Here is a 122,331-nt window from a genome sequence, read left to right on the forward strand (position 1 = left end):
GAGGGGTTTGTCATTAGAGCATAATCGAGGGGATGGGGGAGTAATTTACTCTATTACTAACTATAAATCATTCCAAATATAATATGGTTTTTAACTTTTATTTTATTTTGCAATCAAATACTTTCAATTTTTTAAAAAACATTTATGAAATATAATAGAAGTTGGTTATAAAATCATGATTACAAAAGGTTCATTTTTCTTTTTTAAATTAATTTTTACTTTACTTGCAACCAAAAAGGGAACGCGTTTTTCATATTTAACATGGGGAATCAAGGAAATAAAATCGAAAGATGCTGAGTAATTAAATTAAGTTAATTAAAAGATAATTTTATCATTTCTTTTCAAAAATGACAAATCTAAATTAATTAATCATGTAAGCTTATTATCATTGACATGTGCAATGTACTATCAGAATGTAACATAGGCATATATTTATTTACAAAATCATATAATAAATAAATGTTCATGTTTCTGTTTAGAGGTCTTCTCAAGTTTGTGCTCAGGTGGAAACTACATAGAAATTGGCAGCATTTGGGTACAGCAGAGGTTTCCCTCTCACACTGACCGGAGTATATACCTTTAGTCCTAAATCCAATTCCAGATTCATGCATAGTTGGGAAAATCAGGTTTTCTAACTCGACTTCTTTTTCAGAAAAATCTGGCGATTCGGTCTTATCAAACCCATTAAAGGCAAGTCATGTTTTTTTTTTATTTTTTAATACAATGAATATATATAAATTAGTTAAAAAATAGAAAACTACAGAAAAAAATATATACAGGAAAACTAGGGGGGAAATCTAGGAAACACATATCAATGCATTTTGAGTTTATATTATTGAACAAGTGAAGGGAGTCGAGGAGTTGAGGGTTTCTAACTGTTTTAGAATACGGATTTATTCTTTTACTTAATTTAGTTTCTAAGTGAACCGGTTTAATGGTTTTATAAAAAAAAAACCACTAAACTTGTCAAATTTGTTATGATTCGGATAAAAATACTGAGTGTTATTTGACTCTAATGATTTATGACCGAGTCTCGTCATTTTTTATCCTAGTCTAGTTTACATGACTTTTGACCAGGTTTTTCAAAATTTTAACTCAACTCGGGCTACTCACCCCTGTCAAAACCAATTTTTCTATCTATAGATTTATGAGGAAATTGCTTGTATTTTCTCAAACTAGTGCAATCCTTTTCTTCTCCACAGGGTTAAACTATGAGAACTATATATCAAAATCATCAGAAAATTCTTCTATAGAACACATTCAATAGAGCTTTCCTCCATTACATATCAAATTACACGGATAGAAAGAAAGGGTAGTGAAGTAAAAGCATGGTGGGATTATTTTCATTAGAGTGCGTTGGAATTCAAGCAAAAGCCAAGAAATTTTACCATTATTCTCTCTTCAATCCCTAGGTGAAGAAAGCATTAGCATGGCTAAACCAGAGATCTAGAAGCCCTAGTTGAATAAAGGAAAATTGTGCATAGAGAATGAAAGCTTGCACATATGTAAGAGGTCATCTACAAAATTGGACATTAGAATAGGGGTAGTGTCAAATGCATGGTATTCTTAGTCATTTTCTTTATAATCAATCTTGAATTGGACCAATTCATGGGCTGATTATCGATTCTCGAACTGATTTGATTTTCACCATAAAATAGCTTAGATTCCCGATATCTGAACCGATTCAGGCCGATTTGGATTGGAATCATTTTTAACCGATTCCGTGAATCTGTTCCCAGTTCTGAATTTTAAAACCTTGGTCAAATGGATCGTTCAAAGCCATGGAGGAGGATAAGAAGAAACAGAGCAGAGATGCCAAATGGCCGAGGAGCTCAGCAAGGTATACCATGGTCACCTCAGATTGCACACTTTCTAGAAGTACAGGTAGCATGTTTCATCATGGGTGATGAAAGGGGCAGGAGGGGGAGGGGGAGATGCAAAGGGCAGAGTAGGAATGATGGCGGGGCTGCAATAGGCTGCTAGAGAGAGAATACAATAGGAGAGAGGAGGGTATTAGGGATAATCTGGGAATTTTAAGACGCAGCTGGGGCCATGCCCACGCACAAAAGGGGTCGGAATGACTGTCATGCCCCCATGTATGGGGGAAATTCCGCCCCCTTTTGTGTCACTGCATGCGTTCTCATTGGCTGACGTTCACGGTGTAACCCCTAAGTTCCACCCAAAAAACAGCGGCACTTTAAAATATCAGGAAATTTTAAAATATAAAGGAAGAAGGAGAGGTGGATCTTTGTTTTCCTAAAGGAATCAGAAAGAAGTTTAGGGCAGGGGACTTTGAAGCTTAGTTTAAACTTTTTCCACATGCGCGCTATGACTTTGAGACAACGGGAGCACACACTGAGAAGCAACAAATTTCAATTCTCCACTGATGGCAATACATAGAATTAAGAAGAAAGTTTCCCTCCATTGGGTTGGAACGTTCACTGCACTATCCTGGAAAATTATCACCTCAATTTGTCTGTTCATCAATTTCCTCAATTCCATCTAATAGAGGGAGGTCGATTCCACCTGGGCAATGTGTTTGGGCAGGGGGTAGGGTGGTCATTTATGCCCCCTATTAGATAGAATTGAGGAAATTGAGGGGCAGGCAAATTGAGGGGATAAAGATCCATCCCACCATCCTAGGGTTCACAAACCTCCATAGGGTTTATGTTCCCCAAAATACCCTCCTGATACCTCCCTTGCCCATCTGAACCTACCGCGGTGAATGGAGTCCCATTCACCATGGCTGAAGGAAATTACAAGTTTTTTGTTTTTTTGTTTCTTAACTTTATACACGTTACAAATGATAGTCAGGTTATGTGATTTTTGCCTTCTTATCTGGAATTTTAGTCTCCATAGATGGCGTAATTAGTAAGGGCGTCAATTCTAGACCCACACTGGTTAGCCCAACTGAACCCAACCGAGAAAACCCTAAACCAATCCAAACCGTTTGTTAAACATGATGGGTTCAAACCCAGACCGAATAATAGTCGGTCATTCCTGGTGCGGAGGTCCCACTTGACCTGATGGCCTCCCGACAGATTAAGAACCTAACCTATAACCGACCAATTAGCCCATTTAGCCCGATAAAGCCTGATTAACCAGTTTAAAGCCCGACTATAGGCCAATTAGTCAATTAGCTTTATTACCTCAAGCCCGATTATGGACCGAAAACTAACCGACGTAATAGAAACATGTCCATGCCCTGGCCTACGAGGCCGAGTTACCTAAACGGGTGGAAACGGTATGGACGCCTTATATAGGTGGAGCCCAATTAGGCCTGACCGAAACCGACCAAGCCCAACTAGTTGACACCCCTAGTAATTAGGATCCCATTGGGCATCAATTCGTGGCTTGGAGCTCAAATGGAACCTCGACTGGTCCAGGTATGCATTTTGGATCCAATGACGTCTTTTTTATCAAAACATTGTTTTCCAATTTTATTCCCCCCCACCCCCACCCACGCCCCCGCCCCCGCCCCCTCCATCTGGTATCTGATACTACGGACTGGTTGGGCCAACATGAACCCAACCTTATACCTTTACAGTGTACCAGAATTCAACTAGTTGGAACTTTCAGAATCAGATCAGATCTGCTTTGATCCTTGTCTGCCCTTTTGTAACCTAGGATTTCAGGAAAGAAGTATTATGATGCTTTGTTGTGCCATAGATATTCAAACACTAATTTAGTCTTTTAGCATGAGTATCACTGGCTGAAGCTACACTATATATGGACCATGTTGAGACATCTTTTTGTTGCTCCATGCAAGGGGAAGCATCCAAGATAGAAAATTTTGGACTGTTCATGTGCTTACTGAGAGAATTTGTTAGATTATTCATCAATCATCACAATCCCAATTTCACAAACACCTTATGTGCAAATATTTGAAGAGATCTTGGTAGGATCATGTTATAGTCAAACCACTGACAATTAACAATTATCAAACACATTACTTTAAGCAGACAAATTTTAAATCTTGTTCTGAAGAATAAGATTGTTCATTTGACTCAAGTTTAACTCTTAATGATCTTGATTAATGCAGAAATGAGCTATGCATGTAATTGATCATATAGGAGAAATCCATTGTTTAATCCAATTTCCATTATCCTATGTTCAAGTATGAGACTTATAAGATGAAGTCTATGGTGGGATCACAATATCCTGTGACCCTAGTGAGAGAAGCAGATCTTGGGCCCCATTTGCATATCTTTAGCTAACAGGTAGGTCCTCACCCAACCTCAATTCATGTTGAAAATGGTTGTGAAATGACCTACCATATGAGGGGATTACCCTGAAGAGACCAAATACATTGTTTGCAAGAGAAATAATTGGAACTGGGACCATATAAACACTTGCACTGAAACACACAAAAAAATTGCCTTAAATCATTAACAGATATATCCATATCTTTTCCTCTTGATTCTTGGTCAAACCTCAGTCAACCACTTGATGAATCACTTCTTTCAACTGGAAATCACAAGACAAATCCCTCACTTTCAGCAACTACAAGCAAAACTTCTAATAAATGGGTCACAAGGAGGGTCTAGGTGCCTAAACATCAGTGGCTCCCCTGAATTAAATTTCAATTTAGAAGATTAACATGATAAAAAGAGAATAAATCAGATTAGATGGTTCTACTTCTCAATCTTTCTGACTTACATTCCATTGTGCTATAGAAGATCTATATATGCTATCAAAGTCTATGGTTTATAGACTTCCCATCTGATTAAACAACATATGGTCTAAAATCTGAATATCATCACAAATATACTAAAACATAACATTAATCAAAGAAACTTACATTTTGGTTTGGATATTTTTTCAATAACTTGATGTGCAAATAAATAATATATAGTGATGGAATTGAATTTTCCTCCACCTTATTTCCATACATGAAATAACATGAATGATCTATAGTCCTATAGCTAGAACTACAACTTTTTAAGAATTCTAAACAGTTTGTCTAAAAATCAATAAATTAGAACTCACATGAGGAACCAAAAATCATTAACCTCAATGTGAACTCCTTGTTCTAAAATACACTAAGAATATGAATATATGAATCTATGCCACTTGTCAGCAATCTCTCAAAACAAAGAGGTTTAAGGTCCTTGGAAGCCAAAAAATGAATGCAGGAATAGTTGATTTGAATTGGATCTATGCTGATCAGCAGAAGCTCCACAGTCTAATATCACCTTCATCATAAAATTCTTCAAATGTTGGAGGAGCAAATGAGGCATTTGAATTGAGAATTTGATCAGCATACTTTGGCAACTGTAAGTCTGCAAAATCAAACCATGGATCCATTGAACTTGCTGGTTCTTCAGCTTCACAGATACTGTAGTTGGCCCAAACAATGTTGTGATCAGAAATAGATGATGAAGGTGAAGGAGATGACAATGACGACAACGAAGACGACGATGACAAGGATGAGGAGGTTGGAGGGGCAGGAGGAGGAGGTGGAGGTGGAGGAGATGATGGGGTGGTAACATTGTCTTCATAAGTACTACAGTTAGCAGCTGCAGCTGCTGCTACTCTTTGTATTGATTTAGGAGACATAACTGTTTCAGGGAAATTAGATGAATGGGTAAGGGAAGGGAAGTTGAGATTGGCTGATGAACCCTTGAGACATAACAGTGCAGCATCATAGGCTCTAGCAGCTGCTTCTGGTGTGGAATAAGAGCCTAACCATATCCTTGTTTTCTGATTTGGTGCTCTTATCTCAGATACCCATGAACCCCAACTCCTCATTCTTACACCTTTGTACTTCCTTTTTCTACATGATGATGATGATGGCAAGGATTTTGATGGGTCTGATTGGATCTTGTCCTCAGTCTTCACCATTGATGGAGAAAAGGATGGAAATGGTGTTGCTGATGCTGATGCTTCTTCTTGACTTCTGCAATCTGTAGCTCTTCTTTTTCTTCTTCTGGTTCTAGTTTTCTTCTTCTTCTTCTTTCTTCTTCTACTTTGAATGTAGTGTAAGGGAGAAAGGTAGGGAGGTTGATGTGAGGGAGGGAGAGATTCAGCAAGGTCATTTATAGAGGAGGTTTCTAGTGAGCCAAACTGTTGTCTATTGAAGAACAGTTAATAGGTTTCACACAAGAAAATTAATGAACTGGGTTATATATTTCGAGTGAGGTCAATCTAAAGAAAACCCTTCACTTCCCTGAAAAAAAGATCAATCTGTTCCTTTTTAAATTAAAAAAGGAGGACTTTCTGGTTAATTCTATGGGAGATTCTTTTCCTTTTTTTTTTTTTTCTTGTCTTTTCTTTTTTTTTTTTTTTAAAAAAAGAAAAAGAGGAATGGGAATCAAAACACATGGCTTGAAGTCTCTCTAATCAATGGTCACAGCCTCTGATGATCCTGATAGAATTTTTATTAGTAAATTCTTTCCTTTTGGGTCATAAAAAATGCAATACAGATAGCCAAGAAAGCTAAATTAACCATTCTTTAAATTTTTTTTAATTTTTTCAAACAAATATCACATAGTTTTAACTTCAAGGCCAAGCAATCAATTGTTCAGTCTGGACTCTGGATCCCATGTGCACCAATGGGGGTTTTCCAAAAGATCAATAAATATAAATAAGTAAACAAATTTTCTTTCTTTCTTTTAAATTGTTTTATGACTTACCCAACAAGTCACTCCTTTCTAGGTAAAAGAAGAAAACAAAAAAATTACACGAAACATGTACACACCAAAAAAAAACAAAAGGTAAATAGATCATATTATGTAACATCAATTTTTGTTTAAATCTCATTTATTAATTCATTCAAAATCTGGAAGATAATAGAAAGGGCTGGATTATAGCCTATAAGGTATTTGTGCTAAGACTCCAGAGAGAGAAACATAGGATTCTCTGACGTAGCTTCGAGGATTTTGCAGAAGAGAAGAGGAAAGAGGTGAGAAATAGATAGTAATTGGAAGACACACATACAACAGCACATACCACACGCTCTCTTGATCACAAGCCACAAGCCTTAGCTGTTGCACCACTGTCTTGCAAGTTCTAAAACTACGTCATGACTCCTGCTTCCAGATATTAATTTAAGGTAGCCCAACCATCTCTCTCTCTCTCTCTCTCTCTCTCTCTCTCTCTCTCTCTTATATGGGACCTTTGGTTACTAAAAGGACATTTTTTTATAGAGAGGTCAGATATTTTATTTTTAAAAAATCAAATGGACTTTTGTGACACTAGGGGTGAGGATTCTAATAGTACCCTTGGTTTCATGCTGCTTTTAGTGAGTTGTAGTATTATGTATCATCATATTATAAAAACCAAACCAAACCAAAACAGAGTAATATGTAAGATCTCTCTCACTTTTTTACTTGCTTTAAATAGAAGAACCTAGGACTTATTCAACTAAGTACCAATATCCTTTTCAAATTCATTACGTCATGACGTGTGACTTTTGAGTGATTAGGGTTAGGTTTTACTCTCTCTTCATTACTAGCTCTCTCATTCTTTCAAACAAAACACCTGTCAACCATGTATGGTAGTTGGAAGTTGGGAATTCTTTAGGGCATTAACCATGGCCAACATTTAAGTTATTTGACTTTTATCATTGGCTATCAAAGTTAAGGGCAAGAGATCGCTGACTGTGCTTCTAGCGTATGTGAGAGCATGTGCAAGCGGGACCAGGATCTTCTTCAGTACCGGCGGCAGTGCACATCCGACGGCACAGCAGAGGCCGGGTGACACACATGGCACACATGACCTCTGTTGGGCCGTTTGATGTGCACTGTAGCTCCACCGGTACTACAGAGGATTTTAATCGTCTTAGGTGGAATTTTCGTCTTTCAATAGGAGTAGTATGGTACTTTTGCATCCTTCTGTGTCTAAGCACAAGAGCCATGCAGGCCACACAACCAAATAGTGTTCTTTCTCCCCCCCACCCTTAAGTTAATTCGACTTTTTTCTGTAGAAAATGAGAATTATGGAATTATCACTAACTGCTTCTGTACAAATCATTTTAGTTCCTACTTTATTCTAGTCTATAAGTTACGAAAAAAGTTCCCCCCCCCCCCCATCGTGGGTGAAGAAAAAGTATACTCGTTTGGGATTATTGTTACCCTACTCCTATTATACGAAATCAATCATGCCTTCCTCGTTATTCCCAATGCCCATCTGAAGACACCCAAACTCATCGGCAAAGGAATTCTTCCTTCCCCATGGGTGTGAAGGGAAACTACCTCCATAAATTACTTACAGATGTTACAAGTTTAAATCATAGTCTGAGAAACCGTCGAATAATTTAGGTTCCGAGCTTCAATTTTTTTCTAGATTAATCCTTGCTTTTTCACCTAAATGAAATGAAATATTATCATCTTGTTGATACTCTTACCTGTTCTACCACGTGGACGATATGATGTGACAATTTGGACCATTGGATAGAGAAGACTTAGTCTAGATTAGTCACATTTCAAATTGCAGTCTAATTCAATCAAAGAAACCCTCGTACGTGCATGTCCATGTATGTGCACCAGTACTCTAGTCATGACTATGCACTCTCCAACTCAAAGCAAGAGTAGCAGGTTTAGAAATACAAGAAAATAGACGACTCTGATCTATCTTGTGACTTCCAAAACGTCACAAACACTGGTGCAACACCAATAACTACCAAACCATTACGGTGATTAATCTTGCGGTTCGGTCGAGCAAAGAAAAAATAATTTTTTTTCAGTCAAAAGAAAAATTGTATTGAAGGAAACCAATCGTTTCATAGAAAGTAAACTCCTAAAATTTTTATTTTTTATTTTTTACTTTTTTTGGTAGGTAGAAAAGTAAACACCTAAATTGACTGGTTAGTTGGGAATCATTTCTTATGATACAATTATATGTAAAATATTTCTTAATTACCCTCGAGATGATTAAATTAAGAGTTGCACAGAAAATCTCCTTGATATCTGTTGAAGACTTGTAATTCCTTGTTTATGTGCAACTTGTTATAAACTAAGGCAACCATGAAATTTCCTCCCTTATTTTGTAAATGGTACATTGGTAAAATAAATTTCATCTTTTTTTTTTTTTGGGTAAGGTTTATAAAATTCATCTTACTAATACCAGTATTAAGATTGTATATTAAGTTATTAACACCCATATAAATGACTAATTAAGGTTTCTTAATTTGGGTGCTTTCTTGATTTCTTCATGGAAACATGTGCAATAGGAACCAGTGTCGTCAAGCCGTACAAAGCCTCTCTCTCTCTCCTTCCTCTTTCCCTTTTGTTTTCACACACATTACACTTGGGGGGACTAATAAACTAACATGATTAGGAATCTCTTTCGCATATAAATCAATTAAGTTATTAATATAAACTCTCTCTGTTATGATATCGGGTAGCTGCAGGTATCCTTCCTATGAAGACATATTTTATGGAGTCCTCACATGTTCCACCCACCCTTCCCCTCATTGTACTTTTTGTTTCTCAGGTTTCATCAAATTATGTTGAAATTTGAAAAGGTTTAATATCCTAAAATGTCTCAAGAAGTAAATTCTTCACATGTTCACATTGGAATTCAGTCCATGGCTCAAGAGCCAAGGGTTTGCATTATGTGTTGCTGGTACTTGCTACCATGAAGTCGGCAGGTTTGATCCAAGTTTTTTATTTAGAAGAGAAGAGGAGTTATGAATCTTAAATTGTATAATGTAATCAAATAAAAATTAAGGCAAATTATTATTGTCAAAAAGGTTTACTATTTTTCCAAATGTCAAAAGGCATCTAACTATATATTCTTTTTTTTTTTCTTTTTTTTTGGAGACAGGAGGGGTTCCGACTTTAGCCCGGACTAAGCATCTATATATTCTACCTCATGAACAGATGATATGCCCATTCTGACCATTGGATTAGAGAGGACATGTTCTAGATTAGCGACATGTCAAATCTTAAGAGTCTAATTCAATCAAGGATAAAAGATTTACACAACGCTAGCTTAATTTCATATTGCATGCAAACACCCCTCATAAGACTAAACACCGTGTCCGTGTAGGGAACCCTCTCAATTGTAGTGTTTTCCCATAATACCCCTAGTCCAATGCATGAAACTACACATTGTGTCTGTGTAGGGAACCCTCTCCCTTCAATCAAATACCCCTTTTGTATTACCACACATCCTGTGTATATCCATACATGTGTATCAGTACACTAGACATTACTGTGCAAACGCCCAACTCTATGTGGGCATAGACAGTTCGGATAAAATAAATGTAAAAATGGATGACTTAGATTTATATTTTGACTGGGACCCTTTTTTCTTTGTTCAAACCATAATAGCAAAAATAATTATATACAAAATGGACGGCTATATCTTTTAAGAGAGAGCGTTTTTTGTGAGGGAGCGCAAGGGTCACACGTGTATGGCAGCCAGCCAATGAGAGCGCGCGTTGATATCTCAGCGAATAGAAATTCCACCTTTCATGAGGGGTGGGGTGGTCATTTCCACACCCCCCCCCCCCCCCACCCCCAACACACATACAGTCATACACACACTCACACACAACATTTTCCCATCTTTTAATGGTCCTTCATGGAATTTTCCCTATATACTGTATTGTTTTACCAAAAATTAACATATTCCCCCCCCCCAACATTAAGTAGCATTGGCTTACGTACAAGTCTCTTGACTTGCGCCGTATAATCGGACCCACTACCCATAAGCTTCCGTACTAAACATATTCATGAAAGAGACACCAAATTATAATTTATACATATTAAAAACTAAGCCAACTTAAGTAGGACCATTAATCCCCTAAGAAAGAGAGAGAGAGGGGGGGGGGGGATTGTTAAAGCCATATAATATATATAAGAAGAGATTAGAATGGAGAGAACGGGCGAAAGTGTAAGAAGGGATTGAGAAGATTGAAGGATGTTGGCGGATGAAGAGGCAGGGTCCATGTGGGTTGTAGGGACTAAGAAGCATTGGATCCTCTATTTTTAGTCCTTTTTTTTTTCAATTAAAATTATACATAAGAAAGAGAGGGTTTTTGTTAGAATTTAGTAATTGAGTGGGGTTATATGCTTGCTCCATTACTTGTGTTCTTGTGAGGGATTCATAGAAACTAGAACTACCAAACGACACATTATAGCTACTTCAAACTTTAAAGAAGAGAGAGAAGAGAGAGAGAGAGAGAGAGAGAGAAAAGCCTTTAAAATTGAAGCTTCCATGAAAGTTCAGGTGCTGCATAGAACAACCATATCTTTTGGGAGATGATGGCTCACATAATGGCATTTGGATATGGTTATACGTACAAGAACGTACAGAAGGGATGAACTTGCGGACTCAATCAAACCAACCTTCCCAACCTTCTTCGTCTTTCCCCATCTTCATATGGTTAAACCGCTAGCTGCCAGTACTGAAAAGACTAGGAATGCCCATGTGAGGCCCCTGGTGTCAGAGGACCCATGCTATCCATTCTTTGTTCACTTTGGTCAAAAGAAGAATCTAGAGAAGAAGTGTTCACAAGACGGAAAGAAAGCTGTCACTGTGTAAATGGGTATTTGGGTTGTCACACAAAGGAATTGAAGTTTCTTTAGCAATCAAAGGAATCTATTTGATGCATGCCCCTTTTTTTTTCTTTTTTTCTTTTTTTCTTTTTTTTCTATCCTATCCATGGTTTGAGGTATTGGTATCAAGGGCGATGCATACCGGTATCACTAGCCATCTATCCTAATATTGTATAAATACTAACATAATGTATTAGTGAAACAGTACAGATAAGGGGTAAAACAGTCAAAAACCTGAATTTTTTTTTAAGAAAACCAAGGGCAAACTTGTCCAATACTGACCAATCCATATCGGTATCATATCAATTTTGAAGGTGACCGATACCTGATCCGATATCATGCCTTAAAACCATGATCCTATCTAACTGCCCAATGTGACTTTAATTAAAAGGGGGAGGGAGGAAAAGAGGCTGATATAAAGGATAATGTCTCTCACAGAATTGAAGTAGGATGGCTGAAATGGAGAGGTGTTTCGGGAGTGTTATGTGACAAACGCATGCCTATTAAGCTTAAGGAGAAATTCTATAAGACAGCAATAAAATCAGCCATGACTTATGGGGCAGAATGTTGGACAATTAGGAAGAGTAATATAGATAAGATGAGTATAGTTGAGATGAGGCTGTTGAGAAAGGTGTGTCGCAAGATCAGTAGAGAGAGAGAGAGTAAGGAATGGTTGTCTTAGAACCGAACTGGGAGTTGCACCAATCCAAGAGAAGCTCCGTGAGAGCCGCTTGAGGTGGTATGATCATATACAACGAAGCCCTATGAATGCACCGGTAACGAAGAGTGACCAAATTCAGTTTGATGGAGCTAAAAAAAATAGGGGCAAGCCTAAATTGACTATTGGAGAAGTGGTAAGAAGGATATGCATGTGGTAGGACTTGATCCTAGTATGACTATAGATAGAGTTGTTTGGAGGGCAAAGACACGTATAGCCGATTCCTTGTAAGGGAATGTTCCTAAGATGCTGCTTTGCCTACTGCTTGGACTTCTTCTTTTATTTTTTATCTTTTTTACTTCCTTTTACTCCTCTTACATCTTTTTAATTCTCTTATTTCTATTACTGTCATAATCTCTTTCAGATCCATGTAGCAGACCCCATTTAGTTGGGATAAGGTTATGCTTGTTGTTGCTGTTTGTTGTTGGAGGAAAAGATGACTCATGGCATAAGGTGAAGGCCGGAGAATAGAACCCATGGCCTCCTGGGAGCCTGCCCAATGGAACTTTAACTACAAGGGGAAGGGGGGAAAAGATGCCTTCTGGCACAAGGTAAAGGCAAGAGAATAGAACCCAAGGCCACTTAGGAGCCTACACTCTACCGATAAAGCATCAACCGACTTAAGCCAGATTTGGTATGATTTCTATTTCTTTTTCGGATTGTTTTCATAAAATAGTCAACAAATAGATTTTTGGTCAAAAAATAAATTGTTTTGGTTACATCAATTTGAAATATTTCAAGAACAAGAAATCCATTTAGTAGTTCAATTTCTGAGAATAGATTCTCTATATTTCTTCAGGAGAGGGTGGCCATGGCCCTGGTGGGTGGTGGTGTGAGTGTGACCATTAGAAGAAAAAGAAGGGCGGTGTTTATTTTTAACATGAAATTACTGGTTTGCCCATTAATTTAACAGTATACTCATTAAAGAGTAAGAGTGAAATCAATTCCAATTTCAAAATTGAAACAACTCCTCAGTTATTTCAGAATTTTCATTCCATTTGATTTCTATTCACTGAAATACGGCACAAAAATCAAACCAAACAATTTCTGAAATAGAAATCACCCCATGAATTGAAATAAAAATCATACCAAATCAAACCTAAACAAGCAATTGTCTTACTTTAATCATTATAACTTCAACACTTATTGACACTGAAGTTCATAACAATTTTAAGTGAAATAACTTAATGGTTTGTGTTTATTTAGTCGCAATGGTTTCTAGATGAGAGGAAATTAGTGAGAGAGGACAAATATTACTATGTTAGCAGTTAAATGGTAATCACAAGAAGGGATGTGCCAGAAATTTGATCATATATTAAGTTCCCTACTCAACCACCTTTAATAAGTTTGATCATAAGTTAAAAAAAAAAAAAATCAATTCTTCTATATTTAGTATGAGGGCAGGCCTCGATGCAACGGTAAGGTTGCTCCATTGTGACCGAGTGGTCACAAGTTCGAGTTTGGAAACAGCCTCTCCACGGAAGCAGGGGTTAAGGCTGCGTACATCATGACCCTCCCCAGACCCCGCAGTGGCGGGAGCCTCGTGCAGTCGTGCATTGGGTTACCCCCTTTCTTTTCTTCTATTTTTTAGTCCTCTTTGCCAAGTGGTTCTCTTCCTTAGGTACCTCACCCCTTCTCTTTTATTCTTTCTCCCGATTACTCAAGCTTTTCCCTATCTACCTCCTCTCGAATGAATAACAAATTTCAATTCATGAAAAGGCCAAGCTACAAAAGAAAGAACTGCTGAAAAGAATCAGAGATTATTTTCTTTAGAAGGGGGTGGTTGTGGAAGTGGGCAATGGCCTGAATGTAACGACCCAAACCCACCTGAGCCCATGACCAAATATGGGTGAAGTGCAGCTCCCTTGCTACCCACCCTTGGCCAACTCCTCTGCTAAAGGAATGTGAGATCTAGTGCTCCATTTGAAAGGTATTCAAAGTCAAGGCAAGAATTCTTCCATATGGAACCAAGTATAAAATCCAAGGTTTAAAAACTAAAAATCAGTAATGGGATCACGCTTCATCAATTTCGATTCAAATCAACTCGGAATGAATTAGCCGGTCTGAATTTAACTCTATCAGAACTTGTTTGAAGGGTCAGTCGATTCCAAGTCGAATCACTCAATTCTACCAATTCTGTTCCGATTTTTTGAAACCTTGATAACACCTGCTTTGCTATGCACCCTGGCTAACATCTCTTACCAAAGGATTACAAGATCTACACAGGGTGTTCAAAGATGAGGTGAGATAGGGTGTCAAACCATCGATCTCGACTGGTTATGGTTATGGTAGAGCTGAGACAGGACATTAAACTTTTCGGGTAGAAACTAAAACCGACCAATAAGGGTCTCTCTCTCTCTCTCTCTCGTGAGGGGTGATATGTCATAAATGCCCCTCCCCTATTGTCAGATCCCAAAGGGGGTTCCCTCATTTGCCCAAAACTGCACTCAGCAGTGTAGGGAACCCTCTCCTTTAAAACCCATACTATATGAGATTTCTTGCATTGTAACATATACCTTTTCTATCTATATTCCAAGATTAATAATGACATGTGAATTTGCTAACTAGGCTCAGACTCAGGTGAAGGTGTTGCTACAACGGAACTTGATCATTAGGTAGTATATATTGGAACAATGTATATCTCACTATAAAGTGATTTATAGTTCCTTCTGTGAAAGGATACGGCAAATCCATGCTTCACAGAAACGATGAAAACAAAACTGACTCAGTTGTATTCCCTGAACAAGGCGTGCCTTCAATTTTCAGCTTTCTAATACTAACAATCATTTCTGGCATTTAATCTTCAGAATTTGTATCAACATGATAATAAAAAAAAATTGGCATTACCTGGCATCCCCTGATTGCCTGAGATTCAGTCAATCACCATGCTAGCTAGTGTCTCCGGCAAAGTTACTCTTAGTAAATAATGTATCTTAGAAAACCTGAAGGTCTTGAAGAAGAAGAACAAGACCATTGTACTACGTGAATGCCTACAGAAAAAGTGCAAAAAAGCATGAAAATTTTGGAGTTCATTGCGCCCATGTACTCCCCCAACTAAAATACCTATTTTATGCAATGATCATGCATAATAGCTTCATTGGTCCACATTTCTAAACTTTCACAAATCATACTTCGTTTTGAGTGTGTAGAGTAAAACAGAATCCTCAGCAGCTAATTTAAAATCTCTAATCAAATTCACAAAACTAACTCTCAATATAACAGCCAAAAGTGAGACCATAATCTTGGTGATGAAAATATGCATCATACAAAATTACCTGCAAACAATTCTCCATTTCCTTTGCTTACCCCCAAAGAGATGGCCAATTCACGATTGTTGGAATATGTGTATTGCATTATGTTTTGATGATGATTGTCCATGAGATATTAGGTAGTGTAAACCGAACACACCATAAGATTGGTGAATGTTTAAATGGAAGTCGAACATTCACAAGGCTTGGTAGTGACAACCAAGCTGTGTACATGATTATTATTTAACATGCTTGTGTTAAGTGGAACCATCTCAATGCATGTCTATATGATGAACTATGTTTCATTCCAGATGTGTGACAATGTGTAATTGTTAAGTGATGTCGAACATCCTTCCAGAAGGAAGATTGAAGTTCATCAAGCATCTCACAAGTGGAGAAGCAAGGCAAGTAGACTCGAGCAAAGATTAAAGATGTTCAAGCAAAGATGATCTCTCAAAGAAGTGACAAGAAGAAGGATGCTTGTGGAACCAAATTGGAAGCTTCATCAAGTCTCAAGGAATTATCAAAGGATGAAACATCAAGACTTGAAAGCATGAAGCTGAAGACAAGCTCCTTACACATAGGATCTTGTGTTTAATTTGTGTATTCTCCTATGTGTATAGTGTTAATGGCCTAAAAACCCACTTAAAGTTACTAAAGACCTTCAAAGAACAAACCCCAAGTTAGGAGGTTGACCATAGTGACTTAACAGTAGAGCAGCATACCAAGGATCAATGTCACAGATGATAGGTTGAGTCGCTTAACAGATATTTTAGGATATGCAATGAAGGATTGGCCCTTCAAATACTCGGGACCCCCTCTTGGGGATCATCCAAGATCAGATGCCTTCAGGGAACCAGTCATTGAAAAGGTGAGTAAGAGGTTAAATGGATGGAGAAAGAATTACTTATTGATTGGGCGAACACTCAATTTGATCAAACTGGTCATGCAAAGCCTATCAATATACTACTTTTCATTGTTTAAAGCACTGGTAAGGGTTTGCAACAAATTGGAAAAATTACGAAGGGATTTTTTGTGGAAACCGCATAAGATAAAAGAGAACATTTGATGAATTGGAAGGTGGTGTGTCAAGAGTAGAAGAATAAAACGATAAGATGTGGGTTACTGCAAGTAAACAAAATGATGATGTTGCAGTAGCGTTTCCGTGGACTTGCAAAAATCCATTTGGAAGCCTAGACCAAGATGAACTGGGTCCAAATTCAGTTTTGATCCAGTAGGATATTTACAGGTTTGATTATTTTTTGAGATTATCTTGTAATCATTGTTTTATCGAAAGTAGGGTAACGTAGGAGATTGGTTTCTTGGTTTGAAGTAGTTACCTAGTTTACTAAACTTTCCATTTTTAGAATACGTATAAAAGTCTTTTTCTTTTCTTATTTATATGCATGTAATGGGTGGAGATTATTAAATGAATGAGAATGGAATGAATATTAAGTTTTGATTTTGATTGTGCTTGCGTGGCTGTCGCCCCCTCCCCCTCTTTCCTGCATTCAGAACTTCCCATCGCAGGACTGTTTTCAGTCCCTCTTATCCCCCTATTTTCTATTTTCTTATTTTTGGCCCTGTGACCATTTTAAGAACTTGCAAAATATGAAACTATGGAGTATGTTTTGAGTTCAATCTTTGAGCTAGCTTAAAGTGCATGTTTTGATTAGTATACATGTGTTTTGGTTTGAGCCAATTCGGCCTCCAAACCCAGATTTAGTATTTCTCTTTTTAACCCCTGTTATGGCATTTCAGAAATCATAATAAATGTCAGAAACGCAGAAAATTCTTCAAAACAATACGGGATGCTCCTTTCATTATGTTTGATTTTATAGGCTCAATAGCCACTGTTTTCTATGCATTTCATGTTGCGACTGCTCCCCATCCCCTTAGGACATAGATGTCATTTCTAGATTTTAATGCAAAAAATGAGAAAAATAAAAAATAAATCTGCACATACTATTTCTATGGTTTGTAATCACATAGCATAGCATAACCCACTGTTTATTATGCATTTGCATATGTGAATCATTTTTTATCAATTTAAATGCATTTATTTAATATATCACCTGTTTTCCATAAATAGGGTTGATTTGCATCATAAAATCACTATGACATGTCCATGATGAATTTCGGCCATCTCAGTGTTTGTACATATCATCATGAACTGTGCATTTTAAAAATGTCCATGCTATTTTCTAAAAATGCATTTCCATTTCTGCCCTCCATGCACATTTTCACTAGGTTCATAGAAAAAAATTGTTTTCTAAGGTTTTCTTAATCTAAGAAAATTAGGGAGTGTTCTCTGTGATATTTCACATAACATAGGACTATCCCCTTCAATGGGTGATGTCAACTTGCATTGTATTTTTGCATCTTTCTACTTTAGGAGCATATTGGTAATCTCATAAGTGAAAATCCAAAAAATATGATAAAATCAAGAAAAATATTTTTCATGCATTCAATATTGTTTCGAATGATTTTGGAAAATCTCCACAAGCATGCATACTCATTCCAGTCATATTCATGTGTAAAAGGCACTTTTGTCTTCCGAAGGCCTTTTTGTCATTTCACCAAGCGCAAGCCCAAAATGATTTTCCATCACCAAAACTTTACATATTTTTTCCATTTTGAGATGTTTAACAGCACTTCCAATTTTGTAATGATTTCAAATGAATGTCCTAGCACTTTTACCATTTTACCCTCTAAGGGTATTTTGGCCATTTTGCAGCCAAATTTTATTTAAGGCTCCACGAGGGGTCTTGTCACTCACTTGCATGTTTTAACCTTCATAAACTAGTTTTAAGAATATAATTGCATTTTTAAAGGTTTCTAGCACATCCCACACGCCATTGCCCTACAAGGGCATTTTGGTCATTCAGCAATGAATGATCCTAATCTTAGTTGTGGGATCATAGGACCTTCCATCTTGGCAGTTTAGAGCATTGGGGATCATTCCCTACAGTTTCCATGCATCATAAGTAGCGTGCACCATCATAAGTACATTTTCAAGCATTTTGGTACTTTTACCATCTTGCACTATTTTGACATGTGAATATTTCCAATAAGTCATATGCATATCTCTAGTGTTATTCAATGGTATCTCAATCCTTTGTGACAAATGTGATTTCATGCACTTATTTCATATTTTGGCCCCTCTAATTTTGGTCATTTCGGCCCTCAAAGTTCATTGCCATTCAAATAGTATGTCATTCTTCATCATGTTAAACCTAGTTTAGGTTTTTAATCATTCTGCACAGCTAACCTAAGGATGTCGACCATAGAGTTAGGATTTCTATCTTAGAAAAATGCATCAATCAGATCAATTTTATAGGACCTGTAATGTACTTATTACTTAATCACCTAATTAGTAATTAGGATTAAGACATTAATCTTGATTGGCCTAATTAGGCTAATAAATCTCAACCAAGATAAGTTAAATGTTTCAAAAATTAAGTTAACCAGTTGCATAATACGTATAACCAACAAGTGTATAGCAAATAATGTGCCCGTTAGTCGGCCGATTGCTGGGTGCCTAACACCTTGCCAGCCCGTAACCTGACACTTATCCAAAGATTTGGGTCTGACCAACCATTGAGTCTTAGAGTTAATTTAGAGCCCCTTCTTTGATCTTCTATGAAGGAGGGGCACCATTCATGGGTCCTAAACCCCAAATCCAGGTGGCAACTCTCATTTTCCATCTCCACACCCCCCTGGGGCACCAGACCTTCGTCCATTGTACCCACAACTGGATCTACTATGCAATCCATCATCAACTTCATGGTATATTGTGATGAGAGGATTGTGTTCCTCAAGCCAGTTGATGCATCCGAGGAAAAGAATGGTGCAAAATATATTTACAACTTACTGAAGAAGATGGTCCATGAGGTGGTTATAGAGAACATTGTCCAAGTGGTGACGAATAACGGAAATACTTCAAGAAGGCGGGGAAGAAATTGATGAACAAAAATAGATACTGCCTTTTTTGGATCCCTTGTGCAGCCCACTGCATTGACCTTATGCTGAAGCACACAGGGAAGAAGACATTGGTACAAAGTGTGGTTGAGAGGGCAAGACAAGTGACTGCATTTGTATACAACCATGGATATGCTCTACAGCTACTGAGGACCAAGTGTGGTGAGAATTTGGTTAGGAAAGCATTAATAGATTAACCACCAATTACATTGCCCTAAAGAGCTTGAGACAAAGAAGGTAGAACTCAGATCTATGTTTGCCTCAGAGGAGTGATTTTGTTGGAGCGAGACGGGTTCTCCAGAAGAGCTACCCAGTCGAGCATATCTAGTAAGCTATTCTGGCACAACCTGAAGAAGATCGTCACATTACTTGAGCGGTTGAGCCTAGGGTGAAGGTGTCAAGGCGGTCAATTCCAAGAAGAAACCTACCCTACAAACAGTTGTATGCAGCAATGGAGATGATGAAAGACCATGTGGCAGCAGTGATACCATAGTCCAAGATCGATGGGAGATGCAACATATCGATATCCACTGCATGGTGGTGGAGACAGATATGCGAGCCTTCGAGAGGAGCACAGGCAGAGGTGAAGCCAGAGCTGGAAACAATCCAATTCACAGGAGAGAGACAGTTTGATCATGCTACCCAAGATGCCGACCATGGTGCAAGTGTCCCTACACATGTAGAATGTACCAGAGGCTCACACTACAAAGGGGGCCAGATGAGGAACATGACAGTGTTGACATGGAAATTTAGTTTGTTCCTTGTCTGACACTAATGCAGATTCATCAGCAAAATAGGCTTGTTTTATTAGGAATAACTCTAGGGTTGGGTTCTATACATGTTGGGGCTTTGATCCCATGGGTTTTCTATGTAATAGGCCACTTTTATGGGCCTAAAATATGGGTAATTAGGTTGCATACGAGATTAGCCCTATACTTAGTTTATTTTCATGTTTTTAATGTTTTAAATCGAACCGATCCAAAGCTGGTTTGAACCAGTGGTTCAATTTAAGTGATTTTATTAGTTTTCCTTTTAGTTGTTTAGTTGGGCTGGATTAGGACTCTATTTTGAGTCTATTTCAGTTTCCTAGTCAGTTTAAGTTAGCTAATAGGTTAAGGATTGGGTTAGGCCTTTCTCTTTTAGTGTCTAAGTCTATTTTTGAGTCTTCTATATAAGTTTCTAAGGGAGGCCGACATTGAATACGAATTTGATTAATAAAAACTCAGCTTTATGCTTGCTACCTTTGTTGCTGCTGTTGCTCCTTGAGAGTGTTGCATCCTTGTGGGTTTATCCAGGTGGAAGGGATTGGTGGATCTCCAATCGACTCCTTGCATCGTGAAGATCGGGAGGGCTGCTACTTGTCTCCTTGCATCGTGAAGATCGGGAGACCCCATTATTCACCTTCAAAGCTGCTGCCATTGAAGATCGGTGTTCAAGTAAGTACTTCACAGTTTCAGCAATCACCCTTCTTCTCCTAATCCTCTAAACCCGGCCCCATCAATCCCCATTGCTGATACTCAATCATTACTACTTTCCTCATCCACCATTAATACCATAGATCCATTAGAACCCTAAAACCTGCAACTATTCTTCTTCCCTTCTAGAAGGTCACATGCAAGGTGATTTTCGTGAGAATTCTGCCCAACCAAATCTAACCGTTAGAACCTGCTAAAAATTTGATCGAATCTTCCTCAAACCCTAAGAGAGACTCAATTCAAATTTCAGCACCATCCACCCGATTGTCTGAAATTACAGTTTTACCCCTCTCTCCTACTTCCACTAGAAAACCTCCATAACTTCAAATCTGTCCATCAGTTTCCAACAAAACTTTCAGCATACATCCCTTACATCATTATTGACACTCGATCCAAGTTTCATCAGACCCCCACCACCCTAAACCCTAGAATCCCCTTCTCCTACCTCCATTAGGAATTGTCTCAAATAACCTTATCTTGCTGTCAAACTCATCTAACCTACTTCCATTCACTCAAATATCATAAAACATATACCATTAGACTTCCCTACACCTGCCTATCATTACCATATAAGACAACCCTAACCTAAACCTAACTTTAACCCTAATTTTGACCTAAAATTCAATTCTGCCCAAAATTGCAGAATTTCAAAACTCATCCAAACCCTAACTTTTTTATACAATAATAGCCTTCTAGACCTGCCCATTAATACCCTATAAACCCCTTTCCCAATATCCAACCCTAACCCTAGTTTTGCCCTAAATTACTAAACCCTAACTCAATCGGCCAGCCTTTGTGTGTGACCCCATTACCCTGGTTCCTAGTGGGATTACTCCTACCTAGGACTACATTAGACACACTTGGAGGCCTCAGTCTAGAGGGTAGTAGTGGGTTTTGGGCAGTCAAGACAGTAGCGTGCACCATCATTTCCCACAAAAACATCCAGTGTCGGATGTGGTGGGTTTGATCAGCATGGTTCTTCATCATCTTCATTCTATACAACTCATGATGATCAGTCACATGGTGTGGCATCTTTCGTGGATAGCATCTTTTCCTTCCCAGGCCACCAGCAGTCCTATTAGTCTAAGTCCACCGAGCAACTACAGTGGAGGCACGTTGCATCATCTTCCAAACTCGGTAATCTATATCCGAGGTTGGGTCACCTAGAGTATGTGGATGATGAGACATATCAGGCTGTTTTGATGGACTTCGAGCATTTCTTCCAACATACCATGACACGGCCATCTTTTGTGATCGAGTTCAAGTCTGAGAAATGATTTCATCGACGGCAGCAATCTTCCTCATCTTTCGAGCTCGCTCGGAACTCTATGTGATATTGACATATAGTAGGAGACTAGGAGGAAAGCACCTTTGATGTGAAGTCAACTTATGATATAATATTTTGATATTTATATTAAACGATTTTTCTCCATTTATCACTTGAAAATGCAGATTTTAATTGGTTTCATCATATTTTATATGTTATAGTACTAAATCATGCGTAACATAGGCCTATTTTTGAGAAATATACAGGCAAGGTATGGTGTACACTACCAACCTAGGGTACAAAACCAAGCTAACAATTTAAGTGTGTTTTTCAACAATCCAAAGGTTCTATTATGTTTAGGGGTGCTTAATTAGGCTATCTGCCAAGTTTCAGCCCAAAATATGGCCGTTTGACCACCGAAATGGTCAAACAAAACCATGCACCAAAACCTGTAGGATTTCGGCCAGGTTTTGGTTGAAATCCGAATTATTTTGACTTCTTGAACCTTGATTCACAGAAAACATGTGATCAATTTGGCTTCAAATATAAAGTGGGAATAACTCTGTACCAGATACAAAAATAATAAAGATATGTTGCGTGCTAAATAAAAAATATGCATTCCTTGTAACATGTTACTCAAGCATTAGATGTATTATTCTGATTTTAGTATACCTCTGGGCTCTGGTCAATGGTCAGTAGTCCTGATTGCATGCAGAAAAATCGATGCAACTCTTTATCTAGCTTCAATAAAAGGTACAGGAGGCAATCAACAAATGCAAATGAGAAGGAAAATTCTGGCCAAACCGCCAAAGCCATCTTCAATCAGCTGGTACATTGCTCTCACTCATCCACGGCTAGAGTTGGCAATGTGGCCATAGCTTCACCATCAAGCACAAGAAGATTCCCACTTTTAAAGCATTTCGTAGAGAATTTTACTCTGCATAATCGAAAAATATAGATTTCTAAGAGGAGTTCAAATAGAACACACAATAAACTGGAGGAAGATAAAGCTTATGAAATCATGGTAAGACAGGACACATACATGTATCTCTCCTGGTTTTGTCTTAGATTAACTGCCTGAACCTCAGCCACCACCTCATCTCCAAAGTACACTGGCAACTTAAAGTGCAAGCTTTGTGAGACATACACAGCTCCAGGCTACACATCCAACAAATGGATTATTTTGAATTACCAGATCTCAATGGCTAGGAAGAAGGTGCAAGATAAAAAAGCATTTCCCAAAAATGTTTATGCTCAACAAAGAAGAATTTAAGTATGCCGATTACAACAAGAAAAAGCATCATGAAAAAAGAATGTTGTAATGATTGTTTCTTGTTTTGCACAGTGAAATCACCAGAGGTAAGATTTTTGGAAAATATGGATGTTGGGGCAGAAAATAGAAGTCTGCTGTGTTTTGCACTCCTGAAGTCCATAGATGGTTTAGGAGATCTTTTACCTCTATTCTTGGCATGAGTCCATCAAACAAATATCTTCACACCCATCTTGTTAGGTAAATCCAAATCTAAGTATTTTCACTATTTTCTAGGCTGGGGTCGCCAACAAATTCTAATCTTGGGAGCCTTCATTCCTCTCTCAAACTGGGGGGCATTTTGCATGCAATTTAGGATTTTCAATCCTAGATCATAAATTGAAAATTGACTGCCAGGATAAAAATTGCATTTGGATGCATTGTATTCTGGACTGCAATCCTACAGATTTATATTGAAATTGTTCTTTGGTTGGCCTTCTTTTTATTGGTTTTATAAGCTAAGCGCTATTTACATTAAATAATACTAATCAATTACATTCCATGACAATTAGATTTATGATCATAATTCTAACCTTTTAACCTCAGCAAGCATGGACATCAAATATACAACAGATCAAAACCATTAGTGACATGGGTTGGAAACTGACACTACAACCAACAAAATTGACTAGCTCTTTGCAAGCAGAATAGAATCCAAGTAGCAACTTATTGAAAACAAAATGGACTTAGGAACAGGGATACCATATCCAAGCCATTTGGCGTGAAACGTGGGTAGGTATTTTGCTTAAACTGGCCCTATTATGACCCACAGTAGCAATGGGTCAAATTTTACTATAGAAATGGTGATGTAGATCAAAGCATGAAGAAAAGGGCAAAATTATTGTTCACATGGTACTGTTCACATGAACAGTGATATGGGCCCCAGCTGGGCAGCTGGCTTAGAGGAGTTGATATTAGGTTTTATTTTATTAGATTTTTATTTAGTTTCCTATTTGAGTTGTAAACCTAATTGGGAATCCTAGTTAGACTCTAGTTTCTATTTTTGTTGGGAAACCTAGTTGGGAATCCTAGTTAGAGTCTAGTTTCTATTTTTTTTGTCAAAGCCATTAGGATATATAAACATTGTAATCAGCTCTTGAGAATCCACGATTTAATGAATAAAGTTATGTTGCTGTTTGCAACGCATTGTCCTGAGAGAGGCTGGAAGGGTGAGATGCCCAGGCTGAGATAGTCAACCCCTCCTTACCCTTTCCCCATTCTTATATGTTCTCCATCGATTTCTGATCCCTACTCTGAGTTTATTTCCTGTGCACAACTAAGATCATCCAAATTCCCAGAAATGCTGCTGAGATCATCTACTGAAGTCTATACTGAAGTCCCCAAGTGTTGCTATCAAAGTTGCTGATATGACAGCCAAATCACACCTGCGGCTGGGCTTTGTTTCTATTTTCCTGCTGCAACTTCAAGCCTGTGGAACTTGAGATCCAACCATTGTTTTCCAGAAATATTTGGAGGACAAACTTCTATCAATATCCCCTCCATTCGATTCCAATTTGGGTTAGATCTGCTAGCTGGTTTGAGTCCTATTCCTTAACCTTCTAATTCTGAACCTAGTTTCTAATTTCATTAGTTTGTAATACCTCAGCAGCTTGTAACCCCTTTGAGACTTCCAGGGTTTGATAAGCCCTTAGAGGTCTACTTTCGGTTGGTGATTAAACCCCATCTAGTGACCATTATTTAGGGTTTGAATACCTACTGTTTTCCCTGAGTTAAACCTACTGTTTACAAATCTGATTTTGGTTTCTATTATTGTCTGCTAGTCCGAACTTGGAACCTGTTGGGTTCAATTATTGAGATCCTGCTTGGGAGTAGGTCACTGTGACTTGGTCTTACATTAAATGAGGAAGGAAGCCCTCCTTGTCAAAAATGCAAGGTGAGAGCAAGAATATGAGAGTACTAAATTCAATATTCATTAAATTTGATATCCCAACAATCTGTAATAATTTTAAGTAAATAAAATAGTTTATAACTTTTCAATAAATAACTAGATAAAATTATACATCTTAGAACAGAAGAAAAAAGGCATTTGTAAAAAAATAAAAAGAAACAAAAGATGTAAAGCAGTAGAGGTGAAGAGGAAAAATAAGGGGGTGGGGGGGGGGGAGGGGGAGTGAGAGAGGAGATTGCATTATAAATCAAAGCCCCTCTGTATGGGGAGCTGAAGCAAACTGTCGGGAGGAACAGAGGAAAGTGCGGTTCATAAAGAGTCAGCTGCAACCTCCCATGTTTGAGAGGAGTTGGCTGGGTTTTATGAAGTAGGGACTTTAGCAGGCCATTTTTTCCTTGCAGGAGAAGATTTGCATATTTCTTACGCAGAAGAAAATTCTCCGCAGAGGAAGACACTGAATCTAAAGTTTCAAGCATACTAGGATACAGTCAACACACACAGAAGCAGAAAGATAGAAATAGTTCTGCAGCTGTTGGGCCACTACAAATTGTGACAATTGGCCAGTCATCACCGGCACTATCAAGTTGCAGTTCTAGCACATGTAAAGAGAGATGGATGAACAAGGAGGTCAATGATAAACAAATAAAAAATATCACCTGTTAAGATGAATTATTATAAGTAAGCAGGGTATTTCTGGTATTTTAGTATTTTGGGTTGGTCAAGGTATTTATTTAATCGTCGTCATATCTTTTTTACACAGATATATAAGTAACTTCTGAGGGGTGTCACATATGGTCTCTGAATGTTTGTGGTGCTGTCTCTGATCTAGTAATGCTGCACATATTGATGTAGATCGAAGCATGAAGAAGAGAAGAGTCAGGAATTTTTTCATGTGGTACTGTTCATGTGAACAGTGTCACAGCCTATATTACCTTGATGGGAATCCTTCTAGAAGACCCAAGTTGAAGACTAAAACTGATGTAGATCACAAGTCCATAATCAGCCCAGCAAGGTTGTGGATTCGACTGCTGTGAGAAGCAGCCTGGTCTGATGATGTGGCAAGTATTTGCTGGTTCGATGGAGCATCACCTAAGGCAGCCTCAGCCCAAGCCCAAAGTGAAGCATGAAGAAGTTAAAAGACCAAAATACTGTTCACGCACTGTACATGTGAACAGTGTCACAGCCCATATTTTCCTTGTGTGGAGATATTTCTTTGAAGATTTTGTGGACCCATCAAGTGGAGAAAGATTTTATCCTAAAGCTGCCATAGTTTAGTTTCTATTTTCAGTTTTAGAAAGTATATTAGGTACTTTCTTATTTTCGTTTGTTTCTATTTTTGTTTCCTTGCTTGTTTAGAAGGCTGAACTATAAGGCCTAGTAGTTTCCAATTTTAGTTACCTTCTATTTTAGTTAGGATTTAGTAGTTTCTATTTTCCTAAGTTTCTATTTTAGATTAGTTTCTATTTTGGAAAGTTTCTATTTTATTGTAAGCTTGCCTAAGCTATTAATAGGCATCACATTATAATGAAAAAACAGAATTGGAGAATAGAATTTGTGGCTAAGCTTACCATCGATTATGGGAGAAATTCCATATTTCAACAGCTGGGATAGTTGTGGGTGAGAAGCCCATTCCCCTACCCCCCCCCCCTTCTTTTCTATATCCCTTTCTTCTTCTTCTTCTTATCCTTTTTATGTTCTTCTTCATATGTAACAGAAAAGTAGCAATAAAAAAACAAGAGTTGCAGTTTAATTTGTTCTTTTCATTGTATCGATCCTGCTGCAATCGATCTCCCGCTGGTTTCACTGGTTCGAGGTCGACTCTTGCATTAAAAACACTGTTCATGTGAACAATGTCAAAGCCAAAATTGGCCTTGTTTGGGATTGATTTTTAGAAAATCTTGTGGGCCCATCAAGTAGAGGAAGATTCTATCATAATGCTGCCATAGGTTAGTTTCTATTTTCAGTTTATATTAGTTTCTAATTTGGTTATCTTTGCATGTTTAGAAGGCTGAGTTATAAAGTCTTTAGTAGTTTCTAATTTCATTCAGTTTCTATTTCCATTAGTTACTATTTTCATTAGTTTCTATTTTCCAAATAGTTGCTAAGTTTTAATTTATATTTCTGTAGCCCAGCCTCAGTCTATATAAAGGCAGCTATTGTACTTGATTGACACAGAATTAATGAATGAACTTTTGAGGCAAATTGTTGCACTCGTCTATTGGAGTAAGACCCCTGTTCAACAGCCGGGATAGCTGTGAGTGAGAGACTCAGGCTGAGAAAGTCATTCCCCTACCCCTTTCTTCTATCTTTCTCCCTTCTCCTCTTTTCTTACCCTGCTCGATCTCCTTTAGTACTGCTGCTACTAATCTGTGACTGAACAACTGCTGCTGCTTCCTCTTAGATTAACACAAGTGCTGTGAAGATCCTTCGAAGACTGGTGCTATTCTCCAAGCATATACAAAGTTGTTGCTGCTGCTACTTCCATTCGATTGAAGACTGCTGCTGTCCTACGAGTTGATTGTTGCTGCAACTTTAGAGCCCCATAACTTCACAACCTTACATCCCAATCTGCTGGGTTTTGGAGTATAGAATCACACCACCTACCACCCCATTTGATTCCAGTTCTGGCCTATTCTATTGGCTGGTTTACCCCATAGCCAAAACCTTCTATTTTCATTCCACCATCATACCTTCATCTCTGTCCATCAAAACCACATCAAAATTGCAGCCGAGCCTCCCCTCAACAAGACCTCCACTCAATCCAGATTTGAGCCCAAGCTGAAGGTTGGTTTGGCCTATAAGGCTTAACCTTCTAATTTGGTGTTGCTTCCATATCTCCCAACTCCACCACCAGAATTGAGTGAAACTTTCAGCAGTGCTTTCCCTCCATACAAGCTTCAATCGATCCAAGTTTGGTTGCATCCCCATCGCTGGTTTGGTTTGAAATCCTAACCTTCTAATTCTGCCCTTGTTTCTAACTTGATTTTGTGGGTTATTTGGGACTAGTGTTCTAGTCTTACATTACATATCTCCTTCTATTTGAAGGGCATACTACCGAATTGCCCTCAAAAGTCATCCACAAGTACATGTGGGTTTTAAAATACTAGCGCTTCTAATGTTGGAAAGAAATCCAAATTCTCCATCTAGGCTTCAGGATTGAACCATTGAGTGCAATCATAATCCTGGCCCATTTTGTATTCTCAATCCTAGAATCCTAATCCTGATTGAACACCAAACAGAGCCTGTTCGAGTTGGATTGGGACTCTGATCAGGATTGTGATCTTGGATGTCATACCAAATGCCCACTTGATAAAATCTGTGGCATTGGCTCTACCAATATATGGATATCTACTTTTATACTCCTGATGCAGATCGAACCAGCCCAAGTATTGGCCAGTTTTGGACCAGGAAACACTGTTCACGTGAACAGTGTCATAGCCCAAATTTTCCTTGTGTGGAGATACTTTTTAGAAGATTTTGTAGGCCCATCAAGTGGAGAAAGATTCCATCCTAATGCTGCCATAGTTTAGGTTCTATTTTCAGCTTTAGAAAGTATATTAGGTAGATTCTAATTTCAGTTTGTTTCTATTTTTGTTTCCTTGCTTGTATAGAAGGCTGGATCTATAAAGCCTTAGTAGTTTCTATGTTCAGTTTAGTTTCTATTTTCATAATTAGAAGTTAGTACTTTCTATTTTGTAATTAGTAGTTAGTTTCCATTTTTGAAATTAGAAAGTCTTCACATCAACCTAGTTGTTGATAGTGCTATGTAACCGCATTCAAAGATTATAAATAAAAGCCAAGGAGGGGGGCCTAAGAGCTACACAGTTTTAGATTAAAAAAATTTCAGTCATAATTGCATGCCATTGCTGCTGCTGCTCTGCTCCCCAGTCAGTGTGCCTTGTGGATCTCAAGGTGAAGGGATTGGGGGATTACCAATCGACTCCTTGCATCTGTTAAGATCGGGAGGCCCTTTTTTTTCTCTGCTTTCAAGCTGTTTCAAGTTGCTTCAGGCTGCTTCAAGCTGCTGCTGCTAGATCTCTGAAAATCCAGTACGTTACTTTTATTTTCTTGCAATTTTCCTTCTTCTTCGCATCTGCCAACCTAAGCCTTATCATCTCCTTACACTCGACAGCAACCCCAGCTCCACCCTTCCCTCAAAAAACCTAATTCCCCTCAACCCTACAAAAACCCAAAACCCTAAAATATTGCCTAGACCTATCTAGCCACCCAAACCCATCCATCTCACAGCCGAACCTCTCCCCCACTGCTCTGAACACTCAACTAGAAACCCTACCCTGAATGCCCATCCTAAACCCTAATTTCATCCCTTTTCCTATTTCCCAAAACCCAAAACCCTAACCCTCACTTTCTGATTTTAAATCTTCACTCAAACCTCACCAAACCTATATCATTAGGCTTCTAAAAACCTGCCTAGCTTTACTAAATAAAATCCCACCCCATTACCCTAAGGCTAACCCTAGTTTTGACCTAATTTCCTCAAATCTGCCCCAATCGGCCAGCTGTTTTAGGAAGGTCCTGGTTATTAGCTCCTGGTGGATTTATCATCTATCTAAGACTACATTAACTCCTCATCTCAATTTTACAAAAAATGGAACATTACATAACAAAGTCGGAGGGGTGATAGTGCCAATAGGAAAGCTGTTATACTATAAAGATGGCCTCAGGCTCTCAGTTGTGTCTTAAAAAGACAGATTGGTTAAAGTTTAGAACTTCCAAGAATTATTTACAGAGTCCAATACTCAGCATGCTAAAGCCCCATGAATATTATTCAAATCCGCCATCTTACAGGCAAAAGGTAGGCTAATGAAGCTGGTTCAAGAGGCATACAAAGAGGGTTGAAATTCTTAACTAAGGCTTGGACAGGATCTGCAATGATGGATCAACTATTAGAAGCATGCAGCATGCAGATATCATGGCCTCCTTCATTACGTTGGTTTATTATTCATAGACCTCAGTTAGTCGCTCCTTATTCTGTGTAAATCCAAGATCCATTCTCCCACAATCGGGAGTGGGGAACGTACCTTTGATCGGAGAGTTATCCACAGAGGAGACAATGGAAGCTATAGAAGCTGTAGATGTATCCAACTCCTTAGTAACTGGCAAATATATTTGGTTCTTAAGTAAAAGAGGCATTCATACTGAAGCTCTCTATATCAATTATCAAGCTAAACTATGACGGTCCACTGAGAGATTTTAATGGGCTAAAATATGGAAACTTAATTGCCCCTAAACCCATTCTTTTGTTCATTTCAAAAACTCCTTGGACTTTTCCCACTGGTGACTTGTTCTGTATCATTTTACCCAAGAATGGTATGACTGGGTTTGGCATCTTATTATAAAGTACAAACAACTCTAAGATCCCAAGTTTCAAAGAAAAGGCAGATTGGAGGCTTGTATCATGTATGAATTGTACCAAGCAAGGAATCAGAAGTTCCAGGAAGAAATTTGAGCACAGTGCCACAGTAGTTTGCCAATTCCACTACACAGTTGGCTTGGATTAACTTAGTCTGCTACTGTTCATGGAGACCAAACATTCTTCAGACAACTAGTAACAATTCTGCAAGTGAGAACAGCTCACCTACAAACGTGCCTCAATGGTCACTCTGCAGTTAGTACTATGAATTGACTGTTTTGGAGTAGGAATGCCAGGGCACGAAAAGATATTTAGACTAAAGGACTCCTTGACATTAGCATTTCTGAACTGGATGCTTACTGATAATTGTTAGCTCGATGGAAAAGGCATCTACTTGTTCACGGAGAGTCTGCATACTGATATTAGACCAATAACTCTAGTTTTGATAACATGTATTAGACCAACGACTTTAGTTTTTGTTAACATGTTCAAGTTCAACAATGTACCAACTACCAATGTCACTCGGAATTAAGTGCCTCTTCTTAAGGCCAAACAAGGTACTTCTTCCCCATCTTGTGGATGAATAAATAAACAGTTAGTACTCAATCTCATACCGACCTCTTAGAACTAAAATTGTATACCATTTGCAAAGTGTTGGGATGTTGAGAGCTATAGAGGTATAGTCTCATCAGTTATCTGGGACCTTGGAATATACCCTTGGTCATCTCCACCTAATGCCTTAAGGTTTTGGGTTGGACCCCAAGTGGTATTTTGTAGCAACATATGTTTCATTCACAATCCTGGAGTATTGCTGCAATTAGCTTATAATGAAGAAATGGTGGCAAAGTGACTAGTTTATGTTTCATTTGGGTAAGAAAACAAACAGCTAGAACCCACGCACAAACTAACCATTTCTGATTAAAATTTCACTCCTTACCAGATTTGAAGTTTAGTTGTACAAAACACTTTCACAAGCCCAAAACTTTGTTTCGTAGAATCCAAACAAAATATAGAGACTGCTAATATACTTACGAAGTGAGAAGCAATGATCCGAGGGAAGAGAGAAGCAACAAGCAGCCCATGAACGAGACGATCCTCGAATCCAGCATCTCGGGCACTTTCTGAATCAAAATGCAATGGATTGACGTCATGGCTCAGCTTCGAGTACCCAAGAACATCCACATCAGAGAATCTCCGGGACTGTCTCAAAACGTCTCCAATTCTCAGAACACGAGATGCAGTGGATGAAGAGAAGCTCGGTCGACGGGAGGAAGATAGAAATGGAATGGGTTTCCAAAACAACCTTCTGAAAAGCATTGTGCGGTTGTGCCTTTCTCGAGTCTGGAACATAGTTAGTAAGTTCGGGAACGCAATAATACGGGTATGCATGTGTACGGAAATTAAACGGACCATACGGCAATAATACTTTTCAAAAATCCGGTGCAATAAAACGTGTATGGCAATGCTACGGTACGTGTTTAAGACGGTTGCACTGTAATACAGGCATATATTCATTATGCAACAGGCATGTACACCTAATAAACACAATAATATGTAACTGAAAGTTTGATTAGTTTGATAAAAATGGAGGAATGAAGCTAAAGATCAATTCTAATAACTTCAGTGTGCACAAGACACTCCAATCCTTCCTTACCATTATCAGGTAAAATCCCGAAAACCATAACCATTAGTAGAGAAATAAAACAGCCAGCTACAAAGAATAAATGGGAAATGCTAACAGATTGTTGATCCACCCTAATTCCTTTATGAAGGTTCCAGGTTTTAACTTTTATCAGTAATTGGCGCAAAACTTCCATCCTCAGGGTAGGAAGACATGGAGATAGGCGGCCACTTTTTCTTAATCACTATGTATGTGTGAAGTTTTTAAATTATGAATCATCAACCTTGAGTAGGAAAGGGTCATTGCAAAGATGGTAACATTTTTCTTGCAGCGCTGTTCTACTGATCGACCCTCCTTTCTCATAGAAGGGCAGTCCACATCTAGACACTCCTACGGCACCATTTTGGATGATGTTATCTCTTCAAGGAGCCAGTGACTTCTCATCTCTCCAAGCCAGCAGGACAGCATCGACCCCCTGTATTTTGTTTCTTACAAGCTAATTTCTCAGGGAAACAAAGGAAAACATATGCATTGAGGTGCTCCGAGTATTCACTGGTCTAATAGAGTTATATGATAGCACCTCATCTCAATTTTAAGATTCAGGAAGCAAATAAAGCATCTCTGTAAGGATAGAAAGCTCAGATAATTTATAGAGAAGAGAGAGAGAGACACAGTCACACACACAGAGAGAAAACTTACAGAGTAGATAGATTCTCGCTGGCCGAACTGAACGGAGATGGTGAATCTGCTGCTGCAATTGCCGACTGCCACAGGGGGTATTCCAGTATTGTGAGGTCGCACTTCACAGGTCGCTACAATCGCCGAGGAACGGAGACGGAGAAGAAGGGGGTCCAGGGTTTGGGGATTTTTTCATTCACCGGCCTGAAATTTACACGGAACGGAGACGGAGAAGAAGGGGTCTAGGTTTCGGGGTGGTAGCAGCATGCACGAATCAGTGAATCACACGAATGCGAATGGACAAGGGCAAGGAAGATTTTTCCAAAGAAGGAGAGAGAGGATAACACGGCACCGTGACAGCGTGGCCAGTCTTTTCCTTCTTTCTTTCTTTCTTTCTTTTTTTATTTTTTTTATTTTTTTTATTTTTTTTTATTTTTTTTTTGGGTTGATAAATAGCAATTTATTGATCAACTCATCTTGTACGCATGGATGGGGAGAGACACCTTTCCACCAACCACAGTGGATAGCGGTCAGATTGTCGTACACGAAGTGGACAGGGCCTTGTTGGCTAAAGAATCAGCTACAGTATTAGCTTATCTAGGAATAAGGGAGAATACAAAAGATATAAGAAAAATTGAGACAAGTAAGGTATGTTAGCTACTATGGGCCCATAAGAGGAAGGGAGGAGCGGATAGTGTCTTGCAAATATGAAACCACTACAGAACAATCTGATTCCACGATAACTTCCTCAAAGCAGTGCAAGATAGCCTCAAGAAGACCATTAGCGGATTGTTATAGCTTCTCCCACTTCAATAAATTGGAAGAGGTGAGCTTTGGATTTTGCAAACAGAGGCTTCCCACTGTGGTCACAAATAACAATGTCCAAGCCACCCATCTTGTGCTTCTTAGACAGAGATGCATCATGGTTTATTTTCACCACCGATTAGCATGGAGGAGCCCAGTCCTTTGCCCTTGGAGACTGAACAACGGATGGGGGGGGTTGCACCTGCCTAGTTGCTTGGCTTCTACAAATTCTGCATAAGCACGGTAAGCAGCCAAAATAAATTCATTGGGAGACCAGTTCTTGTACTTGAACAGTAGATCATTTCAAGCTCTCCACAACGTCCACATGATAAAATCAGCTAGTCTCACCGCTCGTTTGCGCTCTTTTTTGCTCATATTTTGCGTCTTACTCAAGCCTTCCAACCAATCTGCCAGTTTAACTTGGTATCTTGACGGATCTTGTAGCAGAGGCCAAAACCAAACCAAGTTTCTCTAGCCAATGGGCAATGGAAGTGGACATGCTCTGAGGACTCCACAGCCTCTCCACATCAATGGCATTAAGGATCTACTATGATTTGTCACTTTGATAATCCTTCACCCGTGGCAACATCCTCCGCACAAACTCGCCGTAGGAACGCTTGATCTTTAGTTGAGTTAGGCAATTCCAGACTTCCTTCCATACCGAGGGTGAGGTTTCTTCCCAAGTGCAAACTCTTGACGTGGATGGATGGATGGCGATCTTATAGGCCTGAAAATTACACTACAAATGGTATGCAGATTTAACAGAGAATTTTTTCGTCTTTAGATTCTACCCATACCTGTTTGCCCTCCGAAGGAAACACCTATAGGTGAATGCCAATAATCGCTTCCTTTTCAACCGAAGAGAACAAGTCTTCAATAATCTGTCGCTTCCACTGCCGACTTTCCTGACTGATGAGCTCTAAGACCTAGACTAATCCATAGTCACCTCTATATTGGCTTTGGATCCTAAAATTCAAATGGGTCGGCACACATCTATCATGCCAAATGTTTACTTGGTTCCCTACCCTAGTTAGCAAATTCGGATTCGGGAATTATTTGGGAGAGAAATTATTCGGAATAATGCGTTTGGTAATTTTAAAGATTCGGTCAAAAAAGTGAACTAAATAAATTTCGGATTCGAGAATTATTCATTTACAAAAACCAAATTCGGGCAAAAAGTTCGGACATTATTATTAATATTTGTATTAAGCATTAACTATTTTAAATTAATTAGCATGTGTGCATAAAATGTAAGTGATATAAAAATTAGAATACAATTTGGACAGAATATTAACCATTTAAATGAATTTGACAAAAGTTTATCAGTTCCATAGATCCCCACTAATTAATTCATAGCCAAGTTCAACCTGAGTGTGGTCCAAAGTTGAAACCCTGTTTTGATCGAGCATACCATCATATAATCCAACAATAAACATCAATAAAAACCAAAAGGTAGCATACTAGTGTTTCTACAATTTAAATAAGTCAAACAAAACTATCAGGGGTTGAGTCTCGCTCTCAGTGAAAGTGTCAACTGCTCCAAATAACAAGTCTTCAGTAACGTTATCATCTACATCATCCAACAATTTCTCTAGCTCTCTATCAATGTCCTCAACACTCTCATCATTATGGTAGACACTTATGTTGTCAAGATTAATAGGCAACATATTTTTCTGTTCAAGTGAAGCTTTCTTTTCCATCATCAATGAATTCATCCTGACATAAACTAAATCAGCTAACATCTCTACTGATAACTTGTTCCTTTTTTTTGTTTGTGCAGCATCCCAAGCACTCCAATTTCTCTCACAAGCTGAAGAACTACATGGTTGGCTTAAAACTCGAATAGCATACTTTTGTAAGATAGGAACAGTATCACCTTGAAGAGACCACCAAACTCCTATCATTGGAAAATATATATATGTAATTCTAAATTACAAATAATTTGTACATAAAGAAGAATAGAATAAATTTTTTAAATTGAAAGTTCTTATAAAACTTACGAGGATGACATTTTTCCATCATTATCATGGCACTTGAAGAAAAAATCATTGAGCTCTTCATTTGGTATGATGCCAACTGTTCATTAAAATCCCCCCTCTTAGCTTGTGGAACCAATGTATCACCAATGAACTCTGTTGCTTCTTTGAATTTAAGATTCTTTTTAAATCTTGGACCACAATAATAAGCAGGGTTAAGAATGACAGCTGCATAGTGAATTTGACTCAAAATGTTTACATCCTTTCTTTTATCACAGATTGCCAAAATCTGCTCATACCGATTATTTGTCTCCTTAAGTTGTTCTAGTACCCTTCTTGCTCTTTCCATTGCCTCATATAACTACCCCGAGATAAGTCCATCACCATCAACCAAACAAAGAACCCGAACGATGGGTTCCATAATCATTAGAATCTCTTTTGACTCGATCCAGAATGATTCTCTTTGAATAGTATTCAATACCCTACTTGCTTCAAAAGATCTAGAATTTCTTAGACCCCTCCACTCCGCTGATGCAACTAGGAGTCTAAGCTTCTCTTCCACTTCAACAATGGACTGAAGCATTAAGAAGTTGGAAGCAAATCTGGTCTTACAAGGATATTTCAGATTTTGTCTATGAATTGTCTCATCAACTGCAAGACAATGATAGATCTATACAAATAATCAATTAAGCCTTTTGCTTCATCAAAAATTTCCTGAACCCATATCACAGTCTCATAAATATCCTTCAACATTAAATTAATTCCATGAGCTGCACATCGAGTCCTAAACAACCAACAATATTTTCCTAGAAGCATATCAAATGCATTTTCATAATTGGAAGCATTGTCTGACACTATCTGAACAACATTTTCTAGACCAATACTTTCAAGCACAACTTTCAGAATATCAAAGATAAATGGATCAGTCACTTTAGCATGAGAATTCCTCTAATTTCAAGAAAAGAGCACCACCCGGTGAATAAGCAATGACATTAATAAAAGACCACCTCTTTAAGTCAGTCCATGAGTCTGACATAATGGTGCAACCCGTTTCCTTCCAAGATAACTTTACTTCTCCAGCAAATTTTTTAAGACCCTTTCTTGCTTCAGGGATAATTCTACCACGAAGGGTAGAATAACTTGGAATAGGAACACTAGGGCCATAACGGGCAGTACACTTTAATAAATTGATGAAAGACTCCGATTGAACAACATTGAAAGGAATGTTATTTTCAATAAAGAATTCACGGAGGTTGTTCTCCCAAGTCGGCTTATCTATATTAGGTGTGGCTTCTACCATTGTGGATTGCCTCTGACCACGTGAAGTCATAGAAAAAGAACTGGAACAAGTTTCACTTTTACTCTTACGTCTTTTATTACTTGTCTCAGAATTAACAACAAGAATGACTTGTGCTTGGACATCATCATTTACTTTTTCACAAGGGGCAACATCATGACCACTAACCCGAGCTCAATGATACTTAAGCCTAGTGACCCCTCCGTAAAATTATTTTTCACAAAATTTACATTTGAAGTAACCATTATCCAATTGTTCAGCATTTTGCCAAAACTTGTCTTTCAATTTTTTTCATTTTTCCTATTTGATGCAAAACATAAAACCAAATTCTATAAGAACCATAGAGCAAAAATGAAAAGAAAAGAACAAAAATTGTAGCAAAAAAGTGGCTTTGAACTTTGAACCCATTAAGAAACAACAATAAACAACAATAATCAGTATATTCAGTAGTAAACATAAAGAGGGCAAAACCTCTACTTGGTTGGACAAATATAAAACTACCACTAGCTTGGAAAAATATGGTCATGGTTTGGAGTTGGACTCAAAAGTCAAAACTGATGAGAGGTTTGAAATGCAAGGTCATTAATTTTGCAGTCATGGAATGCAGCAAGTATGGTTGTATGGGTTATATAATGGGAATTGGGGATCATCATGATTGTAGGGCCAATCTCTCTCTCTCTCTCTCTTTGATTGTAGGGCCTCTCAAAAAGAGCTTGGTGGGTACACACTACACTGAGTCACTGAGAACATCAAGAAAGCTAAAAGAAGTGGGTAGCACCAGTGGCTGTCTCTCTCTCTCTCTCTCTCTCTCTCTCTCTGTCTCTCTCTCTCTCTCAGTAACTAGCTAAAAGAAAGCTAATTTATCGATATTCTTCTCTGTAAATTACATATTAGCCTATAAAACCTATTAACTAGCAACCCCTCATTTTAGTGAGTTTTGCTTTCTCTGGGGCAGGTTTGGACTTTTCAAGTTTGAATTTTAGAATGGAACGTGTTTGTGAGGCTGGTTTACACGAGTTGATAGCGCTGAAACATGGGAAAGAAGATAGAACATAACAGAGTAAAGAAGGGGAAGAAGAAGTAGAGCTAGTGGGGCTACTGACACAGAATTGAATTAAAAAGGGGAATAGCTTTTTAAGCTTCCAATTTCGTCAATAATTATAGAAAAGTTGATTTGGGTTTGACCGCCACACCCTATTTCTCTTAAGCTTAGCCCTTCGAGATTAATGTGTGTGACAGAAAAGAGTAAGTTACACTCTTACAGTGGGATAGAAAAACAATAAATTTATAGATAAGAGGGAGAAGGCAAATACCTTAGATCCAAATCCGATGACAAGGTAAAGCTCTCCGCCAGGCGCTGAAGAAGAAGGGTTTGTGCTTTCTCTAGTTCAAAACTTCGAATCGAGATAAAAACAAGAATAGGGTTTGGCACTCTAGCTTTTCCACTCAAACTCAAACTCACTTTAAGTTCCAAGTTCCAACTTAAAGCTCCACTTCCACAAAGCTCTTGTTGTCTGTACCTGTAGGTCACCTTTAAATCTTCAATCCTCTTACCTCTATGGAGAAGAAACGGAGAAAAAGAGTTGAAAATCGAGTGAAAGTGTGATTGTATAAACAGCAAAATTGAAACCTAACCCTATAGCCAATAATTCCTCTTTTACCCTTTATTTATTAAAATCTGAATTATTCGAGTAAAATTCGGTCAAACCCGAATTATTCACGCTATTTAAAAAAAGTCTAATAAAGCGCGAATTTTACCGCTTCTTTGAACCCACTTCGGATTCGGACGACTTATTCGTAAAATTTGGTTCGGCCGAATAATTCGCTGAATTAAACAACTAGGTTCCTATGTGACTAGCATGTCCATGTCTAGTTTCTCTTATCTTTATGATGATTGCTTTGTGATTTCTCCTATTGTACATCATGATGCGATGATCATCTATAGACAGTCATTTATATCTTCATATTTGGTGTTATCATAGCTTATTGCATACAGGCATGTACTTTAGACCTTCTCTTTAACTTTCATCTATGTTTTCTCTAGTTTAGATCTAGGTCCTTTTTGTCTCTCTTCAATATGTCAATAGCATATTCTCATGTTTCCATGCATCATATGCATCTTTGCATTCCCCAGGTTTCCCTTTGATTTACCATTCATTTATGCATCCTAGTTTAAAGCTTGCATATTTAGGATTTGCTTCCTCGTGCATTATTTTTTCTTATTTCGTACATTGTTCGTTTACATTATGTATACTAACCATGCAGCCAAACACTTCAGGTATGTTTTCCTCAACTCTCCTCTTATTTTACTTTAAAGTATACTAACCCCTACCATGCAACCAAGCTTTCAGGTATGTTTTCTTACCTTTTCTTGTATTTTATTCATTTTCCTTGAACCTTATTCTTACCCAAAAGCCTATTATATCATTGCCTAGCCAAGTAATAGGAAGACCGGCTTGACCGGGCAGACTGGGATGCCTAAGAACGTGTTTGGTTGCTTACATCTCTAGTTGTTACATCTTTAGACTCATGAATCTTGATTTTTTTTACCATTTGGTTGTTTACATCCGATTTACATCTTAAGATACATCAAATCTAAAGATGCAGCATTTTACACTAAATATCTGAATCTTAAGATTTCACCTCATGAGGTGAAATCTTGAGATTCAAGTAATTTTACCCTATCATATAAAAAGGGTAACATCTTCAGATGCAAGAAAAAATCGTGAAAAAAGAGGCTTATCGTTGAACAAGGCAGAGAATAACGAAGGAGAACGAAGGAGATAGTGCTGCTAGGAGAAGTTGAAGGAGAACGAAGGAGGGAACTTCGGTGAGTTCATGGCTGTAGACATTGCACAAACATCGTATCTCTTTCTCTCTCTCTCTCTCTCTCTCTCTCTCTCTCTCTCTCTCAGTCTCACTCTCTCTGTTTTTAGGGTTTCTGGTGTTCGATCGAAGGAGACGAAGGTGGAACATTCTGCTGTTCGAGCTTTCTCTGTGTTTAAGTTTCTGGTGTTTGATTGAAGGAGAACGAAGGAGAACGAAGGTGCAGGAGTTTCTAGTGCCCTTTCTCTCCCCCATCTCCTACCTGCATTTTTTTTTTATTCTTTCTCATCTTCCTTCCCTTCTCTGTTGGCTGCATTTTTTTTGAAAGATCTTGAAATGGTTTTGTCATGAATAGATTGGACAGCCCAAAACTCCGAAGAATCAATAGTCCCTCTGGTTCAGATTCAGTCTTGATCTGAATATCCCTAATCACAGAGACGAACGCAGAATCGAAACACCGAAAGAAAAAGAAAACGAAAAAGAAAGGAGGGAATTTTCTCTTTTTTTGGGTAGTGTTCTAAGATTTTGTTTGGTTTCTAAATTTACTCGTGATTGATTGAATGGTGGAATAAAAACAATTAGTTGATTTGGTTCCTGTTTCTTCTTCTTTCTCCCTCTCTAACCTATAAACTTCTCCCTTTATTTTATTAAGTTATTCCATCAGCTGCAATAATTTCTTTGCATATTTTGATTCTATGAAATTCTGAAATATAAAGGAATACCAGATACTGTGTAGATTGAGTGATCGATATTGTCAACAATATCTGTTGATTGTTACACCTTCTAGATTTTGAAACAGGGAATGCCTAAGAATGGACAGTACCCTCCTCAATTGTTTTAATACATTTTCCAGACTAAATATGGTTTGGCTGGTCTGCTTCATATGGTTGTGCAGCATTGGTCTGCTCTCATAATTATTTGCTTGTTCATTCTTAAATGCTTGTTCATATGCAATTCTATTGCGTATGAGAGGTCCATTCTTAAATGGTTCTGTTGTAATTTTCAACTCTTTTATTTCTTGTTTGAATAGTTTGATGCTTAAGAAACCATATGCATATCTAAGATCAATTCAGTGTGGTGTTAAACTGAAATTGCAATCCATGTTGTAACTTGGGTGAATATAAACCATATTTAAAGTCAAAACTCTGTGGAAACATTGTGTATTGAACAGCCTTATGATTGGGTTGCAATTTTATTGAATTTGCATGTTTATTTTTGTTCTCTTATCATCCTCCAATCAGTTCAATATGAAGCACATCCACCTATAGGAGTTCTAATGCAACAGTGAGTTTTGCATGAGGATAGTTCTGAGTTCTAGTGTCTTTACATTTTGATTTGTAGATATACATATACATGGATACTGTACATGAGACTGATAAGGCCTACCAAGAGTGCAAGAAAAAAATAATTGTATTAGCAACTGTTGTTGCTATTCTAGGAGCGGAGTATTATAGAAGAACGCATTTGGTTAGGCAACCATATCGTGATGAGCGAAGCCGAGGCTATGTTGAGACACAAAGAATCATAGGGGTATGTGACACCACATGTCGAAACATTACAAGAATGAGCAGAAGAGCATTTTTTAATTTAAGTAAAATGATGCGAGAGAGAGGCCTTCTATAAGATAGCAGATTAGTGCAAGTGGAGGAGCAGTTGGTAATTTTTTTACAAACAATTGGCCATAATCTTAAGAACCATAAGGTTCTACATGATTTAGGTCGTTCAGGCGAGACTGTCAGTCGATACTTCAATATTGTGTTGGGTGCAACAATTAAATTGACTCCAATTTTATTGAAGCCTCCAACTAGAAGAATTCATGATCGAATATCAGGTAGTAGTAGGTTCTACCCATTCTTCAAGGATTGCATTGGTGCCATTGATGGTTCACATGTCCCAGCGTGGGTTTCGGTAGATAAACATAAGACATTTCGCGATAGAAAGGGTAATATATCTCAGAATATATTAGATGCCTGTGATTTTGACATGAGGTTTACTTACATATTATCTGGTTGGGAAGGATCAACATCAGATCCGAGAGTATTATATGAAGCCCTTCACAGAAATGGAGAAACAAAGATGGTGGTCCCTCCAGGTAAATACTATCTGGTTGATGCTGGGTATGCAAATCAGAGGGGGTTCCTGAGGCCATAACGTAATGTTCGGTATCATCTGAAAGAGTAGAGAAACTCTAATATGCGTCCAACTGATAAAAAGGAATTGTTTAACTTGCGTCATTCTTTGCTACGCAATGTAATTGAACGTGCCTTTGCTCTATTAAAGTCATGATTCAAGATATTAAAAAATCAGGCAGAATATCCTTTTAAGACGCAAGCAATGATTGTAGTAGCATGTGTTCTTCTTTACAATCATATTTTTACTCAAAATACTCTTGAAGAAGAAGAGGAGTTTTTAAAAAATGAGAGCAGCGATGATGAATCTTCTAATAGCAGTGATGAAACAGATGAGGAAGAAGATGGTGATGATGATATTGTTCCCATTGATGCTGAAGGGGTTATTGTTGGTGTTGATCATTGGGATGAATATCGAGAAGAGTTGGCGGACAACATGTGGGCTGGTTGGAATGTAGGAGATGATGATGATGAATATATGACAAATGTTGACGATTGAACTATTTCATGGGTTTTTTTTGGATGATGTAATCTTAATTTTAAATATTTGAACATGTTTTGGACATTTTCATTTCCTTTAATTTGGTTTTAATTAAGTTTGTGGACTTTTGAACATGTTTTGGATATTATTCAAATATTGTGTTTTTGTGGATGTGGAATGTTAATCATTTATTTTATGTTTATATGGATGTATCATATTAACAGTTTTATATATTTTGATAAACTGTTTATAAATTCAAATAGTTGTATTGTATGATGTTGAGTTTTTCCATCAGACAGGCATTGTAAAATATGACTTCAATGGAATTGGGTTCCCAATCTAGGACACAGGCATCCTGGCCTACTAATGTATCCAATCTGTTCCTAGAGTGCCTAATAAAGCAACATAAGAGTGGGAGGTCAGGAGACAATGGTTTGAAGAAAGAACAATGGGTGGATATTGCAAAAATCATAAAAGAACGTTGCAACATGACATATGAAGTGGAACAATTAAGAAATCATTACAGAGTTTGGAAAGCAAGGATTAAAGCATTAGGTGACCTACAGAAGCAGAGTGGGTTGGGTTAGAACTCAGTGGACAATAAGTTCGATGCACCCCAACATGTCTGGAATGAATTTAAGGTAATGCATATTTTCCTATGCATGATTCAGAGGTCATAACTACTGTATTATATTATATTAACATTGTCTCCCAATTGTCTCTTAGCAGAAAAAGGAAGAAAAATTTTGGAGAGAACATGGAGTGCTTCAACTGCATTTGGATGTTGCAGTTTGGATGGGGAACGAGATTGCGACGGGGAATGATTCTTTTCACCCATTTGATGCACTTCATGATGATAATATTGATTCTGTGCCAATTGATGGTTTAGACAACATGGACTTTGATGCTTTTGAAGACAGTCATGTCCACCCAAATGCCAGTGAAATTCCAGTGGGAAGTAGCAATCGTAGTGATCGTAGGCCACGTTCAAATGCCACAAGTGGTAAACCACCGAAGAAGAAAAAAGGGGGAACTGATAAGGTAGCTAGTCCTTTAAAGGCAATAGCTGAAGCAATGAAGGAAATGATTAAGAAGGATCCAGAAGCTGATTTTTGTAGCAATCTGTTTGCTACAATCAATGCAATTTCAGGCATAGATTTTACCAAGAAATGTGCTGCCAAAAGATTTTTTCAAGACAACAAGACCTTAGCAAACATATTAATGGAAGCAAATGAAGAAGAAAGGATGGCGGTATTGGACATGTATTTGCCAGTTTAAGATGCTGGACAAAGTAGGCTGTAAACTATTTAGTTGTGGATTTTTTTTTTCAAATTTGCTCTAAAACTGATCTCTCTTTTTTTTGGTACAAAACTGATGTGTCTCTTTTTTTGTGTACATTTCTATTTGGTTATAGATACCCATGAAGTGTTTAATTTGGCTTTCATCAATATGTTTGGGTTGAGATATCTTGTGTTTCCATGAGTTGTTTAGCCCTATGTCTAAAATGCATGAGATTGATTTACTTGTGTACGTTTATTTAATTATGAGATTGTATGAATAGATGGATGTCCAATATATGGATAGATAATGGTCATTTTTTTATTTTTTGGACATCTTATGAAAATGTCCAATACTTCAGGGAGAAGAAAAAATTCAATATGGTTAATTGTTTTTAACTCAAGGAGGTCAAAGTTCCATCTAATTATTTACACCTCGAAAGTTTTAAAAACTCATCAGTACCAAGGAATAATTGAGCTGTTGAAGCATTGAATTTGCTATTCCCTCTAGGAATATGTGGATTTTGGAACAGTTTTAATACTTCAAAGGACGAGTGACGTACCTACCTTCCCTTCCCCCCTCTCATTCTTTTTTTCATCCCCATTCCCTTAGTAGGGACAATTTCATTGTGTGCCTCATGTATGGGGATTTTCTTTTGCCTTCATTATTTTTGAGATTTTTGTCGGTCTTACCTTGTCTTTCAATGTAGATGGATAATGTGGCAAGTTGTGAGGATTATGATCGTAAATGTATAATATTGATATCGCATACAACAACTAACCCGGGAAGACGATTCTACAAATGCCGCGTGCACAAAGATTTTTTTATGTGGGTGGACCACTTACGAATTTGCCCATGTGGACAAGGGCAATGCAAGGTTCGTAGGTGCAAGCAAGGACTTGGAGAATGACGAGATTTTTGGTGTTGCCCACTATCCACCCCGGTATGACTACGCTTACCATAATGTATAATTTGTTTACATCCCATTCAATTAATTACATAGTATTGATTTATTTGTTTGTAGGAAAAAAAGAGAAGGTTGTGGATATTTCAAATTTATAGATGAAGGAGAATCTTCAACTTCAACCAGCAAATAAGGAATACCGCCGAAGATCTTACAATTGTCACATCAACACCAAGTCCTGACACAAACTATCTGCAAGGCATTGTCGAAGGAAAAATATCAGCTTCCCAAAAACATACAAAGGATTTGGAGGATATCCTGGACGTTATCAAAAAACTAAACATTAACAAGTAGGACGAGATCTTGGGAGGAAGGAAAAGAATGTGACAAAATCACGTGGCATTGTCAGACCCTCTTTTTTTTGTTTTATGTACTTGAATCAAGTGACACAAAAATGTGAACCAACTTGTTTGACTGAATTCTATTTAACTCTTCTGTTGTCGAAAAAAATATTCAATCAAGGCATCATATAATTAAAATCATTCTACCAACGCATCATATAATTAAATTTTCATATAATTAATTAAAGAGGTAGCATGGAAGGAAATGTGCACACATAATAACATTATTAAGTAATTTATCAAAAATTAAATTATTAAGTAGAAATATTAAAATTTTTAAATATTTATATTTTTATTTCAAACATATTTTATTATTACTAAATTATAAAATAATAAGTATAAATAATCTATTTCATATTGCATTTTATCACATTTTGGGTAGATTCAGGTTTCAGAATCAGGGTAACCAAACACTTATTCTGGTAGATTCAAGTTTCAGAATCAGGGTAACCAAACAGTTATTCTGGTAGATTCAAGTTTCAGAATCAGGGTAACCAAACAGTTATTCTATCAGATTCGTTCATCCACAGATACTTTGATCTATAGATGTTACATCTGAAGGTGTGGGTACATCCAGAAATTTACACAACCAAACGCATTCTAATACCTTCCCTGGACTCATACCCACACCAATGGACTGATTAGTCCCCAAAGGGCATCACAAGAGAGTCAACTTTACATTATGGGTCCTAGACCCTCCTCTAGGTGCTGACTCCAACATTCAATTAACTTTTCTCCTCAAAGAGGGATGAGGTGGAAGACACACGGCAATCCCCACCATATTATTGTCCTCATAAGTATGCTAGCGATATGGGTGCTAGCTTACAGTATACCACTAGCATACCCATCCAGCTCCCTTTTCTTATTGACACCCCTTAAGGTGTCAAATATTTTGTATCCTTATTTTTTTTTTTTTTTTTACCTTTTTAACATGACACATAATTTTTTCCAATAAGGGTAAAATATTATCATTTCATATGTGTGTAGGCACCTCATTTAGTCCTTTCCCCCCGAAGGTTTCTCATGACGATGATGAGAATCCTCCAAGGCATAAAGCCATTGTATCTGTGGATGTAGTGTTAGTGTGTACTACCCAAATCCATTTACCGATCGTCGATTTCCTTGGCCCAAATAGCCCAAATCATCCATGTTGACACCAAAGTTCAGGTCGACATTGAAAGACCCTGAGTTGACATCGACCCCACCTTCCATCGACATCGATATATCACTGTTGACGGTCGAGCAGAGCATTCTTATTGTCTAACTTATCTCGACATTCAGAATTTTTATACAGTCGAGCTATTTCCCTCGATGTTGAGTGTTGTTCATCGACAGCCACTCGATGTCGACCTTATCCCTTCTCGATATCGACTCGACCCCAGTTCACTATCGAATCTGTGTAAATCTGAGAAGCCCAAACTTACCATGTTTAGCTCCGATTTCAATTCCTTTCGCGACTAAACTCATTTTTGGCAACTTGGATGCGAATATTGGCTTCTTTAGGCCTTAAGAAACATTCCCTAAGGCAACTAAACACTGGCCCACATCCCATTGGCCCTTACCTTAACCAAACATCCATCGTCGATGCAAAGACAATCCCTTTCGATGATCTGGATCAAACCGAGCATCCTTACACAAATTTGAGAGTGCTCACACCCCTCTACATCTATAAATACAATCCTTCTCACATTGAGGAGGACCCCTGGTCTCTAGTTCAATTCCCTGATGGTTTAGTGCTTGCCTGCTCTAAGTTCAGGTACCCTACTCTAGTGCTTGGAGTCTTTGGTCTTCGGCCCTCCACTTGGCCTTATCCTATTGCCTTCCCTGCTTCTTGAGTACTATAATCCACACTTGAAGCTTCAAGATCACAGCTTAGAGTCATTTACCCGGTGATTTTGGTACTTAACAACGAAGTATGGCATACAAGGAGACAAGAGAAGCCACCACAAATGGCGATACTTGCTCCCGTACAAATTTCCTAAGTCACATAATGGAAGCCTCCACATCTCTGGCTTTAGATTTTCTTCTAATTAGGTAGGTAATCTTTCTTTTCTTTTCTTGAGGGTTCCAATCGAGTTTTATTGTTCATTTCACTTATTTATTTTGCATCTTTGGTGGCGTGTGATCCCATCTCTTTAGATGGTAGTCACACTTTCCTCTTTTTATTGTGTTTTCTTGCATGTGCATGTATTAATCCATGACCCCATCCCCTATAGTCTAAGACTCCCCTATACCTTGTTTTATATCATGAATTTTACATGTGTTTTCATGTATTACTAGTCCCCCTACCTTTCTCATGCACCCTTAGTTCAACTTTGGGCGTTTTCGCTATTATGCCATGTATTTTGAGTTTCTCTATGTTCTCATGTGTAAGTTTTTCTTCATAACATGCATGTAATCTAGGCTTCACTCTCTTTACTATACTTCCATTGTTTTTTTTCATACCCCTGCATTGCTTACATACCCGATTTTGTCCTGATATTGTCATCTTCTATATATTATAGGCTTTGCAGAGTTTATTTTACTTTTCTATATAGCAACCCTTGACATGCACCCAAACCTCCGACTATGTCGTCTCATCTTTTCTTGTTTATCACATTCCTTATTTTCGTTCTTTCTTGTACTTTACATTACAATCCAAAAGCATTTTATACCCCTTGCCATGCCTAGCAATAGAAAGACCGGTAAGTCCGGGCAGACTGGGGTGCCTAATACCTTTCCCGGACCGTAACTTGACCCATACCCAGACCAACAGACCATTTCTCCCCAGAAGGACGTATTCATGAGAGTCATACATTTACAATTCCGGGTCTTAGACCTCCTCTAGTGGTGATTCCTACATACATTCTCTTCATGTCTCACTTTTTCCCTAAGGAGGGATGAGGTGGAGGACACATAGTGATCCCTCACCATGTCACTGTCCTCACAATATGTTATTGAAATATATGCATGACTATGACACCATTTGGAGGACATATCACTTCCAATTAATTTTTGAAAATCCTTTGGGGAAATATCATCCCCCCCTCTAAGTTTTCTTAATATCAATCTAATACCCAAGTTTTGAAAAATGATAATGTCCTCCTTTATTTTTTTAAGATTCTATCAACCGTATCCTAAGTGATTAATTTTGTTAAAATAGCATATAAAAAGAGGATATTACCCTCGTCTCTACCCTCAATTCTTTCTTCTTTCTTATTCTTGTAGCCACGGTCACCATCACGGCTGTATCCACCACCGCCTCCACCCTCCTTACTGGTCTACCTCTCTCTCTCTCTCTCTCACTCATGTAACGTAGTTGTGCGATCTGAGGTTGAGCTCGTTAATGGAGTCTCTGATCTAAGTTTTTGTTCTCCGGCGAGACCAGGAATCCAAATTTTGAGCTGAGCTGATGATATGTAATCGTATTTTTAGAGAATCTTCAAGTCGGCTTTGAGACATTTGCTCTGGTTTCTCATTTCTACTTCTCTCTTAGACAGTGAAATCAAAAAGCCTTTAATCTCCCCAGTCTTTAGATTGATTTCAGGAAACGAAGAATGAAATCAATTTTGTTTGAGATTTCTCTTTAAAACCCTAGAAGAGATCGAGTTACTGAGTTATTACGAAACAAAACATCGAGCGGAGACCTCGCACTTTGTCTTGGTTTTCTCCGTTCTTGTTGTTTGAGTTAATAAAACAAGAAGCGTCGATGACAGAGCAACTCACAGAAGAGCAGATCTCGGAGTTCAAGGAAGCTTTTAGCGTCTTTGATAAGGATGGAGATGGTTGCATCACCACCAAAGAGTTGGGTACTGTGATGAGATCATTGGGGCAAAATCCAACTGAAGCTGACCTCCAGGATATGATTAATGAGGTTGATGTGATAAAAACGGAACAATTGATTTCCCTGAGTTCTTGAATTTGATGGCACGGAAAATGAAGGAGACTGATTCTGAGGAAGAATTGAAGGAAGCCTTCATGGTGTTTGACAAAAACCAAAATGGTTACATCTCAGCTGCAGAGCTGCGGCATGTAATGACAAATCTGGAAGAGAAATAGACAGATGAGGAAGTGGACGAGATGATCTGAGAAGCAGATGTGGACGGTGATGGCCAGGTCGATTACCAAGAGTTTGTGAGGATGATGCTAACCAAGTGAAGTGAGTTGGTGTTGCTGATTTGGGTGCAGGAAACAAAATTGAACCTATAATGTAGATGCCAGCAGTAGCAAACAAACGATTTACTTTTAGCTCGCACCTTGTGTGGACCTGTTCTCTGTAGGCCTAGTTTGTTCTTTTGTTTCTGTTTCTTTTCAATAGTGATTACTGTTTTACATGCTCATATATAGAGCTTTGAACTCTTTTCTGAGATGGCAATAGATGGGTTTGGTATGGCCTAATCAGTTTTAGGTTAGAAAAAAGAAAAAAAGAGAGAAGAGATTTGAGAAGCTACCCAACTGCAACCTCAAGCCGGCGAAGGATTTAAAACGGAAAAGGTAAAGTTCGAGAGAGAGAGGGGTGCATTGATGTGGGGGTGGTGAGAAGTTTGCTGCCACTGCTGGTTTTACACATGGATTGCTCTACGAGACTGAAATCTATTTTCGAATCTGAAGCAGTTGCAGGTTTATGGAATGGTGGGTCTGTGGGAAGACATTCGTACAAAAGCTTAGGATGATAAAAACTAGAAAAGGGGTGGCTGGTGGAAGAAACGTAGAGATGAAGAGGAGAAAAAGGGGTTTTGGGGGAAAAAAGATGAAAGAGGGGTTATTGGAATAGAAAGGGTAAAATTGAAATTAAATTATATTAAAAGTAATTTGGGGTTTTAAAAATATTGGACATGCCACATCATCATTTAATGACGTTTTTTAACAGTTAAGGTTAAGTTGGTAGAATCTTTAAAAAGTTGGAGAAGGCATTATCAATTTTCAAAATTTGAGTATTGGATTGATATTAAGGAAACTTAGAGGGGAGGGGGATGATATTTTTTCAAATCCTTTTACACCCGTAATTTAAAAAAATTTTGAAAATAAAACAAGGGACAATTAAAAAAAAGGTCTTAAGTTCTAAATACACCTATAGAGGGTTTCAAAAATTATTTAAAAGTGACATGTTATTATGTCATTATTTACCCTTATTGGTAATATTTAACACATGTGAAATGACAATATTTACCCTTATTGGTAAAAATTTGTGTAATCTTGAAAGGGCAAAAAAAATAAAATGTTACACATTATTTGACACCTCAAGGGGTGTCAATAAGAAAACCCCTATATATATTAACACCTCTTTATTTATTTTTGGTATATATATATATTATAACAATTCACCGTTCTTTTTGGAATGATTTGCATTTTTATTTTGTTTTGAGAAAAATTTAATAATAATTACGGATTCATTTTGCAAACCCAATATTAACCAGGAGAGGGATAGGCACACCGCCTGTGTGTGGTAAGCTAGCGGGCGACAACAAGGGGGCATGAGATGAGTATAATATATGAGGGGCAATGGGGTAATTTCAAAGGAAAAAGAGAGACACAATGAATGCTAATTTACGGTACATTGGTGGTGTGCCCAACCTTTTTGCCCAGTTTAATACACTTGGCAAAAAAAAAATCTTACACATTATTTGACACCTCAAGGGGTGTCAATAAGAAAATCCGTCCATATATTAACACCACACCATTCTCTTTGGGATGATTTGTATTTTTATCTTATTTTTGAGAAAAATTAATAATAATTTATGGATTCATTATGCAAGCCCAATATTAACTAGAAGAAGGATAGGCACATCGAGCAACAATGAGGGCACATGATGAGATATCGTACAGGAGGGGCAATGGAGTTATTTTAGAGGAAAAAGAGAGACACATTGGATGCTAGTTTATGGTACACTGACAGTGTGCCAACCTTTTCCCTAGTCAGGGCGTACAATAATTTTTATCCTCTCAAGTGCGGTGCACGATGGTCGTGGGACTAAGAGGATAAACTTTAAGGGTGCATTTTCTTTTTTTTTTGGTAGAAAAGATGTACTTTCCGTTGGATGCACAAGTGAGACACTGCCCACTCGTGAGAATAAAGATCCGACATAAAGCTAAAGCATTTTCTTTCACTAGTCTAACGAGCGAGAAAAAGAGAACCATTACTTCTCACAATCTCACGTGGGCTCATAGTTCGTAATCTTGGATCGGATCGGTATCGGCCGAGACCGATCCTGAAACCAATCCAATCCAGATCTTTTTTATTATAAAAAAAAGGGACAAAAGTGTCATATTTGCCCCAATTTGGGTGATTCCAATTCGTATTGGCCGATCTGATCCGATCCACCCGATACCGAGATTACGAAACTTGCGTGGGCCAATGGGCAGATAAGGTTATGATCTTGCTCTCTAGTCACTTCTCTCTTTTCGCGTTCCCCTGCACATAAACGAAGAAATGGGTCTTACCAAAAAAAAAAAAAAAAAAAAAAGAAATGGGAATTGTGCCTCAGCCTTCCTGGTTCCCCATACCTATAGGGCAACCCACTCCCGCCCACCTCATAACCACGGCAGCTGCTCTCCGATTGGGCGAGCTCCTCCACCTTCGCACCCACATCCACCTACGATCAGGCTTGTCCTCTCTCCTTCGGTCCCCTTTCAAGGTACGCCCTTCTCAGCCTAACAATTTGTCGAACACATTCATGGGTACTACTAATGAATCAAGTTCCACTGGTTTAACATTTTCTTCGTTCCTCCTTTCTTTACTTTTTGGTCTTAGTGGGCTCTCAGATTGCTGACGCTAGTGTTGTTAAACGCTTAATCGACATATTATGTTGCTTAATCCACATTACCAATCCCCCCCACCCTTTTTTTTGTGGGTACTGTCTCACCTTTATGCAAACTGCCTATATTAAATTTCTGAATAGAGTTAGATCTCTTAGGGACTATTTGGTGTATGTCGTGATGAGTGTCATTGTAGGCTCCGGGAATATCATAATGAAAATTTGAAAAAAAGGGCCTCATGGCAATCGGCTTTCATGAGTTTTTCTCGTTGTTGATGGGAACCAATAACTTTGGATCCTTTGCAATTGCGTTTGTCATCCAAAATCATAAGTTTTTGATTATCTTAAATAGATTAGATATCTTAATTTATAGGAAAAGGTAGAATTGATGTATTTGGTTAATTCCAGGGTTCAGCCTAAGATGGTGTTTATGCTTTCAATTTTTCAGAAAGGATTGCATCAGCCTTCATATTTTCAAAATAGATTGATGATTTTATGGTATTCTCAAGTCCCAAATATTTTTTTTAAATGCTGAAGTATCATAATTTCATGCAGTCGAAAGAGAACTTTTGGGAAGTTCTCATACAAGTTCCTTGAGAATGAGTATCTTGGGTTGTTACTCTAGAATCCTTCTACAGACCTGCAGAATCATTAGACATGGTTAGGAATTAGTGATGAATACTGAACATCAAAGTTTTGTCACCCTTGGATTGGCCGCAGACAAAGGTCCACACGGTTTAGATCAATTGTAGTCCAATTTTTCTTGGCTTCCCAGTGGTCCATCTAGGGCAAAATGGTTTTGAGGTCATCAACTGTATCGTCCAAATGTGAAGCTTTCTGTTTTGTGGGTTACAGATTATACTATTCATATATTGGACGATCATATATAACCAAATAAGATATTTCATTAGATGACATCCTAACCTTCATTTCATTGTCAATTTGGCAGTGGTTGAATGGTTCTTTTTTTTTTTTTGTGGAGGGGGAGAAGAGGTTAGTTCAGAGGAGTGGAAACATCTGGATGATATAGATTGATAGTTGTGTTTCTCAAAGATAAGTTGATATGTGATCAAGGTACTAAAACTCGGAACTTGACCCTAACTCGACCTTGGGAAAAACCGAGATCTCGAGATCTCGATCGAGTTGGTGCATTTTTCTTTTTTTCAACTCGAAACCTGGTTTCGGTGGGTTTTAGACCTAGTTGGGGTTTGAAACTTGGTACTCATCCTATTTTAGGCCATTTAAACACAATGACACTATCAGATTTTGCAAAAACAAAATCCAAATAGGAGTTTCACTTAGTGGGAAACCAGTACAGACAGTTACTTATGCCAAAAATCATGACAAATACTTATTGTTAGCATTATTATGGAGTTCTTTTTTTATTTAGTTCAATCTGGATTTTCCTTCTTCTCTTCTTTGTATAATCCAGCTTGAGGGAGAGTGTTGGAATATGTAATCCAGAATACCGTGGTGGTATTCTGGTCCTTTTGGGGTAGTTTTATTCCTATGTTATTAGGTTTAAGTGGCTGCTCTTATAGAGTCATCTAGTTAGGGGTAATTATGTCTACAGTTGGCTATGTGAGTTTAGTCCCACATCGCCTAGTTCAGTCCTTTGTAACTTTCCCCTATAATAGAGGGGCTTACCTATCAATGAAATATAACATTATTATTATTATTCCATTCTCTCATTCTCTCTTTCTACCCACGATTCTTCCAACACTTATTTATGCCTAACTTCATTTAAGTAAATGTTTTTGTATTTGTATTTCATTTACTTAAGATATTAATCATAAATAAGAAAATACCCCCTATTTGAATCCAATAAAAATAGTAAAAAAGTCAAATTCCAAAAAGAAAAAAAGTCAACCCCCAGTTCAAGAACAAAAAATTGGATTTTTGGCGGTGGATGCAATTTTCAACTTTCTAATGTTAGGTTTTTTTTTTTCAAATCTAAAAATTCCATAAATCTTAATATGGTAAAACATTGCTAAAAAAGTGCGGTAAAATATTCATTTGTTTTGATGTCCAAAAAATTATTTCATTTAGAGTGATTTTGACAGCACTCGCGCACACCAAATTATGAAAGCTTTCCAACAAGTCCAAGATTGCTTAAATCTGATTTATATTGAAGGAATTATGTACCGGTCAAACTTAATTTCGTGTGCGCGAGTGCTGTCAAAATCGCTCTGAATGAAAATATTTTTTTGGACATCAAAATAAATGAATATTTTACTGCACTTTTGATTTTAGCAATGTTTTACCATATTAAAATTTATGAAAATTTTAAATTTGAGAAAAAAAACCGCAGCATTAGAAAGTTGAAAATTGCATCTACCGCCGAAAATCCAGTTTTTGTTCTTGAATTGGGGGGGGGTTGAATTTTTTTTCCTTTTGGAATTTGATTTTTTAACTATTTTTATTAGATTCAATTAGGGGGTATTTGCTTATTTATGAATAATATCTTAAGTAAATGAAATACAAAAACATTTACTTAAATGATATTAGGCATAAATAAGTGTCTGTCCTGTGTTTGTATACCAAGGTTTGCATAGATAGGTGTCTGTATACCAAAATGGCAGACTCAGTAGAAGTGGAACAGCCTCTCGTTCGTGATATCTCGAGACAGCTTGAGATATGGCACTTTTATAACATAAGATGGGTCGAGATCTGGGTTGACCCGAGATCTCAGGTTGAGATCTTAAGTTACCCGAGATCTTGACCGAGATATTGCATTTTTTAAACTTGTATTACGTCTCGTCTCGACCTCACAGAAAATCGAGTTCTCGAACTATGTATGTAATGGAGGTTTCTACTTTACATCTAGTGTCTTCATTTATGCAAATTAACACACACACACACACATATTACAACAATTAAAAATTCAAAGGAAAGCTTCTTATGTGGCATCTGAGAACAAGAAGAGAAGCTCTTCCTAATGCAGGAAAAACACAGAAAAGGGCATATTTTGGTCTACACGAGTCTTGGGATGAGTGATGTACCTATTTGTGAATGCATAGTGGACTGTTCTAGAAGCTCTTCTTTATCCTATCTGTTAAAATATTTTAATAGTGAACCGGTGGGGTATATTGTCTTTCTATATATTTTCCACTATAATCAACTCTAATTAAATAGAGTCAGCTATGTGGGAGCAATTATGTAACTTCTCTCTCCCTTCTTCTATTATAAATAAAGAGGCTTGGGTGTTCATTAACAAATCCAAGCATTGAGCTCTAATTCTCTCCTGTTAACATGGTATTAGAGCATGTTTGAGAGTGATCCAATATGTGGTTCCGCACGTTCCACCACTTCTCCGTTCATTTCAAATACTGATCGTGAAACACCATGAGCAGCAGGATGTTGAAGTCCGGGATTCGAAGTGAAATTTTTGAGTGGAGTTCAAATCCCTCTCTTTTTTTTTCCCCACTTCTTCTTTCTTCTTCCATCTTTCCTATTCTCTTTCTAGTTTCGTTCATTGTTGCAGGGCAGCACTAATGAGGTGATCCATGAATCTAGTTGCTGTCCCTCAATACCTCATTCATTGATGATCTAATTCAGGATCGATAGCAGCTGTGCCACTTCCTACCTGCCATTTTTTGAAGCTTCAATTTAGGGATTGATTCCCTCTCTATCAGTGAGGATCAATTCTCCTTTCTTAGAAGATCATGACCAGCAGGGATTTCTTGGACAAGCTTCTATCTTACAACCTCTTCCCTCTATCGATATCAACCAATTTTAGGGTTTTTTTTTTCTAAACCTTGACAATAGCGATCTAGGGTTTCTGGGCATCTGTTGTTGCTGATATTTGGAGGAGTGTCTCACCATCATCTCTGGAAAACTCGATCTGATTGTTGGCCCTATTGCACCTTTTTTGGTTGTTTTCTTACATCGGCAGCCTCTTGCGATTTGGGTTTTTTTTGGCAAAACTCTAACATGTATCGATCTCCTTAGTGGCTTATTTTCTTGAGCTGATATTTGAAGGTTATATTCATCTGCCGGTTGGTTTGTGAGAATTGCTCCCATATTCATCTGACTCGATTTCTCTTGACATCATGACTGGCTTTGACTTCTCTTCTGCCAACTCTGGTTCTGATGGACAAGGTCTTAATGACTACATTTCCCTTTGCTGTTAATTCAATAAAATTGGATGGATCCAATTATTTGATGTGGTCCAGGTCTACATACCTTGCTATTGTTGGTTGAGGGCTTACTGGACACATTACTGGTACCACTGAGAAACTGATTGCACCTGGTTCAGCCCAAGATCGCTGGATCTCCAATGATTCACTGGTTATGTCATATTTACTTGGTTCTATGCAATCTGATCTTGCCGGTGGCTATCTATTATTGGAGACTGCTTCTCAAATATGGTCTACCGCAAAGGAAACCTATGGACAACTCGGCAATGATGCATAGGTGAAAAAACTTCATGACATGACCCAGAAGGATCTCCTATTTCCAATACTATGCTGTCATGCGTAGTTTATGGCAGCAATTAGACCATTACTCTGAATATCAGCCAACCATTGCAACCGAAATTGCTGCCTATCGGAAGCATGCGGATAAAATCAGGGTTTATAATTTTCTGGCCGAGTTAAATGTTGAATATGACCAGATTCGAGTTCAAGTTTTGGGCTAAGTTCCATTTCCTACCTTGGAGCAGTCCTATGCCTTAGTTCTTTTTGAAGAAAATCGTAGGGCAGCAATGTTACATACTCCCACTACTGACTGATCTGCTCTACCGACTGCTGCCACTGCTGCTCCTAGTGATTTTTCTAAAGGGACTGTGAAGTGTGAACACTGTAATAAACCCTATTACCCCAAAGCCACTTGTTGGAAGCTTTAAAGTAATCCGGCTGATTTTGAGGCTAAGCGTGTTGCTCGTGGGAAGTCGAAAAACAAAGCCAATCATACTGAGACTGTTACCACAGCTCCTACTATTGACACTGGTCTCTCCCTGGATGAACTTCAGGCATTTCATCGTATGTTATAGGCTTCTGCTACATCTAATCGACTCCTGCTAATCATTCCACCACTTTAGGTTCCAATTTTTCCCATTCAGGTATTTCGTGTGCTGGTCATTGTGCATTGATAGTCTCCACTCCTTGGATTATAGACTTCGGTGCCACTGATCATATGACTGGATCCTCCAGCCTCTTTCATCACTATTCACCCACTTTTGGGAAAGACAAAGTTCGGGTAACTGATGGTTCTCTCTCCTCTATCTCTGGGAAAGGCTTTATCAGTTGCTCCCCTTCTTTCACTTTATCCTCTATTTTACATTTACCTAACTTTACTACTAATCTTCTGTGTCCATTAGTATTCTTACTCGTGACTTGAATTGTAAATGACTTTTTTCCTTCCCACTGTGTTTTTTAGGATCTGGCAACGGGGGCGATGATTGGATGTGCTAAAATGCATGGTGGATTGTATCTACTTGATGATGGTTGTCCTCCTCCACTAACATTACCATCTCCCATTCATCATAATTCATTAGTCTCTTCTGAACTCCAACAATGGCATAATCTATTAGGTCACCGCCCTTAGAAACTTTATCTCATTTATTTCCAACATTAGTTGAGCAATATAATAAAGATGATTTTTTTTTGGGAGGCTTGTGTTCTGGCCAAACTGACTCATTCCACTTATTCTATTTCTAAAAAAAGAAGTCTTTCCCTTTTTAATATGGTTCATACTGGTGTGTGGGGGGTCCTAGTCGGAAGCCTTCTCTTTCTGGCCATCGTTGGTTTGTTTCCTTCATTAACTGTCACTCCAGGAGTACATGGGTGTATTTGATGCATGAAAAAAGTGATGTTTTCTTATGTTTACAACATTTTCACAAGTTGGTTCAGACCCAATTCAATGCCACTTTCAAAATTTTTAGGAGTGACAATGGCAAAGAGTATATGGAAAGTCAGTTCCAAAATACCTTATTGCCCATGGGATACTCCACCAGACCAATTGTGTTGATACACCTACCCAGGATGGAGTAGCTGAAAGAAAAACCGCCACCTCTTAGAGATGGCTCAGGCTCTTATGTTTGCCTGTAATGTTCCCCCCCCCCCAATATTGGGGGGATGCTGTTCTTACTGCAACCTACCTCATTAATAGGATGCTTACCTGAGTTCTTGACTCGCGTACCCCAGCTGACCTTTTACATGGCTCCTCAGCCTATGTTGTTCCCCCTAAAGTTTTTGGCTGTGTTTGTTATGCTCGGGATACTTGGTCCCCTGGTAAACTTGAGCACTGTGGCCTTCGTTGCATTTTCTTGGGTTATTCTCCCTCCCAGAAGGGTTATAAATGTTACTATCCACCCACCTGTCGTACGGTGGTGTATTTGGATGTTATTTTCCATGAAACTCTTTCCTATTATCCCACTACACCTCTTCAGGGGGAGAATTCCAGTGAAGATGTGTTAACTCTTGGGGCCCCTCTTAAGGTACCAGTGTATAACTAGCCTGAACCCACTCTTATTCCTTACATGCCATTTAACGGAGAGGATCCCACATGGGGGGAGACCTTGGATAATGGTAATAATGCAGTTCCTATTCATGGGGAGCTCACTCTAGTCCAGAAAACCATTGGAGAATTTCAGAGGAGAATTAATGACTCCGATCTCAAAACATATCAGAGAGGATGTTCCAAAAACAAGCAACTTCCATCCACTGCAACACCAGTGCCCATTCAGTTGCCGACTCTGGATCTGGATCATCCTCCTACTCCAGGTAAAATCCCTTCTCTTGAGTTACCTATTGCTCTTCGCAAAGGTACTAGGACTTGTACAGTTGTACTCAACATCCTATATCTCATGTTATCTCCTATAATTCCCTTTCTCCATCCTTTCGTGCATTTGTTTCTTCTCTTTCTTCTGTTTGTATTCCCCAGAATTGGTAGGAAGCTCTTACAGATGGAAAGTGGAAGGCAACAATGATGGAAGAAATGAGAGCCTTACAAAAAATTGATACATGGGATCTTGTGGTTCTTCCTCTAGGGAAAAGACCAGTTGGATGTAAATGGGTGTTTGTGGTAAAACAAAAGGTAGATGGCACTGTGGATCGATATTAGGCACGGCTAATGGCAAATGGGTTCGTTTAGACATATGGGATTGACTATCTGGAGACCTTTGCACCTGTTGCAAAACTAAACATTGTCAGAGTGCTATTATTTTGTGCAATAAATTTGGGGTGGGATTTACAATAGTCGGATGTGAAGAATGCCTTCCTCCACGGAGAGCTTGAAGAGGAGGTATATATGGATATTCCACCTGGTTTCTCATGTGACAAAACCAGCGGCAAGGTATGTAAGTTGAGCCTGGCAAAGAAAGTGTGAGGTACAAGGAATAATTTATGGCATTTGCTTGCTTTTGTTATATGGTCATCTCCTTCAAATGAGTGAATCTTCAGGTCTTTGAAGTGTCTTACTGTGGCCACGTGGTTGTAGAGATTTTTAGCTTGATTTACTTCTGGTTCTTCATTCTAAGGAATTTTTAACCATTTCTTCCATTACCTTTGTAATGACTAGCTTAAGATCATCAATGATGATTCCTTGTGTATAGGATTTGTCATACATAGGTTATATTTCATCTTCCATGATACTTCTTTATGCTTGGCTTTGCACTTTGTTTTTTTGGATGAATAAAAATTTTACCAAAGAGAAGGAATACAAGGAGCCCCCAGAATACAGGGGGAGAAGAGAACATCCTACAATACATAGAGCTAACCGACCCCCTAGGGTGAAGGGGAGAGAAGAGAAGAAGGGAGACACTAGGAAGCAACAATGAGCTTGTTCCTTGGGGAATTAACACAAGAGGAAGAAGGGGAAGGAGAGGAGGATTTGGAGCTGACATTGAAGGAGATGGAATCCCAAATCTGCCTGAAAGACCTAGAGTTGGAAGTCCATTTTCTAATGTTGCGCTCCATCCAAATATGCGAGATTGTAGCCCCAAAAGCCAAAAAACCAATTCTATCACAAATCGAATTGCCCCCAAAAGCTTGGATGATCCACTTCCACTCGCTTTGAAGGGGCAGAATCCTTCTTCTCCTAGGCCAGCATTTGATGAGGATTCCAGACCATATAAGCCGAAAAAGGGCATTCAAAGGACAGATGATCAACCGATTCGGAACCGTTCCAACAGAAGCAGCAAGTAAGAGAGACACTAAGATGCCGTCAAATGAGGAAAGCCTGAGTTGGAAGACCGTTTGAAAGCATGCGTCAAACACAAAAGCTATGTCTTGGGATATGGCCTTTGAACCAAGCAACCTTGTACCAATCAATAGAGGGGCCTCTAGATCTTAAGTGATTCCAAGCCGATTTGGAGCTGAAGATACCTGAGGCTGAAGGAGTCCATAAAATCAGATCTCTTGAATTTGAATTCCTTCCGATCAGAGGAGGGAGAGAGTTCCAAATAAAAGCAAGCTGCGGGGAAGGAGGGGGGGCCCAAGTTCCGGAGGAGATGGTCTCTGCAACTGTTGAAAGTCTGTGGAGACCAGCCCTGTAAATGTTCCTGGAGCTCACTAAAGGAAGAAGGATGCCCAAGGGATGCCAATGATCAAGCCAGAGTCTTGTGGTGGAGCCATTTGCAATCTTGGTAGTAATAGCTCCAAGGGCTAAGCTTCTCCATTTGAGAATGTTTTTCCAAACCCAAGAAGCATCCGGAGAGCTGCTGACAGGCCAGATAGAATCATTTTGAAGGAACCCTGAATTCCTGAATAGATCCAATCCATCCAAATACTGTTGTGCTTGGCTGCAAGCTTCCAAATGAGCTTAATAATTCCAGCCTTGTGGACCTCTTTAATTCTTTTTAATCCAAGACCCCCCTTCTTTCTTAGGCAGACAAACAGAGGACCAACTGATAGGGTGGAGAAATCTAGAAGATTCGATACCTTTGCAGAGATAGCCACACATGAGAGCTTCAATAGCTTTGATGATGGATTGGTGGGGAACAAAAATACCGGACCAATAGATGTAAGATGCTTGCATGACTGATCTGATCAGTTCGAGGCGACCGGCATAGGAGAGAAGCTTTCCTTTCCAAAGCTGGAGCTTTTTCCGAAGAAGCTCAAGGATAGGAGTGCAGTAATGTGCCGAGAGCCTGGGATATCATTAACTTTTTTGATCAATGATAATATTACCTTATTTTAAAGTATTGTCGTGTTATTTTATGGGCTTTCACCCTGTCACTCACTATTATCACTGAGATTAATCTATTTGTTTGATCATTATGAGAATTACAACGGAACTACTGAGATTATCGTCCTTGTGTTTATTACTCTAGATGCAAGTGAGGTTGTTCACCCTTAAGAAATAAAAATAAAAGTAAAAGTATGCAACTGGTGTTCCTATCAAAACAGACTACTTCTGTAACCGTGGGAGACTTGAATGTTATGGAAAAATCAATGAGCACTTCTATGCTATAGCAATTTCGATAAAATAAGTTTGTGATCCAGCAAAGTATTCTTCATCATTTTTTTCACTTATTTAATTTTATATTTCGTTCTTCCATATCTTCATCACTTATTCTCTTACAATTGCAGGGGCTCTCTAATTTTGATAATTTGCTTCAATTCAAGGATGTATGGCATGAAAGAGCATTTCTATTCAAAGGAACAAAATTTCTTCGATCATCAAAGGATGCTTTCTCAGAAACATGTGCGTCTTGCTTATGTTTCTTTGGTGGAAAAAACTCTAATACAGATTTTGGAGGCAAGGGAAAATCACATTTGGAGTCATCTAGCAAAAATTCCTTAAATGGAAGAAAATGGACGAATATCCTCCTTGCAATTAATGTCTTGTGAGTTCATACTTCATGAAAAATAGATGTAAATACAATTAAGGCATGCTTGTATTGCACCATCTTGCTTTTTCTAATCCTTCTCTTGATGGAATGCTGGTTTTGCTTTCTTATAGCGATTTGAAATGCTGATTACTGGTCACACTTGATCCCCCTTATGGTTTTTAAGTGGGAATCATGATTAACAATTTATAGCATTTTTCTTAGTGAACTTGGATTTGATTTTATCTTTTCCCATGTTGCTGGAATAGCTCTCCAATGAATTGAGAAGGACAACCTGTAGCCAATATAGCTGAATAGCCACCCATATCCTTCTGTATTATCATCGTCCTTGAGATATTACTCTCAGTTCCTCGTTTTTCAATCCTTCTTGTTATTGGACCTCATAGGATGATAACAGATTTAAGTTTTCACAAATGTAGTCACTAGTCAGTTATTACAAAACCAGTAGCAATATTCACAAAAACAAGTTGAGAAAAAGGAAGAAGAAAACAGGGGAAGAGAAGAAACAGTTTGGAAGAAGAATAGCCCCCTTTCCAGTCAACCCCTCTCACTATTGAAGAAAAGAATAAATCACCACAACAACCAGATCCCTGAATATGGACATAATAACAGAAATACATCTGTGGTATACAAATAATTCCAGAAACACCCCTGCAATCATGGAACACAGTTTCTCTGAAATTTCGCAAAACTGTGCAAAATATTTCGGCTGAGCAAGGGCTCGAAACCAAACCCTATGCGATATCAAGGACTGCACATATTTCAATCGAAATTTCGAGGTTTTAGTCGAATTTCGGTCAAAATTTTCGTTTTGCCAAAATTTTGGCCGAAACATTACTTTGACCATAGTTTAAATACCACATTTTGAACGAATTTGTTCATTTCGCCTAGTTTTGCCAGTGAACCTTGGAAAACCCAGTTTTGGTGCTTTCTTGGCCTAATCATTGCTGTACAAGGTTGGAACAAGTACTTGGGCAGTAGAGATACACAGTGGAAGCGACGATTTGCTACATTGTTGGAAGATTTGTTCAAAATTCAAAAAATTGGGCATAGGAGTGATTTGATTCGGCAGCAGCAGCAGGGACATTCTAAATGTTTTGATCCTCCCCGAAACTTGATGTGGTACTAATAGTCTACGACTCTAGGATGGGCATAGGGTTGAAGAAGAAGAAGAAGAGGTAGAGAGGGGCACTACCAAGTACCAATTAGGAGAAAAGATACTCCCCCACCGGCAGCAATAAGATTTATAACAACCTAACAAGATTACAAGTATACCTTCAAAAAGGGGCTTACCCAGTGCACGAGGCTCCCGCCACAGCAGGGTCTGGGAGGGTCATACTGTACGCAGCCTTACCCCTGCTTTCACAAAGAGGCTGTTTCCAGCCTCGAACCCGTGACCACTTGGTCACAATGGAGCAACCTTTTACCGTTGCACCAAGGCCCGCCCTCTTTTATGTATACCCTCACATAAACCTAAAACAGTAACAGATAAAGACTAAAACACCCCTATGGTAGACAGTAACTGATAAACAACAACCATTACTCATAAACACTAATAACCAGCAACTTTCAACACAATATTCTTAACACTCCTGCTCAAGCTGGAGCATATATATATACCTCCAGCTTGAAACAATCAGAACATAAATAACCAGGAGGACCAAACTGAATAAATATATCAGAAGTAGAGGCCAGTGGCCAGCAACCACTTCCAGACTTGTGAAAACAAAAGAACTGCATTAGCAGCAACATATAGAAATCTTCAAAAAGCAGCATGAGCAGCAACAGAGAGAAATCTTCGAGAACCGCATTTGCTGCAACAGAAAGAAATCTTCGAAAAGAAATCCAGATGGTATCGAACAATATAAGCGGCAGAAAATATCAGCTGCAGGCATGAAGATTGCAACTGGCAAAGATGAAAAAAGAGAACATCAATAGCAACAGGCCAGAAAATAGAAAAAAAAAGTCATCGTTGCAGGCTAGAAAACGTCTACAACAGTAGCAACAGCCCAGAAAATAGCTGCTGTGGAAGACCGAACAAATCATCTCTGTGGGCTAGAAATCTGAAATCTTCAACTAGAAGAACTTCAGACAAACAGGAGGGAGAAAACTTTAACAAGAACTCCAGGTAGATAAAAATCTTCAATAAGAAGAAATCCACAATAACAAATCTTCAATGAGAAGACAGAATCTTTGATAGGAAGACAAGCATATCGTCTTCAATAAGAAGATAGGCAGACAATCATGAAAGGCAAGGCAAATAATCTTCATAACTCCCATCATAACAATACAGGCAGATGGGAAATAATCTTTATTACTCCCATCATAACAATACTCTCCCTCATGTGGACAAATACGTAGAGAAGTAAACAAAGAGAACCTGTTGAGTCCCAATATCACCGACATAAATTGTTGTCGTAACTGAATGTAACCAGAAGCAGTAGCAGCAGTAAGGTCTCTTAGTGATAAGAGCTAGATAAAGCTAAGAAAATAAATAAACGCCAATAGAATCAACCACAACATACTGTTAAGAATAAGGGTTCTGACTAGTATGCTAAGATAAGGACTATGACTCAGCCTTGCCTAGCTTTCCTTAATTGTAATACGTTGTAATCCTAAATCCTCTCTTTAAATAAGAAAGGCCTCTATCATTCTATATAAGCCAAATCATTCTCTCATTATCTTATTTTCAACTTGGTATCAGAGCTCAATATATTGGGTGTTTTTTTAATCCACCGCCAGTGGGATCGAATGCTCCATCAATCGGGTCGACCTCCCTTCTCTGGCCAAGCATGGTGATGCAGATTTATCACCAAACTGGGCTTCTTTCCTTAGGAATAAGTCTAGGGTTAGGTTATAGACATATTGGGCCTTTGGTACCATGGGTTTTCAATGTAATAGGTCACTTTTATAGACCTAAAGTAGGGGTATATAAGTTGCATACGGTATTAGCCCTATACTTAGTTTATTTTCATGTTTTAGTGCTTTAAATTGAACCGGTTGAACCACTGGTCTAATTTAAGTGATTTTAGAATATAATCTTTTTAACTTAAGTTATATTTTAGGGTTCACACCTCTACACGAATTTTAGAGAGGGAGTATTTTGTATTGAGACGGCCTGGGATTTCCTATTCCTAGGCTGCATAGGAATTTAGGCCTTTGGCCAATATGAATAAAGAACAACCGTGGGGCTTCTCTTTACCTCACTATTTTATGAAATCTGCTCTTGCAAGCTACTGCAACCTTCTATTGAAGATGTGCTTTGTGTGTGACCAAAGCTGGTGGGATTGATGTGTGATCCAGTCGACACCTTACAGTGTGAAGCCCGGGTGGTTCGTTGGTGGGATTGGTGTTTGATCCAATTGACACTCTGCGTTGTAAAGCCTAAGTGGTTCCTTTCAAGTTCTAGTTTCAAGTTTCAGTCCAAGATTCGATTTTATTCAAGTTCCTCCATCTACAAGCATCTGCTGATCACATTCTGCCATTACAAGTAAGTCTGAAATATTTTCCATCCCTCAATTCTATTTCTAATCCGCTACAGCCCCAAACCCTAGAAAACTCCACTTCCATTAAAAGTTTAAAACCCCATAAACCCTAATTTCTGCCCAGCCCATCCTAGCCATCAAAATATCACCCCAAGCTGGCCGAGTGCTCCATTCCCTCTAGGGAACACTCGATCCAAACCTGGTTCCAATCCCTTCATCCTAAACCCTAGATTCCTTTAATTTTCATTATTTAAAAGCCTGAAACCTAATCCTAATTTGCTGTTAATTCAAGTTTGCCCACTTCCGTCATCAAAACATCTCAGGACCTTCACTGATAGACTCCCCTACCCTTGCCTAGCATAACCAACAAGTCAAACCCGAACCATAATTTTGACCTAAAACCATTTTCTGCCCCAATCGGACTACCAGTTCATATCAGATCCTATTGTACTGGCTCATAGTTGGTCCCCTACCAACCTAGGACTACATTACATGGTAGATTGAACATGCTCTTACGCATCTCGCGCCATGCCTGACCACTGCCTAACTCTACTGACCACCTGGTCCTATAGTCCTTCACTACCCATCAATCATCATCTTCTTCCCCTGCCTGGTTCTAGCGTCACCACCGGCCACCCCTCGCTGATCACCACCATCCCTTGCTAGCCTCGCTGATCATCGCTAGCCCCTCCTGCCGGCCTCACCGATCATTGCCAACCCTCTGCTGGCCTTGTTGATCATCACCGGCCCCTTGCTGGCTTTGCCGAACATAACCAGCCCCTCTTGTTAGCCTTGCTGATCACCGTCGGCCCTCCGCGGCCCTTCGCTGGCCGCGTCGATCACCGCTATCCTTGCTTGGAGTCCTACAATCTTTAACTAGGCCTTGTGCACCCTCTACCGAGGCCCTGCCTGGCCTCCTCCACCTCCGTCTGGCCCCAGTAACTCCACCAAGGCCCTGCCTAGCCTCCTTCGAACTCCTCCTAGGCCCCAACGACCTGTATGGCCTCTGTGCCCCTTGTCTAGGACCTGCACCTCCGCCTGTGACTTGACTAGCCCCACTAGCCTGGTCTATGCGCCCTTAGCCGTGGCTCCCTGCCATTTCCGGCTGGCCTTTTGCCTTGGCTCTGTTGTGTGCTTTTATGATACGGTAAACATACCTGGACCCTATTTATTTTCTCATTTTTTTTAAGCATCCTATATCTTGCTTGTGCTGACTCAACTACTCTATGGCGGAGAGTAGCATTAGTGGCACCTCCCTAGGAGCAGTTGGGGGTAGTGAGGTGAGTAGTGTTGGGACTCATGGCCATAACCCATCCCTCTGGCTGAGTCTGACAAAGTTGAATGGGACCAATTACCTTGTATGATCAAAGGCATGTATGCTTACTATTCGTGGTAACCATTTTTGGGGTATCTAATGGGTGACACCACCATGCCAACTGAAGGCTTGTTATGTCCTTTTTCCGGAATCCTATGGAGTCTGCAATCAACCATAGTTTTGTTCTTCTGAATTCCACAAAGGAGTTATGGGATCCGGTTAAGCAGACATATGCACAGACTAATAATTATGCACAAATCTATGAACTTCGTCGACAAGTTCGAGAGACTACTCGAAGGATTTTTCACTTATAACTTACTACTCTGGCAACAGTTGGATTTTTATCATCTTGTTCCCATGCTTATACTACTAATGCTAGTACAGCATTAAGCAAGAGCGTTAGATAGAACAAGTCTATGATTTTCGTACTGGCTTGAATTTGGAGTATGATCAGATCCATGTTAAGATTCTCTGCAAAGATACGTTTCCTGCCTTGCTTCAAGCTTATAACTTGGTTCAACATGAAGATTGTCACCACGCTGTCATGATCCGTCCATTGTTCCTAATCACTCTGCTCTGGTCAGTACTCCTGCTAGGATGGAATCTTCTGGTGCTAAGCCTGGCGCTCCTGCAAAGGAACCAGTAAAGTCTAACTATTGTGGCAGGCCCCGCCACACCTGTGAGACATATTGGAAGCTTCATGATCGTCCTGAAGGAGGCCCTGGTGGGAAAGAAGTTTCTGTATCCTCTCATTCACATTTTTCTGTGGTTGTCGACAATTCTTGGCCATCCCTCCTTTTGTGCTTTGTGTTTATTGTTTCCTTCTTTGATTAAGCAATGTAACCCAAACAAATTTGTTTGTGACACTTGTGAGTTGTCTAAACATACTCGTTCTTTTTATTCCCCAACTGTAAATAGAATTGATGTTCCTTTTTTTTTATTCACTCAGATGTGTGGACCCTCTTGCATTTTCGCTTGGGGTTGTTTCAAATGGTTTATTTCACTATTGATTATTGCACTCGCCTAACCTGGGTTTATCTCCTCCGTACTGAATTCGAGGCCTTTAGTTGTTTCTGCTCATTTCATGCTGTGATTCAGACACAGTTCAATGCCTAGGTTCGGATTCTTCGCAATGATAATGGTATCGAGTATATTGACAACAACTTTTGTCAATATCTAGATGGGAACGGTATTAAAACCAAACATCCTGTTTTCGCATCCCAGAACAGAATAGTATTCCTGAACGGAAAAATCGTCATCTTCTGTTGGTTACCCTCTCTCTTTTATTCACTATGAATGTTCCTAAATTTTATTGGAGGGGTGCTGTGCTAACTGCGGCCTATCTCATCAGCATGGAGTGTCCTTGATTTTCAAACACCTGTTAGCCTTCTTCGGATCCATCTCTTGCCTCCCATCTTCCTCCAAGGGTGTTTGGTTGTATTTGTATTGCTCACAACTCCACCTCCTCCAGGTCCAAGCTAGATCCAAGGGCTTTCCATTATATCTTCCTTGGATATTCTGCCCCTTAGAAAGATTACAAGTGTTATCATCCTCCTTACCCCCGCCTCTATGTCACAATGGATGTCACCTTCCATGAATCTGAGTTCTACTTCCAGTCATCTCTTGAGGGGGAGAGTATTATGGTAGAGATTCCTTCTACAGAGATTCTTCCTAGTCCTTTTGTCATTGGCAATGGTCGTATTGAGGGGGAGTAGCCAAAAAGAGATTGCAGTTAGGGGGAGAATGTTGACACTCCAATACCAGAATTGTCCGAACCAAACTTGTTCACATACTTACGGAAGAAGACTTAGACAAGGCAGCCCACTACAGACCTACCATGTCAATCAGAACTTCTTGATCAACCTCCTTCATCTCAGTTAGATAATAAGGATCCTCCCATTGATACTGATGACACTAATGTTCCTATCGCTATTAGGAAAGGAGTTAGAGCATGCACTAAACATCCTATTTCTAACTTCGTTTTCTATGAATCCCTGTCTCCATCGTATCAAACCTTTGTTTCTTCTCTATCCTATATGTCTATTCTGCAGGGTTGGAAAGACGCTATATCTGATCCTACGTGGAAGGAAGCTATGGTGGAGGAAATGCAAGCTCTTGGGAAAAATGTCACGTTGAACCTTATTTCTCTTCTGACAAGAAAATGACCAGTAGGATGTAAATGGGTGTTCACCGTAAAACAAAAGGCAGATGGCAGTGTTGAAAGATACAAAGCCAAGGTGGTTGCAAAGGGCTTTACCCAGACCTATGGTATCGACCATCAAGATACATTTGCTCCTGTAGCCAAGATGAACTCAGTTCGAGCTCTCCTATCATGTGCTGCTAATCTTGGGTGGAGGCTTCAACAACTGCATGTCAAAAATGCTTTCCTCCATGGAGATCTTGAGGAAGAGGTTTACATGGATATCCCTTCAGGTTTCGCATCTCCATCTACAACTGATAAGGTGTGCAAGTTAAGGAAGTCACTCTATGGCCTTAAGCAGTCACCAAGGGCTTGGTTTGGCGGTTCCTGAAGGTGATGCAGAAGTTTGGATACAATCAAAGTCATGTGATCACACTTTGTTTGTTAAGCAAGACGATAGTAAGGTTACTACTTTTATCGTATATATTTGATGATATAGTAGTAACAGGCAATGATGACATTGAATCCTCCAAATTGAAAGCTCAGTTAGTCAAGGAGTTCGAGATGAAGGATTTGGGACCTCTCAGATACTTCTTGTGAATGGAGGTAGCAAGATCTGACAGAGGTATCTTTATCTCCCAGAGGAAGTATGTCCTAGACCTTCTCAGTGAGATTGGTATGCTTGGGTGTAAACTTGTTGATTCCCCTATCGAGGTCAACCACCAACTTAACAGTGAAGGTAGTATGATCCAGTGGATAGGGAGAGATATCAGAGGCTTGTTGGTTTGATTTATCTCTCATACTTGGCCTGATATAGCATATGCTGTGGAGGTGGTTGGTTAGCAGGTTTCTACATCCTCCACGGACTACATACCTTGAGGCAGTAAATCAAATTCTGAGTTACTTAAAATCAGCTCTTGGAAAGGGAGTTTTATTCTCCAATCATGGTAATCTGAATTTGAAAGCCTTTACTAATGCCGACTGGGCTGGCTTTATAGATGATCGACAATCTACTTCTGGATATTGTACCTTCCTTGGAGGAAATCTGGTTACCTGGAGAAACAAGAAGCAACCAGTGGTCTCCAGATCCGTTGCAAAAGCAGAGTACTGAGCAATGGCTCAAGTTGTATGTGAGCTTATATGGCTTAAGGTGTTACTTGGTGATCTGGGGGTGACATCTGAGGAACTGATGAGACCCTACTATGATAACAAGGCAACAATTAGTATGGTTCATAATCCAGTCCAGGATGACAGGACCAACTGACCAAGCATATCGAGTTCGATAGACACTTCATCAAAGAGAAGCTTGAACAAGGCTTGATTTGCATTTCATTTGTTACTTTCGAAAACCAGTTAGCTGATGTTTTTACGAAGGGTTTTAAATTTTAAGGTATTTCATCCTATTATAACAAGTTGGGCATGAGAGACATCTATGCACCAACTTGAGGGGGAGTGTTACGTATAAGGCCATAAGGGTTATGACTAGAATGCTAGGATAAGGACTATGACTCAGCCTTACCTAGCTTTCCTTAATTGTAATTTGTTGTAATCTTAAATCCTCTCTATAAATAAGAAAGGCCTCTGTCATTCAAGACAAGCCAAATCATTCTCTCATTATCTTATTTTCAACTTATACCCATAAAGCCAATAGAGTAGATTTCGTAGGAAGAAAAATCTTCTTACTTAGAAATAGAATGAGCACAGATCATCAAGAACCGCCAACAAACTTCATGCGCATGTGAGAAATTCATGCATAGGGATAGAAACATCTGTCATGCCTTAATAATCCATAGTATAATAACTCGACCAGCACCTTTCCATGCAAGGATTGATTTTCAAACCATAAGAAAGCTCCAAAAACAACTCAATGGATGGAAAAATATGTATAGCAGGATATGCTAATGTAGAGCCAAGTCACAAGTGACTTAACCCCAGAACAGGATCTTAATTACAACCAAATCAGACACTGATAACAGTCTCAACAACAGTACATGTAACAACCACCAACAATAGGTGAACAATAGGGTAAGGCAACCCTCACCATGGTACTATATCTCGCGATATATCGGTTTCTCGGGCCTACCGAGATACCCGAAATATCCGAAATTTCGCGAAATTTGGCCGAAATATTGCATTTTTTCTGCAATATTTCGGGGGTCCATCTCGGTGGGTATTTGGCCATATCTAGGACTGATACTTCATGGACACCCTTATTTAAGCTAAATAAACACATTTAAACCATAAAATTGTAAAAAAATGAATTCAAAGTGGTGTTTTGGGCTTGCACCCTTGATTGATAGTATACGGTCGCCGACCCTAATGTATAAATAGTTAAATACACATTGATTAGGCAGTTAAAGACATAAAAGAAATTTAAACAAACTAACTAAAACTCATAAGACATAATTCATAAATCATATTCTCATAAACTCCATAATAATCAATAACTCAATACTCAATAGCTCAAATGCTTAAAGGCAATACACAAAGTGTCAAAGTCATAAACTCACAACTCATAAGTTCACAAATCAGTGAAATCACAACTTACAACTTACAACTTACAAGTTACAAGTGCAAATAATAGTTGCTGTTCCTCCTTGGATTAACCCCACTTATGGCCCGCTGGAGTCGACGTCCATTGTTCTCTGTTTGAAGGACATATGTGGACCACGGTATAGTTTCGGAGAAGAAACAAGTGTAGTCATCCACAAGTGTCATGTAAATGGAGTCATCAACATACTGTAGGTAACCTATCCTAGGATATGGGCTAGGGTTACCAATCAATCCAGTCTGTGAAGAAGATGATCCAGTATGATATGATGTCGGCGCCGGCGGAAGCGGCGTTGGTACTGGCTGCATGTATGGCTGGTGAGGTTGGTAGCTAGGGTATGCAAAGATGTCATCTACAAAAGATGATCCAGTATGTCCCTGGGACTGGGACTGGTAGTCATAGTCCCCTACCCCACTAAACTGCCCATATGATCCAGATCCATATCCACCGTGAGGTTGTGATGCACTATAATCCGACGGAGTGGTATGTGCGTCAAAAGATGGGGCATGCCAATGCCCAGTCGGTCTTCCCTCCCTATCACCCATACTCAAACCGCCAACAGAGCTAGATAAGTCATCAATGTCCATATAATCAACTTGTAACTGTGTTTGTCGACCCCTACGCTTCCTGCTGTATGGTTGTAGGGGGGTCTTGCAGGTGGGGGTGCGGGGTCACGTGCTCCGTGGTCTGTATCCTGTGTGGCATGATCAAATTGTGTCTCTCCAGTGAATCGGATTGGCTCTACAGGCGCCGTATCCTCGCCTACCACATAACGCTCTCGCATTCCATCAAAACCTTCACCACCACCACCACCACCACCACCATCACCATCACCATCACCATCACCATCACCATCACCACCATCACCATCACCACCATCATCATCATCATCTGAGGACCTAGACCAATCATCATCACCAGCAACATTGCCACCAGTGGGCTGGAATGGTATGGGTGAGGCTTCCCGTGCATGTATCTGACCCTCGTCAGCCATATAATCATCCACATCAGTACCAATCTCGGAAGCTATGACGGGGTCGGGCCTACCACCCCTCCTGATCCAACACTGGCTCACCTCTATCCCTCACCCAATCCACAGTAGGGTCCTCATCGTCTGAGTCAACTTGAAAGATGTCGGCGAGGTCAATAGTGCCCCTCTGTCCCTCATGTCCCATGCGTATGTGTTGCAGTTTCAGCCTCAAGTTGTAGTGCACATACACCATGTCAGATAGACGTTCAGACCCCAATCTGTTGCGCCTCTTGGAGTGGATGAGTGCAAAGGTACTCTAGTTCCTCTCACAGCCAGATGCGGAACATGTTTGGGCAAGGACTTTGATTGCTATTCTTCTTAAATTCTCAGTCGATTCCCCATACAACACCCACCATTCAGCTGCATTACAAGTTTACAACAAAAAAAAGACATGTGTCAAATGTTGTTTCAACTTTCAAATTTCAATACATATGTAATTTAAAACTTAGAAGAATTACCAGCATTACCACGTGCTCTGCGCTTATTGCAAGATAGTTCCAAAACTTCCCAATGCATCCCTAAATATCTTGATCTACACCCATGTGGAAAATTAGTAAGTACTTCTTCACTACTTGTTTCACAGCATCAATAAGTTGAGTTTCCAAATGAATTCTAAGACTCCCCTCATTGTTGCAAATAGCTTGTAGTACACCATCTGGCTCCAACTTCTTCACTACTTGTTTCACAACATCAATAAGTTGAGTTTCCAACCCAAGCCTATTATTATATTGATACTTGGGGTTCAAGTAGTATGCTGAAATTTGACATGTAGAAATGAGATATTGTCAAATGCATAGGTAATTAGTAAATAGTAATACTATGAATTAGTTACATAAAACAAATTTACTCACCAGCCTTATGCAGTGGATGCATAAGTTGATTCTCCCAGCGAGTATTGATGATATCCAAGAAGTGCTTGCTACTGCGAGGAGCCACACTATAGACACTATCTTTCATTAAGTCCATTGCAGCATATAGGACTGGCATGGTTGGGCCCTTGAGAGCGGAGTCAGCAATATGTAGAACTTTAACTACTGGCTCCAAAACTTTCACCACTTTGCTTAGTTTTGTCCAGAAGTCCTCAGATGACATGGTTGCTTGTGCTTCCCTCCCACTTGCAGTATTGGAACCCTTCCATTCAAACCACTCCTCAGAAGCAAACATACTTCTCAGCCCGGCCTTCTTTGTCTCAATGCTTTTTAGGGCAATGTAGTTGGTGGCAAATCTTGTGATGCCAGGCCTAACCAAGTCACCCCCACATTTTTCCCTCAGTAGATTGAGTGCATAGGAGTGGTTGTATACGAAGTTGGTGATTTGTCTTGCACTTTCAACCACAGTCTTCACCAACTTTAACTTTCCCATATCCTTTAGCATTAAATCAATGCAATGGGCTGCACAAGGAGTCCAGAAGAGCCGGTACTTACTGTTGTTCATCATCTTCTCACCGGCTAGCTTGAAGTTGCTTCCGTTGTCTGTTACAATCTGGACAACGTTCTCAATTCCCACATCTTTTTCAACTACTTCCTTTAACAATCTGTAAATGTATTTCACATCCTTTATCTCTTTGGATGCATCCACAGATTTGAGGAAAACTGTCATCCCATCACAATAAACCATAAAATTGATGATGGATTTTCTTGTAGGCCCAGTCCATCCATCTGCCATTATAGTCACCCCATATGTCTCCCACATACTCCTCATCTCCCTAATGTGCTCATCAATCTCAGACTTTTGTTGAGGTAGATAAACATTCATTACCTCATATGGGGTGGGGCCCTTGAATCCTGGGCCAGCCTCTGCAATTATATCTATCATAATATCATAATGGGGGCCTTGTGCAGTGTTTGCTGGGATGGTATGGTATAGCATCCACTTAGCTATTGATTTTTTAACCAACCCCTTCATCCCCTTCTATGCTCATTTGATTCTTGGTTGACTGCTTCCTTTCTTCCTATGCAGTTTAGGATCTGATGCTGATGGTGGTATTGGTACTAATAGAGGTGTTGGGGCTGCCCTCACACTTTGTGATCTTGTACAAAGATTGAAAGATCTAGAACCTCCAGATGTGCCAGCTCCTCCACTACCCCATACTCTTTGTCTCTGCTGATCATCTTGAAAACTAACTCTACTCCTTGAAATAGTCCGTCGAAAATCCCTAGCCTCCTCTGCTGTTTGTATATCATCAGGTACTGTAATGTCCTCATCATTATCATCATCATCATCATCATCATTATCATCATGGTATTGTCCTCCTCCTCCCATTGAACTCCTCACTGTATCATCAAGTTGTTCTCTTATTCTCTGCTTGTCAGCCTTCCTCTTCTTCTTTCCCCTCAAACTGTCTCCAATTTCTCTAGCTACTTGAGTAGGGACCATATGACACCTACAACATCTTTAGATCCTCCAGTCAGATGTTGTTTAAGTCTACTGGACCCACCTCCCAAAAACTGCACGTGACAATAGTTACATTGGGATTTTCTCTTATCCCCATCAATTGGAGTGCCATGTAACCATGCAATGTCACCCCTATGTTGGCTGGCTGGTCTCTCTTGTTCTCTCTGTTCTTTTTGCTCCCTCTGCCCCCTCTGTTGACTACTTTCCCCCACCTTTTGCTTGGCCTTCGTACGTTGTCTTTCACGATCCGCCATAATAATACTTGTTTACTGCAATGCAAGTAAAACAAATAATTAAAAACTTAATGTAGAAGCACTTCAATTGACACTTTTAGAATACTAAAACACTTGTATAGCTATTTAATATTTTTCCCCTAACCCTTATATTTTTCGTATAATTAAAAACAATTTTTTATATAAATATTGACCTAACACAACAAAACCGAAAATTATTAAACATAATATATATCTAATGCATTTCAAAACATGTAGAAATTACTTTCATATTTTTTCATTAATTTTCAAACCTAAAACTCATATTTTTCCTTATTTATTTCTTTTTTTTTTTTTTAATTTTTTATATATTTTTCTTAATTTCTGAAAATTAAAATAATTATTTATAGGCAGAAAAATAAGTTCGGCACCGTGAAGCTGTAGATCGGCCATTGGTTTCTAACATATATTTAATTCATTCCCATCTAAGTTATATTACCCCTAATTTTTCCTATTTTAGTTGTAGGAAAATCAATTTTTAAAACCAGAAAAAAAAAAAAAATACATATGGAAAAAAAAATTCGACACCGTGAGGTTGTAGATCAGCCTCCGGTGTCTAACATATATTAATATCATCACCATACAACATGTATTGAACATACTATTTTCAAAAAAATTTGTTTTAGAGAAAAAAGAATTACCTTGAATAGTGAAAAATCCTTCACAATCTTGCTAGGAGGTGTTCCCGACGTGTTTTTGGCGATGATCCTTCGAAGCAGATGAAGAACAAGTAGGAACATCCTTAGAATCCAAGTTGGAAGAGTAGAGAAGCATGAAAAAAGCCCCAAAATCAGTTCTGCCAAGCTCTCGGTCGATATATCGACCGTTAGCTGGTGAAATATGGGTTTTATACCCAAGTTTTAATGGGTCACGTGCCTCGGTTTGTAGCATTTCGCCGATATATCGGTATGTGACCGAAATATCTCGAAATGGTCGAAATATCGACCGAAATATTGATTTTTTTCATTTCGCCCTTGCATTTTGTCTCGGCTATGTCGAAATTACCGAAATATCACAATATATCGCCGATATATCGCGAAATTTTGTACCATGACCCTCACAACTCTACGAACCTCTAACAAGGGTTTCGAATAATCCCAGCCGATCAGAAAAGTCAACAGCAACTAAAGGAGGCCTATCACAGGGTATTAACAAGGTCCAAATAATCAGAAAACTAACAATACTCTGAACAGCCTTCACAAAGGTTGGATGGGGCCAATATTCTTATCGAAGGGAGGCCCAATGGGTATTAACAAACCCTCCTAATGTCAGCTTAATGCAATGGTTAGCTACTGAGATATGGGCAAGTCACGAAATTACAAGGTACATTTAGAAATTAGAAAGTATGTGAAATAGACAAACCCAGTCATCTGATGTACACCAAACCACCATTGAACTACATCATATGCAAACCCCAGGCAAGAGAAGTCCAGAATTCACGAGAAATCTGGTTGAGTCACATCTATAGTTCAGATCTGAACAAATCCCTGGTTGAACACTTGATTAATAGTGCAGAAAAACACATCAAAAAATTATAGGTCAATCCAATGGATGGATGACATCCTACAGAATTTTCCTAGTTGGAATAGGAAAACTCATAAAGAAGAAACAAACCAGTCACAGGGTTCTGAGAGAACACCTTATATTGCAAAACAACACCTTATATCGCAGGAACAGAGAGAATCTCAACATAGATATAAACCTCTCAATTGCTGAAACCAACAAGAAGCAGAACTGTGGAACAATACATATCTGACAGTCCAATAATCTGATCTGCTTCAAACTCCCATCGAATGGAGATCTTAAGCACAAGAGTTGACTGTCAAAATTTGATAAAAATCCAATTGGCAGATAAGGAAATACTGCAGTGGAACAGAATTAGAAACTCCAAAAGAGTGTCTCAGTGCACAAGGCTTCCACTACTACAGGGTCTGGGAGGGGCAAATGTACACAGCCTTACCCTCTGCTTCGCAGGAGAGGCTTTTTCCAAGTTTTGGACCCGCAACCAATAGGTTGCAATAGCGCAACTTAACCATTGCGCCAAGGCTCGCCCACTAATTAGAAACTCCAATTCCTAAAAAATTGGAACTAGCAGGACTTACAATCAACCTAACTGATCAGGTTTAAATTTCAATCAAGCACTCCTTATAGGGGCAGAGAAGAACTTGTCAAGGATGACTCACATCCAAGGGGTTGATTCTCTTCCTTCAAAATTTGATACCAACTTGGAGAAAGAGAGATTTCTTGATCAGATCATCACAAACAGTAACCAAAGGTCCTTTGATCATCAAAAGAACACTTGCAGAGGAGATATCTATAATAGAAATATAGATTACCTTCATTCTTCACGTTTAGATCTCATGATCAATCAAGAACAGCATAGTAGCAATATTGCTGCAGTTATGAATGGACTCCTTAAGAGACTCTCAAAACAGATTTAACCAGACAAGAATGTTATTTAGGCCTGCTCTGATACCATGTGACAAAGTAGGACAAAATAAATCAGCAAAAGAAAGAAGAGAGAAGAGGAAGTTGATAAAAGAAGAAGAGGCAGAGACGGAGACTACTGATTAGGAGGAGGAAAGATATTCTCCTACCGGTAGAAATAAGATGTAAAACAACCTAACAATAGTCAAGATTACAAATATATCCTTGGTTATATACACCCTCTCATAAACCTAAAACAGTAACTTGTAAAGTCCAAAGTACCTCCTGGTAGAGAATAACTAATAACCAACAACCATAACTCATAAACACTAATAACCAGCAACTGTAACACAGTATTCTTAACATGAACCAAAGTCTGGATATGTTTGGATTTTCTTTTGCCCTTTTGGATTGGTCCTTTGTTTGAGCGGAGTTCAATGATGTGAACTACCCTGATATAGTGACTGCTTTGGAAACTTTGTTATCTGATAGGGGAGGGGAGATGTACTTACTATTATGTTTTTTTTTTAAATAATCTGCCTCTCTAGGAAAAGTTTTCCCCTTGTAAAGCCTTTCGACCTTTTTGCTAAATTTTTAAAAGTTGGATTCGTTAGTAAATACTGTTTCAAATTTAATTTAATTTATGCATTGTTTCTTGAATCTACTTGATCTTCAATGATGGAATTCTTGTTTGAAGTATATGTCATTCTGGTCCTGCCGTTTCAAATTTATGGGTTTTTTTTGGTTTACAAATTCTCAAAATAAAAACTATGTTCTTTCTCCATTTGATTCATACTGGTTAAAAAGAATAAAAGAAAAGAAAATAACTAATGGATTGTACAGAATTTGATTGGAAATGCCAAATGTATAATATTATATTGAAATTATTGTCTTATTAGTTGGGCAAACTAGATGTTGTCTCTGATAGAGCTAATGTTGTTTTAACCATACCTAGAAATTGAAAAAGTGAGCTGAAAACAGTCAGGATTTCGAGTGTTTCTAAAATTTTTTCTTATGTTTGTACCAATTCCAGAAAAAAAAGAGGCCTATCCTTTGTTATGATTTGATATTACACTTTTCATGGCTTCTTGTGCTTGCACCTTTATTTTCTCTTCTTATTTTTTGTATTTTCTAAGTAGGAACTTGAAATACTTCTTTGTTTGATGATGTCCTGTCACCAGAGTATATGTTGCTCAAATTGCTACCCAGGGGAAGCTGATAATTTGGGGAGCTAAGGTTAGAGGCATAACAAGCTAATTTTCTTTGCTACACCCTCCCCTTCACCAAACTGTTTTGTTGTGAAGGATTTCCATTGCAAGCTTTTCTCATCTCAGCTGCATTAACTTATGTGCAGATTAATAGCTTCATTGATAGAGGACAATTATGGCGGTTGGTGACCTCTTCCTTTCTACATGCAAACATTGGTCATCTCATGGTTTGGTTTTAAACCTGCCTATCTGATTCCACTATATCAATGTTGAAATGATAGTATTTTTCTCTGCCTTCATTTTCAGGTCAACTGTTATTCTTTGAACTCTGTCGGTCCTATCATGGAGGATACCACTGGCACTAGAAGATTTCTTGCAGTTTATTTCACTTCTGCAATTGCAAGTAATAGCCCATACCTACTATTGATAGAAAATGATATTGCTTATGCTCCTACCAATGACTTAGAGTTTTCAGACAATCAGGTTCAGCGATGAGTTACTGGTTCTGCAAAGCACCCGCAGTTGGTGCATCGGGGGCAATTTTTGGACTAGTATGTCATCTGACTATATTTTCTTATAGCTACATTACATTCTAAGATGTCAAATTGTCAATAATTCTATTTGCTTGGAACATTATTGTGGCTGAAGAAACTAACTAGGAAGCAGTTGCTTGAAGATTAAAATTAAATACTAGGAATGTTGAGTCTGGAAAGTATGCATATTCAATGTATGATGATAATGAAAGGCAAGGTAACACTACACTAACCCCAAGTAGGTCCACTGGCACAACTCAAATATAGGTACTGGTTCAGACTTGTAACAGCATATAAACTCGACCCAAACAGTAAATAAACAAGGTTATCCATGGTTTAAAGTATCGACCGATTCTTCGTATCGGTATCGTCGAGTCCGATTCGGTATCGGTCGAGTCCGATACGATCGGTATCGGTCACTCGATATGACTGATCGTCTCTTTTTTAAAAAAATTGGACTGTCTCTCGAAATGTATTGGCCGATCGATACGATACGACCTGTTACACCCCGGCCTGGTTCATAACGGCCAAGTGTGACTGGATGTCTCTAACACCCATCCAATCCCCAAGGATCGCAAGTGTAGTACCCTATTTATAACAATTATCACAATACAGAATTTAAACGCAGCGGAAGCAATTTAAATACTAGAGATAATGGCAATAATAGAGAAGGCTAAGTGATAATGCATTTATATATAAAACAGAAGTTTGAATTACATTGATAGATTCACACAGTAACCCAAAACAAAAAGATACAAGATCTATAATTAGCTAAGTATACAAAAGTGTTTTATAAACAAAAGAGTGGGGAGATAGCCTGGTCTGTCAGGCACTTCAAGAGAATGCACAATCATCAAACGAGCACGCGACATTGTGCTCCACTTAGAGCGGAGTATCAACTCCATAAGCAGTAGGAGGGTCCTGAGCGGATGAAGCTCTCATAGACACACCAGCAACAGTAGAAGTAGTATCATCTGAAAAATATAAGTATCCACAGGGGTGAGCTCCACTGAGCCCAGCAAGGGAAACACACATGCATATGCAGATAGTCCATGATGAATGACCTAAGTTAAGCATGCTCCTAACATTCATACTAGGGCTCATGGGGTATAAGTGTTACTGTAGTAAATGTGATATCCTCGGTCCCGGAAACACATAACCAGACGTCGGTCACCCGAGTGATACCGATCTACTATGGTGGGGACCCGGCAGCTCAGGCATTATACATCTGACGCTAACGAACCCCCAAATGCTAACCCTACTGTTTGTTCCCATTCCTGTAATACTCTTCGGATATGGGACAGTGAATGGCATTCCGGAATCATCCCTTCAGACCTACCACGGGTTATCCAACACCTCTCCTCTGTTGGTAAGGGCCGTAGCACTGGGTTCATGCCAGTCCTAACCATATGCATTTTAATATGATGTCATATGTTTCAATAAGAGTAGTACGTTAAAGCTGTCCAACAACATCATCATAAACCACAGTAATTCCAAGAATAAGTAATATGTGCAATGCAATATGAGAATGCATCCTACATTATGCACATCTAATGCAAAGAAATAAAAGCTAATAAAACTATATGACTTGAGTTATAAGATTGATGCATGGTATGGCAGTCACAATAAAATAGAAATTAATAACATAAACACTCCAAATTAAATTCATATTCCCTTACCTAAAGTTGGATGAATATCCAAACTAAATTTGCTTCCAATCCCACAATAATAACTTAATAAGCTGGCTTAACAGACCTATATAACCATTAAATAGTGTGTATTAGTTATGGTAGAAATCTAGGTCAAAACCCCTAAGAAATAGATCAACAAAACACAGCAGAATCCGGCTGCCACAGGGGCCAGACGTCCGGCTGGATGCCTGCAACAACATCCGGCTGGACTTCCAGAATTGGGGTTTTTACTCCTTAAGGCTGGATCTTTACATGCACAAACCCAATTTGGTAAAGGAGTGTACAGTTAAGTTAGATTCAGTGATTTGGGTTAATTGAACCCAAATACACGTCTCAAGGTGGGGGTTTAACCAATTCCTATGCTAGGGTTTAATAAGGTTATAACCCTAATGGAAATTGAAGGAGAAAGAGAGGATTTAGGTCAAATACAGAATTAGGTTCAAGGGCCTACCTGAAATTGAAGATGGAGCAGACAATGGCAATCCAAATTCCAATTTGTGGAAGAACTCCTAGCTCCAAGCTTCCAATTAGATCAAAGTTTCAAACCCTAGCTTCTTCTCTTCTCTTTTCCTTCTCTTTTCTCTTCTTTCTCTCTTTTCTTCCAAAGCTGAAATCGATTTGGTCTCTTTTAGATGATAGGAAATGAAATAGGAACTAAGTAATGTATATATACTAAGCCTTAACTAAGGCTCGTTTGCCTAGTTTAAGTAAAATCAGTTTTGTAAAACAGTTTCTCTAATCTAATTTTACAGAATTGATGTATAATTACTTATATTTAAGTCACCTATTTGATGTCATATGACATAATTAAGAAGGGTCAGCTAGGGTAGGCTATGAGGAATTGAATTCCACACTGGGGACATGGGTCCCACAAGTGGAAAATACCATTTTGCCCCTGTGTATTGATTAAGCAATATATATATATATATACATCAGAATGGAATAATACTTACAATTCAGTCTATGAAATGAAGAGTTTCTGCATGTGTGCATCCAAGCATGTCTGACACATGTAGCTCAGGTGCAGGCAGCCTGCGGAATCCTCAGAGCCAAGAATGGCTTGCTGTGATGACTCCCCGGAATCCTCCATAGGTAAGTCAGAGAATTGATCTGCATCCTCCACCGATGCAGCCCACAGCATCGAGGCAACCATCGACACTGAACCAAAACCTGAAATCACACAAGTTTCAAAGTTCAAATTTATAGCGGATTTCACATGACCGATACGTATCGATACCATCGATACGTTCAGTAAAGGGTTCTGTGGGTGGTTTAATATGTATTGGCCGATAGGGCTCGATACATACTGATACATTACCGATACGTACCGATACATTCCATAAAAAATCCATTTTTACTCAGACTCGATACAACTCCTAATCTAATGAAGAATGAAGGAAAACTCTCAACCAAGAGTCTAAAATCTTGCATTTTATCTTGGTTTTTCACACTTTTAGACTAAAAAAAGAATCAAGGAGTGCTACAACATAATCCTTTGCATCATCCAATACTCTTAATGGCTATAGACGATTACAACATGTAAGAAACTTCATCTTTTATAACATTTTCAATTTAATACACTTGTTTGGTTATGCATTATTCACCATTTTAGTGTTTATGGATGACACTTGTTATATATTGCTTATTTATATTGTTTTTTGTTCCAAAAGTGTATTTCCATGTGTATCTTGGCCATTTCTATGAGTATCTGTATTGTTCGATACGTATCTCTGATACGATATGATACGTCTCTTAAAATCACCCGACCGATACGATACCTGATACCAATACTTTAAACCTTGGTTATAATAGACCCTTAAACCCATCCAATATTCATATGGAATAACCCTCACAAAACACACATGTGACAACAACCAAACACTCCTATTGCAGGCTCAAAACTGTGGACAAAAAACTCAGAAATAAACTTGATATAAAATATCACATCACCAGTCAAGAGTATAGGAAGATATTACCATTGATTGGAAGGAACAATAGGGTGAATCAGCCGTCCAAAAATCAGCTTCAATTGATGGCTATAGACTGAGATTATGCCAGGATAACAAAACAGAAACTAAGTTCAAAATTAGAAACTTAGGCACCGTTTGATAACGTGTTGTTTCTGCTGTTTCTGTGCCAATAATGTTCCCAGCACACAAATGGCACAGAAAAAGCGTTTGATAAACCTGTTTTGTTTCAGGTGTTTCTGTTACCATAAATTAAAATTTATAACAGTTTATACCCAAAAAAACGTTATTGTAAAAACAACAATTTCTTGTTTTTACCATTTCGTGTACAAATTCATAAAAGTGTTTCAACTTACAAAAACTTGTTGCTCGATAATTGTTGGTGAAAAAAGGACAAACCGAGAGTCGTCTTCTCGTCTCTGCGATTGAAACCTCCTATCTCACCTGAATCAACCTCACCCCACTCCTGCAACTCGTCTCCATCGCCATTGTTGAAGGTATGAACTAGAAGAAATCCTCAAGAGACTCGTCTTCTCCTCTCTGCGATTGAAAGCTCCTCTCTCACTTAGAAGAAATCCTCAAGAGACTCGTCTTCTCCTCTCTGCGATTGAAAGCTGTTCTCTCACCCGAAGCAACCTCAACTCTTGCAACTCGCCTCCATCACTATTGTTGAAGGTACGAACTACTCTCCATGTGTGTGTGTGTGCGCTTGAGAAACCCTTGCTTGCTACTCCCGATTTTAGGGTCTTCAGTTACCTCTCAATCCATCTATCTCAACTTCCACAGACTCCAAGAGAAATCGTGATTTTGTTGTGAAGAACAAAGATGAGAACATCTCCCAGCCGACGCCCTATCCAGCTAGCCAATGAGGAACTCCGAAATTTGGCTAGCGCAGCCTATGTTGAGATCCCGCATGAGCCAACGTCTACAAGGAAAAGCAGTTAACGAGGTCGAGGAGGGTTGATGGACCCTCTACTCAACTACCTCCAGAACGATGTCTTACCAGAAGACAAGGCCGAGGCAAGGAAGATCAGGATGAGAGCTGCAAAGTATACCGTCCTAGACGGGGTACTGTACAAGCGGGGGGCAACAGCACCACTACTCCGGTGCTTAGGACCCAAGGGGGCAGAGTACGCCCTAGCCGAAGTCCATGAGGGGATATGTGGAAGCCACATGGGGGGACGAGCCCTAGCCTATAAAATCCTCCGCCAGGGGCTATACTGGCCACGAATGCAAGAGGAGGCCATCCAATATGCCAAGAAGTGCGAGCAATGTCAGTTGTTCGCCCCCGTACCCCATCTACCCGCCACCAAGCTGACATCAATCCTCAACCCCATACCTTTTGCCATGTGGGGACTAGACATCTTAGGTAACTTCACCGCAGCACCGGGAAACAGAAAGTACCTGGTCGTCGCGATCGACTACTTCACCAAGTGGGTCGAAGTTAAACCTTTGGCCAAGATAACAGAGACAGAGATGGAGAAGTTCGTCCGCGACGACGTTGTCTACAGGTTCGGGGTACCACGGATACTCGTCTCAGACAATGGAAAACAATTCAACAACCCCAAATTCCAAGCATTTTGTCACAGCTACAACATTGACTATCGGCCGCCGTCGGTAGCATACGCCAAGCAATGGTCGGTGGAGGTCACCAAAGAACGCCATCTGGAAGGAGTCAAGAAAAGGCTAGAAGGAGCCAAAGACAAGTGGGTAGAAGAGCTACAAGCGCTCCGTGGGCATACCGAACTACAGTACGGACGCCCACAGGAGAGAGCCCATTCCGCCTAGCATATGGCACTGAAGCATTGGCGCCAGTAGAGGTCTGCGCCATGTCCTATAGGGTTCTGCACTTCAATGAACGTACCTATGTCGACGGACTGCGGGCGAACCTAGACTTTATAGATGAGGTCCGCGAGAGAGCATCGCTAGGAACGTCGCCTACCGAACGCATCGCTGTGTACTATAATGCCAGGGTCAAGGAAAGGCTATTCCACCAGGGGAGATTTAGTACTACGGAGGGCAAGTACATCATAGCCACGATAGGGGAAGTCGCACCCAATCGGGAAGGACCCTACATAGTTTCCAAGCAGATACGCCCAGGGACTTACCGCTGAAGACTCGGGGGCAAGAAGGTAGACCGTACTGGAACTCGGAACATCTGAAGAAGTACTACCAGTAGAAGCATAACAGTAATGGTAGTGATAACAGAAGCAGTAGCAGTAGGAGTAGCAGTAGGCGACATCACTGTTTCAAGGCCAATGAGAATTTCATTCAAAATAAAGAGATGTTGCAAGAATACTTGTCCTCTTCTACCAATCAATCGAATCACTGCCACTACATTACGGCGACATGCCAACACTGAGGCTTCATGCCTAAGGCGATATGCCAAACATCGAGGCTTTATGCCTAAGGCGACATGCCAACATCGAGGCTTCATGCCTAAGGCGACATGCCAACACTGAGGCTTTATGCCTAAGGCGACATGCCAACATCGAGGCTTCATGCCTAAGGCAACATGCCAAACATCGAGGCTTTATGCCTAAGGCGACATGCCAACATGAGGCTTTATGCCTAAGGTAACATGCCAACATCGAGGCTTTTTGCCTAAGGCGACATGCCAACATGAGGCTTTATGCCTAAGGCAACATGCCAACATCGAGGCTTCATGCCTAAGGCGACATGCCAACATCGAGGCTTCATGCCTAAGGCGATATGCCAACACTGAGGCTTCATGCCTAAGGCGATATGCCAACACTGAGGCTTTATGTCTAAGGCGACATGCCATCATCGAGGCTTCATGCCTAAGGCGATATGCCAACACTGAGGCTTTATGCCTAAGGCAACATGCCAACATCGAGGCTTTATGCCTAAGGCAACATGCCAACATCGAGGCTTCATGCCTAAGGCGATATGCCAACACTGAGGCTCTACGCCTAAGGCGGTAACCAACCAAGGTCCGAGGATCACCAAGGCACGATGCCACTACCAAAATCCCATGACTATCAAGGGTCAGAGAGTATCAACGCGCAAACAATCACCAGGAGACAATGCAGTCAAAGAAAATCAAAAGCGATCACATAGAAAAGTCATAGTAGTTACAAACTCAAGTTCAAAAAAGGAAAAAGGTTGAGACGTCTACAGGATCGGTACAGCCGTAGGGTCAAGGGATCACAGAGGGATGGGTCACCTCCGATCCAGCAGGGGACATCATGTCCACCTCAAGAGGACGCGCAGCAGCACCCCCCTCAGGCAGGACAACCTCCACCTCTGACACCGGAACGCTCTCCACCACAGCTACACCCGGAAGCGCCGCAGCAAACTCGGAGAACCCCAAAACAGAGAAGTCATAATCGGGGGTCACCTCTAGGACACAAGCGGCTAAGTCCCGGACCCCTCCCTCATAGGCGGGCTGAAGCTGCGCCTGATACAGCGTCGAGAACGCAGGGGATGCCTGGAACTCAGCCACAGCTCGCTTACCTGCAGATGCCAGCTCCGCCTCATGCCTTCCCCTCAATGAATGAAGCTCCTCCTCCAAGGGAAGAACCCTAGCCGAGCTCTCGGCCGCACCAGCAGAGGTTGCACGCAGCTCCTCAGACACCTCCAGGAGCTTCCTGGACGCCACCGCAAGCTCCCCCGACACCCTCTGTGGGTCGGCCTTGGCTCTCTCACGGGCATCAATCTGTCCCTGGAGCTCCCTCTCCACGTCACGCAGGATGCGTTGTATCTGCACCTCACGAGAAGCATGACCCTCCAATCGAAGCACCGCCTCAGCAATACGGTGATGGACCTACAATCAACATGGCAGGCGGTAAAACAATCTAAAAATAAAGGGAGCAATAAACATGACGAGACAAAAAAGGGATAACTCACCGAGGCCATATCATAGTAGAGGGTCTGAGCCAGACAAGCATCGCTAAGCCTCTGTAAGGCCATCCTCGCGGTAGGGAGCCTTCCCCTATCCATCCACTCCCGCGACACGCCGGCTTCGGCCAAGGTCGAGCCCTCCGGCACGCCCAAGGTGATTACTAGGGACTCACCCAGCGTGGGAAGATCAGTGGCAGTACCGCCAGAGGAACTCACACCTTTCCCCTTGGAAAGGGGCAATACAGAAGATCCGGAAGGAACGACAGAGGGAGGCAGAGGCACAGAGCCGGAAACGCCATCATCATCAGAAGTACGGGAAAGGAGGACACGCACACCAGAGCTCGTCACGCGGGCATGTCCTGGTCCACCCTTCCGCTTCGCTCCAACAACCACAGGCGCAGAAGCGCCACTAACATCGGTCCCTCCAGAGATGGACCACCCCGAGAAGCGGCCTTCCTCCCGCAGATGCAAGGAGCAAACCAAGTCCGGACGCGTATCCACCTGCATAGACCGCCCAACTAATCGATGACATATACATTCAAATACCAACAGCCTATCAAGTACAAAAGACAATGCTCTTACGGACTCACTTCTAGAGAGACAGACGGCCTTCGAGTCCAACTCCCGGACGTGGAACGGATCGCGACCAGCGCACCTGAGGGAGTCACCCTCAAAATCACTCACCAAGCCCCGATCACCCTCTTGAGGTTAATAACTTCCCTAACAACCGTAATGGGCATCGGGGGACCGTGGCAAAAAAGAAGCGATCCCTCCAATACTTCACGTGACTAGTGATCCCCGTAAGAAGCTCCACAGAGGCATAGGGCCCCTTGAGCACGCGGCGAGCAAAGTGATAGCATCCATGGTTCCCCTTCTTCAACAGATAAAAGTGGGAGAAAAGGGGAACAGTGGTGGCACGCCCCAGGCGGGCGAAGAAGACATAGAAACCCAAGATCACCCTCCAAGAGTTGGGCAACACCTGCCCAGGGGTGAGGTGGCAATGCTCTAACACTAACTCGACAAAGCGAGGGATAAGAAGGCGAAGGCCCTTGAGAAAAAATGAACGGTAGAGACAGATCTCACCCGCACGGTGAGAGAAGGCATACTCGCCAGGCCCAGGAGCACGCAACATGACCTCGGCGGGAATACGGAACTTCTCACGGAGGGAGACCAAGTCAGAAGGTGACAAGATGCTAGCAACAGGGCCTAACCTATCAGAAGGACCGGCGGCTGAGGATGCCGCCCCAGAGGGTTGACGATCCCTACTGGGACCGGAGACACTAGAAGGTCCCACTCCTCCATCAGTATCACTAGGGGAGGGTATAGAGGAGGGAGTACCCACAGAAGAAGGCGATCCGGGGGAGCGCTCCTCTGAAGATCCAACCCCGACTGAAGCAGGGCCAAGGTCACCCGGGAACGACATGAAGGACAAGAGGGGAATGAACTACTTACTCGAGAAAGCAATCTCCCCGAAGCTGGCAAGAAAAATGAAAGGAATGCCACCTGCAAAATATAAACAGCAGATCCATCACATACAAGAGGAAGAACAGGGAAGAAGAGCGAGGGTCCATCACACCCACGCCGCGGCCACCATAGGCGCGGCATCACCGGCAAGGCGCGGCCACACCGGCAAGGCGTGGACAGCTAGGTGCGGCCACACCGGCAAGGCGTGGCCAGCTAGGCGCGGCCACACCCACAGGCGTGGCCACCCAGGCGCGGCCACACCCGCAGGCGCGGCCTCACTGAGGCGCGGCCACACCCGCAGGCACGGCCTCACCAAGGCGCGGCCACACCCGCAAGCGCGGCCTCACCGCGGCCTCACCGAGGTGCTGCCATACCCGCAGGCGCGGCCTCACCGAGGCGCCGCCCTACAAAAAAAAAAAAAAACAAAAAAAAAGAGAAAAAGAAAGAAAGGGGATCGATTTACCTCAGAAAAAAGGCGACCGTGTGGAAAGACAGGCACACGGCGATGACGTAGCCACACCACGAGGCACAATCAAGTGGTAGAGGTCACAAGAGGCAAGGCACTCAAGCCAAGCACCACTCAAGCCTTCCAAGCAAACCAAGGCACCAAGAGAACACAAACCAAGCACAAGGACCCAAAATCAAGCAAAGTGGATACTAGTGGAGGTGACCCAAAAACAAGCACATGGTGGGCACCAAAGAGAGGACAAAAGACAAAAAGGGGAATGCAAAGGGGGAATTAAAGGAGAGCAAAAGGGGAGACAAAAAGTAAGAAAGAGAAATGAGAAGTGAAAGAAGGGAAAGTGAGAGGAAGGAACATATACCTACAAAAAACAAAAGAAGAAAAAGTGTAGGAGCAAAGGTTTGAACCCCCAACCTCTCCTACCTCATTAGTGGATTTAGAGGCAAACCCCACAAGGAAAGTCTATTCGCAGCAGACCCCTCACGATGTAAAGGCATCTACTCTCTTGGACATCCTATCCCAAGAGAGTGGGGGGCAAATGATACATCCAATATTCACCGGGCCAATCAACGACCGCCACGTGTCACAGACGACCCGCTCCATAGCCAAGGGGAACGAACCGGGGTCCCAGCACCCGGGCGCGGCCAACACCCAGGCGCGGCCTTACCCAGGCGCGGCCACCACTCGGGCGCTGCCTCACCCAGGCGCAGCCTCAGCCAGGCGCGACCACCCCTCGGGCGCGGCCACACATCCGGGGTGCAGCCTCACCCTAGGGGCGGCCTCACCTAGGCGCGGCCTCACTCAGGCGCGGCCACCACTCGGGCCGGCCTCGCCTAGGCGCGGCCACACATCCAGGCGCGGCCTCACCCAGGCGCGGCCTCACCCAGGCGCGGCCTGCACCTAGGCACAGCATCGTGGGCACGTGTGGTGGAGGCTACCCATCTACGACCCGATCGTATCGCTAAGACTCATGTCACCACCAGGGCTCTAGACCGCTTAGAGGTCACGTCACCCAGACGGATTCAAGCACTAAGGACGTTATCACCACACGCGGGTATCTATCCACTAAGGATCCTGATGCCACCAGGACACTCCCTCCCACGGGGAGATGGCCAATCAGGATAGAGCCCCATTACCCAAGGCCTCTATCCACTCAACGGGACAATCGCCATCAAACTGGGACTCTCCACACCGCCATACGCTACTATAAAAGGCAAGGTACACAACCCCATCAGGGACAGCTAAACTCATACTGAATAATCACTATTCATCTATTTGCGCCAGGAGATCTAACTTTGGCATCGGAGAGCCCTAGGCCGGGACCACACCGGTTCTCTCTGTTGACCCCTTTGGTCCACTTGCAGGTGACGGCACTCGCAGGACCGCTCGATGATTTCTTGACGCAACACAACCCATAGCATTAGCTTGAATGGGCTCACAGTTTGGAAATCTTTTTCAAATGGTACAGGTTGACTGAGGCAAGAAAGATCTTATTTGTAGAGGCTAAGCTGAAGGACACAGCTTGAGTCTGGTGGATCAAGCACCATCAACAGAATCAAACGCGAGGCATTGGGTTAGTCACTACTTGGGCTAAGATGAGTGAAGCCATCAGCCGGAGATTCTTGTCTACCGACTATAAGTAGCGCATGCACCTTAGGTTTGCATACTTGGGACAGGAAGTATGACAGTTGAGGGGTATGTCGTCCGGTTTTACTATTTAGCCACTTGATCTTATTTTGAGTGGGATGAAGAGGTGTTGGTGCCACAGTTCCGCAGCAGTTTGCATCCTTGGATCAGTGCTGCACTATCATCCCGTTGATTGCCTACAATGGGGGATGCTATACAGGTGACATATCAAGTAGGATAAAGTCTAAAACGGCCATACACTCAAGGAACACCCTTTTCCTAGGGGTAACAGTTCCAGTCAACAATAGTCCTCTCCCCAGGAAAAGTCATTTAGCAAGCCACAGTCTAGTGGTTCATCTATGGCATTTTCATGACTGAATTGACCATAGTCTCCACCCCGGCGTGGTTCCGACAGACCTCCTGTGATTCCAAAGACTGCCATTCAGACTATTCAGTGTTTTACGTGCAAAGGATACAATCATATTAGTGCTCAGTGAGGTGTATCAAGGGCGAGGATGGAAGAGTGTTGGTTAGGGAATTGTGAAGAGATGGGACGAGTATTTTTGTGACTTACTTAATGGAGTTGGGCCGAGTAGTAATGACCCACACGAGCACTCTAGTCGACTTGATACCACACATCATAATTATGTTAGAAAGGTTAGTGTGGCGGAAGTTAAAGAAGTATTAAAAAAGATGAAAGCTGGCAAGATTCCAGACCTTGATGAGATTCCAATAGAAGTGTGGAAAGCCCTAGGTGGTGTTGGGTTTATTGGTTAACCAAGTTTTTTAACAAGATTATGAACACAAAGAGGATGCCAGATGATTGGAGGAGAAGCATTGTAGTCCCAATTTACAAAAATAAAGGTGATATCCAGAGTTGCAATAATTATAGAAGCATAAAACTAATGAGCCATACTATGAAACTTTGGGAGAAGATTATTGAAGCCCGTTTGAGAAGGGAGACTCATATCTCAGTGAACTAGTTTGGCTTCATGCCAGGTAGATCCACAACAGAAGCTATTTACTTATTGAGGAGGCTCAGGGAAAGGTATAGAGACAGCAAGAAGGATGTCCATATGGTTTTTCACTGACCTGGAAAAAGCCTATGACCGATTCCCTAGAGATTTAATCTAGCATACTCTGGCGAAAAGAGGAGTGTTGAGTAAATATTTGCAGGTAATTAAAGATATGCATGAGGGTGTGGTAACTAGTGTAAGATCAGTGGGATGGCAAGGCAAGGAATTCCCAATTACGATTGGGTTACATTAGGGATCCGCCTTAAGTCCTTATCTATTTGCGCCTATCATGGATGAGCAAACCAAAAGAATTCAAGACGAGGTCCCATGGCGTATGCTCTTCGCCGACGATATTGTTCTAGTACATGAGACAAAAGAAGGGATTAACACTAAGTTAGAGCTTTGGAGATCAACCTTGGAAACAAGATGCCTTAAGATTAGTAGAATGAAGACGAAGTATATGATGTGTAATTTTAGTCACAATATGATGGATACTGATATGGTGCGAATTGAGGAAAGAGAGATACTGCAAAGTGACTATTTTAGATATCTAGGGTCTATCATAAATAAAGAAGGTGACATAGAGGATGAAGTTTCACAGAGAATTAAAGTGGGATGGATGTAGTGGAGAGGTGTGTCCGGAGTGTTGTGTGACTGACGTATTCCTTTAAAGCTTAAAGGAAAATTCTATAGGACTGTTTTTCGACCGGCCATGATGTATGGGGCAGAATGTTGAGCAGTTAAGAAGTGTCATATTGATAAGCTTTGTGTATCAGAGATGAGGATGTTAAGATGGATGTGTAGAAAAATAAGGAAGGATAAAGTACGGAATGAACTTATTAGATCGGACTTGGGAGTAGCCCCGATCAATGACAAACTACGATAAAGTCGTTTAAGGTGGTATGGTCATATTCAACGGAGACCTAGTGACGCCCCAGTGAGGAGGAGTGATATGATCCCGATTGAAGGAGCTGAAAGAGCTAGGGGCAGACCTAAAATGACCATAGGAGAAGTGATGAAGGAAATGTATAGGTTAGGGCTTGTTACAAGTATAACCTCGGACAGAACCTACTGGAGGTCAAGAGCCCATGTCGTAGACCCCATTTAGCTGAGATTTTCCTGACGGGTTGGACTATGCCTCTTTCCTCCTCTTACTATCCTTTTCCTTTCTCATCTCTCTTTTCCCATATCTTCTTTCCTTTTTTTGGTTAAATTTACGTTTTCCATATTTTGTTTTGTTTGGATCCATATAGCTGACCCCCTTAAGTTGGGATAAGGCTGAGTTGTTGTTGTTTTTGTCCCAACCATTTGGTGGCTTATTTGGAGGCAAAGCGTGAGCTAGTTGAAGTCAACGACAATGACAGTGATGTGGAACGACACCCTTGTGATGTTCTTTGTCATGTTTTGACCATTCATAAGGTCATTGAGGATGAAGATTGGCGCCACAATTGTATCTTCCAGACCCGTGTGAAGTGCACTGACCAATTATGTAGTTTGGTGATCGAGGTAGTTGTAGTAATGTTGTCTTTGAAGATGCTGTTTGTAAGCTGGGATTGCAGACAGAGCCACATCCAACTCCCTGCAAAGTTGCATGGCTGAACAACACAAATCTCAAGATTACTGATACGTGTTTGCTCACTTATTCTATTGGTGGATTTGTGGATACAATGCAATGTGAAGTCTTGCCTCTGAAGGTGTGTCATATTCTTCTTGGTCGACCTTGGTAGTTCGATAAGAAGGTACAACATTGTGGGTATGCGAATACTTACTCTTTCAAGCATGACAACAAAGCCATGAAGTTTTTTCCTGCTAAGGATCTCCCTGACATTAAGCTCAAGCAGGTAGTAGGATCATTTCTCCTCCAACATGTTGATTCAGATAGCCTCCTTGGTCCTTATCCCAACTCGAGGGAGTCGAGTTCTTTTTGGTGGAGGAGAATTGATGCAGTAGCACTTGAATGGTTGTACAAATATGACCGGCTTTGGAAACCTAAACCTGGATGGAACCGGTCCAACCCAGTTTTTGGGGCCAACAAGGGTTGGAAGTAGTTTACTTGGTCTTTATGTCTTTTATTTGCTTTGGGTAGGATACGTAGGAATAGGCTAGCTTTTACCCGACATTTGTTATTGAAATCTTATACCCTTATCATCATAAGTTCATAACCAATAATAGTCATAGCCCATTCTTTACCATGCGACGCAACCCACTTGTTTTTATTTTTAACTATATTTAGTTTTGGAGTTGGATTACAAGTTGTTTTTCAGTGTAGAGTCTAAGGGTGTCAGTTGGGCAGTTTGGTTAAAAAATGTTTCGGTTTCGGTTCCCTGAAACCAAACTAATAAGGACTTTGCGATTTCGGCTTGGTTTTGGTTTTGGTTCATTGTTGGCATCGGATTCGGTTCGGTTCGGTTTGTGATAACGGTTTCAATTCGGTTCGGTTTGGTTTGAAGCCCGGGTATAGGCTGGTTTTGGGTAGGGATTAGGTAGAGCTTTTGGGGGTTGGTTTTAGTATTCGGTTCGGTTCGGGTTCGGTCCTATCGGGCGGGCCAATCGGTGGCCCATTGGGTTAGTCTGAATTGAGCTGAAACCAAGTATGCTTTGACCCGTAAACCGAAGCAGAACTGATAAGGCCTCAGTTCGGTTTGGATTGGGCTCAAGCGGGTCGGCCCGGCCCGGCCCGGTTTTAACGGTTCGGTTTAGGTTTTGACACCCTTAATAGAGTCTAATTAAGAGTCTTTACTTTTCTTTATTTATACTTGCATGTATCCAACTAAAGGAACAGATTTGAAAATAGAAATTGTTGGTTTGCTCAATGAGAGTGAGTGTGTGCATGTTTGTTCCTCTCCTCCCCCTGCAATTCTGAGACTCCATCTTAGATTTCTCTTCTTCCCTAACTGGCCCCCCCACCACAGGGAAAGCTGAACGGACCAAAAATGCATACTAGTTTAGTTTTTTGGCCAATAAAAACACAGAAGCTCAAGGAAACCTATCGTTTTGGATAGATCTACGAGATTCTTGAGCCAAAAACTCCAAAATGTGATATCCAAGGAGATCTACACCCCCTCTTGTAATGTTATACTGATTTAAAGACTCAAAACAGTACCAAAACAAAATCTTTTCTCGAGAAATAAATTCCAGATTAAGGAGAAAATGCACAAGACAAAATCTGATGGTCAAATGGGCCTGAAATTCAGGTTGAGTTCTGTTCTTAGGGTTAAGAACACTTGCTGAAAGTTTGGGTTTGATCCAATGGTAGGATCTGAAATTAGGGACCAATACTAGTGGAGCTAGGATAAGGGTATATCAGTCAATACACAAAATAGATTAATTTCCAGAAAACAGAAATATGATGAACAATCGAATCTGATGCTTATGACAGAAATCTCAGCAAATATTATTAAGCAGAATGAGCAACTCGATTCAGCAATTAGATGAACAGAAATTCAGTTGAGAGATAAAGGGCAAAATAGGGAGATAATATTTATCTCCAGATCAGCAGGTCTGATCAGTGAGAAATTCCGGTCGAAAGTCTCCTTGAGGATGAAAAAAAACAACTTAAAAGTTGAGGATGATCTGATGGTCAGTTTTCCTCAATCGTATTCCGAGTAAAAAATCCCTTGCATATGAAATCCCTGATCAGAGTCGGACTATGAATTGCAGAAAACCAGAAGAATACTTACTTGATTTATGGAGGTGAAGGATTAAGAAGAATAAGAGTAAAGAAAAAACACCCAGGCTTCTCACTGCAAGGTGGTTGGAAGGATCGAACACCAACCAGCCTTGATCATACTCAAGGATCCTTGATCAAACACAAGGTTCTTCACGCAGGAAGAGTGTGAGAGTAGCAGCTTTCTATTTGATTTTCAAAATCGTGGTTGATGAAAACCTTCCCCACACAGCCTTTTATCAATAATTAAAAAGAGTTGGAGTTGGTTAGGGAGACCCCTTAGCAGATTCCAACATTACATAACACTATCGTCTTAAAATTCTACTTGGACTTTAAGAGGATGTGGACCCAAAATTAAATAATTAAAGCAATAAAAGAAAAGAACTCTAACTTAAATTGAACCACTAGTTCAACAAGACTGAGCCAAAAACAACTTACAGGATTAAATAAAAGAACTAAACATGAACAAAGAGATGGCCACGCTAGGCCTGGCCTTTATTGGACTTCCTCTTGCGGTATGTCTTCAATACTGCATCATCTTGATCTCATTTTCTGAGTGAAGGGGCTGATTCCAGGCAATCTTGATTGGCATTTGAGGATGGAAATCCCTGTTCGGAGTCTGAAATTTTAAATGCTGGCTCCAAATCCCATAATGAAAGACCAGAGGAAAGGCTTAGCAGTGGGATTCTAAATAAAAACTGAAATCCTAGAAGGAAAATTTGAGTCCATAGTTGTCACAGCGGCTAGGTGATCCAAGGCGCCGGAGAGGGCCCAAAATCAAGGTGACACCAATTAGGCGACCAAGGCACCTGCATAGGCGACCAAGGCGCTTGGACGCCTATGCGACGCCTTGACAACTATTTGAGTTACAAGTGATTTACATGATTGAGGGTGGGCCTTGGTGCAACGGTAAAGGTTGCTCTATTGTGACTAAAGTGGTCACGGGTTCGAGTCTAGAAACAGCTTCTCTGCGAAAGCCAGGGGTAAGGCTGCGTACATTATGACCCTCCCCAGACCCCACAGTGACGGGAGCCTCGTGCACTGGGTACGCCCCTTTTAATTGATTTACATGATTACAAGCAAGGTATAATATCTCGCGATATATCGGTATCTCGGTAGGGCGGTAACTCGGGCCTACCGAGATACCCGAAATATCCGAAATTTCGCGAAATATGGCTGAAATATTGCATTTTTTTTGCAATATTTTGGGGGTCCATCTCGGTGGGTATTTGACCATATCTAGGCCTGATACTTCATGGACACCCTTATTTAAGCTAAATAAACACATTTAAACCATAAAATTGCAAAAAAATGAATTCAAAGTGGTGTTTTGGGCTTGCACCCTTGATTGACAGTTTACGGTCGCCGACCCTAATGTATAAATAGTTAAATACACATTGATTAGGCAGTTAAAGACTTAAAGACATAAAAGAAATTTAAACAAACTAATTAAAACTCATAAGACATAATTCATAAATCATATTCTCATAAACTCCATAATAGTCAATAACTCAAAACTCAATAGCTCAAATGCTTAAAGCCTTAAAGGCAATACACAAAGTGTCAAAGTCACAAACTCATTAGTCATAACTCATAAGTTCACAAATCAACTTACAACTTACAAGTGCTAATAATAGCTGTTGTGCCTCCCTGGATCAACTCCACTCATGGCCCGCTGCAGTCGACGTCCATTGTTCTCTGTTTGAAGGACATATGTGGACCACGGTATAGTTTCGGAGAAGAAACGAGTGTAGTCATCCACAAGTGTCATGTAAATGGAGTCATCAACATACTGTAGGTAACCTATCATAGGATATGGGCTAGGGTTACCAATTGATCCAGCCTGTGAAGAAGATGATCCAGTATGATATGACGTCGGCCCCGGCGGAAGCGGCGTTGGCACTGGCTGCATGTATGGCTGGTGAGGTTGGTAGCTAGGGTATGCAAAGATGTCATCTACAAAAGATGATCTAGTATGTCCTTGCGACTGGGACTGGGACTGGGACTGGTAGTCATAGTCCCCTACCCCACTAAACTGCCCATATGATCCATATCCATATCCACCGTGAGGATGTGATGCACTATAATCCGATGACAATGGAGTGGTATGTGCGTCAAAAGATGGGGCACGCCAATGCCCAGTCAGTCCTCCCTCCCTATCACCCATACTCAAACTGCCAACAGATCTAGATAGGTCATCAATGTCCATATAATCAGGTCGCAACTGTGTTTGTCGACCCCTACGTTTCCTGCTGTATCGTTGTAGGGGGGTCTTGAGGGTGGGGGTACGGGGTCACGTGCTCCGTGGTCCGTATCCTGTGTGGCATGATCATATTGTGTCTCCAGTGAATTGGACTGGTTGTATAGGCGCCGTATCCTCGCCTACCACATAACGCTCTCGCATGCCATCAAAATCTTCACCACCACCACCACCACCACCACCACCACTACCACCACCACCATCACCATCACCACCATCATCATCATCTGAGGACCTAGACCAGTCATCATCACCAGCAACATTGCCACCAGTGGGCTGGAATGGTATGGGTGAGGCTTCCCGTGCATGTATCTGACCCTCGTCAGCCATATAATCATCCACATCAGCACCAATCTCGGAAACTTTCACGGGGTCGGGCCTACCTCCCTCCTGATCCAACACTGGCTCACCTCTATCCCTCACCCAATCCACAATAGGGTCCTCATCGTCTGAGTCAACTTGAAAGATGTCGGGGAGGTCAATAGTGCCCCTTTGTCCCTCATGTCCCATGCGTATGTGTTGCAGTTTCAGCCTCAAGTTGTAGTGCACATACACCATGTCAGATAGACGTTCAAACCCCAATCTGTTGCGCCTCTTGGAGTGGATGAGTGCAAAGGTTCTCCAGTTCCTTTCACAGCCAGATGCGGAACATGTTTGGTCAAGGACTTTGATTGCTATTCTTCTTAAATTCTCAGTCGATTCCCCATACAACACCCACCATTCAGTTGCATTACAAGTTTACAACAAAAAAAGACATGTGTCAAATGTTGTTTCAACTTTCAAATTTCAATACATATGTAATTTAAAACTTAAAAGAATTACCAGCATCACCGCGTGCTCTGCCTTGTATCACAGCATCAGTTCCAAAACTTTCCAATGCATCCCTAAATATCTTGATCTACATCTATGTGGAAAATTAGTAAGTACTTCTTCACTACTTGTTTCACAGCATCAATAAGTTGAGTTTCCAAATGAATTCTAAGACTCACCTCATTGTTGCAAATAGCTTGGAGTGCACCATCTGGCTCCAACTTCTTCACTACTTGTTTCACAGCATCAATAAGTTGAGTTTCCAACCCAAGCCTATTATTATATTGATACTTGGGGTTCAAGTAGTATGTTGAAATTTGACATATAGAAATGAGATATTGTCAACTGCATAGGTAATTAGTAAATAGTAATACTATGAATTAGTTACATAAAACAAATTTACTCACCAGTCTTATGCAGTGGATGCATAAGTTGATTCTCCCAGCGAGTATTGATGATATCCAAAAAGTGCTTGCTACTGCGAGGAGCCACACTGTAGACACTATCTTTCATCAAGTCCATTGCAGCATATAGGACTGGCATGGTTGGGCCCTTGAGAGCAGAGTCAGCAATATGTAGAACTTTTAACTACTGGCTCCAAAACTTTCACCACTTTGCTTAGTTTTGTCCAGAAGTCCTCAGATGACATGGTTGCTTGTGCTTCCCTCCCACTTGCAGTATTGGAACACTTCCATCTAAACCACTCCTCAGAAGCAAACATACTTCTTAGCCCGGCCTTCTTTGTTTCAATGTTTTTTAGGGCATTGTAGTTGGTGGCAAATCTTGTGATGCCAGGCCTAACCAAGTCACCCCCACATTTCTCTCTCAGCAGATTGAGTGCATAGGAGTGGTTGTTGTATACAAAGTTGGTGACTTGTCTTACACTTTCAACCATAGTCTTCACCAACTTTAACTTTCCCATATCCTTTAGTATTAAATCAATGCAATGGGCTGCACAAGGAGTCCAGAAGAGCCGGTATTTACTGTTGTTCATCATCTTCTCACCGGCCAGCTTGAAGTTGCTTCCATTGTCCGTTACAATCTGGACAACGTTCTCAATGCCCACATCTTTCTCAACTACTTCCTTTAACAATCTGTAAATGTATTTCGCATCCTTTATCTCTTTGGATGCATCCACAGATTTGAGGAAAACTGTCCTCCCATCACAATAAACCATAAAATTGATGGACTTTCTTGTAGGCCCAGTCCATCCATCTGCCATTATAGTCACCCCATATGTCTCCTACATACTCCTCATCTCCCTAATGTACTCATCAATCTCAGACTTTTGTTGAGGTAAATAAACATTCATTACCTCATATGGGGTGGGGCCCTTGAATCCTGGGCCAGCCTCTGCAATAGTATCTATTATGGTATCATAATGGGGGCCTTGTGCAGTGTTTGCTGGGATGGTATGATATAGCATTCACTTAGCTATTGATTCTTTAACCAACCCCTTCATCCCCTTTCATGCTCCTTTGATTCTTGGTTGACTGCTTCCTTTCTTCTTATGCAGTTTAGGATCTGATGCTGATGGTGGTACTGGTACTGATAGAGGTGTTGGGGCTGCCCTCACACTTTGTGATCTTTTAAAAGGATTGAAAGATCTAGAACCTCCAGATGTGCCAGCTCCTCCACTACCCTCAACTCTCTGTCTCTGCTGATCATCTTGAAAACTCACTCTACTCCTTGAAACAGTCCGTCGAAAATCCCTAGCCTCCTCTGATGTTTGTATATCATCAAGTACTGCAATGTCCTCATCATCATCATTATCATGGTATTGTCTTCCTCCTCCCATTGAACTCCTCATTGTATCCTCAAGTTGTTCTCTTATCTTCTGCTTGTTAGCCTTCTTCTTCTTCTTTCCCCGCAAATTGTGACCAATTTCTCTAGTTACTTGAGTAGGGATCCAGATGTTGTTTAAGTCTACTGGACCCACCTCCCAAAAACTGCGTGTGACAATAGTTACATTGGGATTTTCTCTTATCCCCATCAATTGGAGTGCCATGTAACCATGCAATGTCACCCCTATGCTGGCTGGCTGGTCTCTCTTGTTCTCTCTGTTCTCTTTGCTCCCTCTGCCCCCTTTGTTGACTACTTTCCCCCACCTTCTGCGTGCCCTTCGCACGTTGTCTTTCACGATCCGCCATAATAATACTTGTTTACTGCAATGTAAGTAAAACAAATAATTAAAAACTTAATGTAGATGCACTTCAATTGGCACTTTTAGAATACTAATACACTTGTATAGCTATTTAATATTTTTCCCCTAACCCTTATATTTTTCGCATAATTAAAAACAATTTTTTATATATAATTTTAATATAAATATTGACCTAACACAACAAAATCGAAAATTAGTAAACATAATATATATCTAATGCATTTCAAAACATGTAGAAATTACTTTCATATATTTTCATTATTTTTCAAACTTAAAACTCATATTTTTCCTTATTTATTTCTTTTCTTTTTAATTTTTTATATATTTTCTTAATTTTTAAAAATTAAAATAATTATTTATGGGCAGAAAAATAAATTCGACACCGTGAAGCCGTAGATCGGCCATTGGTGTCTAACATATATTTAATTCATTGCCATCTAAGTCATATTACCCCTAATTATTTCCTATTTTAGTTGTAGGAAAATCAATTTTTAAAACCAGAAAAAAAAAAAAAAATACATATGGAAAAAAAATTTCGACACCGTGAGGCTGTAGATCGGCCTCCGGTGTCTTACATATATAAATTTCATCACCATCCAACAACATTTGTACATTGTATTTTCAAAAAAATAGTTTTAGAGGAATAGGATTTACCTTAAATAGTGGAAAAAGGCTTGGAGGATGAGCTTAGATGAGCCTCCGACGTGTTTCCGGCGATAATGCGTCGAAAACTATGAAGAACAATGCTTGGAGAGTGAAAGAAAATCAAGGAGAAGAGAAGAAATGAGGAAAGAAGAAGGAAAAAACAGAGCTGTGCAGGTCTTGGTCGATATTTCGACCGAGACCTGCGATATTTGGTCTTTATGTAAGAGGTCACGTGACCTTTAAGTGAAAAACATGACTTTTTTTCATATTTCGCCGATATATCGGTTTTCGACCGAAATGTGCCGATATATCTCGAAATATTGACCGAAATATTGCACCTTTTCATTTCGTTTGGACATTTCGTCTCGACCAGGTCGAAATTACTGAAATATGGCGAAATTTTGCCGATATATTGCGAGATTTAGTTCCTTGATTACAAGTAAAGACCAAAGCTAACCATGATTAGCTTAAGGTCATCCCAAAAGCACAATGGAAGTAGCACACGACTGGATGGAAGTACTTGATTTTTTGAAAGATTACCAGCATACCGTAGACTTTCCGAAACTATGAAAACCAAAAATTGGCAGTTACATGCAAATTGATCCTCTTGATGCATGCTTGTGGACCCTGAAGCTAGCCAGTCCATTTTGCTCCAACTTTTTTCTTGATCGTGCCAAACCAGGACTTGGGAATGTAAATCCTGTACAAACGTGCTCTTGAATTTTATGACCACATCAACATCAAATGATTGTGTTGGTGGCAGTTAAAATGTTATAAACTCACTGCAAGAATAAGTGAGAGAATAGTACATGACTAGCTTGAGGCTATTTTTTGGGGTCTGCAGAGATAAACAATTTAGTGGGTTTTAACTGATCTTTCATATAGTCCAATAATTAGAAGACTCTAATCCTACTAAGATGAAATGGTTACAAATTTCATGGACATGGGAGGAGCATTTCCTGTATACAATTCATCCATTCCTTTACCGGACACTTCAATGGTTAATTTACTGCTGTGCCATAATCGACCATGGATCTGTCTACTGGATGACTGTTCATCTATACTTTATGTATGGTTTGTATATTTGCGAAAGAACAATTTATTTTGTTTCGTGTGATTGCTGAGGAATCAGCGACTGGCTCTCTCCCTGTCCTTCAGATTTAAAAATGTGATGAAGAACAATGGAGTGCCAAATGTTGATGACTTAATATTCGCTTCTTTGACGCTTTTATCGCTTAAGAGGCAAGATTGGTTAGGGATTATAGTGGAAGTTAAAGAAAAGAAGTGATAACTGAAAGATTGAATGAAGAGGTATGGCAGGGCGGGCATCAAATTAAATGGTTTTTTTTGGGGGTGGGGATGATCTTTCTTGGAGGAAAATAATGGATGAATCATTGCCAATAACGATTACTTGAAGATTTCTTGGTGGGATAATAGAGAACTGGTTGGCTTGAAGGTGTAAATTTTTTTTATCTGATTATTGATATTGCTTACAAACCCTAGGCGTGATTGGCTAGGTCCATTTTATTCTCTGTTCGTTCTTTTTTCTACTTCCATTCAATTTAGTCTTTTTAAGAATTTTCTTCTTGTTTGATTGAAGACTTGGCTTGCCCCTTGACTCCCTCGCATCAATATGGCGCAGGATTATCTTTGTTGTAACGTTTTGAATTTACTTTTTTTTTTTTAATCTGTAGTTTTGAAATTCCCTGTTATGAGTAACTTCATATTTAATATGTATTCGAACTGAGACATTATTGATTGTAAATGGAGACTTAGTATTTATGGTAACTGGTAAGTGCAGTTTTATTTACTAGACCCTCCCCAGACCCGCCACGTGCACTGGGTACACCATTTTGCAGTTTTATTTACTAACCTTAGTAAGTTTTTTTCCCTTCCCCCACCCCACAAACCCAAGTTGGAGTAGGATGGGTAACTAATAGTTATTTGTATCTAGTCAAAGTTGAAGTGGGTTTTTTTGTTTGACTGGGAATTGGCATAAGTATGGCCTATAAATTTGTGTGTAATCAGTACTTTTGCTTCGAGTTTATGTTATGGTCTTTTTCATTGTCAAGGGAATGGTTCTCCCCCTTCCTGAAGGTTTGGTGGTGTAGAAAACCTAGGACCTGTAACCAGTAACTCTACAGAGGAAAAAGGAGAAAAGAGAAGATGGAAGAAGACTGTGCGATAGATTACCGCTCCAGCCAATGTTCCTTTTTATAATAGGCTTGGACAGATTACATACTTAAAATAGAACTCTAGTCTAACTAGGAAAGGAACTAAACTAGGAAACTAAATAACTATGTATACCCCAACTGACTCATATCTCAACACTCCTCCTCAAGCTGGAGTATACATATATCAAAAGAAAGCTCCAGCTTGGACCAATAAGAATAGAAAAAATAAATGCTACACCAGTCTTGGGCAGTAGTTGTAGACTCCAGTGACCACAGAGAGACCTCCAATCAACCACCATAAAGCACACACTCCAAACATTCTAACACTCCCCCTCAAGTTGGCGCATAGAAAACACACATGCCCAACTTGAACGAAATAGGACGAAGTAGCTTTCCAAATTGTCGCAGCAGTGTCTGGCAGTAAGTACCCACTTGTAATATAGTACTTGGATTTGACACATGGGCGAATGGATGATGCTCCCAAATAATCCTGGACAGTTAAATCTTCAAGAACTGGATATAATTGATCTTCAAAACTCGGACAGACTTGATCAACAAACCGGGACAGATTTGTTCTGCAAAGCCTGAGAAGTATCGTTCTTCAAAATAGAGAGAAGCACCGATCTTAATAAAGGCAGAAAAAAAGGCAGACACAATCTTCCAAAGAAGACAGCTTTCATCGATCTTCAATAACTGTCCTGTGATGAATCTCGGATCTTCACAGTGACAAAAAATCTTGAAGATAAACAAGTAGGGCAGCAAACATCGAAAAACCTTTAATCTACCCAACTGTAAATCCAATCCTCAAATAGGCAACCAAATAAGATCCCAAAATATCTTCAATACTTCAATCTCCCCCTCACGGCAAATACAACCCAATAACTAAAGGTACCTAATGGCAATGGTGGAAACAAACTGGTCTTCAATGTTTTGCACAAATGTTCTGCAATGTCTGCAAGGGTCTGCAAGTTTTGCAATGTGTACAAGTTTCTGCATGTTCTGCACTGTGTGCAAGTTTCTGCATGTTTTGCAATGTCTGTAAGTTTTTGCATGTTCTGCAATGGAATTGTACACAATCTCCCCCTCACATTTAACGGTACATGAGGATAAATAATGGAGATGATGGAAGGGATAATGGCAAAGTGTAATTGTCCAGAATTTCCAAAGGTGTTATGGGTAAATAAAAAAGAAGGAATGGCAAAATTATAATTTACCAGAAATTTCCAAAGGTGTTATGGGTAAATACCAAAGGTATGGGATATAAAGGGAATTAGAACTATTGCAAGGGGAATGACAGAATTGTAAATAACACAAAGTTGAAAAAGGGATGGCATGTTGGTAAATGTGGTGAACAGTATAGGATTTCTTTGAAAGAAACAAAGAGGGCCGTAGGGTCAAGGAATAAATAAGTGCAAAAGGTAAGGGTAAAGCTGGAATGTGGTTGAAATCCACTTTTAAACACCATCCAAGCCAAAGGGTAAACTTGGATTGATAAGAGAAAAAGAGAGGGGCATATGAGAAAATGTGAATTAAAGGAAAAATAAGAAAGTCGTGGAGAAGGGGAAGTCAACAAGAGGTAACGTGACTGTCTTCTTCTCCTTTACAGGCACGCAACCAGCAAAGCAAACAAATTGCAAGAAAACCAACTCAAAAAAGAAACCCATTTGGAATAGGAAAGCTGAGAATCGAAGAATAGCAGTGGTCTCCCATCTCCAGCGTGAACTAGAGGTGGAAACCTCAGAATCGACCATACCAATATCACTTCAGAAGGCTCTGGTAGTTCAATTCGAAGCAAGGTACTAAAACTCGGAACTCGACCCCAACTCGAAAATCCTGTTAGCGTTGTTAGAATATCTTGTATAAGGGTAGTTCTGTCATTGTCCTGTTATAAGACATGACCAAGTTGTATTTATCCTTTTCTTGTTTTATTTCTCTTTACCTCCCTAGGGAGGACTGTAATTTGGAAGACTTTATTAATGAAGTAATATGTGTGTTGAGCATAACTCAACACACACAATCAATTTTCCCATCCTCTTCTCTTCTCTCCTCCTTCTTCTTGTTGTAAATCTCTTCTCTCTTACTAGATTCGATCTATCTCTAAGTTCCTACTTGGTATCAGAGCAGTTCTTTCGCTGGAGGTTATACTATGTGAAAAATCACACATACTACATTCTTAGGAGTTGTATTCTTCAACTCAACAACACTGGAGAGAGATTCCCAGCTCGCAAAGTGTATTTGACGCCCTAGAAGCTGGACAGAGCATTACAGCCAGCGTGTAGAGCATTCTGCTCATCTCTCTCTCATCTCTTCACCCTTTGTGATGAGGACTGAGGCATTTGAATCGCCTGAAGGCCTTCTTTCAGACCCCCAACAGCTTGGTTATTGAAAGGAGCTGATTGAGGAGCTTAGCTCAATTCATCGGTGCTTCCCAGGTATCGACAGATTCTGGTTCCTCTTCTTGTTGAGGTTTTTTCTTGGCTGTAATGGGAGAGATGGTCCCTATTAATTGCTGATATCAACTACTTGAATGTCTTTGGCTATTGTGGAATGGAACAAAAGTTTTTTTTTGAGTGTTATACTTTTTCATCAAGGATGTGCTCTTAGGTTACTTGTTAGCTGGGCTGCTACTTCTTGTTTCCCGTTGTTGGCAGCCAACACATTGGATGGTTATGAGATGCACTCAAGGTGTTTGATATAAGTTCTCCTTCAGTTTTTACCTGCTTGGGCAGTGTATTGTTCCCTTTGTTTGCTGGTTTTCTTGCTTATGTGTGGGTAGAGATTACTCCCCAGTTGTGGAAGACACCGATCTGTTTTGTTGAATATTTTGGTACCATTTTTACTATGTCTGGGGCTGACTCTGAGGTCAGTGGACCACTTCCGGCTAGTGGCCTCCCCACTATGGCTTCCTTTGACAATCCCAACACTCAAATATCTGTTGTGAAATTGGACAATACCAACTACTTGGATTGGTCCCGTTTTGTGAAGTTGTCCCTACGCAGTAGGGGAAAGTTGGGTTACATTACTGGGTCCATCACATCTCCTACTACAACTGCTCCAGGCTATCTCAAGTGGGAGACTAAGAACTCCACTATTATGACTTGGCTGATTTTCTCTATGAAACTTGAGATAGGTAGGAGGTTTATGAGTAAGGAGACTGCCAAAGATATCTGGGACAGTGTCTCCGAGGTTTTTGATAGAGTTGGTGATGCAACAAAAGTGTATCACATCCTCCAAAAAATCATCCATATCAAACAAGGTGATAGGAGTATACCTGACTACTGCAACACTGTAATCAGCTTGTGGGAGGTATATGATCACTATAACAACTTCCAGCTGTCCAATTTTGATGATGAGGCAAAGGTCTACAGGAGCCATGAAAAGGAAAGGATCCTTATTTTGCTTGGTGGTCTTAACCCAAAATATGAGCCTCTTCGCTTGCAATTCTTAGGGAGATCTCCCTTTCCATCTTTGGATGAAGTGTGCAGCTACTTGCAAAGTGAGGAAACCAGGAAAATAACTATGGATATTGCACCATCAACAGAGATATCTGCTCTTGTTTCTAGTTCCCACAAAGACTGGAAAAGTGGGGGAAAAGGTCAAGGGCCAACTCGTGGAGATCACCGTGAGAGGTTTAAATGTGATCACTGTGGAAAACTTGGACACACCAAGGACAAGTGTTGGGATCTTCATGGGCAGCCCCTTGGTATGTGTGGTGGTTCATCTAGTGCCCATGGAGTCAAGTGATGGGGAGCTAGGGCTTACTCTGTGACATCTGAGTCTGAGACATCTAGACCCCAGCCTGCTCCTGACTCCATTTCGCATGATAATATTGCAGCCCTCCATCGGCTGATGTCTAATCTTGGAGGGTCAGCTACTGGTTCTACCTCTGGAGGGTCAGCTACTTCTGCCTCGGCTCTGTAGGTCTCGTCTGCTCCTTCTACTGCACCCACCTGGGTTATTGACTCTAGAGCCTCTGATCACATGATTGGTATGTCCCAGTATTATGATTCCTACTCCATTTGCTCTGGCCGGGACAAGGTAAGGGTTGCTGATGGTTCCCTTTCTTCTGTCTCTGGTAAGGGTAATGTGAGAGTTACTCCTTCTATTTCCCTTAAGTTTGTCCTTCATGTTCCTGATTTTGCTACTAACCTATTATCAGTGAGTCATCTAATCAAATCCTTAAATTGTTGTGTCACCTTCTTTCCTTCCTATTGTCTTTTTCAAGATTTGGAGACAAAGAGGGTTATTGGCAGTGGGATTGAAAAGGAGGACTCTACCTTCTTGAACCACGGTTACCTAATCAATCTACTGCTGCAGCTTATGTTTGTGGTCAGAGTGACCATAGTACTTTGGAGTCTGTAATGCTTTGGCATCAACGTTTAGGTCATCCCTCTTTTGTTGTTATGAGGAGATAGTTACCCCACTTGTTTACTTATTTTCCTTCTTCGTATGTTTTTCAGTGTGAATCTTGTATTTTTGCTAAACACTGTTGCACATCTTATCCTTATCATGGTAATAGATTTACTGCATCTTTTTCTCTTGTTTATACTAATGTTTGGAGACCTTCTCCTACTACTTCTTTATCTGGATTTCGTTACTTTGTTTCGTTTGTGGATGACTATTCTAGGTCTGCTTGGACTGTTTTGTTGAAACAAAAGAGTGATGTTTGTGATGCTTTTAAGGATTTTTATCAACTTATCCATACTTAGTTTGGTACTCGAATCCAAAGTGTTAGGTCTGATAAGGGGGGTGAGTACATGTATGGGGGGCTCCAACAGTTTTTTACTGATAATGGCATCATCCATCAACTGGCTTGTGTTGACACCCCCCAGCAAAATAGGGTGGCTGAGCGAAAAAACCGCCATTTGCTGGAAATCACTAGGGGTCTTCTCTTTGGTATGCATGCGCCTAAGACTTTCTGGTCTGATGCACTTCTTAGTTCTTACCGCTGCCTTCCTTATTAACCGGATGCCAACTCCACTTCTTGGCTCCAAATCCCCCTGGCTCTTCTTTCTCCTCAATCCTCAGTTTTCTCCTTGCCTCCAAAAGTCTTTGGTTGTGTTTGCTATGTTCATGTCAACAAATCAGCCTGCACCAAGCTTGATCCCAAAGCTCTCAAGTGCATCTTCTTGGGCTACTCTGATTCAACCAAAGGGTATAAGTGCTTCCATCCTCCTTCTCGAAGGCGACTTCTCTCCAAAGATGTCACCTTCTTTGAGTCTATCCCTTACTTTTCTTCCCCTCATCATCTTGTTCAGGGGGGAGAGTACTAGCAGTAAACAGGATGCTGATGTCATCATTCCTTTTCTATCTCCCTTGCCTACCTCCACTTCACCATTCCTATTTGATATTGGAAAGTACAAAGAAGTGGATGTTATTGACGATGCTGATGTTGATGGTGTTGTTGATATTGATGCTAGTAGTGGTGGTGATGCTAGTAGAAAAAAAGAATATAAGGGAATAAGATTCAAAGATGTTGTATTCACAAGAGGTAAATGCTTGTTGAAGGGAAAAGGAAAGCAACCATGGTATAAGCAACCCTGCCAAGACCCCTCTTTGGATCCACATCCTTAGTCTCATCCTCCTCAATCAGGTAATACTTCTCCTTCTGAGTTAGATCTTCCCATTGCTATGAGAAAGGGGAAGAGAGCCTGTACTAACCCCATAGCCCAGTTTGTTTCCTATTACTCTATTTCTCCTACATGTATTGCCTTTTCCACTGCCCTTGAGTCTTCTTTCACAAAGGCCTTATCCGATCCAAAATGGATGCAAGCAATGTCTGAGGAAATGGTGGCTCTGGAGAAGAACAATACTTGGACGCTAGTTGATCTTTCCAGGGGGAGAACTGCAGTTGGATGCAGATGGGTTTATACAATCACGTATAGATCCAATGGTACAGTGGAAAGATACAAAGCTAGGCTGGTTGCAAAAGTGTATAGTCAGGTATATTGCATTGACTACTAGGAGACTTTTGCCCCTGTAGCCAAGCATAACTCAATCAGGATCCTTCTTTCAGTGGCAGCCAATAAAGGTTGGCCAATGTACCAATTAGATGTGAAGAATGCATTTCTTCATAGAGATTTAGCAGAAGAAGTGTACATGCAGCCCCCACCTGGTTTTCAGTGTCCCTCAGTTGAAGGGAAAGTGCGTCTCTTGAAGAAAGCTCTCTATGGCCTCAAGCAGTCTCCTAAGGCCTGGTTTGAGAGATTTAGACAAGCCATCCTGAAGAATAGGTATTATCAGAGTCAAGCTAACCACACCTTGTTTATCAGGAGAGGTAATGGTACAGTTACAGTTCTCATTGTCTATGTAGATGATATTGTGGTAACTGGGAATGACGTTGCTGAGATAAACAAATTGAAGTCTTATCTGGTTAAACAGTTTGAGATCAAAGACCTTGGACTCTTGAAATACTTCTTGGGTATTGAAGTATCTAGATCAAGGAAAGGAATCAACATCTGTCGAAGGAAATTTGTCTTGGATCTTTTGAAAGAGACATGAATGATGGGGTGCAAACCAACAACTTCTCCCATTGATATGAAACATAAGCTTGGTGATGAATATGGTTCTTCTCTTATAGATGCAAACAAGTACCAAAGATTAGTTTCCCAACTAATCTATCTCTCCTTGACTCGACCAGACATCTCTTATGCAGTTGGAGAGGTGAGTCAGTTCATGCATGCTCCGAGGAGTGGATATTTGGACACGGTGTATCACATCATTAGATACTTGAAATCCTATCCAGGAAAAGGTCATCTATTTGCTAGGCATGACCATTTGCAGATTGAAGGCTATACAGATGCTGATTGGGCTGGTTCAGTCTCAGACAGGAGATCTACTTCTGGGTACTGTACCTTTGTGGGTTGTAATCTAGTTACCTGGAGGAGTAAGAAATAACCAGTTGTAGCTAGATCCAGTGCAAAGGCTGAGTTTAGGGCCATGGCTCATGGAGCGTGTGAGCTTATATGGCTGAAGAGACTTCTTCAAGACTTGAGTTTTGAAACTGAAGGGCCAATGAGACTTTATTGTGACAACAAAGCTGCTACAAGCATTGCCTATAATTCGGTTCAACATGATCGAACCAAGCGTATTGAGGTTGATCGTCACTTCATCAAAGAGAAGATGGATTCTGGGTGCATTTGTACTCCCTTTGTGAAGACAGGTGATTAAGTAGGGGATATCTTCACCAAGGGTCTCACTCATAGTCTATTTAGTACCTTATTGTGCAAGATGGGAATGCATGACATTTATTCTTCAGCTTGAGGGGGAGTGTTAGAGTTGTTAGAATATCTTGTATAAGGGTAGTTCTGTCATTGTCCTGTTATAAGACATGACGAAGTTGTATTTTTCCTTTTCTTGTTTTATTACTCTTTACCTCCCTAAGGAGGACTTTGTAATTTGGAAGACTTTATTAATGAAGTAATATGTGTGTTGAGCATAACTCAATACACACAATCGATTCTCCCATCCTCTTCTCTTCTCTCCTTTTTCTTCTTCTTGCTGTAAATCTCTTCTCTCTTACTAGATTCGATCTATCTCTAAGTTCCAAAGAAACCGAGATCTCGCGAGATCTTGGTCGAGTTGGTGCTTTTTGTTAGCATTGTTATGGAGAGAGTTTTTTTCTTTAGTAGGGAGTTTTTTCTTTAGTTCATGCTGGATCTTCCTTCTTTCATATTTGTATAATCCAGCGTGAGGGGGAGTGTTAGAATATATGTACTCCAGAATACCGTGGGGGTATTCTGGTCCTTTTGGGGGTATTTTTATGTTATTAAGTGTTATTAGCTCATGTCGGCTATGTGGGTTTTAGTCCCACATCGCCTAGCTTCTATTATTTGTAACTTCCCCTCTATTATAAATAGAGGGGCCTTTCTCCCATTAATATAAGCCATTCAATTATTTTATTTCCTCTCTTTGACCCACGGTTCAACCAACATGGTATCAAAGCTGGTCTGATCTAGGTTAGAGAGAAAAACCCTATTTTCTCCCTTCTTTTCCTCCAATCGATCTCTCCTCCTCTCCTCCTTTTCTCGTTTTTTCCTGCTCCTGTTCTTCTCCCTTTCAGCCCAAAAACAGGGGCAACACTAATGAGGTAGACATAATATCGATGATTTAGTGCTGCCCCCCTTTCTCTTCTATCGTTTTTTATTAAAAAACCCTGCTGGAAGCCTCATCTGCGATTTGGAGTTCTCCTTCTTTGAGATCAGATCTCTATAAACCTGATCCTCTAATTTAGGAACACCCTATGCAGCCTTTTTCCAGCCCTATTCTACCCTATTCCTAAACCTAACTTCCCTTTTTCTTTATCTCCACCTTTTCTTAATTTTTTCCAGCCTCAATCCCCAAATCGATCTCACCTTGTCAGGGGTTTTTTCAAAACCCTGACTCTACTCGATTTTGGGGTTTCCCTTGTTAGATGCAGCCAATATTTCAGGGATAATTCCCAACTAATCCAAGCCCTAATCGGCCTCAGTTTGAACACAATCTGATGGTTGGATCTGTCCCTACAGCAAAATCTTTACATCCTGCCTTTTATGGTTCCCTGTTAAAACCCTAACTCAAATCGATATTAGGGTTCCAAGTTTGATTTCTTGCTGCCTTTTTGAGGGATGATTACTCCATCTACAGAGACCACTCGACCTCAGTATTAGCCTATTTCCAAGTGTTTGAAGACCCCTAACCCCAATCGATCCTTCATTTCAGGGTTTTTTTCAAAACCCTGACCCATATCAATTTTAGGGGTAGGGTTGTTTGCTGCTATTGGAGTTTTTTGTTGGTGTTTTTACCATCAAGAAGGACATTCTACTTCAACTATTTATGACTTGAAGTAGGTCTACTGCACAAGATAGCTGCTGCCCTCCCTTTCTGCGATTTTTTGGTATTTCTCCCACATGAAGATCCAGTCTCAATTACCAAGGAGATTGGTCATTCGAACTGGAGATCCATTTCAGCAGTTGTGGTCAGCATGTATTACAATAAGCCAACACCTTTGACAAGTCATCCTCACTTTTGTTGAAGCCCCCTTCCCTACAATCGATATTCACTTTCAGGGTTTTTTACAAAACCCTGGCTATAATCGATTTAAGGGTTAGGGCAGTCCACTATTGCTGATTTTTTTAGGAGAGTTCTATAAACATCAGAGGAGTATTTAGCCCATGATTCATCATCTTACATCAGTTTTTTTGGTATACATTACAGTTCATTCTGTTGGCTTGGTTCCTTCAATTTTCAACCTATTTCTCTTACTTATTCTTCTATGGCTGGCTGCTTCAACTGCCAATGGATTTGTCTGGTTATTTATCTTATTTTGCTGGTTATTTTGAGCTTCACTCCCTACCTGGCTGGTGTTATTGATTGGCTTCTGTAAGCATGGTTTTGAACCAGCAGCAGAAAATAGAAACAAAGCCCAGCCGCAGGTGTGATTTGACTCTCAGATCAGCAACCGAATCTCCAGTAGCTGTATGGCTTTATTGAGGACTTTAGAAGATCAATAGCTCCAGATATTGGTCTCGGGTTGTCTTGGCTAGGTGCGGAGAAATAAACAGATAAACAGGGAAGGCAGGGAGATAAAGTGGAAGAGGAAGAAGGGGGGATAGGGTTGGCTATCTCAGCCTGGGACTCTCACCCGCTCTAGGTATCTCACCTCAGCCTCTCACAGGACAATGGAATTCATAAGCAATCATAATTCTTCTTCATTAAATTGTGGATGGAGGACCTTAGGTCCCTTACAATTTGTAAGACGAACTTGCTAAAAATAAGAAAAGAAATAACTTGTTCCCTGAGCAACTACTAACTTGTTGCTAAGCAACCAATACAAAAAAATAATACAGACTTAGAAGGAAACAGAAAAAGGAAACAAATATTACTCGTAGACGGAACTTGCAGCTCTTATTAACTTACTGCCTAAGACCCCCACGATATGGTTTTGGAAGAACCAGAAATTTCCAGCGGATAGAGGCTGGCCCAGCTTAGCTGGTTGTCGCTATGGCACCTTGGGTTGGTGATGTAGGTTCATCATAGAAATTGGCTTAGGTTTGGGTTATATACATGTTGGGCCTTTGTTCCCAAGGGTTTTCTATGTATTAGGCCACTTTAATGAGCCTAAACTAGGGATATATAGGTTGCATAGGATTAACCCAATACTTAGTTTATTTTTATGTTTTTTAATTGAACCGGTTCAAATTGGTTGTATCCAATTGGTTCAATTTAAGTGATCATGTGACTTGGTTAAGTGGTCATGTGATGTAAATTGGGCTGGATTAGGACTCTATAAGTCCAGTCATGTTTTGAGTCTATTTCCTTTAGTATTCTAGTTTCCTAGTCAGTTTAAGTTATCTAATAGGCTAGGGATAGGGTTAGGCCATTCCTTTTTAGTGTCTAAGTCTATTTTTGAGTCTTCTATATAAGTTTGTAAGGGAGGCCAGCATTAAATACGAATTTGATTAATAAAAATTAGCTTTATGCTTGCTTCCATTGGATGCTGCTGCTCTTTGTGAGTGTATATCCTTGTGGATCTCAAGGTGGATAAGGTGGGTGGACTCCTGCGACTCCTTCCGTCTGTCCAGTACCGGGAGGTTCTTCTTCTTCTTCAATCGAGCTTCTTCAAGCTGCTGCTGCTGCCTCTGAAGGAGATCAAACCAGTAAGTAATCTTAGTTTCCTACATATATCCTTCCCCTCTTCATCTAACCTAATCCACACCCCCTTCCATCCATCAAACCCTAATTTCCATTAAACCTGCAACTCCTACCTTAACTAGGACTCCTTCATAATTTCAGATCTGTCCATCAATTTCAAACCAAACTTCTAGCCTATATCCCCCACACCTCTCCCCACACTCGATCCAAAATCCAGCTCATAACTCCCACTCTATCCCCTCCATTCCTCCACTCCATTAAATCCAAAACCTGCAACTCAATTCTGTCCAGAATTGCAGAATTTTAAAACCTTCCAAAACCCTATTATTTATATGCCATAAAGGCACCCTAGACCTGCACATTAAAACCCCATAAACCCCGTTGTCATTGTCCAACCCTAACCCTAGTTTTTGCCCTAAATTAGTAAACCCTAACCCAATCGGCCAGCCCTTGTGTGTGACCCCATTACCCTGGCTCCTAGTGGGACTACTCCTACCTAGGACTACATTAGTTGGTCCAATATTTTGGGCGTTGGACCAGCCTTAGATTGATTCCTGTGTTTGTAGTGAAGCCCTTGGAATCAATCTACAGCAGATGAACTAGAAAAATCAAACTTACATGTGGATGGGCTTTTATGATGCAGAGATAATTTCAAACATTGATGGAAAGCATAGGTTAACTTAAAAGGAGGGGTGAACTAGGGTTTAAACAAGAGTATTAGGGTCAAGTTTCAGATTGCTGGAGTACAGAAATTGGAATGGTCAGCTAGGGTTGATAAGGTTATAGTTTGAATTAGTAGAAGAGCTAAGGCAAATAGCTAACCGGGGGGGGGGGGTTAAAGAGTAGACTAAGGCATTCGGCTGACCTGGCTTCAGCTTCTTTGCAGATTTTGGACATTTTACATTAGGGTTAGTGTTGCTGTTCTGCTCAGGGAAAAAAAGCTGAGATATTGGATTAAGCATTAGGGTTTGTGTAGGGTTTAAGGGAGGTGAAAAGGGTTGCGAATGAGATTTAGGGTCTAGGTAAAAGGATTAGAAATGTTATCAGTTCTGCCATTCAGAGAAGGAGATTAGGAGCAGAATCAACAAGTGAAAATAGTGGAAGGGTTGAACTAGAGAGAAGAATAAGAAATATAAAGGGTTAATAATAGACTACTAGTGGGACGAGTGGAGACTACCTAGGTTTTTCATGCAGAAACTTTCTCCAAACAAGTAAACCTCACTCAGATTCAAAACCCATTATCCCTTGTACAGTCAGGGTATATTTGGTTGGCAAGAAAAGAAAGAAAATTTTGAAAAATAAGAGAGACACAAAATCATCATTAGTGTTATTGTTACTTTTGTCTTATTATGTTTTTCTTTTATTTTCTATCCATTTCTTGCCAACCACATCCCCTCAGAGGTTTTTTTTTGGGGGGGAAGGGGGGTGTGTTTGGTTAAATAGGCATGTTCGGGTTGTTTACATATCTAGCAATTTTGTTACAATGACTAATTAATGTGGATCACAGGTCCATGTGTAGCCGCAAGAACAAGCCCCAAAACCAGCCCAGTGTAGTTGTGGGATTCAACAGCTTGGAGAGGCAGCCTGGTCTGATGATGTGGCCTGGTTCTTGGTTGGTTCGATGGACCAGATTTCTGATTCCCTATTTTCCAGCATATTTTGTGGAAAGATTATCTTCAGATGTAAATATATTTTGAGCTAGCAGAAGAAGAAATCATACAGCAGGCAGCAACATAGAAGATTTATTTCCAGAAATAAAGTAGGAGATCGATCAGTTACTTTGGAAGATTTTTTTAGATTTTTGTGGGACACATGCCAGCTTGCGTTAGAAAAAAGATGCTGCATAGAAGCCATATTGCGTGAGAGATTTTCTCGTCGGGCCCAGCTGCTTATTGATGTGTTGGTTTCCTATAATTTAGGATTCTAATTGTAGTGCTTATCTAGTCCTTGAGTGGGGGACTTAGTAGCTTTAAGTTTGTTTCTTTTTTAATTAGATTTGTTTATGTAATTAGTAGTTTTTATTCCTACGACTCTTTCTATTTCAGTTAAATAGATAGATTGGATTTGATTGTAATTACTTTTCGATTAGGATAATGTCTAGCTTCTAAGGGGATTCTTTTCCACTCAAGGAAGGATTCAATTGCTGTAATCAATTAAAGGTAATAAATAAAGGAAAACTGGAAAGATGTAGAGCTTGCAAGAAGGATCTCCATATGGTCTTTGTTGACCTGGAGAAACCCTATGACAGAGTCCCTAGATATTTAATCTGGCATGTTCTTGCAAATAGGGGTGTCGAGTAAATATATAGAAATAATTAAAGATATGTATGAGGGTGTGGTGACCAGTGTGAGATTTGTGGTAGGCCAGGGCAAGGAATTCCCAAATACGGTTGGGTTACATCAAGGATCAACCCTAAGCCCTTATTTGTTAGCTCTTATCATGGATGAGTTCACCAAGAACATCCAAGACGAGGTATCATGGTGTATGCTGTTCGCCGATGATATCGTCATGGTGGATGAGACAAAAGCAGGGATTAACGCTAAGCTAGAGTTGTGGAGATCAACCTTGGAAACAAGAGGCTTTAAGAGTAGTAGATCAAATACAGAGTATTTGATGTGTAACTTTAGTCACACTATGATGGATGATGACATGGTGAAAATTGAGGTAAGAGAGAGATACCGCCAAGTGACTATTTCAGATAATTAAGGTCTATCATACACAAAAAAGGTGACATAGATGATGATGTTTCATAAAGATTTAAAGTGGGATGGATGAAATAGAGAGGTGCAACCGAAGTACTGTGTAACTGACACATTCCTTTAAAGCTTAAAGGAAAGTTCTACAAGACTGTTGTCCGACTTGCTATGATGTATGGGGCGGAATGTTGGGCAATTAAGAAATGCCATATAGCGAAGCTATGTGTTGTAGAGATGAGGATGTTAAGATGGATGTGCGGCGAAACTATGAAGCATAAAGTGAGAAACGAACATATTAGAGCTGATGTGGGAGTTGCCCCAATCAGCGACAAGCTCTGAGAATGTCGTCTGAGGTTGTTTGGCCATGTGCAGCGGAGGCCTAGGGACGCCCTAGAAAGGAGTGATCTGATTTCGATTGAAGGAGCTAAAAGAGCTAGGGGCAGGCCTAAAATGACCATAGGTGAGGTTGTGAAGAATTACATGCATAGCCTTGGTCCATAGTTGTCAAGGCGTCGCCAAGGCGTGCAGGCGGTTTTGTTGGGGCCTAGGCAACCTCCTCCTTATTGCAAGGTGCCTTGCATTGGTTTTTTTGGTATGGGGTACTGGCCCTTATTTATGCCAAATCTCACTTAATTAAATGTTTTTATATTTGGTATTTCATTTACTTAAGATATTATTCATAAATAAGCAAACACCCCCTATTTGAATTCAATAAAAATAGTTTAAAAAAATCAAATTCCAAAAGGATAAAAAGCCAACCCCTCAGTTCAAGAACAATAACTGGATTTTCGACGGTAGGTGAAATTTTTCTACTTTCTAACGCTGGGGTTTTTCTCAAATCTAAAAATTCTATAAATCTTAATATGGTAAAACATTGCTAAAAACCAAAAGTACTGTAAAATATTCATTCGTTTTGATATCTAAAAAAATATTTTCATTCAGAGCGATTTTGACAGCATTCGCGCATACCAAATAAGGTTTGATTGGAACATAACTTCTTCAATATAAATCAGATTTAAGCAATTTTGGATTTGTTGGAAAGCTGGTTTTGTGGTCTCATTTAAAAATAAAATCATCTGACTAGTCAAACTTCTTAGAGAACAAGAACATTTTTCTAAAATGAGAACAGTTTAATTACTTATAGATAAGATCATGTTTTCTAAGAATAGTATAAACCAAATGTATGTTTGATTGTTTCAAACTTCCAATTGCTTGCTTCTTCAGTTCTGTTGTCTTCTAGTTATATGTTGATTTTTGATGACTTGATATGACTTAAATGTGGCTTAATGTTGATTTTTGATGACTTGAGGAGGCTTAATGCTGATTTTTGATGATATAAGGTATATATTGTAGCGTACTAAATAATGTTTGAAAAGGGGGAAATAAAAAATAACACTTGGGGGCACCTTGGTCGCCTAGGCGACGCCTAGACGGGTGCCTTGTCGCCTAAGCGCTTAGACATCCCTCCAACACCTTGGGTCGCTTTGCCGCCTTGACAACTATGCCTTGGTCTTGTGCCAAGTATGACCTCAGATAGAGCCTATTGGAGGGCAAGGATCCACGTCGTTGACACAAAGTAGCTGAGATTTTCCTGATTTCCTTGCTATCCTCTTTCCTCGTACTTTCATTTTCTATGTCTCACTTTTCTTGTCTCATTTCTATTCCTTATCTCTCTTACTTTCATTTCCTTTTTGTGGATCTCAGTTTTCCCTACTTTGTTTTGAAAGGATCCATGTAGCCGATCCCATTTAGTTGGGATAAGGCTGAGTTGTTGTTGTTTTTGTTGTAAATAAGGGAAAGCTGCTGGATTTCAGTAGCCAACGATTTAGAGAAAAAAGATTTCTGGTTTAGTGAGGGGGTGAGATGCCTTCGAGTGGGTGAGAGACTTGGGAGAGAGTGAGAGGCTCAATCCAAACTATCCTTTTTGTATTTTTTTTTCCATTGTGTGATTTGCTACAAGCTCTGTGATCGATTAAGGAATACCTGCTACAAGTTCATCAATTGTTGCCCAGTTTTTGAAGACCAAACCAGCATTAAATTTTGTTCAATAAGATCCTGCCTGGGGCTAGGTCCTTCGTGATCCAGCCTTACATTACTAATTGGTTATCTCTCACTTTAACTAGGAGCCATGGTACACAATTTCGCGAAATTTTTGCGAAAATGTGTGAAATGTTTTGGTTTCTGAAGGGCTTGAATGAAACCCTATGTGATGTAAGGACTGCACATATTTCGACTGAAATTTCTAGATTTTGGTCGAATATTGGTCAGAAGTTTCATTTCGCCGAAATTTCAGCCGAAAAGTTACTTTGACCATAGTTTAAATACCACATTTCGAACATATTCATTCATTCGCCTAGTTTCACCAATGAACCTTGGAAAACCAGTTTCGGTGCTTTCTTGGCCAAATCACTGTTGTACAAGGTTGGAACAAGTATTTGGGCAGTAGAGGAACACAGTGGAAGTGACGATTTGCTACATTGTTGAAAGATTTGTATGAGATTTAAGTTGGGCATAGGAGTGACTTGATTTGGCAGCAGTAGCAACATTCTGGTTGTTTTGATCCTCCCCGAAACTTGATGTGGTAATAAGAGTCTAGGACTCTAGGATGGGCATAGGGGTGATTTGTTGGCTGTTGCTTGTACTGTTGAGTCCGATATATTTGACTCTTTGTAACAAATAATGTTTGATGTATGATTTATGAAATGGTTTAGAATTTGATGTCTATTCATTCCTAATCCATATTTAATTTATTTTACTTGAATTATGTGTTCTAGTACTAAACATTGTGTGGAATAGGCCATATTAGAAACTGTATACAATGTATACTACTAACCTAGGGTTCGAAGTCAAACTACCATTTTGGATGTAATTTTTTAAAATCTAAGGGTTTCACTATTTTAGATGGCCTAAAATAGGGTTTGCTATAGGTTTCAGGACCTAATTTTGCCATTTGTCCCTCGAAAGCCACCATCGAAACTTGCTGGAAAAAGTGTCCCACGTTTCGACTGAAACCTGGAACTATGCTAGGATCACTTATGACTACTTAAACATATAAGGACTAAGGGACTGCCGCTTATTGCATACAGCTAGAACTTATAACTTAAGAATTGGAATGACAACAAATCCCCCATGACTTGACCAATAATAAAAAACAATCTAAAACTTATTTACCTTTTGAACTCCCAATCATGGGCAATGTTCAAAATTTTCGCAAATTTTTTCCGAAATTACTGAAATCTTTTGGTTTCACAAGAAACCAAAATGAAATGACTGTCTACATATAAAGTGCAATATTCTAAATTCCGGTGTAATTTCTCTGAAATTATTCAGTTTCAACATGGGCAAAATGGTCTTAGAGAAAGAAATTTCAAATCTTGATCATGAGCCTAGTACAAGAACCCAAAATACTGCCCCTTCTCTTTCTCTTAAATAAAGAGTTTGACAGCTGCATAATACTCTTAAACATATGGAACCATGTGGAACAAAAAAATGCTGAACTTTACAGTTTCCTTGCTTCCAAATTAATTGACAAAGGGATTTCCTTGCTTCCAAATTAATTGACAAAGGGATTGAATATCTTATAATTTCTGTTCTCAGATCACCATGACCTCATCTGTAAATTGGAGATATTAATCCTAAATCTGGTATAAGGGTGAATCAGCTTCATACAGTTGCAGCATAAAAGAAAAATAATGAGAATCATCGTAATTGCTTTATTTGTAATTACTATAATGATTTTTCTTTTCTTTTCTTTATTCTTATAATTCATTGCCTTTTAACTTCCTGATTGAACATTCAGGTGTAGTGAATCTTCAGCAATTTTGTTTCCATTACCAATTCTATTCATTTACTGTACTGCAGGTTGGGTCCTTTGCTGTGTTTGTCCTTAGGCATAGAAGTCTTGTCAGAGGAGGGAAAGAAGATTTACAACATATAGCTCAAGTAATTGCTCTAAACATGGTATGTTCCCTCTTTTTCTTGATTTCATTGTTTTCTTTTATTAAATTGTTTACAAAGTCATGGTAGGTGATCCGTCCCAGTTGTGTTATGCTTCCCCTTCCCCCCTCCCCCCTCCCCCCTCCCCGGGCATGAGTCTCTGAGTTGAACATGTAAACACTGGCATTTGTATCATGGCTCATGAAGATCACCTTAGCTGAGTTTCATACTGACAGACTAGTAAAGTTGGAGTTTTGAGGTTTTGAACTTGGCGTGAATGACAAAAAAATATCTGTTTTGCAGATTATAGGACTGTTGTCTAAAGGCATTGATAACTGGGGGCATGTAAGTCTTAAGCTGCATATATATATATATATATATATTATTCTACTTTCAACCTACTTTCATGGTAACTTGTGGCTACAAAATTTTCAGTTGGGAGGTTTGCTTGGTGGAGCTGCCATGTCATGGCTTCTCGGCCCTGCATGGAGGTATGAATCCCGCTCCAATGATGGGAGAAAAGTTTTTGCAGACCGAGCACCCATATTTTATCTGATCAACAGGAAAGGAAGAGCTGGGTAGTTGAAGGAATTGTAAGTTTTCAGACATAGCTGCCTTCTCCACTCCATGGACCTCCTAAGGCCCAATTTGGATTGTGAGAATCCAAACAGGCAGATATTGCCCTGATTTTGTCACATTATTTAGAGATATGAAGCATCAAGGGAATTGCATAATTGATCTTCTTGCTTCAATTCCCACAACCAATAGTAATCGAGATCTCCACCTAAAGAACTTAATTTGAGTTCTATTGATATGCCGGAAGTAGTTACTTTATTACCAAATTCATTGTAAAAAAATAGAAGTTGTGGCTGTTTGGACTCTTGTTATCCAAACTGAGCCTAGCTGATATTTTCAATAGGGAAAATTATGTAGGAAATATAAAGAGAAGCTTATGTTACATATCTGGTTGTCAATCAATGTCAATAAAAGATTAAAGAGGTTGGTCGGGTAGGATTGAGAAGTGCATGATAAATTCTTCCTGTTCAGTTTTATTGTTGTTTCTTTTGTCTTCAGCTTTTTGGTTAGCCTTTGAAAGACATTCTACTGGTTTGGTTTTGGTGAAACATTTTATAGCTGTTCTATATACTTGGCCTTCTTCTCTGAAGCATGCAGAGGGCAATCAAAGTATTGGGCCTATAGTGTAGGCCATAGTTGTCATGGCGTCGCTATGGCGTCCTGGCGCTGGAGAAATGTGCATATCGACCAAAGTCATGGCGTCCCTATTTCCCTAAATCTCCTATTTTAGCCTTGGTTTTTGAAATTTTTTCTTTCTAGGCGGTACTACCAGATTCTGGAAAGGAAGCCATCATAGGATCATTACACACACATCGACTGGTTTTGAGATTTGATCCATAAGTTCTTTTCTCTTGGACGATCCATACCTGGAAGTTTCATATCCAGAAGTCTCTATTTCTGTGAGATTCAAATTTTCCAAGTAACCTGTAACTAGACATCTGCCAGATCTGATTTTAGATCTCACCATTCGGTTGCTAGGAGAATTTTGGGGCTATTTCTCATTGCGATCGGTAAACCTTGGCGCTACGATTTTGTTCCAGAAATTGCAGGGAGAATCGTCTTCATAAGGAGTTTCCTTGGCTAGAACTACTCTAGTTCACCGCTTCTCTTTCTGTCGTGTTATTGCAAGGTTAAAGAGGACGTATTAAGTCTTTAAAATTGCAAGCAAGGACAATTTATATTATTCACACAAAACCCCTTATATTCTCTATTGTTATTTTGTTTATTCCATTCAGTTTTCTCCTTAATTCCATTAAATTATAGTTTTGCCACTGGTTTACAACTTCCTATTAATTACAATTCCGCCATTGCTCTTATAAATCTTGATTTATCTACTAGTTTGCTATTCAACTTTGCCATTCAACTTTGGATTTAATTACAATTCTGCCATGGTCGACATGATTGCCATGGCGGGCGACGTGTTGATATATCGATCAGACACTCCTCCATCGACTTGGATCACCGTGATTCCGTGACAATTATGGTGTAGGTCTTCAGTTGTTCGATGTAATCAGACCAGGGTAGAAAATCCTATGCCTACAACAATAGCAACAATAACTTAGCCTTATCCCAACTAAATAGGGTCGGCAACATGGATCCTTGCGATGATAAATAT

The 122,331-nt window shown here is 40.0% G+C and overlaps 3 protein-coding genes, 1 long non-coding RNA gene and 1 pseudogene across 4 annotated transcripts; 3 read left to right on the forward strand and 2 right to left on the reverse strand.

The window, feature by feature from the left end:
• Nucleotides 1-4,757: 4,757 nt before the first annotated feature.
• Nucleotides 4,758-6,624, reverse strand: LOC122662223 (ethylene-responsive transcription factor ERF014). The gene has a single exon (XM_043857800.1). The coding sequence runs from the start codon at nt 5,842-5,844 to the stop codon at nt 5,167-5,169; it is 678 nt and encodes a 225-aa protein (XP_043713735.1). The 5' UTR covers nt 5,845-6,624; the 3' UTR covers nt 4,758-5,166.
• A 16,142-nt stretch (nt 6,625-22,766) lies between these two features.
• LOC122663069 ((R)-specific enoyl-CoA hydratase) lies at nt 22,767-32,177 on the reverse strand. The gene is made up of 3 exons (XM_043858776.1): nt 31,821-32,177; nt 23,239-23,354; nt 22,767-23,133 (listed from the first exon to the last, which is right to left on the reverse strand). Exons 1-3 carry the CDS (start codon nt 32,175-32,177, stop codon nt 23,037-23,039), a joined length of 570 nt encoding a protein of 189 aa, XP_043714711.1. The 3' UTR covers nt 22,767-23,036.
• Nucleotides 32,178-48,781: 16,604 nt separating this feature from the next.
• Nucleotides 48,782-49,342, forward strand: LOC122661439 (annotated as a pseudogene).
• Nucleotides 49,343-51,629: 2,287 nt separating this feature from the next.
• Nucleotides 51,630-120,923, forward strand: LOC122661440 (RHOMBOID-like protein 10, chloroplastic). Its single transcript, XM_043856821.1, has 9 exons — nt 51,630-51,797; nt 61,451-61,707; nt 78,506-78,560; nt 78,679-78,759; nt 78,839-78,935; nt 79,016-79,083; nt 120,066-120,164; nt 120,444-120,485; nt 120,576-120,923. The coding sequence occupies exons 1-9, from the start codon at nt 51,630-51,632 to the stop codon at nt 120,720-120,722; spliced, it is 1,014 nt and encodes a 337-aa protein (XP_043712756.1). The 3' UTR covers nt 120,723-120,923.
• LOC122661441 lies at nt 79,090-114,735 on the forward strand. Its single transcript, XR_006332889.1, has 3 exons — nt 79,090-79,259; nt 90,895-90,899; nt 114,103-114,735. It is a non-coding gene; the product is annotated as an uncharacterized LOC122661441 (long non-coding RNA).
• Nucleotides 120,924-122,331: the final 1,408 nt, after the last annotated feature.

Source organism: Telopea speciosissima, chromosome 5, assembly GCF_018873765.1.
Source record: "Telopea speciosissima isolate NSW1024214 ecotype Mountain lineage chromosome 5, Tspe_v1, whole genome shotgun sequence".
Lineage (NCBI taxonomy): Eukaryota > Viridiplantae > Streptophyta > Magnoliopsida > Proteales > Proteaceae > Telopea > Telopea speciosissima.

Coding starts and splice junctions, on each gene's coding strand:
- LOC122662223 (XM_043857800.1), bottom strand. CDS start 5,844: ATGGTGAAGACTGAGGACAAGATCCAATCAGACCCATCAAAATCCTTG.
- LOC122663069 (XM_043858776.1), bottom strand. CDS start 32,177: ATGCATACCCGTATTATTGCGTTCCCGAACTTACTAACTATGTTCCAG. Junction 23,355..31,820: donor GGATCATTGCTTCTCACTTC/GTAAGTATATTA, acceptor TTGGATGTGTAG/CCTGGAGCTGTGTATGTCTC. Junction 23,134..23,238: donor CAAAACCAGGAGAGATACAT/GTATGTGTCCTG, acceptor TCGATTATGCAG/AGTAAAATTCTCTACGAAAT.
- LOC122661440 (XM_043856821.1), top strand. CDS start 51,630: ATGGGAATTGTGCCTCAGCCTTCCTGGTTCCCCATACCTATAGGGCAA. Junction 78,936..79,015: donor TTTCACTTCTGCAATTGCAA/GTAATAGCCCAT, acceptor TCAGACAATCAG/GTTCAGCGATGAGTTACTGG. Junction 120,165..120,443: donor AAGTAATTGCTCTAAACATG/GTATGTTCCCTC, acceptor TCTGTTTTGCAG/ATTATAGGACTGTTGTCTAA.